At 40.4% G+C, this 114596-nt stretch overlaps 3 protein-coding genes across 11 annotated transcripts; 2 read left to right on the top strand and 1 right to left on the bottom strand.

The window, feature by feature from the left end:
• Positions 1 to 1661: 1661 nt before the first annotated feature.
• larp1 (La ribonucleoprotein 1, translational regulator) lies at positions 1662 to 77843 on the top strand. Of its 5 annotated transcripts, none has more exons than XM_057819997.1 (19): positions 1662 to 2311; positions 33596 to 33660; positions 34177 to 34242; positions 38089 to 38160; positions 42838 to 42991; positions 43650 to 43772; positions 43844 to 44153; positions 44347 to 44491; positions 46361 to 46529; positions 46644 to 46813; positions 48703 to 48777; positions 48852 to 49178; positions 54504 to 54627; positions 54903 to 55108; positions 55177 to 55441; positions 55523 to 55667; positions 55740 to 55849; positions 55929 to 56056; positions 60940 to 77842. In XM_057819997.1, the coding sequence occupies exons 1-19, from the start codon at positions 1966 to 1968 to the stop codon at positions 61111 to 61113; spliced, it is 3174 nt and encodes a 1057-aa protein (XP_057675980.1). In that variant the 5' UTR covers positions 1662 to 1965; the 3' UTR covers positions 61114 to 77842. The 5 variants fall into 5 exon arrangements, with proteins under 5 accessions (XP_057675980.1, XP_057675978.1, XP_057675979.1 ...); XM_057819995.1 differs by having other exon boundaries at positions 48685 to 48777; XM_057819996.1 differs by having other exon boundaries at positions 46644 to 46828.
• Positions 63102 to 97540, bottom strand: faxdc2 (fatty acid hydroxylase domain containing 2). 4 transcript variants are annotated; one of them, XM_057820002.1, is made up of 10 exons: positions 97374 to 97521; positions 84607 to 84784; positions 79754 to 79785; positions 79463 to 79560; positions 79231 to 79334; positions 76734 to 76855; positions 68798 to 69003; positions 68601 to 68706; positions 68345 to 68511; positions 63102 to 63461 (listed from the first exon to the last, which is right to left on the bottom strand). In XM_057820002.1, the coding sequence occupies exons 3-10, from the start codon at positions 79781 to 79783 to the stop codon at positions 63305 to 63307; spliced, it is 990 nt and encodes a 329-aa protein (XP_057675985.1). In that variant the 5' UTR covers positions 79784 to 79785; positions 84607 to 84784; positions 97374 to 97521; the 3' UTR covers positions 63102 to 63304. The 4 variants fall into 4 exon arrangements, with proteins under 4 accessions (XP_057675985.1, XP_057675988.1, XP_057675984.1 ...); XM_057820005.1 differs by having other exon boundaries at positions 84607 to 84678; positions 97374 to 97505; XM_057820001.1 differs by lacking the exon at positions 84607 to 84784 and having other exon boundaries at positions 97374 to 97540.
• Positions 84699 to 107957, top strand: LOC130906080 (core histone macro-H2A.1). 2 transcript variants are annotated; one of them, XM_057820000.1, is made up of 10 exons: positions 84699 to 84809; positions 91524 to 91765; positions 93795 to 93991; positions 94122 to 94228; positions 95944 to 96138; positions 96203 to 96310; positions 97927 to 98017; positions 101351 to 101440; positions 101524 to 101698; positions 105992 to 107957. In XM_057820000.1, the coding sequence occupies exons 3-10, from the start codon at positions 93820 to 93822 to the stop codon at positions 106155 to 106157; spliced, it is 1104 nt and encodes a 367-aa protein (XP_057675983.1). In that variant the 5' UTR covers positions 84699 to 84809; positions 91524 to 91765; positions 93795 to 93819; the 3' UTR covers positions 106158 to 107957. The 2 variants fall into 2 exon arrangements, with proteins under 2 accessions (XP_057675983.1, XP_057675982.1); XM_057819999.1 differs by lacking the exon at positions 97927 to 98017 and adding an exon at positions 97425 to 97524 and having other exon boundaries at positions 84700 to 84809; positions 105992 to 107946.
• Positions 107958 to 114596: the final 6639 nt, after the last annotated feature.

Below are 114596 nucleotides of genomic sequence, written 5' to 3'. Positions count from 1 at the left end.
TCTTGCACCATAAGTGTGGGTGTTGAAAGCGTTTAATATCAAAGTTTGGGTTGTTCAGTCACATCCCCTGCACTTAAATGGGTATGATGAAAAGTGTGAGTGTTGAAAAGGGTACTGGAACATTTAACCAGGAATAGTGTGGGTGTCGAAACTTCTACATACCCTGAAAGCATTGCAAAATGTGAGTGTTGAAACTTTTTGCTGGGAAAAGTGCGGGTGTTGAAAGGAATGTTTTGTAATCAAAACGCTACAGTTACCTCGCTCATGCACCGAACAGAAGTCGTCACTCAGGCGTGCACGGCCCTCTGCGCCCCACCGGCCTTCCCTCCCGGTGCCCCCGAGTCGTGCTTACAGCGCAAATGTTGCATTTATAACCTTTCAACTTGCTGACCAGCTGCTGACTTGTTGTGTTTTCACTGACGATTACGGCCCCAAAAGGACAATGGCCGCCAGCTTTACGCGTCCCGGCGCGCTCGCACACCATTGAGTCCCCCGGAGACCCGTTCACAGTCTAGGCGCCTCGGTGTGACTGCAGCCTAGAGTGATTAGTGATTATATACCATTAGTAGTGTAATGCAACAACCATCATTTGCTTTGCATTGGCAAATGTGTCAGGCTGATGAAGGATTTAGGTGCGCCATGCAGTTATTGTGCGACAACCTCCCTATCGAAAACAAAGACTTGGCACAAGCACCGTCAGGAAGCCTTTAAAAACTTTCCCATATTTACTTTCATTTTCTTGAGCAGTATGAAAGTTACTCCCACATTTGGCTTCCATGCATGTATCCACTCCCAGGGCAGATCGAGTCAGACTAGTACTCTGTGTGCCAATTCCATATTATATAATCTCTTGACAACTCATTAAATCACACTTTTTAACGCTGTGACACTCCTTTGACTGCATGAGTACGAAAGACTGCTTTGTTGTCATTATGTTATGATGTGTTCATTATGTGTGTATGTGAATTTACACTGTGGGAAGTCCAACATGAAAGGAAGTCCAACATGAAAACATCCGAACAACAAGAATACTATTACTTTTCGAGACATGCGCACACGGCATAGACACGTGCAGGGAGAGGGGAAGCTCAAGAGGCGTTCAACGTCACCCTAACGTCCACATTTGTCATTTATGTGTTTGTTTACCGAGTTAACTCAAGTGGTTGAAAAAGCACTGTGCAGCGTTCAAGTTTAGGGAAAAATATCATTTTTAACAACTTTGGGTTATGCTTAACGCGGTTTCGTGTCAGCCGCTTATAAGTGAAATCACAGATACGGCATGTATAAAGTTGTTTTCGAAATGGGTCGATATTCGAGTTGAAAAAGATGAGCTGTTTCGTTTCCCTGAAGACCCTGAACGCAGCTATTACGGTGACGTACACATCGACGTACACGAAAGCTTTGGTGTTGCGTTCATGTAATCAATAGAATTAACCACTTTTAAGTGAATTAAAGTGTAATTTAACATTAAAAACAAGGGAACATACGGAAATTTGTAATTGCAGACGCGCAATCACAAACAGTGTTTGAAATTGTAATCGAAACTCTGTAACAATACAAACTTGGGAAATTTCTTCTTTTTACCGGAAGACTTCGAACGCGGCATTACTATGACGTAGCACGAATGCGCGTTCCCGACTGTACGTGCTTACTCCCCCATTACGGTGTACGTGCGCGCCCCCTCCTATCGCGTGGTGGATAGCGACCATATTGCTGCTAGTGGCGGAGGTCGGGTTGCTCTCCCCCGTAAAGGCTCAATCGAAAGCGGTTCTGTTGGCGTTGAATTCATGTTTTAACTGTGGACGTATCCGGGTTTCGGACGGAAGCTCGTTTTGAATTCGAGCGAGAGAGGAGCCCCGCACTCCCGCCGAACAACTTCACTTTTCCCCTTCGAGCACATTCGGACCGGGGGGAGGAGAAGGATTGGTAATCCCGAAGGGGGTGGGAGAACGACGGCTGTTGGAAATGGCCACTCAGGTGGAGGCACTCCTGCCGGCCAACCCGCTTATCAACGCGGAGGAGCACGGCAAAGTGATCCGCGGCGAACCGCAGCCAGAGGTCGACGGGGCCGAGCGGGGCCAGGCGGCGGCCGTCGCTGGAGAGGAAGAGCCCGGCTGCGGGGAGAGCTCCGGGAGTCCCAGGCGGCACACGGAAGCGGACGAAAGGGCTTGTGACAGCGAGACCAAACCCGACGAGGAAGGCGGTAGAAGCCGGAAGGAGTTTACCGAGGCTCCCCCACCCAAGGTGAACCCGTGGACCAGGAAAATGAACGCGGTGACCGTGGTCAGCGTGAACGGACAAGCACATCACGGTGGGTAACCTCCCCCTTTCCCTTTCTTCCCCCTCGTGTTGTTCTCCGCCTGTCACTCGCGGTCCAGCAGCTGTCTGTGACCTCGGCCAGGTAGCATTCATTTTGTCCAAATGTCAATCCGTGTTGGATATATTTGGAATCCGTATATGCGTCCCCCCCTCCCTGACCCGGGGAGGCTATTCCTGGAATCCGGGGTGGCTGAAGTGCAGCCGGGGGTGTCTTGTTGCACAAGGGAAGCTTTCACACTAAACATTTGAAAAGTGTCTTTATTAAATTGAGTCGGTAAAGTTGTTCTGCAAGAAAGTGCAACGTCACACCTGTGCATGGAAAAAGCGAGAAAAGGCCGATTGGAGTGGTCATTTGGGTGTTTACGGCACACGTCACTGGCCTTTTAAAACGATCTTACGTTGAGTTTCACTAACGGACACGCCGAGCGATATGAAAGTGGTTGTTGGTTCTGTTCACCCCTCGTAAAAGTAGCGTTTACACCCCCTAAAAGAAGTGGAGACGCCCGCCCAGAGTCTCACGTAACAATAGCATGGGCCTAGCTTACCCTCCCTGGCCCTTCACGTTCATTTGAACCGTCTACTTTTAAAAACACGTCAATCTTCTAACAACCCCGCAGGTGTACATCGAAGCGTCAACGAGCCCCAAACATTTGCTGGTTTAATCGTCAAATAAAACGAGCAGCTTTGTTATTAGACGTCACGTGTTCACTCCACGTGTAGAAGGCATGGCAAACTCGGCTAGCCGAGGCGAGCTAGCCGGCTAATCGTAACTCTGGTGATATTATAGCTTCTCCATGTTGTTTGTGGCCTCGATTGTTTCTCCCTGTGTTTGTTCGGTTGGTTGTCACATCGCCTGTGCGGCCCCAGCCGCCCAGAGGCTACCAATTCCGGAGGCTACCAGTTAGCCGTAGATGCTAGCAAGGCTGCGTGCAAGTCATCGTGATTTTGCCTCCAAACTCGCGACACTCTGACTAGTAACGTGTCTGTTTTGTCATCGGGATTAACATGTATCTGAATTTGTTGTGCTGAATGTGAGTTTTTCGACCTCCCGAGATGGTGGTACTGGTTAGTGGAAAGACAACGTGTCTTAAGCCATTCGTCCAACCCCCATCGCCATGCTGCTTGTGTTTTAACTACACAGCTGTTTGGCGAAGCTTCTGGCAGTCTAGTGGACGTTCATAACGAAAATCTCACTGTATTGGTTCAGGAGCAGCAAGAACGTCTCAATTAATCACGTTGTATATGTCGCTGTGACAAACAAGTCATTGTTAACCTTTATGTTTTGACACCCGCCCCCCTTCAGGCCACTGTTTGTTAAATAGCTGGTCGGGACTCAAAAGGTGGGCCCGTTTTGGGTGGGTCCTGGTATGCTAATAAATAAATGATTAGGTGGTATTCTTGTTAAAAACAGACGAGATCGTGTTAATTTCTTGTGTGACACTACCCTATCTACAAACCTTCAATTTACAAACATTCTGGCACAGACCAGACTGAATTTTCACAGTAGTGACATGCCGACATATTAACTCATTCACTTCCAGCCATTTTCACCAGAGCAAGGCCCTTCGCTCCTGGCCGTCTTACTGGATTTTGACTGATTTTGCAAGGCCCACAGAAAATTCTGATCTATTGCTATATAAACATGGAACCCACCAAAAGAAAGATTAGACTATTTGCTGTCAGCAGAAAAAAGTAAGCTCATATCTTTTCCCATTCTTTAGAAATCAGCATTAGAAAATAGCTTTGTGCAATTTTCCAATTTCTAATGAAAAAACGGAGAAAATTAGCTTTTTGTAAACACATACTTTTCAAACATAACTTTGACTTTAACACAGCTATTTTTTGCATTAGTTACATCTGAATGTTTTCCTTTTACAAAATATCATAAAGAACAAGACAAATTGAGCTTTTGATAGCAAAGTAACAGTTTATTTACACATGACTACTGAGAGATGACGCTGTTGTCGCCGCGTCAGCCGTGTAAACTTTTCCCTGATCGTTGTCTTTCTCACCAAAATGGATTATTTTTGAGTCTCTGCGGGGTCTGCTCGGTGAGCCCGCTGCACGGTGGTCCCAATCGTTTTACTCTGTCGTCCAGCGCCTAGCATCATAGGCGTCCTTTCGGTTGTTTTGTTCGATCGTCCGCCGCCTGGCATCATGCTGCCAGCACTCCGACCGTGCTGCCCGGTCTTTCATTGAAGTTGAATCGGGTTGCGGGTCTTACAAAATGCGCTACTGCCCTCCGGTGGCCAGTATTATTGCTTTAAAATGGGTTTGGAGCTTTGTTCTTTGTTTCCCAGATAGATCGGAAGCTATAGATGCTTCTTGTATTTAAAAAAAAACAAAAACGCAAAGGATGTATAAATACGTTTTTGGGACAATGAAGCATTTAAAAATAGAACGTTTTATAGATTTTTGGGAGCAAATGAGTTTAAAAACTGCAGACTTCACTAATTTTAAATTTGGTTGGCTAAATTAAGTACCGTAAATTTCCGACTTTACGGAGTAACTGACTATAAGCCACCACCCACCAATATTGACACGAAAACGGCATTTGTTCATCAATAAGCCGCACTGGGCTAAACCTGCAGCTGTTCTCGCTGTATTATGGGATATATACACCAAAAGATATTAACCGGTAACACAATATTTGACAGCGGCATCAAAACACTGTAATTCAGGGGTCCCCAAACTACGGCCCGCGGGCCGGATACAGCCACATTTGGTCCGGCCCCCTGAACAAAACAAAAAAAATTGTTTAAAAAAAAAAAAAAATTTTTTTTTTTTTTTTTTCCCAATAGAGTTATTCATGTCGTGGCTTTTTTCTGTGAAGAACTGAGCAATGGTTATTTGGTTATTATCTATTTAATTAATACAGTATTATTATATTATATTATATTACATGATATTATATTATATTATATTATATTATATTATATTATATTATATTATATTATATTATATTATATTATATTATATTCAGGGGTGCACATAAGTGGTCCGCACATGCGTACTGGACGTAGACAAACGCGCTGGCCCTCAACGGCTTCCATACGCTTTTGCGTACCGATGGCTGACCACTCTATTTGCGGCGGACACGAGAAAATAACTTCTCAAAATGTCGATGAGGCAGGCCACACTGAGTAATTACTTCCGTGTTCCCCCACCCCCGTCAAAAGACAGACAGACGACAGAGACGTCACCGGAGCTACCGAAAAAAAGGACTTTTGCTGAAAAGTGGCTACAGGAGGTACCATGGCTAGAAGCGAATGATGCTCGCACGGAAATGCGGTACAAAATGTGCCGTGAGAATCCCAATGTCGCCGATTAGAGCAACGCATTTTATGTAGGGTCAAAGAATTTCAGCCATCCAAACTTTGAAAAGCACGAAAAAAACAGAGAGCATGTGGCAATTAAGCAAACTATCGATGTCAAACAGGACCCCACTCGCCCTATGGACATGTGGCGGAATAGGGCGGAATAAAGGTAATGAACAGCGACATGCACTGACAAACGTGTTTTTGCTCGCATTTTACAAAGCTAAACATGCACGTTCAATGAGGTCTTATGAGGAGGACATCCCACTTTTAAAAAGGCTTGAAGTTAATGTGGGAGCCGCATAATGCCCTTTATTTTGAATTGGTGCTTTTATGTTTATTTCTTTACATTTCACTTCAAAGTAATGGCAATTTTGTTGTGCCAGTTGATGTTAATCAAGCATTAACTGTTAATATAATTAATCAAAGTTAATTGGCTCTAAGTAAAGCTTGTCATAAATTTATCGCATCAGGTGGGTCGGCTCTCAAGCTCAATGAGGACCAAGTCACATCTCCAGGTCCTCCTCTGAGAACCTGGGCAAAAAAATTATGTGCACCCCTGATTATATTATATTATATTATATTATATTATATTATATTATATTAAGGGCTGTCAAAGTTATCGCGTTAACGGGCGTTAATTATTTTTTTTCATTAATCACGTTAAAATATTTGACGCAATTAACGCATATGCCCCGCTCAAACAGATTAAAATGACAGCAGTGTCATGTCCACTTGTTACTTGTGTTTTTTGTCTCCCTCTGCTGGCGCTTGGGTGCGACTGATTTTATGCACCATGAGCATTGTGTAATTCTTGACATCAACAATGGTGAGCTACTAGTTAATTTTTTTGATTGAAAATTTTACCAATTTTATTAAAACGAAAACATTAAGAGGGGTTTTAACATAAAATTTCTATAATTTGTACTAAGATCTATCTTTTAAGAACTACAAGTCTTTCTATCCAGGGATTGCTTTGACAGAATATTAATGTTAATGCCATCTTGTTGATTTATTGTTGTAATAAACAAATACAGTACTTATGTACAGTATGTTGAATGTATATATCCGTCTTTGTCTTGTCTTTAGGGTGGAATGGAATTCCAACAATAATTTACAGAAAAATAAGGCATATTTTAGAGATGTTTGAATTGCGATTAATTATGATTAATTTTTAAGCTGTGATTAACTCGCTTAAAAATTTTAATCGTTTGACAGCCCTAATTATATTATATTATATTATACTATATTATATTATATCATTTTTATTTTATTTACTTTGGTTCCGTGAAGAATCCAGAAAGGGTTATTTGATTGTGGCTTTCTGAAAAACAATACATTTTTACATTTAGGCACTCCTGCAATCGTCACACTTTTTCTGTTACAAACTGACCCCGGCCCCTCATCAGAGAAGAGAAGGGTTATGTGGCCCTCACAGGAAAAAGTTTGGGGACCCCTGCTGTAATTAGACCAAATGAACCACCATGAAGCTTTCAACCAGTTGGCTGCAAAGCTTCATTGCTTCAAGAAGCTTCATTTGGCCATCACTGCTCCCTTGGGGTAGACAGTCAACCTCAGCTGCCACCTGCTGTCAATACTGTTGTCGTCCAACATGCCTCCTTACATGCATTGCATTACTACAGATTTAAATAACAATGAAAATTCATGTTCTTTGCTAATTATTCAGTTACTGTTCCAGTTGTGTCATTATTTGCAAGTTATGGTATTTGGTAACACTTTAGTTGAAAGTGGCGCCATAAGTCCGTCATAAGACCATTAAAATTATGACATGTCACTGCCATTAATGCTTATGACAGATGGCATTTTGTGTCATCCGGCAAATTGCTTCACTTTTGAATGGATGTAAAGATCCAAGCTGGACATAAATGGAGTTGGTGACATAATTGTTGTTAATGCCCATGATAGTGTCATGTCATAATTATGATGACCTTATGGCAGTCTTATGACGCCACTGTCAAAGGAAGTATTACCCATTAACCCAAATAAATAAAAAAATAAGCCACACTGGACTATAAGCCGCAGGATTCAAAATGAGGGGGGGAAAGTAGCGGCTTATAGTCCAAAAATTGCAGGACTGAAAACTTTCAGACATGCAAGAACACTGCATTGTGAGTAAAAGCAATAGACAACACCTAGTATAAATGACCTTCATGTCAGATAAGGTTCCAAGTTTTCTTCTGAGTGTCCAGCATGCTTCCAAACTAACAAACCTCGTCATATTAGCATACCTATATCTTAATATATCACTTTTGCACATATTAAATGTTGCCCAAAGCGCATTATAACACTTGGTAATTTGTAGATGTGCACCTATACTCATGTGGCGTATGGTGTAAAGCATTTTAAAAAATTGTTTGGTAGCCACCGTTTTAAGATGCCAAATGTGATTAGTTGGAAATTACAAAATTGACAAATAGAAGTATTATGAAGTGCTTTGAGAAACAATGTGTGCAAAAGCACTATATAATCATACGGGTATGCTAAACTGACATTACACCGGTTTTAATCTCATGATCGCCTGTAGCTATTTCTTTCACTTTTTTGCAGTACCTTTCTGTGGGAACTCAAAAAAAAACATTTTTCTGGCCCGCAACCCCCCTCCAAATGTGCAAAACACTTGAACTACATGTATAATACGGTGGTTCTTGCCACGCGACCATGATGCAATGCGAGAAATGTAAACGACGAAGTCACAAAAGATCTTCCTATAAACTTTAAATAAATGGCACATTGCCTTGAAAAAGCTGATTTTTAAATTTAAAATTAACAAGTCAGGTGTTTTACTACAAGTTTTAGCCGAGTGAGTACCAAGTTAAAACCGGTGTATATATAGGAGACCAACAGTGCAAAATTAGTGAGTATATATACAACATATATACACTCACTGGCCACTTTATTAGGTACACCATGCTAGTAACGGGTTGGACTCCCTTTTGCCTTCAGAACTGCCTCAATTCTTCGTGGCATAGATTCAACAAGGTGCTGGAAGCATTCCTCAGAGTTTGGTCATATTGACATGAGGGCATCACACAGTTGGTGCAGATTTGTCGGGTGCACATCCATGATGCGAATCTCCCGTTCCACCACATCCCAAAGATGCTCTATTGCATTGAGATCTGGTGACTGTGGAGGCCATTTGAATACAGTGAACTCATTGTCATGTTCAATAAACCAGTCTGAGATGATTCCAGCTTTATGACACGGTGCATTATCCTGCTGAAAGTAGCCATCAGAAGTTGGGTACATTGTGGTCTAAAAGGGATGGACATGGTCAGCAACAATACTCAGGTAGGCTTTGGCGTTCCAACGATGCTCAATTCGTACCAAGGGGCCCAAAGAGTGGCAAGAAAATATTCCCCACACCATTACACCACCACCACCAGCCTGAACTGTTGATACAAGGCAGGATGGATCCATGCTTTCATGTTGTTGACGCCAAATTCTGACCCTACCATTCGAATGTCGCAGCAGAAATTGAGACTCATCAGACCAGGCAATGTTTTTCTTGTCTTCTATTGTCCAATTTCGATGAGCTTGTGCAAATTGTAGCAACCGTTTCCTGTTCTCAGCTGAAAGGAGTGGTACCCGGCCTGGTCTTCTGCTGCTGTAGCCCATCTGCCTCAAAGTTCGACGTACCGTGCGTTCAGAGATGCTCTTCTGCCTACCCTGGTTGTAATGGGTGGTTATTTGAGTCACTGTTGCCTTTCTATCAGCTCAAACCAGTCTGGCCATTCTCCTCTGACCTCTGGCATCAACAAGGCATTTCCGCCCACAGAACTGCCGCTCACTGGATATTTTTTCTTTTTTGGACCATTCTCTGTAAACCCGAGAGATGGTTGTGCGTGAAAATCCCAGTAGAGCAGCAGTTTCTGAAATACTCAGACCAGCCCTTCTGGCACCAACAACAATGCCACGTTCAAAGTCACTCAAATCACCTTTCTTCCCCATACTGATGCTCTGTTTGAACTGCAGGAGATTGTCTTAAACCATGTCTACATGCTTAAATGCACTGAGTTGCCGCCATGTGATTGGCTGATTTAAAAATTAAGCGTTAACGAGCAGTTGGACAGGTGTACCTAATAAAGTGGCCAGTGAGTGTATATGATCATGTATATATGTATATATTTACAATAAAGTGTGTTACTTTTCCTCTAAATGTGCAAAACTGGCCATAAAATGAAAACAATATACATTTTTTTAGTCATTGATTCCTCAGGCCTTGGTGGAACAGCCGGTTCCTCTCTGGCTATAGAGACACAGGCCCACACTGCATGTCTTACTAATCCAGGCAGTGCTCCTTTGATAGAGTTGGCAGCGCTGGTGCCCTATGCTGGTTCTCTGTGATTTCGGTCTATGACCACACTGAAATCTCCACATCCCTCTCCAGGACATAGGTAACTTGAGGAAGAAGACGAGTACTTATTTTATTATCATTTCGTAGCACATACACAGATGGCTGTTCCTCATCACAACACAAACTTTAGCAGAGTAGTAGTTGTCACAAACGCTGTTTAGTACCAATAATGTATGGATTACTGCACATACATGAAAAAAAGGATTTTATATATACTTTGAAACAAGACTTGGAGAATGTTGCACGGTTCAAATATGGTTGCTAAGCCAACGAGGCACGCATCATACATAGTAGATTACAATGGGCACATTTGCGCATTTACACTCTGTATATTGTACTGTAAGTCAACTTACAATACAAACATGTTTTATACATAAATTTACTGTGCACAAAGTAAAAATGAGCTTGAGAAAAGTAGAGAGAGGTTCAAGAAAGAAACAATCAATACCTATCTTCACCAAAAGTTGCTCCTCCCGTTGCGCCATTGCTCCCAAACTCTTCTCTAAACGTCTGTGGAGATTTATTGTCTTGGATGACTGTCTTGCTGGCATTTCCTTGCAAAATAATAATAAAACCTGTCGTTCTTCGCTGTTTTTACCGCTGTCCTGACTTCTCTTCTTCTGTGTGTGTCTGTTGCAGTAGTTCAATGGGTTGCAATGCGTAAATGCGCCACTGCCAGCACGTCAGAGAATAAAGGAGCTGATTCACTGGTTTCCTGGTTGTAGGAGAGTGAGATTACAGCAATGACACCTGTTTGGCTGTAAAGCGCAACCTCTCAGCTTTCAGGAACCGTTGAATTTTTTTCGATAGCACAAACCAAACAGTTTGGGAGTTACGGTAGTTCAGAGTACACATGCGTAAATTTGTCACCGCCAACTCATCCGTCGTTAAAGGGTTAAAGCAGTGACATGGCTATTTGGTGTCATGGTTCTCGGTCAATGTCCAAGCTGATTGCTTCCAATGTCATAAGAGTACAGCTCATGATATTTTGGGTAAAATCCCCGATTGTTCAGTAAACTTGTAAATGGATGCTTGCGAACAAACTTTAACGATATTCTGCTTTTCCACACTTTGTGACAATTGAGTCTTGTTTTATGGTCATTAGGGGTGTGCCATCTTAGGCACCCCACGATTCGATTACGATTCAGGGTGCTACGATTCGATAATTGAACGATGATCACGGTTATCACGGTTATCGCAGTTATCGATGCATCGTACATTTCTAATTAATAAAGTAGCCATACAAATTTATGTCCATTATTTATTTAAAATATCATAATGATTTAACCGGAATGATGGAAACATGCCCATACAACAAAAAGCTGCACTTAAACTGGAATTTATTTTATTTATTTATTTATTTTTACGAGAAAGTGCAAAAACATTGACCATTTTAAAGGCAGTACTTATTTCTCAACATGCCCATACAACACACAGCTGACCTTGAGATACTCTTTTTCAGAAGATGGTGCAAAAACATGAGCCGTTTCAAAGGTGGTACTTATTTCTCTCAACAATGCAATAAAATTTACACTGGTGTAATGAATTCCACATTTTCTGGAAACAAACAAAGTGCCTTTTAACCAATATACTTTGTTTTCACAGATTTCTGTACTATTTCGCATGTTTGTAGTGTTACCGCTGTACTTAATCCTGGTTTTAAATGTTCTGCATCTGGAGTAATTTATGTACATCACCAAACAACGCACAACTTGACATGGAAATACATGTTAGCGAAGTCGCTAATTAACATAGCCTCGGCGCTAACTAGTAACATCTCAAAAACAACAACAATAAAGGCTAACCAGTACAAGAGGGTTTGTGTACTCACCTCTGATAGACGGACACGGGACTTGGCAAAACACTACGGACTTTTCCCAATTAACACGACTTGAACCTACTGCTGGACAACTGAAAGACAAGGAGCAACGAACCATCTCTCTTCCCCTCTCGCTCTAAAAAATAACTTGCGCACACAAGCGCGACTGTATAAAAATTTATTTTCCAATCTTCTGAAAAGGAGTAAATCTCTCGCTCAGTAACCGGCAGCATTCATAACATTGTGCGTGCGTCCATTAAGGTGTCCGGGCGGCAGACGTGTCTTGAATTTCGTTCCGCTACGACCGGTTAGGTTGTTAGGTAAGTTATTAGGGAAAATCATCGTTTTTGAACATTTATGAATCGTGATCGAATCGTCACGTGTCGAATCGCGATGCATCCAATAATCTTTTTTTTTTTGGCACTCCTTTTATGGTGATGTCAATAAAGATTACTGTAATTTAAAAAAAAAAAAAAAAAAAATTTAAAAATTGTTAAAATCATTGGCTGTCGTTGAATGTGATAGACGTCCGATAAATTTGAACTGCAAGGCTGCCAGCCAATGAGTTAAAAGCATTTGTGGTGAGACAACACTTTGCGTTTAAAAGAATGTGTTAAATTGGTGATACATATTGTGAAAGGGATTTTAGTATTTTCAGTATTTTATGTTGTTTTTCTACTGTGTCTTCATTGTCAAAAATGGACAAATCCCCTTTTAATGCAAAGAACGTACTACTAACCCGCAATATGTTTTCATCTAACAACGACTGCTGTTGCAAATTTAGCATTTTTTTTTTGTACTCTGCAAAAGGTGGATTTTTACCTCTTATCGCTTTTGCGTGTGTACTCTGTGTGTCCTTGGATTAAATCCAGTCATGGATAAGAGCAGTCTAAAGAGTGGAAATGTATTTCAACATCTCAGCTGGCCTGTAAGGATTGCAGCCTTGATAAATTGCCGTCCGTGACTACCACTTCACCTGAGCATTTTTATTTTGATGCGTCACCACCGGTTCGAAGTGACGGCCACAGAAGTCGCCTCGATGAGAAATAAATGAGCGAAGAAGTAGCAGTCGGTTTTTAAGATGTGACAGTTAAAGCGGCAGTAAAAAGCAGTTAACTCGTGTGCTCTCGAGGCCACTAACTGTCAAAAGAATTCCAAATAAATGGGTCGGAATGAATTAAAAACACTTGACTGTGAGAACAAGCAGTCCCCTGCTAATTTTTGAGACAGCCTCAGTCCAGTTGTACTGCAGTTCCACAACTGGCGGATCTGTAGTGTTGTCACAAAGAGGGGATTCATATTTTTTGCGTCATCTGCTGTGCCACCAACACTCAGAATTGGACTGGGAATGTTGATGAGAGTCACATGACGTTGAAATCCATGGCCTAATCAATAAAACTCAGTTAATGTCTTATCTGTGCCCTCACGTAATAGAAAACGTAATGCAAAAATTTGTTATTACCAAAGCAAACGCCATGGTTCTTCCCAAAATTTACGACTTGAAGTAGTCTGGTTCATCTTTGGGTACCAGCGGTTGTCGACACATGACTAGGCAAAAGAGCAGCTGTTGCCAAACGCTTGCAAACGTCAGCCCAGCTGATTGGTCATCTAGTGCGCTGTTTAGAAATCAGTCGTTGGCCCATATTGAGGTCCACTCCACCTATCAACTTTCGAGAGCTCTCTCCGCTGTCAAGGTTCAAGTGACACAATTTGGATTTTCTGGTTGCCGAATGGCACAATTTAGACATGAGGGAGCGTGAAGGGATGTGAATGTGCGTAAAATAAATTTTCCACTGACGGTAATCGGCCTTCTTTCAAATTTAGATTATTATCTTGATGTGGGAATTCACCATAAACAGAGAATTTGAAACAACAGCTTTTGCTGATGTAAGTTCATTTAAACCTTGAAACCAGAAATTTCAGATACAACTGCTGTTTAGTAGCATTGAGCTCAACTCGCAGATCGTGAACGAGTCTTCAAAAGTTGTTTGGGAGCACACGTTACGCACTGCTCCCTGGCATATATTTTTTATCCTCTGCAAAGAACCGCTAATATTACGACAGCTCATCTTTATCAGTGTGTCTTATAAGACTGTCCCAGGATATTGCACAATGTCCGTTTAATTCAATTAGAATATCTTATGTTATTACTGAAATTTTTGTTTTAGAACTAAAAAGGCATTGCTAACATTGTTGTTGGATTTTTGGTGGATATCTGGTACAATGTTTGTGTTGCGTGAACTCTATAAACACTTTCAAACCATTTTCTAAATGGATCTTGACTCCACCTTCCCCCCCCCCATACAATCAGCTGTTTGACAAGAGCTTCTGTCTTTCGCGATCCATCTCGCTTTATCTGTCCATGGCCGCATCTGCGCTTGGTGATAGAGCACGGCAGGGTGTGGACTCTTCGTGCTGCCGTCGTGTCCAGTTCATCGCCTCTCTCTCAAAAGATTGCATGCAAAACTGAGTTTTATTAGCATGGGCATTTCCACTTTTCTGCAAGACTATCACATGTCTGAGTGGGTTCTCGCATGATTGGGTGCAATTAGACGCACTGAGTTTGTTGGAGCCAGAATTAGCGATCAGGTAGCATAGAGTAGGATATCAACATATCCACACTTAGAGGTGATTTACATAATACTGGGCTCCCCACCTCACATTGTTGAATTGTGTACGCTCCACCCCGCCTAATCACGTCTCCTTTAGACTTGCCTTCCTTCCTCTTTTTCCTCGGTTATCAGGCCCCCCACATGGTGTCCACATGTAAATATAATTGAGTAGCACCAATATGTTCATAGACGTGTAATAATACATTTGTTGTTGTTTGTTCTTCTCTTCTACATGCTTCCTTCCTTTCTGTCCTCGATAACCCCTTTCTGTTTGCTGCTTTCTCCTCATAAACATAATGAACAACCACAATGGGAGTACAGGTGGTCCCCGGGTTACGACGGACTCGACTTAGGCGATTTCGACTTTACGACGCCAGAGCCTCGTCCGCCGTTTTGTCTCCAATCGTTTTTTTTTTTGTGTGTGTCGCATAAACAGTACTTTATTGTACCTCACAATATATATATTTTTTTTACTTTATTAAAGAGCATATGACACGAGAAAAAAAGTCTTAAATGGCATTATTATGTGAATTAGAATCATATTTTGAGACGATTCGACTATATACAACAATTTAGAAAAGCACAGATGACGAGAAATTAGTATTTTAATCTGCCGGTTAGCCACGCCTACCATTATAGGGCTTTAGCGTCCCCAACAGGTGGATGACGTCAGCGGTAGACTGGGCTCATCGGTTTTACTATTCAGCCCATTGAGGGGGAATTATTCAGAACGAGGAAAACGTGACGAAGAGAGCCGCAAAATGTCATTGTTTCTGTCTCTTTACTTCAATATTTTTACAGGATATTCTTTTTATCCAAGTATTTTCCCCAATAGCTATATAAATGGCTTGAGAAGGACCAGTCAGCCCATCGAGGGGGAACTATTCACAACGAGGAAAACGCGACGAAGAGAGCGGCAAAATGTCATTGTTTCTGTCTCTTTACTTCAATATTTTTACAGGATATTCTTTTTATCCAAGTATTTTCCCCAATTGCTAAATAAATGGCATGTTCATGACAAATAACAGTCTTGTGCTGAATGGAATATGAAATAATAAAAATGCATTTATTCAGGACGACATGGCAAAATTACTCCATAATGGTCAAAAATGTCGACTTCACCTTTACTGTCGCACCTCCCGAACGATATTTTATGACACCTAAATCGGACATATGTCATTGCCCTTCCCTGGCTTCGGAAAATGTAAACCAACCAGAAGCCGTGACAGCTAGCCGACATGCTAACCCGAACCGAGTGATGTTTCAAAGTCTTCGAAGTGGAAAATCACACATAACTATCCTGGATTATTTGACATGACGACCCGGTTGTCGATTGTCTTAGTGGATCGGCAAACCGCCCGGCGGAGAGCAATTTACAGTTCGTTCCCCGGAGGAGGGTGGCTGGACTTGTTGTGCAGCTAACGTGCTGCTGCTAATTAGCATTAGGAGAGCTTTTTACATGCCTATCAATGATCAAACGTAAGTAGTCCTTCATTTAAAGGAAGTTTGTAGTGTTTACTTTGTAATCGCTGTATTCGTATTTGACATAATACAAAACAAGATGTTTACTCACTTCCTCATAAGTCCAATGGTCCCACAGTAAATATCCACGGTGAATGGGAACCTTTTGAAGCTCCAAAAAGGTGCATACGCCTCTCCCTCATACAGAATGATTTTTCTGCAGCCGTTTGGCTGGCGTGATGCGAAAAATTAACGTATTAAGCCGCAAAATCAGCTGAATCCTTCGTCCTCATACACAACAGTACACTGTAGCGTGAAGAGGGTGTCTTCTACTGTACACGTCACAGCGCCCTCCTCCTCAATGCAAGACCGAAGCCAGAAGTCACTCATTTTCATGGCGCGGGATTAAAAAAACTAAATAAAAATAGCGATCGCTTCCACACACATCCAAGCGGCCCATATCATTCAGGGGCATAAAATACCGGGTGTATTATGAAATAAACATGCTTTTTCGTGTCACAGGCACTTTAAAGTGACGTGGCATGTCCTCCCTAAACGTGAAGTTGTTCTGCTTGACAGCAAACAAGGCATATGTGCTTTTTGAAGCTTTTTACTTCCTTTTGACTTTTATAAATATGTACACTTATGTTCAAAACGACACGCATTTTAACAGTAAAACATGTTACACAAAACAATTGGTGTGGAAACATCCATCTACTCTCATCAATAGGGGTGTGACAAAATATCGAAATGATGATATATATATACATTGTATCCCAAAAGGCTATCGATAGGCTCCTGCGAAGAATCGAGATATCGTTTTAAAAAGGTGTCAATGTTTTTTAAAAAAAAAAAAAAAAAAAAGTTGCTATCAAAGTCTTCCACCATAATAGTTTCTCAGTTAACTCTAAGGCTGCCATTGACGGTGCTCGACTCCAATCCATTTAGACTGGGAACTTTCGTTCATTCGACACCAGAGCATTCGGAGTCATTCTGTCCAATTTTCGGGTCATTTACAGGTCACTTGCTTTTCATTTACAGGTCATTTCCTGTTGAATTTGAGTCACTGCTTATTCATTTGGGCGATTCCTAGTTCACCTCCTGTTCTGTAACTCAAAATAAACAGGAAGTGACCCATAAAATACCCCAAAATTAACAGGAAGTAACTAAAGATCAAGTAGTAAATGACCTCAAATGGCCCAAATTTACCTCAATTCCTGGCATTGACTGCCACTGACGGCCACAGACGTTCAATCCGTTTGAAGTGGGAGGAATGGCAGGAAATGAATGAATGTTCATTCGCTGCCACCCTCTCAGTTCAAATGGATTGGACGTCTACTAGTGATTAACTCATTCCAATTCACAGCAGAAATTTGTTTTTCTGTTTATTAGTTGTTTGTAGAATTTTCTAGAATGATTTCCTGACCAATGTGTCGATAATCGCTGTATCGCCGTATCGTAAGATCATCATTATCGTGAGCTTTGTATCGCAAATCGTATCGTATCGTGCGGTAACAAGAGGTTCCCACTCCTACTGATCAATACGTAAATTCAGATTAAATTGGCCTAATGTGCCAAAAAAAAGGTCCGCTAGCTTGAATGCTATGAATTCTAACGTATTTACTAGAGGTGCACGATAATTATCGGTCCGATAATTATCGGTCCGATAATAGGAATTATGACGTAATCCCAATACATCTGATAACATAATATATTATCGGCCCTATTAATAATATTTTTGGCATGGTGTCAGATTGGGATTTGTGCGTTTTTCACTCCTGTTTTTCCAGTGTGGAAAGTTTTGTTACTGTTTTTGTTTTGTTCATTATAATAATGTTCATGTCATCATGAAAATTCTGGTTCGGTCCAAGGCAAATCTATGCTAAATCAACTACTAGTATTTTTGACCTACAGGTGTTGAAAAAATCAGGTGAATAGACATTGAAAAATTTATATATATATATATATATATATATATATACATATATATATACATACACACATATATATTATCGGTTATCGTATTGGTATCGGCCTTGAGGAGCAGCAAGTTATCTGTATCGGTTTCAAAAAATGGGTATCGTGCACCCCTTGTATTTACAATTCTCATAGCAAATTTCTAGCACATAACTAACTCCACAAACTGTAACTGTAAACTTAATTCCAAATGCATACACAAACATATATTAGCTGAAACAATACAGCCTAATGTGGGCCAAACCAGAGCGCAGCTATCCTGTATTCATGTCAGACGTCTGAGTCTGCGCCTCAGTCATACAAGGCGACAATCCAGCCAGACCCAACGCTGCTACCAGAGGGCAGTGTACCATCCATCATTAAACAAAATGCAATACGTTTGGACTTTTTGGATAGTTATTTTGAGATTTAAAGGTACTTATAGGGTTAATTGCGATTTATGCGGAAATTTGGGTTATGTCGCCAGCGTAGGAACGGAACTCGTTCGTAACCCAGGGACTCCTGACTCCTTGTATATCAAACTCCCATGTGATGTGATACATTAAAACTGTTCAGACCACAAGGGCATGCAGATTCCTATTCTCCACGTCTAAGCAGCTGAACAGGACAGATTAAAAAAAAATAATAATTTTTTATTAATCTTTGAAAGGTAGAAGGCAAACTTTGCAAGAGGAGTGTTCTTTTCGCCTGACCTGCAACCTTATTGGATTAGTGCGTGAGTCACCGTTAAAAGAGTGAACGCTGGCTATACTGTGGTTTATCTTTCACATCCCTGTTATAGCTCATGTTTTTAACTCAATAGCTACCATTGACTGTGATAGACGAAACAGCTATTACAAAATCCCACAATGCCAGCTGGAATTTGTCTTGTGCAACAACCTTTAGCCACTCTCCTCTCCCGCAGCTGACCGTTAAATCTTTCAGCCACACTTGTACACAAAAGGCATGCAAGAAGCGCTGTAACGTGACTATAGCCAAACAGTCGACAGTAGCTCATTGGCTGTTTCCTCCTTATTTGGGTCTGGCAAGTCAGCGAGACCGGCATCCCTCCTGTCTGCATTCTACACAACAGATAAATAAGTGGTTTGTCATTACGCTGTCTGCGTGCCTATATTCACTTTTGAACTTTGACGGTGGCTTTCTTGATGACTGTTTGCCCTAAATCCATCAGACAAATCAGTTTGAGATCAAAGCAAATTTAGCAAAACATGTGAGTGTTTGTACAATTAAAATACGTGGTTTGACCTCGTGAGTGACATGGGAGTCGGCAAATAAGCACGTGGCCTCGTGTAACAGTCATTCAATTTTCAATTTCAAATCTAAAACAAATTCGGCAGAAAGGGAAGTTGTTCGCATTTCTCACTTGGTGTAATAAAATTAAATAACCCCTAAGTTGTTTTCATCAAAATTTTCAAACAGATGTCTTTTAAAAATAAATTGAAAGTACAGGCTCACTGACAGTCATGCATTTTCAAATTCGGGCAACTTTTTGGTCCTTTCTTACTCTTATTTGTGGCCCGTTCATGTTTAGTCTACCTACGCTCGACTGAAAGTCGTGTTGCAGGTAAGGCAAGTGTCACCTGTGTTTGTTCAAAGTTGTCAATGTTTACAGTGTGGTTTGGTTGGATGAACTAACCCAGAGTTCTTTGCTCATTAACAGTCCATAATCATACCTCTTGTTGGAAAAAAACAGGAACCCACAGCGTTGTGAGGAAACTAATTACACTCGTGATATAGCCAGAATTCACAACTAAAAATAAGCATTTAATTCGTGAACCGTTTTTAACCCGGGTAACCCTTTTAATGTGATGTTCTGGCAGAAAGCCAAGAGAGTTGTGCATAGTTTATTTGTCGGGTTTATGAAAAAGATCATTCCAGCGTTTCTAAGCCGAGACCTGCGGGGATTCGGTGAGACAAAGCGCTCGTTTGTTAGCCGTTGCATTGTGGAATGCATGCTTGTTGCCAGCGTGGCCGGCATTTAACGCTCGGCTGTGGATGCGCAGCTCTGACGTCACATTTTCTAGCAAGGTCGCCTCATAGTTTTGTAATGTGTAATGTCGTCAGTTCTGCTGAATGAGATAAAGAGGGTACAGCAACACATGGTATGGTAAAGGTAGGTCTAGGCCCCCAAGACAAAAAATGAACACAATTTTTTAATATATATACAGTATTTATATATTGTCCGAGAAATGAAAACATGAACTAGAAAGTAGTTCAAAATCTGCACCTAAACAAAACTTCGTACGGTTAATATTTGAAGAGCAGACTTGATAGAATACGCAAACGAAGCACAAATAATTGACACCATTTTTAGTCATTTCTAATCAGAATGGAGAGCTGGTTGACCTCAGATTGACCTATAAAAGAATTGTGAATATCTCAAAATTGACAGCAGCACAAACAAAACTTTTTATAGCACAAACGTAGCACAAACGAACGGCACCATTTTTATGTAAATTTGCGTCTCTGATGGGTGGCCAACTTCACAGAGGTCAGTTTTCTTGTTCCAACAATTATGGTATTCTAATGCACAGTAGCTTGTAATTTTTTTTATGCGTTTACAGCTGATCTCATTTTTATTTTTTTCAAGTTTATTGTAGGGATTTCCCAACCCACAGCCACAGCGCAACATTTTTACCATCAGAACAAAAAGAATTGAATTATTTTCCATAAAAAGCATGTGTGTATGACTCGTATCATGTTTACATTACACACACACACTCTTTCTCAACACAGACAGTTGCCAGAGACAGAAAAAACATGTTTTACCACCATAGACACATTAAACAAGCTGGAGTGAACTCTCGTAGCTGGTGGGAAACATTCATGTCAGTGTTTACTAACCTTTAATTTTGTATAAATGCGAAATCATATAGGCGGTATAGCCTCCTCGTCAGCCACCCTCCGCAAACATATTTTACATGTCGGTTGGCCCTCCTCTAAGCCGCGGCGGTCTGTAACTTTTCTGTAGCCAAAGTACTCCTATATTCGGGATTTAGTTTTCTCCAGTGGGGAAAAAGTTCAGGAGTTTCACCCCCTCCAGCTATCATGTAGCACAGCTGACTCGCGGACACTGAGCAACAACCGAAAGGGTTGAGCCTTGCAGCTTCGAGCGAGGGTTTTCTCAATGCATTTTTGGGACATAAAAAAAATGAAACACTATGATGGAAAATTTTTGCGGTTTTGAAAGCTTGATGGATTCATACCACGGTATACCTTGAAACCGATAATTGGAACGTGTCTAGCTACAATACATTTTGTTCAAGCAGTGTGCGATTGCGCACGTGCTCAGCCTTGAGGGAACATGGTCACTTCCTGTTCTGTCACCCAAAATTGACAGTAAATGAGCCAGAAATGTCCCAAAATCAACAGGAAGTGACTGAAAATCAAAAGTAAATGACCTGAAATGCCCCAGAATTACATATTGCTTGCCGTTGACCACCATAGATGTCCAATGACTCCAATCCTTTTGAAGTGGGAGGGATGTTAGCCTCTTCCCACGCTCACAGTTCAAATGAATTGGACATCTACTAGGGATAAACCCAACGGCGTACCGCAAGCCACACGTCACTTCCGCTCATTAATATTCATGACGTTAGCAACTATTGCTAAGGATGGGACACACTTCCGTTTGTCCCCAATAGTAAATGAATGGTAATACTGTACGAAGGAGATGTTTACAGAGCTAAACCTACCAATTCTGTCTGAAAATGATGTCTGGAGGAACATACAAATATTCAGTTAGAGATGGCTTGATTGTCAAGGGCTGAAAAAGACTGGGAAAAAAAAAAGAGCTGACCTAAGCTTAGTCTTAGCTTTTTTTATCAACACCTTTTTCCTTACGCCACGGACAATGACATTCTCATGTTTTAACAATCTATCCTTTACCACCATATGCCCTGTCTTTCTTATATATTATATCCTCTGGTTGTCTTAAGTCTCTGGACGTTCTTTTGGGTAATTTAAATTGTTATTTTTGTGTAGCTGGGGAATTTAAATTGCTATTTTTGTATAGCGACCGCAAATGCTACTCTTTGACAGCCAACGAACACTTAAAAATTTTTCATAAATAAAAAATCTTAATTCTGTAATTTATTTACCCTTCCCCATTACTTTCAACAGAATAGGTAACAGTGGCAGTCAGATACCATTTTAATTTTTTCAGGTCATTTATTGTCAGACAGAAGCAGCACGACAAAACGCCACCCTAAAATATCAAAATGGCTTACCCCAACACCATGGGGCCATGCCCCCCAACACAATGTTTACTGCATATGAAATGTGAATGGCTTCACCTTGCTGGCGTTAAACGTCCGCACAAGTTGATCCATTCGTCACATTTTTTCGTCCGAGTTTTTGGTTTCGGGAAACATATGAAGAAGACATCTTCATATGTCGTAATGTCTAGAGTTGTTTCAACAAGTTCCATATCAGCAGTGCTTGATCGGCATGTTCGTTTTTGAAAGATTACCAGAGAAAACTACCAGAAATAGTTTGTATGCGAGGACATGTCTATAATGTCCCACTTCCGCTTTACGATGCGACGTCACGGTCTGAAAATAGCATTCGTGCTGTACGCTATTCAAAGCACAAGGATGAAAAGAGCTTGTATGTGTGTTATTGATCATTGTTGTATCACCATATCGTGAGATCATCCTTATCGTTAGCCTTGTATCGTGAGCAACCCAGAGGCACCCCTATATTGTTTCCATTCAAAATGTGTGTCATTGAAAATACCTGTTGGATTCAATTATAGGACAATTACTTAGGTAATTAAGAAGAAAATTAGGTTAAGGTCAGGGCTGCCATGAGTAATTGGATGACCAACAACTAATCGGTTATCAAATTAATAGACATCTAATTTGATAGTCGATTAATCAGTTGCAAACGTTAAGCTAAAAATTTTCCATATTTTCTTCTATGACTCTCAAGTGGGGACATTCTCTTATTACCGTAGTTCTCGACGAAAGCTGATCGGTTACAGTGGGGCAAATAAGTATTTAGTCAACCACCAATTGTGCAAGTTCTCCTACTTGAAAAGATTAGGGAGGCCTGTAATTGTTAACATCGGTAAACCTCATCCATGAGAGACAATGTGGAAAAAAACAGAAAATCACATTGTTTGATTTTTAAAGAATTTATTTCCAAATTAGAGTCGAAAATAAGTATTTGGTCACCTACAAACAAGCAAGATTTCTGGCTGTCAAAGAGGTCTAACTTTTAACGAGGTCTAGCAACGTCTAACGAGGCTCCACTCGTTACCTGTATAAATGGCACCTTTTTAAACTCATTATCGGTATAAAAGACACCTGTCCACAAGCTCAGTCAGTCACACTCCAAACTCCGCTATGGCCAAGACCAAAGAGCTGTCGAAGGACACCAGAGACAAAATTGTAGACTTGCACCAGGCAGGGAAGACTGAATCTGCAATAGGTAAAACGCTTGGTGTAAAGAAATCAAGTGTGGGAGCAATTATTAGAAAATGGAAGACATACAAGACCACTGATAATCTCCCTCGATCTGGGGCTCCATGGAAGATCTCACCCCGTGGCCTCAAAATGATAACAAGAACGGTGAGCAAAAATCCCAGAACCACACGGGGGGGACCTAGTGAATGACCTACAGAGAGCTGGAACCACAGTAGCAAAGGCTACTATCAGTAACACAATGCGCTGCCAGGGACTCAAATCCTGCACTGGTAGGTGGATGGTGAGATAGTGTAAAGCGCTTTGAGCGCCTTGAAAGGTGGAAAAGCGCTATATAAGTGTAACACCATTACCATTACCACTGCGAGACGTGTCCCCCTGCTGAAGCCAGTACACGTCCAGGCCCGTCTGCGGTTCGCTAAAGAGCATTTGGATGATCCAGAAGAGGACTGGGAGAATGTGTTATGGTCAGATGAAACCAAAATAGAACTTTTTGGTAGAAACACATGCTCTCGTGTTTGGAGGAGAAAGAATACTGAATTGCATCCGAAGAACACCATACCCACTGTAAAGCATGGAGGTGGAAACATCACGCTTTGGGTCTGTTTTTCTGCAAAGGGACCAGGACGACTGGACGATCTGTGTAAAGGAAAGAATGAATGGGGCCATGTATCGAGAGATTTTTAGTGAAAATCTCCTTCCATCAGCAAGGGCATGGAAGATGTAACGTGGCTGGATCTTTCAGCATGACAATGATCCCAAAAAACACAGGGCAACAGAGTGGCTTCGTAAGAAGCATTTCAAGGTCCTGGAGTGGCCTAGCCAGTCTCCAGATCTCAACCCCATAGAAAATCTATGGAGGGAGTTGAAAGTCCGTGTTGCCCAACGACAGCCCTAAAACATCACTGCTCTAGAGGACATCTGCATGGAGGAATGGGCCAAAATGCCAGCAACAGTGTGTGAAAAGCTTGTGAAGAGTTACAGAGAACGTTTGGCCTCCGTTATTGCCAATAAAGGGTACATAACAAAGTATTGAGATGAACTTTTGGTATTGACCAAATACCTATTTTCCACCATGATTTGCAAATAAATTCTTTAAAAATCAAACAATGTGATTTTTTTTTTTTTCCACATTCTGTCTCTCATGGTTGAGGTTTACCCATGTTGACAATTACAGGCCTCTCTAATATTTTCAAGTGGGAGAACTTGCACATTTAGTGGTTGACTAAATACTTATTTGCCCCACTGTATCTTTGTTATTAATTGTATTAGATATTTAGAAGCTTTGTTTTGTTCTGTAAAACTATGATTGTTACTTATTTATAGAATATTTTTGGACCAACCTTTCTCAGTGTGTAAGAATTGGTTCGAATAGTCTGAAGTGTTAATTCCAGAACAATAAAACGGGAAATAGCATGATCCGACAGAGTAATCACAAAAATAATTGGTGACCATTCAACTTTCAAAAGGAGTGTCATGTCATTATATGAAATTTCGTTTTTATAGCACAGGACAACACAGTGTTCATGTTTTTTCGCGTGCTGTTTAATTGTTCATTTGAGTTGATTGCATCAAACTGATAATCTTTCTTCAGCCAGTGGCTTGTTGTTCCAACAACTAAGCAAGTGGATTCAATCCCTTCGATGAAGTGTGTAGTGTTTTTTGTTTCCTGTCAAGAAGTAATATGCAGACTTCCGAAAGAGGTTTGAAAGGATCTTTCCATTGATGCTTGTTGTCATCAGTGGCTAATTTTGGCATTACTGACCAGGGATTTAAATGTGTGCGCAACATTTCATTGTAGCGGTCACTCCCTTCACTTCACTTCATTCAACATTTTTGCCACTTGGCTTCACAGGCAAGTTGCAGCTTTTTTTGGAAATCCCAAAAAGCCAGGCTTGCATTTTGGAAAACCACAACTGTTGGAAGTTGTCAAAAGTAAACAAGTCATGTAAAGCCCCTTTGCCACTGAGTCATTCCCCGTTAGAGGAAAATGCGTTTCCTGTTATTTCACTCCAGATTATTGAAACGTCAGCCACAGCGTCTTTAACTGGCCTGCCCTTTAATTCGTGTTTTGTCCTGGAATGTGTGGAATCATTGAGCCTAATACGCTGATGAAGTCACAACACTGACCAACTGACCACTTTTCTTTGTAAGTGGACGATTTTGAGAGTGGCTACATAGTGCTTTGTCACTCAATTCTGTTATCAGGCCAAAGATCTGATTTTCAACAAATCTCATGTGAGACCTGCCTGTAGAATTTGAGGGCAAAGAGCATATTTGTATAATTTGTGTGCACCCAGACCAGACTTCCATCCCAAAGTGAGTACATCATTCAACTGAGCTTCTTTTGTATTATGGCTGCAACAACTAATCGATTAAATCGATAAAAATCGCTTGAAGGAAACCTCTGACTTAAAGACCTGTAGGCTCTAATAAGTCACTATTGTTGTCTTTTACTGAAATGTTATTAGAAACACATAAAATGCCCATTTTTAAAAAATCATATTTAGTACGTTTTGACCTACCGAGGGCGCCATGTTTTATGCGTGCAATGGAGGCTCGGGGTGATGACGTAGATTGTAACTGTCACGAGACGTACACCACCTGGTTACTCCAATTCCTTCTATGTGGCGAGGCGTCCAACACATGCACACATCGTTTAAAACCGGCGAGCACTTACTATTTATTTTTATGTACGGTAGTCTTCTATGACCTTTTCATTGCCTCAAAATACTTTTTGCAAGTGTTTCCATCTCATACTTTTAAGCATTGTGTTTTCTTGTGATAGCTTAAAAGCACATTGTTGCGGTTCCGCGAATGCGGAAAATAAGATAGGACCCAAGAGCAGACAACAACCGAGGGGAAAACGTTCAAGGATTTATGTAATACAAACACGCAATCGCGGAAAAGAGGGAACAACAAAATGGGTCCGTGACATTAGGGCGACGGGGATCAATAATGCGGAACTAAGCGAGTAAGCGGTGGGCAGAGAACCAAGAAGACAACAAAAATAAATACACTCGATACCTGCACAAGGTAGAGGATCACAAAACAAAGGCGGCTGACGAACAAGCTAGTAAATACAGAGACTAGAAAGTTCTAGGTGTCGAATGGCGACCAGCAAGCTAATATCTCGGCACCGTTCTATTTGATCGCCTGCGTTTATATATTACTGTTGATTAGCAGGAATTAGCTGTAGGTGCGACGCCGGAAATACCCACACAGCCGGCTCTATTACAAAGCAAAATCTGATTAGCAGCAGAACGTGACACATTAGTCACGTAGCATATTTAAACCACCCTTATTTAAAGGGGATGTAGCGCCCTGGGAAAATTTTGATATTCCATCATTTATCCATAAACGCATGCCTTTTGTATTCATATCATGCCACTTCGTGTAATTACACACAAGAAAATGAGAGAAATTTGGCTCGATTGTCAAGCTAAAACGACCGGCGCCCGAGATCTGGCAGATTGTGTGCGTGACGTCACGTCAAGTGAAGAGAGTGCCACCGGCCACTAGGGGGGCAGCGCCTGTCTGCATCAATATAATTCCTTCTAGTGTGGGGAGAATTAGGGGTGTTTTGAGCTGTTTATGCTGATGCATTGTGTTCGTCCTGCACATATTCCAGGTTCCCTCATGAAGAAACACCGCTCGTTGTCAATAAAAGAGAATTCAGAGTTGGCAGTGAGGGCTGTTTCTTCAACAAGAAAAAGGCTCAGTGCTTTAATACTGAATGGCGGCGATGATGGCAGACAATTTCGTTTCTAGTTTCAGCGACGAATCCGACGTAGAAGGACGTAACGAATGTTCTTCTAATGGTGACGAGGAGAGTTGCAAAGCTTTAATCGGTGTTATAGGTGACCAATTTGAGCCCAAACGAACGCCAATGCAGCGTAATGAAACGGTCATTGAGGGGAGCAATGACACTGATGAAACATCGGCAGCAGATCGTGTGGGAAACACCAATGATTTGTTTAGCATTTCTTTTTGTGAAGCTGATACACCGTGACTGCAAAATAAAGGAATGCATAGAATAATTATAATTTATTGCGCTATCATAGCTTTTCGCTCTGCCAACAGACACAAATATGAACGGGATGAGAGGATTTGTTCTATATATTTTACGAACGATCATTTATACATGTGTCGAGTCCTGTATCCAAAGGCGTGACATTTTTTTTTTATTAATTATAAAAGAGTACTCACTCTGGCCATTTCAAGCTTGGCTGCTCCCTTCTTTGCGTAGCTTTAGCCTCCTTTAGCAGTCATCGTCTCTCTCTTGATATCTCGGGACATTTAGGTGGCTGTGCATCTATGGTCGGCACCGCATCTCCTTTGAGCAGCAATCTTTTAGCAAAACCCGATTTCTCTTGTCCATAGTTCGAGAAGCTTTCAGTTGGAAAATGCGCACCACAGAAAAGCGTGCCGGAGGCTGTGTCTAGAAAATTAGCCCTCTTTGCACGGACGAACTTTACCCATTTTCTGTGTAGTCCAGCTTTTTTTTTCGCGTTCAGGAACTCATGGATACTATATTCCGATAAACAACTATTTGTACACCACATAGCACAGCAGTTTTGAACCATTGTTGTGATGTTTTGGTCAAACAAACCCCAACGCTACTCTCTCGTCGTTAAAAAACAATGGCACCTAGCTCCGCCTCGACTTTCAATCACTTGTCGTGACGTCGCCGCCCCATTCGGCTGTTTCCGGAACACTTTCGGTAGTGTTCGTCATTTTCGATCTATTTTCGATAATTGCTCATTAATGTGATTGATTTTTTTGTTAACTTTATCAATATTTGTTATCTTGGCGCATAACGGTTCTATTGATGTCTCACACCCCCTTTGCCGAAACATCCCCTTTAATATTACTACTTTTAAGTATTTTCTTTTGGCATCTTTAGTGTGGTCTGTCTGAATGCATCTGAACAAAACAAGCTTAAAGCGCACAGTAGCACTTTGGGTGTCAAATTCGCCTCTTGTAGACGTTTTGCCGGTGTAGCACATTTTGGCAGAACAGGTTTTTTTTATTTTATTATTTTTTTTTTTTTTATTGATACTTGTTTTCTCATCCCGTCTTTGCTGTTCATTTTGCTTTTGCTGCTCGTTTTGTGAAATCTTGACAGTGCTATTATGCTCGTTAATGTTCCTCTCAGCTTCAAATTGAAAGGGTTGACCAGATGCCATGTTTATGTACGCTAGAGTCATACTCTGGAAGCCCGGCAGCGTAACCATGTGACGTCACCGCCCTGCGACTACAACAACAATGGCGACCTGCTAGTTAAAACGAATTTTACAAATTGTATAAAAACGAAAAGAGTGTTTTTAATATCAAATTATTTTAACTCATTATAACGTTTAGTTACAAGCCTTTCTATCAGTAGATCCCTTGAATAAATTTGTGGCCAACGAGTTGGATTTTCGCTTTTTGCCGGCAGCTATGAGCAGTCCTGTTTGGGTACTTGTTGTGAGTGCCAGTGATTAGAGCAAGAGAGTTTACTGCTACACTCAGGTTGAGTTGCTGAATCAATAATATTTAATTATATTTAATATTTAGCATATTAGCACTTGTGTTCGTGTTCGATAGTAAAGTTTTCTCAGTTCTTTATATAAAGAAACCACACCCATTCATATAACGGCTCACGTTACCAGAAATCGGGTGATCATGGTGTATTCAATCGTCATAGCGTGGTTAATTTGAGTGAACTCGCTCAATAAAGCATTTCAACATTATTCTTGTTTAAAAAAATAAGCTTGGGTTTTCCCCAGGTTCCTGCCACATTCCCCAAAAATGTGCTTGGTGTGTTGATTGAATACTCCAAATTGTTCGAAGGCGTCAGTCAGTGTGTGCGTGAATGGGTTGTGTGTCTATATGTGCCCTGCGACTGGCTGGCAACCTGTTCAGGGTGTACCCCGCCTTCTGCCTGGAGTTAGCTGTGATAGGCTCCAGTACCCCCGTGACCCTTGTGAGGATAAGAGTTTCAAAAGATTAATGAACTATAAGAATGTTATGGAGAGTTATTAAAAGTATGGCATTATGCAATGAAAAATTTGTGTCCGCCTACATGTGCTGGTGCACCTCAAGAAAAAGTTAGGCGCACGAGTACAACCAATGCAAAAAGTAAGTGTGGGGCCTTGGCAATATATCGCAATGTTAATTTTTTCCAATATCGTTCAGGCCTAATTTATATATTTTTTTCTTTTTTAAGGGCTAAAAAGTCACAAAATAATCCAGAAATACAATGGCATTGCCAAAAGATACAAAAATATATATGTTTTTATGCCACAACACTCCTGGGAAAAGCGGAAGTGGAAGTACTGTAAAAAGTATAGTATTTTGCGATCAGTATATACTTAGCTTCGACTCCTTTGAACACAAAACGCCCATTCAAACTGTAAATTGTCCCACAACAGAGTGGGCTTTGAAGTTGGCTTTTGATATTTATGAAGAACTGTTGGATAAAGAAAACAAATTCATTAGTATTCCTCCTCCTTATGATTTTAATGTTTAGTTTGTTTAAAGAAAATAAATGTGTCATTGACACAATTTATATCAGCACTTAGCCTACAGGGAAGAAATGTTCATCAGCAGCACTTTTTTTATTTGAATGAACAGGTCTTGTCCGATTTGTGTACTGAGAAATTATTGTTTTATTCTCAGAACCTTTATTTAAAACTGGTTTCAACAGTACAGTTGTAGACTACAGTTAAGTCAGGAAGTTGTAATAAAATATTTTTTTAAAGGAAATGTTCATCGTTGTCTTTTGTTGCTTACAACATGCCTAAAACAACTTCAAGTGAAGCTAATTGATAAAAAAGTGACATTTATCCGATTATTTAATTACCATAATTTCTGGACTATTAGGCGTACCTGACTATAAGCCGACACCCACTAAATTTGACAGGAAAACTGCATTTGTTCATAGATAAGCCGCACTGGACTAACGTAATTTTTGCACTGCAAGGCGCACCAGACTTTAAGCCGCCACTCTCCAAGTGTGACATGAAAACAGCATTTGTTCATAGATAAGCCGCACTGGACTATAAGCCGCAGCTGTCTTCAATGTATTATGGGATATTCACACCAAAACATACTAATTGGTAACGCTTTATGTGACAGCAGCATCATACGAATGTCATAAGACCAAAATGAACCGCTATGAAGCTTTGAACCAATTGACTCCAAAGCGTTATTGCTTCAAGAAGCTTCATTTTGCCATCACTGCTCACTTGGGGAAGACAGTCAACCTCTGCTACCAAATGCTGTCATCACTGTTGTCATACAACATGCCTCCTAGCATGCATTGCAGCACTATGTATGTAAATAAGAATCAGAATTCATGTTTTGTGCTAATTATTTCTCCAGTTACTGTTCCAGTTGTTTCATTAATTGCCAGTTATGGTATTTGCTAACACTTTATTTGACAGTGGCGCCATAATACTGTCATTAGACAATCATAACTAAGACATGACACTGTCATGAGCATTAATAAATGCTTATAACGGATGTCATTTGGTGAAATCCGGCAAATTATCTCACTTTTCAATGGATGTAAAAGATCCAAACTGGACATAAATGGAGTTGGTAATATTATTTGCCAGATGACACTTAACACTAGAACTACCAAAGGTGTATAAGTTGATACAAATCACTTTTGCAACCAGACAAGGATCATCTGACCCTAATCAGCATATCTTTTGTGAGCACTATGGTCCTCATTAGTCATTCCCATTCACACTCGCAAAACCACAGGGTTGGATTGCTCCAATTCGCATCTTGTGTTTGTTTGAGTGTTTGTAGGAGAGGGCTGCCTTGGCTTTGTTGGACAGTGGACCGCTCAGACAGGCAATCGGGCGGACAACCTTTTTACATGTTCAAAAAGCTGCAGTTTGCCTATACATGGGACGGTGTAATAAACATAACAAAACATTTTTTATGTAGTGACATATGACACTACTTAAAAAACGTCCTTCTGCGCCCACATGAAAGTGAGCCAATTCCTTTGCAAGACCCACCAAGAAGTCCACCCGTCTGTCTTACATACATTCATTCATTCCTCTTCCATGCCGCTTTTCCTCACGAGGGTCGCGGAGGCCCTGGAGCCCAACCAAGCTGACTACGGGGATTCAAGATGCTAATTGCAGCTATCCAGAGTGACACCCCCACACACACACACACACACCTAGGCAGCGACTCCACAGGAGTGTGTAGGGGGGTGGCCTGCTTGATTGCTTGTTTGAGTGGTATATTGTTTGACAAAGCCCAGTAGTCAGTTTGGTATCGGGGTCATCTGACGCCTTTCTGGTATTTCTTCATAGCCAAAAAAAATCCCGGGATTTCCAGTGTTAATGACATCTGTCATAAGCATTCAGTAATGCCCATGATGGTGTCATGTCATAAATATGACCGTCTTATGAAAGTCTTGTGATGCCACTGTCAAGTAAAGTGTTACCAAATACCATAACAAGCAAATAATGAAACAACCGTAACTGAATAAATAATTAGTACAGAAAAACGGAAAAAAGTAGCAGTTTATAGTCCGAAAATTATGGCATAAGCTACAGCTGTCCTCACTGTTTTATGGGATATTTAGATGTTAACCAGAAACACTTTGACAGCGGCATTATAAGACTGTCATAAGACCAACTGAACCACCATGAAGCTTTGAATCAATTGGCTGCAAAGCTTCATTGCTTCCATAAACTTCTTTTGGCCATCACTGTTCCCTTATCGAGACATTCAACCTCTGCTGCCTCCTGCTGTCATCACTGTTGTCGTCCAACATGCCTCCTCGTCTTAGCATGCATTGCGGTGCTACAGATGTAAATAAGAATAAAAGTTCATGTTCTGTGTTAATTATTTCTTCGGTTACTGTTCCAGTTGTTTCATTAATTGCTAGTTATGGTGTTTTCGGAAAACATTTGACAGTGGCCCCATAAGACTAGCCTGGTACACCAGACTCACCGCTGTTCCAGCTATTGAGTCTGGCCACCATTCCCGCGGATACAATTTCCAGGGCGGAGCAAGCCACAGCAAACAGACAGCGGAGTGGACCAATCAGCGACGGGCAGGGCAGACGTCAAGTTATCAAAGCGACGAGGGCAGGACCAGGGACTTGCGCGCGGAAGTAAATGTACGAGGAGAGCGGAGTTTATTCAACATGGCTAGCGCGGGACAGACTTGTCAATGACTCGTGTCGATGTGTTTTTGGTAATTTAAAACTGATTTTACCTTGGATTGGGACATATTCTCGGCTCTCCTGTTCAGCTTTGTTGTGGAGACGACTTCCGACGCGCAAGAGTGACGTTGCTCGTTAAAAACACGTCACGCAAATAAACGAATCTGATTTGTCGATTGATTTTGTACCTGCTCGAAAAGGCTGTTAATGGGATGGTTCCCAGACCATTTCTCTCAGTGTTTGAAAAATACAGGGAGAAAAGTCTGGCAGAGCCAGGCAACCATAAGACTGCCATAAGACCAATTTACGACATGACACTGCCATGAGCATTAAAATGAATGCTTATGACAGATGTCTTTTTGCGCATCCTGCAAATGATCTCACTTTTGAATGGATGTAAAAGATTCGAGCTGGACATAAATGGAGTTTGTGATCTAATTTGCCGGATGACACTTAGTGACATCTGGCATACGCGTTCATTGATGCCCATGATAGTGGTAGAAAGAAATAAGTGAATAAGTAAATAAGTAGTAGTCTTATGGCAGTCTTATGATGCCGCGGTCAAATATAATGTTATATATTAACACAAAAAAATCACTAGACTGCTCTTGAGTAAAAGCCGCAGGATTCAAAATGAGGGGAAAAAAGTAGCGGCTTATAGTCCAAAAATTTGGGTAATTGTCCCATTAATCGATTGTAAAAATAATTGTTAGTTGCCGCCCTATTTTGTTTATAAAAAAAAAAACAAGACAAAAACACAACCATACACAAGTATTGTCAATGAATGCGGGTGTGAAAACATTTTAGGAATTCTAGGCTCTTTTGCGTTTGTATCGTGAAATTTGTCCAACAGAAGACAATACATAGGGCCTTAAATACCTCAAACCAAATTTCCTTATGAAATTAATAAACAGCCACAGTCTTTTCAAGCTTGCGATGTTATTTTCTGATTCCAAGTTAAATTGTTGTTTTTTTCCTGAGCTTTTGTGTCATGAAAAAGCAAGCGCATTTTTTTGGGTCAAATGTATCGAGCTGCTTTTTTGTTCCGTCTGTGTTGTGATATAATCAGCAGGTTTCTTATCAAGACGTATGTATCTTGTTTCAACAGAGACAACTGTTCCTGCCAAAGTGGTGAGAGCGGGCAATCCTCCCAAGGCCAGGCGCGGAGGAAAGGTAAATCTTCAGGTGTTTTTTATTTTCCAGTTTTAAGCTGTTATCAGTCTTTGCGCCAAATGGAGTCCGAGATATGGTGTTACAGGGGAGCTATGTAAACACACAAAAATCTAATAAATCTGTGCGCCATTTTTCAAAACAGCATTTGGATTAATGTTGCATTTGTGTAATAACAATTTAAGTGATAAACTAAAACACAGCAGTTAGCCGTTTTGTTCAATTCACTCCCTGCTATCGACTGAAATGAATAACCATATGTCACCTGACCCGATCCGGTGAAGAGTTTGTGTGACGAAAACAGAAGTGATGACTGTAATACATTGGGGTAATGTAACTTGAATAACTCTGTTTTGAAGTTGTTAGATTCCACCAAAAGCTTTGTAGGCCTTAATGAGTAAACACAGTAATTCTATACTGAAACAAACCCTTGGACACTCTGTTGGAATTCCAATAACTGCAATCTTATCCTTTCTGCTTGCTTCGTTATTCAGACCTTGATTTGCTATGTTTGCTTAGGTCGGAGACTTTTGCGACGCCAATAGCTGGCCAACCCCGGGGGAGATCGCCACTAAAGACATGCAGGTAAGTGTTGTTTTTTGTTTAGATGTGGTATTGAGTAGGGATGGGTACCTCTCTGAAGCTCACAATACGATTTGCAATACAAGGCTGACAAAAACAATGATCCCATTAAACAGAAAGACAAGTTCTTTTTATCCTTTTGCTGTAAATTGGAATGAGTTCATAGTAGTAGACCTCCAATCCATTTGGACAGGGAGGGTGGCAGCGAATGAACATTCTTTGATTGCTGCCATCCCTTTCACTTCAAACAGATTGGTCGTCTATGGCAGTCAGTGGCAGCAAATGGTGGGAAATTAGTTCATTTTGGGGCATTTCACGTCGTTTCCTGTTTATTTTCAGTCACTTCCTTTTGCCTGTAGGGCATTTACGGGTCACTTCTTGTTGATTTTGGGGCTTTTATAGGTCACTTCCTGATCATTTTGGGTTAATGAATAGGAGCTGTCTCAAGAATGTCTCTAAATGAATAGCAAGGGACTCAAATTCAACAGGAAGTAATCTGTAAATGCCCTAAAATGAACGGGAAGTGACCTTCAAATGCCCACAAAAAACTGGCCGTGAATGCTCTGGTTTCACTGCCAGTGATGGAGCTAGACGTCCAATCCAGTCAAAATGAATTGGACGTCCAGCGCCGTCAATGGCAGCCAGAGAGCTAACTCGGACAGTTTTCTAATGTGAGATGCTGGTAGCAACCTGTTCCTCTTTTTTCTAAATGGTGACACATTTTTAAAATGATATATCAATTCTTGGCGGGGGCATATCAATAACCTTTTTGGGCCACAAAGTATCACGATATATCACCTTTTCGATATATTGTCACACCCCCTAGTGTTGAGTACAGGTGTAACAGTACACTAAAATGTAATTTCCGTTCAATTTTTTAAGTGCTCAGCTTGGTTCATTCTCAGTACAAAAAAGGCTGTAAAAAAACTTGCTACGCTTTTGTTTTCAAAATGTAAACCTGGGCATCCGTTGAAACACCGCCAGCCGCTTGAGGCCGGCCTGCTATCGGTAGTGAAGTAAAAGGGAGCTCTGAGCGTCTGACACTTAAGGCATCTGTACGGAAACTCCCGCAGTTGGTTCCACACGTAGCACATAGCTTGTGCTAATAATACATTTTATGAGGAAAAAAGTGCATGAAACAAGACTGAAATGGTACGCAAGTGAAACGAACTGAAAACGCAAAGCCGATACAGTTCAATACATCCACGTGAACCGTGACACCCTTAGTGTTGATCGAACTTTGCTTACTCGCTGATGTCAGGGCCTGGCTTGTGTCTGCCGTGATCTTGTTAGAAGGTGAGCTAAACACCTTCTTATTCAACTCTACTGAAGGAGTCAAAAATGAAAACAGAAGCAAGTCAAACCTCAAATATGGTAAAAGGTAAAAGGGCAAGACAACTAAAAAGACAAATGTGTCATGTTTTTGAGCTGGCCGGATTATTTGAAAAGAAACAAAATATGAATGATTTCATCGATTTATTGGTTTCGGCTCAACTTCATGTTATTATAGTCGACTGCAAAAAATGTTTTGCTGTATTTGATTCCTGGCTGTGTGTCAGAATGTTGAGACTTAAATTTTTGGGTTGGGCTTCAGTTGCGTAGTATTCATAGTATTCATAGTCCATAGTTCAGCGAAGGTTTTGATTTGGTTGCATACTTACAGCTAAAATATGGAATACAGGTAGTCCCCGGGTTATGACATTCCTGACTTACGTGATTTTGACTTTACGACGCCGGAGTCTCGTCCGCTGTTTTATCTTCAGTCATTTTTTCCCCCTTGTAATTGCTATGCTTATCTGGTATTACATTACACTATATATGTGGTCCGCTTTTCTTTGTTGCACTCGGACTTGTTTGACGTAATGCCAGCGTTAATATCTATTAGTTTCGAGCGTTGCTTTCACATCGGAAAGCAGGATTAAACGCCAGTTAACATTTCAAGAAGGCAGAGAAACTTTAAATGGCACGGGCCTGGCAATGCTCCCCCCCGTTAGCACGCTGTTACCTTGCTAGCTTATTGAGCAGCGTTCGTTTTCACTTCTGGACCGGTGCCCCTAATAGCGAGAAGGGTCCAGCTGCGGCCCGCAGTACTTGTCAACCACGCCCCCTGCTTTATCGAGCAATCAGATCAAGGTTCGTCATCCGCCAACCGCGGCCCTTTCCTTCATCATGTGTTCGTCATTCATCAACCGTGCCTCCAGCTTTCAATGACCCTAAACCTTACCCTAACCCAAACCTTAAGCTCTAACCCCTTTTCCGCATCATTGGACACAGAAGGCACCAAAAAGGGGCGTGGTAGGAAGGGCAGGTACTGTGGGCCGCAGCTGCGCCCACTTGAGTATTTGCTTCCGTTTTTCTTGTTGAATCGTCCAAGATTTGGACCTTATTTCCCTACGCATTATGTGTAGCCATTGAGGTATGTCTTCGTAAGCAAATATGTCTCTATTGATTAACTTCATAGGATTATTGTACGCTGTTTGTCATTATTGTATTTTATTTTTTGATTGTGTGTTCGTAGTTTGGCGGTGACAAATGAATACATTTCAGTTGTAAGAACAACCATAGACTATGGTGGTCTGATCAATGTTACCGGAGGGAAGTAATAGCTCATATTTTTTTCATTTTATTAATATGATGTACAGTATAATACATGCTTTTGAATAGTTATTTAGAGATTTAAGGCGTATTTAGGGTTACCTAAAGTGTTAATGCTGACCTACGCGGAAATTCGGGTTCCGTCACCAGTGTAGGAACGGAACTCGTTCGTAACCTGGGGACTAACTGTACAATCGTTTATAATGTTATTTACAGTAAACAGGAGCTGCTTGATGACAAATCACAATATAATGTGTGATTATTCAACTATTAAAATAATAGTTTGTCTCAGCTAAGGCTGGGCGATCTGGCAAAAAGATCACGATTTTTTTAATATCGTCTGATCTTAACAAAAAAAAAAAGTATTTTTTGTTGTTGTTGTATTTTTAACTGTTATTTCTTATACAATGGTGTCTATCATTGTGTTAGCATTACACTGGCGTTCAAAAGTGCTTGTATTGCATAACAACCTCGATGTCAAATGCCTCCTCAGCACCAAACACCTGTCGCTTCCAAACCCTTCAGCTTGTTCAAGACACGTCTCAACCCAAACAGTAGCAACCCTCAGAGGCGTCAGCTATTTCTGATCCTCGGATTGGCGAGTGTGTCACCAGCAGCGTGGCCCGCTAACCTCCCCTAATTTAGACAGCCGACGAACACGACAGAGCGCACGTGTGTCGCTCAGCGGGAAAATGTGGGTCAACGTAATCCGAGCCCGGAATAAACGGCGCTGGCAGAAGGGCTGGTCTTTTGGACATGACGGCCAATGCCGGGGAAGGGATGTCCTTTTAGGGATCCCCTTTTCGTAATCCACTCTTGAATCTGTGATGCTGCTGCTATTCTTGGGGTACTGTACAGTCAAGCATCATGTAACTGGGAGCTTGTGCTTGCTGGCACTTTGTTTGATTAATAGGTTGATTTCAGTAGACTTTTGGACTGGTTTGATTGTCGTTGTTTGGATAGTCTAAAAAATGTGTTGATGCAAGTCTTTTCTACTGATAGTTTAGTCTCTACCAAAGAATTCCGGATCCCTCTTTTTTTTTTTTTCTTTGGCGTTGTCTGTCATCCCACTGCGTACATCCACCAATACCATAGTTGCAATGCATAACATCAGTTATCCCCTAACAAGCAGATTTATCCTCATCTCATTTGTGTCCGTAAAAAGTGTTTTTGTTTTTTTGCGTTTTCTTTCATCTCTATCCACGCCATTGTCTCGTCTAAACTGCTCTTCCCTCCCTTCCTCCCTCTGTTCAGATAGAGGCAGTGACACGGACCGTGTCCTGCCCGCCGACTGTCAGACAGGTCAAAGACCCGTGGAGAACCACTGTAAGTTTCAACCGGCGGCCTCGTAATATGCCCCTAATGCCTGCAACCAGCCTGCCTGTTGCTATCAACTCGCCCTATATAAAGTTAACAAGTCTGTAGTCCATACAAGGATACAGAATAAAACAAGACAAACTGCTACTTGAAATGTTAATATCAATATCAATCAATAATAATTGATTTCAAAGCTCCTTTCTAAGCACCAAAAGACAATGTACAAAGAATAATTACAGTATTAAAACAAAAGCACGAACTGTTCTATCAAACGTGGCTGAAATCGTGCTCTTCTTTCATACCTAAATAATACTGCCCAAGTTTCACAAAATTTTAGAAAAAAAACCCCTCATATATACGCTGCACCTGACTGTAAACCATCCTTGTCTGAATGTGAGATATTTACATAGAGATATCTATGTATCAGAAAGAATTGACCAAAAATATTTTTATAAACCAAATTAACATCAACACGCGGAGTTGTTTCCTCCAGCGGCCTGTCAGGGGAGCCAGTCCTACTTTAGTTCTCTGAGGCAGCCCGACACCCAAAAAATGCATAACTTCAAAACAAAACTGGTTACTCCATTTATGCGGAAGAAATACAATCTTTGACATCTAGGTTTGCAGATAACCAAGTCCTCTTAGGGGGCGTTTACACATCAACGGGGGTGACTAGACTTGCCGTCTAAACGGTTGACAGCGCAAAAGTGAATTTTTCTGTGACAACGGACTTCCGTACTCCGGAACAGTAGGTGGCGAGAATGCCCCAATTTTTTTGTCAGTAAAGGGGGTTTAGATACTGATGACGTCAGTGCATGTGAACAGTGTGACGGTGTATGAAAACATGTCTTGAAGCAGCAACCTTGACCATGGCCTAACTGCGTTCAACATTATTCAAGTATCCACAACTCTAACTACAGAAACCCGTTTATTACTCTGACTGATGCGCTTCGCCATGTTATTTGGCCTGGACGAAAGGGGAAACCGCAGAAGGGAAGGGTTACACGCAGGAATAAAGTTTTGGTGGTGCTGCCACTTACTCATTAGAAATGCACAGTACATCGGCAAATTGGAGGTTCCTTTTGAGCTTTTGTGTACACACAATGGTCGTGTAAAAGGGTAATTAAAATAACAGCAAAACGCCACTTTTGCATTACTGCGTAAGATCGTCGTCGTGTATACGTGGCCTTAAAGGGATCCACTGCTAGAAAGACTTGTAGTTCTTAAGATATTATGAGTTTATTTGTATTATTAGTATTATGAGTTATTATGAGTTAAAATAATTTGATATTAAAACCCCTCTTGATGTTTTCGTTTTTATACAATTTGTAAAATTAGTTTAGTTCGTAGGTTGCCATTGTTGGTAAATGTCGCAGGGTGGTGAGGTGACTTAGTTATGCTGCCAGGCTTCCAGAGTATGACTCTAGCGACTTAAACATGTCATCTGTTCAACCCTTTCAATTTGAACCCAAGAGGAGTATTAATCAGCATGACAGCACTGGCGATATTTCACAAAACGAACAGCAAAAGCAAAATGAACAGGAAAGATGGGACGAGACGAGACTATGACAAAACCGGTGTTTTGCCAAAACGTGCTACAGGAGGCGAATTTGACACCCAAAGTACTACTGTGCACTTTCAGCTTGTTTTGTTTCGATGCATACAGACAGAACATACTTACGGTGCCTTAAGAAAATACTTAAATGTAGTAATATCAAATAAGGGTGGTTTAAATACGCTACGTGACTAGTATGGTCAACAGATCAACAATCTTCTTTAAAGCTACCATAAGAAAACACGATGCTTAAAAGTATGAGAACGAAACACGTGCAAAAAGTATTTCGAGGCAGTGAAAAGTTAATAAAAGAATAAATAAAAACAAAAATACTAAGTATTCGCCGCTTTTAACCGATTTGCATATGTGTTGGACGTCTCACCTCGTAGAAGGAATTGCAGAAGACCGGTCATGTTCGTCTAGTGGCAGTGACAAACTAGGTCATCACCCCGAGCATCCATTGCACGCATAAAACATGGCTCCCTCCGTAGGTCAAAACATGTACTAAATATTATAGATTTTTAAATCAATGGCAATAATTTATATGTTCCTAATAACATATTTTAGTAAAAGAGAACAATTGTGGCATATTAGAGCTTCTTTAAGTCTAAGGTTCCCTTTAAAAATCCCCATAGTATTTGATGAACTTGGGGATAACGCTGACAGGGCTAACAGCTCTCAGCTAGTGCTGTCAGTGCTAACAGTTTTCAGCGCTACCCATTGCATAGCAGCTTTGTTGTTGCCTACTATGACTATTCGTCCCCTTTAACCGACCTTTTTTTTTTTTTTTTAACATGAAAATGTTCTCTTGTTACTCAGGAATATGCGGCAAATAGTGAAAATCTGACTTGACTTGGCACATTTCCTTGGCCTCAAAATGGCTTCAAAGCAATGTTTAAAATAAACGAACAATTATGAAGCCCACGGAGGCAACATTGCCACTCTTTCGTTTTAATTTATAGAATTCATATCACTCTCCTACTCCAACCTTCCAGCAACATTTTTAAGCCATGAAATCCCATCCGCTGCTTCTCCTCACCTTCATTAGTTCTATGTACCATACGCCATTTCAAAGTCTGGGTACTTACATCTGGGTTAAGTGGATTACACATAAAGGACACGTGCTGCAGTTAATCTGTGTTTTGTTGGGAAATTATAGTGGTAGAGTGCTAATCCTGTTGCTCTGTTTTCACTTGAGGCCACTTTTTAATGGCTGTGGATGAAAAAGGGAATTGGCTTCAAATACATTTGCCTCGTAGTCACGTGCTGGACATTATTTCTGGAAGTGGTATTTGAGTTCTTTAATACAATGAGGTTTGTGTAATTTCATTGTACCTTAAAGTGCTTGTGACACGAAAAAGCATGTTTATTTCATAATACACGCGGTATTTTATGCTCCTGAATGATATGGACCGCTTGGATGTGTGTGGAAGCGATCGCTATATTTATTTAGTTTTTTGAATCCCGCGCCAGGAAAATGAGTGACTTCCGGCTTCGGTCTCGCATTGAGGAGGAGGGCGCTGTGACGTGTACGGTAGAAGACGTCCTCTTCACGCTACAGTGTACTGTTGTGTATGAGGACGAAGGATTCAGCTGATTTTGCGGATTAATACTTTTATTTTTTGCATCACGCCAGCCAAACGGCTGCAGAAAAATCATTCTGTATGCGGGAGAGGCGTATGCGCCTTTTTGGAGTTTCAAAAGGTTCCCATTCACCGTGGATATTTACTGTGGGACCATTGGACTTACAAGGAAGTGAGTAAACATCTTGTTTTGTATTATGTCAAATACGAATACAGTGATTACAAAGTAAACACTATAAAATTCCTTTAAATAAAGGACTACTTACGATTGATCATTGATAGGCATGTAAAAAGCTATCCTCACGCTCATTAGCAGTTAGCTGTTAGCACGTTAGCTACACAACAATTCCAGCCACCCTCCTCCAGGGAACGAACTGTAAATTGTTCTCCGCCGGGCGGTTTGCCGATCCGCAAAGAAACTCGACAACCGGGTCGTCATGTCAAATAATCCAGGCTAGTTATGTGTGATTTTCCACTTCGAAGACTTTGAAACATCCCTCGGTTCGGGTTAGCATGTTGGCTAGCTGTCACTCCTTCTGGTCTGTTTACATTCTCCGAAGCCGGGGAAGGGAAATGACATATGTCCGATTTAGGTGTCATAAAATATCGTTCGGCAGGTGTGACAGTAAAGGTAAAGTCGACTGTTTTGACCATTATGGAGTAATTTTGCCATGTCGTCTTGAATAAATGGATTTTTATTATTTTATATTCCATTTAGCACAAGTTATTTGTCATGACCATGCCATTTATTTAGCAATTGGGGAAAGTACTTGGGTATAAAGAATATCCTGTAAAAATATTGAAGAGACAGAAACAATGACATTTTGCCGCTCTCTTCGTCGCGTTTTCCTCATTGTGAATAGTTCCCCCTCGACGGGCTGACTGGTCCTTCTCAAGCCATTTATATAGCTATTGGGGAAAAATACTTGGATAAAAAGAATATCCTGTAAAAATATTGAAGTAAAGAGACAGAAACAATGACATTTTGCCGCTCTCTTCGTCGCGTTTTCCTCATTGTGAATAGTTCCCCCTCGACGGGCTGACTGGTCCTTCTCAAGCCATTTATATAGCTATTGGGGAAAATACTTGGATAAAAAGAATATCCTGTAAAAATATTGGGAGTAAAGAGACTGAAACAATGACATTTTGCAGCTCTCTTCGTCTCGTTTTTCCTCGTTCTGAACAATTCCCCCTCAATGGGCTGAATAGTAAAACCGATGAGCCTAGTCTACCGCTGACGTCATCCACCTGTTGGGGACGCTAAAGCCCTATAATTGTAGGCGTGGCTAACCGGCAGATTAAAAGACTAATTTCTCGTCATCTGCGCTTTGCTAAATTGTTGTATATGGTCGAATCGTCTCAAAATATGATTCTAATTCACATAATAATGCCATTTAAGACTTTTTTTCTGGTGTCGTATGCTCTTTAAGCCACTTGCATGATTTCCTGTGCGAATAACTGTTTGCAGGGCTCCCGACTATCACTTTATTCGTATTCTGAACGGATTCATCCTGTCTCGGTCCTAATGTCGACGCATTGTTTCATCAGGCCCACAAGAGGACGACCACTAAAAAGGAGACGAAGGAGAAGCGCGAAAGCAACGAAGAGAGCAAGGAGAACCTGAAGACCAGTAAGTCGGATGATTCCGGAGAGGAGAAGAATGGAGACGATGACTCCCAGAAAAATGGCCAGAAGAAAAAAGGTGATATTTTCTACCCCAGGGTGAAATGTTGATGATTATTCTCGAGCAACATTTCAAAATTTTGCTTATAATACCAACTGTCAATATAGTATTGCCTTTCACTTTTTTTGTCACATTGTGGTGAACCACAGAGTTCAGGCCAACTTCCTGTTCCCTTTTGTCGTCATTCTTCCACCTCATTCCTGTGCCTGCTGGTTTAGACAAAGCGAGTGCCACGTCACTGTAAATAGTGCAATCATTCATTTGTTTGTCCTTCTATTTATCTCACAAAACAGAAAGTCACTGACACAACCTACTGGCTAACAAAATTACTGCAACTGACTGAAATCGTTTATCATTTATCAGGTCCACTCAGTGCAAATGGATTGGTCTTATCACCATGAATGGCGCTGAAGATCATTGGCAGTCAATGATGGATTAATCCATTGCTGATTATTTGATTTGTCACCTAATTTTGTGGTTAATCTATGAATTCTAATGTCGTTAATGGCACTGAAACATGGTCATTGACAGTGAAAAAGTTATTGTTGAGTGAATTATCGTTGCAAACACTCCCAATTCAACCTGATTGGACATCTGTGACCATCATTGAGTTAATTTTTCAAATCATTAAACCTGTATTGTAAATCAAAGGGGCCCCCTTTGTGACCGCAAACAGGAAACAAACAAAAGTGGGTCCCCCTGATGATCGAGGGTCCTCGGGAGCGCTCGGCCTCCCGGAATAACAGCAGGCAGAACGAAACGCTCCGCCTGCCGCCAAACACCAGGAACGACCTCCGAGGTAAAGCACTACGCCTTGCATTTTACAGACTAAAATAGAACAGAAAGTCAAATGCTTCACGATCATTTCAGACTGGCACAGTCAGAAGTACGAACGGGAATGGCGCGACGACCACGACGAAGTGTCCAGCGTAAAAAGCGAGGGTGCACCGTTTCGCGGCGGCTTCCGGGGACGCGGGCGCGGAAGAGGCCGCGGACGGGGCCGGGGACGAGGCAGAGGTCACTACGAATACCACCAAGGCTACAAGTCGTACGAAATGAAAGACGGACCTTACGGACAGAAGTTCAGCAACTCTGTTACCTACTACTATGACAACATGAGCAGCAGCGAGCTGTACTCAGTGGACCAGGACCTACTCAAGGACTACATCAAGAGGCAGATGTGAGTTTGAACCAACTCATGCTCGAGAGCTGCAGAAATGATGAGCTTTTCATGTCTCTTCTCTGATTAAAACTCAATGAAGAGAGCTTGTTTAAACTCTGATCTCGGCAGGATTCGTTTAAGAGAACAAGAATCGGAATTCAAATCGTTTTTTGTGTTGTTTTTTTTCCAAATTCTCATGTTTTTCCTTCAGTGAGTACTACTTCAGCCTGGACAATCTGGAGCGTGACTTTTTCCTACGCAGGAAGATGGATCAGGAAGGCTTCCTGCCTATCGGACTCATCGCTAGCTTCCATAGAGTTCAGGCACTCACGACTGATGTCAACATTATTCTGGAGGTAAGGATGATTGTCCTTCTTCTCTGGTGTATCTTATGATGCAGTCAGTTTAAAAATGCATAACGTTAGGTTTTTGATGCTGAAAAACTGATGAGATGTTCATGTCTCTTCTCTGACGTTGCTGGAGAGTACTTTAACAACTCTGATTTCGGCACAGAAACTGAAAAGCAAACTGATTTTGTAATGCTTTCCGATTTATCTTCCTTGAATCTTTGAATTGTTGAAAAAAATTACATATAGTCCCCGGGTTTCAGACGAGTTCCGTTCCTACGCTGGCGACGTAACCCGAATTTCTACGTAAGTTGGAATTAACCCTTTAAGTACTCCTAAATGCCCCCCTAAATCTCAAAATAACCTAAAACATGAATTATACAGCATATTAAAAAACTAACGTAAAAAATAAGATTGATAGATGGATATGTCTTCCCTTTGGTAACATCGATCACACCATAGATCTTCTTACAACTGACATTTATTAATTTGTCAACGTCAAACTATGAACACAGTTAGAAAATGCAATCATGACAGAGCATACAATAATGCTATAAAGTAAATCAATAGACATATTTGCTTATAAAAACATACCTGAATGGCTGCACAATAACACTGAGGGAAATATGGTCTAAATATTGGCAATTCGACAAGGCAAATAGTAGCAATTAGTGGCACTGGTCTAGCGATGAAAACGATCGCTGCACAATAAGATAGCGGGCTTATAGCGAGTTAACAGGGAGGCATTGCCAAGCCCACGCGGTTTACCGTTTCTCTGCCTTCTTGACATGTTAACATGTTAACTTGCAGTCACCCCCGCTTCCCAATGTGAAAGCAACGCTCGAAACTAACAGAAAGTAGTGCGGGCGTGACGCCGAGTGTTACAAAAGACAGTGGACCGCACATATAGTATAAGGAAATACTAGATATGCATAGCAATTAGAGATCAGCGATCTAAATTAACTAGACCTAATGAATAACAGAATAAAATGACAAATAATATACTGTACTTACCATCAATGCTGAGAGGTGGTGGATGAGACACGGTTACTCGATCAAAAAAAAACAAAAACGACTGGACACAAAACGGCGGACGAGACTCCGGCGCCGTAAAGTCGAAATCACGTAAGTCGAGTACGTTGTAACCCGGGGACTATGTGTATATGACGATAATTATCGTTTTATCGCCCAGAGTTAATGTAAATGTATACAGGTGGTATGTAGTGGTATGTATGCGTGATTTGACTTCCGAAATTTTAAAAATACTGTACAGGCCGGTTTTCCATTGTTTTTAATTGTATTAACCCTTTAAGTGCGAAAGTTGCTAAATTGAGACAAGAAATATTGCTGACTTTTAACAAGCCACAGCTGCAAATGTGGTGCCTCAAGTAGTTACTACTTTGCACCATAACATGGTAGATGTCTCGTACACTTAATATTTTTAACTGAACTTGATTCATATTGATCAAGTTTTAAATGCTGAAGAAAATAATGGCTATTTTCAGGAATACTCCTGGAATTAAAGTGTAGCACTTGCTCCTTGCCATAAAGCAGTAAAACAATATAAGAATCAGGTCCATGTGCGATGTTGGAAGAAGAAGGAAAAAAAGTACAGTAGCTATGTTTATTGACTGTTTCTCATTGGGTCAAATACCAAAATTAAAAATTGCGACCTAAAAATTTGACTAAATGGTAAATGGTAAATGGTGTTATACTTGTATAGCGCTTTTCCACCTAATTTGTTTGAATAATCCCCAATACAATTAACCAATTTATCGCCTATGCCTTGTTTCACCCGAGAATTACGTTGCATCCCAAGTGACCTTAAATGCAACATTGGTATTTATTTGCAACGCCTCTGTCCCTCATTTCTGGCAGTCTCTGAAGGACAGCAAGGAAGTGGAAGTGATAGACATGAAGATCCGTCGGAAGGCTGAGCCCGAGAAGTGGCCCTTGCCGGGCCTGACCGTACCCAACCACACGGACTTTTCCCAACTCATCAACTGCCCTGAATTCGTTCCTAGGCAGCCTGCCGAGGACCCTGCAGGTGAGCGTGGCTGCTGCCACGATTTGAGCCAAGCACCCAAAGATTTATGGACGTCATTTCATAACATCAGGTGATCCGATGCCAAAATTACAGAATGATGCCGCTGTCTCTCAGGGTCTTTCAGGGCCTCGACTTCGACGCAGCGTCCGCCAAAGCCTGAATCCGAAACGACCTCTAATCTTAAGACGATGCCCAAGGGCCTCTCCGCCAGCCTGCCAGACCTGGACTCTGAGTCCTGGATCGAGGTCAAGAAGAGGCCCAGACCTTCGCCAGCTCGACCCAAGGTCAGCCCAGAGAAGGTGACGTCATCATCATCATTATTCATGTATTCATCGTGCATTTGTTTCATGAGTCATTCCAGAATTGTACATCCCACCCTTCAAATTTCAATTAATCCACATACAGTGGATAACATCCAGATTAATCCACATCAGTGTTGTTTTTGGCAACTGTTTTAATTTTCATCTTAGTCTTAGGTGCAGTTTACATGGCGACTCTGCGACACCAAGACGCAATGACTGTGTTGCGGAGTGGCCTCGCGTTCGTATGGTGTCGGCGAAGATGGAAGGCAAAGACGCAAACCTTGGAATCCTGCCTCTAAAGTGGAAGAATTTGATTGCGGGGGCTTGAGGGGGGGCTTGGTACGCATGCATATCAAAAGCTCCCGCAGCGCGAACTCCGCGCCGATAACGTCAGCACTCGTACACGGCACATTGGACGTGCGCAGCGGTGCTACTACACATTAAAAACGGCCAATATGGCGGAACGTCGGTTTTAAATGACTGTTTTTATAATATTTTTAATTTAAATATGTTAAATATTTTCTTTTTTGTGCCTTTTGGAACAAAGGAAAAATGCCATAGCTTGGAGTGGGCGGGCGTGTTGTCTTCCGGGCTGAGGAGGTTCTTTGGGTCAAAGTGCATCATTCGCTGTCGCCTTGTAATTCTGCACTGCCCCCTAGGGCCTGGCATGAATACTAAATCGTTTTGATGCGGAATTGCGACATTGGTCGAATGGAGACGGAACCATTTAGATGCAAACATGAAATTGTTCGTCTTCTCAGAGAGTCACCATGTAAACGGCCCCTTAGTCTTTTGGATGAAAATGCTTATTCGTCTTACTCATTTTTGAGTTATTTCAAAATGTGTTCATCTTGGTCTAGTTTTAGTTAACGAAAACTCAAATTTCGTCTAATTTTAGTCGGCAATTCTCATAATGTTTTCGTCTATAAACGTCAAAAGTTTTAGTCCATAAATAAATAGATAAAAGGTTCCCAAAAATTTCGATTGACCATTGACAGACAAGCACATAATTGTAATGTGGGCAAGGACATCAACATCTTCATGTTAATAATACACACTCAGCAGGAAAACAGCACATTATTTGCAATTAATTAAACTCACCTGGGGGCCACGAACTGTATTTAAAACGTTTTCCAAGAGTTTAAGACAACTCACAGAGTCACAGTGCTAAATGCTAACGCAAAAGCTATGTTATTGTTACATGTTAGTTTAGTGTGTAATGATCACTCGGCCCAGACCTTGAAAGGCTAAAGCAACATGGCATAGCAAAGAAAACAAAACTTACCAAGCAGCACCTGACACAAGTTTCACAAAAGGAGCCTGGAATGGGCACATGTTTAAGCCTGTGGGGGGAGGCCCAGCACATCACATGAGTGACACGACCAAACTCTGGTAAAATGCCTGCTAACTACACGTACGATAAGAAAGTATCACACATTGTGAACTTACGACGGAAACTTTGGTGAATTTTTCGTCTCGTTTTCATCTTATCAGCCGACAACTGGCATCCATCTCAATGTTTTAGTCTCCAAAGACAAATTTTTAGCTCGTCATCGTGGCTTCATCGTCATGGAAAAAATTGTTTGTTGACAAAATATTTTCGTTATCGTTGACGAAAATGACACTGATAGACAATATTTCAAGTATTGATTCATATAGTGTCCACACATGCATGCAACCCTGTTACTATAACTTTTTTTTATCATAGTTAAAGAAGAAAAAAGTGAATCCAATTCTGGAATGACTTTAACGACCATGATGCATGTCCGCTTGTTTCATTTTGATGTTCATCATTTGGCTTCGTCTTGTCACCTCACCACCATCTGCATGGCGGTGATCGTGCGATAACACAGGCGCCATCTTCACAGCAGCAGAGGGAAAAAGACGAGGCCAACCGCTCGCCATTGCCACAGTCCTCACCTTCTCCGGCCAACCCCGGAAACAAGGTAAAGACTCAAAACTGCCAGAAAACAGTCACCCTGTCGTCTCGCCGGACTTCATAGCGAATCCCCGTTTTCAGGAGGGCGGCGAACAGGACGAGCCCGAAGAGCTAGATTTCATGTTCGACGAAGAGATGGAGCAGATGGACGGGCGGCGCAACACCTTCACCGATTGGTCGGACGAGGACACAGACGGCGAGATCGACGACCGCGACGTCAACAAGATCCTGATCGTAACGCAGACACCGCCATATCTGCGCAAGCACCCTGGCGGCGACCGCACAGGCCACCACACATCGCGTGCCAAACTCTCCAGCGAGCTGGTCAAGGTCATCAATGATGGCCTCTTCTACTACGAGCAGGACCTGTGGGATGACACGTACGAGCCCGAATACGCAACTATCAAAGTAAGCCAACACACACACATACACCACATCACGCATATTTAAGTTTCAAGATTTTAATTTCATTTCTCCATTTAAATAACTTGTCATTCAGAGTGTTCCAAACTCATTTTATCAAGTTAATTTTGTCAACTTGATTAAATGAGTTGACTTGATTGATCAATTTTATAAGTAGTGAAAAGGTGTCAGCCCTACGCCCTAAGTCCTAAAAAGAGCGCACTACCGACTGAGTCGCCAGCTTGGGTGTGTAGCTCGGTTGCCTGCACGCTCTGCTGCCACGGTGGTGTTTTACCGTATTAAAGAAAAATATTAAAGAGATATAAGTATTGAAATAACACAAGTTCAATGACTTGTGAGCTTGCAAAAAATTTTTGTGTAACCCGTATGCAGGGAAAATAAAAACACATCATTGGGGCGGGGTTGATCTTGCGCCTTAAATTTGAGCTAACGCCGGTATATTTCTCATCCGCTCGCATAGGGCTGCAACTAATTATTTGTATAATCGATTAATCGTTTAATTAATCGTCCGATTAATCGTTTGATATTTCATATGAATGGAATAAATGTCACTTTTTTCAGTTTTCAGACAAAATGGATGACTACTTCCTTCAAAAATATTTCATTACAGTTGCCTGACTTAACTAGTCTAAAACTGTAGTGTTTTAAGTGCATACCGTTTTAAGTTAGTTTTTAATAATTCTGAGTATTTAACATAAAAAGAATACAAATTAAAAATTGATTGCTGATTGACTTTTTTTTTTTTTTTTTTTGCGGGCGAAGCACTGATATAAATTGTGTCAATCAATTATTTATTTAAACAACAAAATCTATTAAGGAGGAGGCAGACTAATGAATCGGTTTTCTTTATCAAACAGTTTTTCATAAATACAATCCAAATCCAATTTCAAAGCATACTCTCGTGTATGACAATTTACATTTTGAATGGGAGTTAGTGTTGAAAGGTAACTAATCTGTTGTTAGGCATTTGCCGTTATGAGATTCTAATGGTATGATAACTTTAAGCAAAAATATCACGGTTTCAAGTTATCACAGTATTGCAATTACAGCTGTAAAATATGTAACTTTGAGATGTCTGGGTTAAAAAAAAATCCATTTACCAGGATTTTTATTTTTCAAAACATATTAGCAACTTACAACATAAGTATAAACAACATAAGTATAATGTTAAGTCCATTTACCAGGATTTTTATTTTTCAAAACATATTAGCAACTTACAACATAAGTATAATGTTAAGTTAAAATAAATGAAAATAAATAACTAAAATATCTTAAATAGAATTAAAATAATTGCAGTCCTTTAGGTTAGCCTAAACCCATAGCCACAGCTCAGCATCATTACCATCAGAACAAAAATAATCGAATCATTTTCCATAAAAAAGCACTTGTGTATGACTCGTATCATCTTAACATTTTACACACACACTCTCTTTCTCGACACAGACAATTGTCAGAGAGAAAAAAAAACATGTTTTACCACCGCTATGCACACTAAACACGCTGGAGTTAACTCTCGTAGCTGGTGGGAACCGTTCATGATAGTGTTTACTAACCTTCAATTTTGTATGAATGCAAATGTCAGTGGCCCTCCTCCTCCAAGCAGCAGCCGTTTGGAACTTTTCTGTAGCCAAAGTACTCCCATACCAGCGATTTTGTTTTCTTCGATGGGGGAAAAAGTTCAGGAGTTTCATCTCCTCCAGCCATCGTGTAGCACAGCTGACTCACTGACTCTCAGCAATAACCGGTGGGGTAGGGTTGACCCTTGTGAGGGATTTTTCCCTGCATTTTTGGGACATAAAAGCATCTAATACCGTAAGGACGGTATGACGGAAAATTTTTGCAGTTTTGAAACCTTGACGTGAAACCGGTAATTGACACATGTCTAGCTGTGGTATGAATGTGTGTTTTTTTTTTTTTTTTTTTTTTAAAGAAACGAGACAACTGTACTATCTAACAATAACTCAAGTGCTAATATGCTTCTCCAAAACGCAGTACAAACACTTAAGACACTGATTAGCATAGTCGCTAACCAGCTTAGCGCTCTGTGCTAAGTAGTAGCGTCTCATCAATAAAGACGACAAACAATAGAATTGGCTTTATTTACTCACCTCCGGTGGAGGCACACTGGATCTAACAATACACAAGACAATACAAATCTCGACACTTCGTAATAATATTGATTCAGCAACTAGGGCTGTCCCAAACGACTAATTTTGTCCCGATTAGTCAGCCGACTATTTTTATGATTAGTCGACTTTTTTTTTTTTTTAAATACTAATTTAGCAATTAAATTTTTGTTGACTCCTATTAATTAACAAAAAACATTTTGGAACTCTCACATTCTTTATTAACTTATAAATAATAAACATAAATGACAATAATAAATAAGAAACAATGAGGTCAAATGCTGCTTGCATCAAGTAGTGCAAAAAAAATGTAAACGGAAACCCTGACTTCACCTTTCCAACGGGAGTCAAACAATTCTTACTCTTTATGTGCTTTGTCTATATTGTTCTAACGTTAAAAAAGGAAGGTAGGTGAGCATGTCTACGTGCTCAGGTGTCAGGCTTGCCCCTGTTTTTTTGTAACAATGTTCCCACCAGTTGTGAAAAGACGCTCAGATGGTGTTCAAGTTGCAGGCACTGCCAGGTATGATCTGGCTTGGAGAGCCAGGTTTGGGAACTTTTCTTCACTGTCCCTCCACTACTGCAGTGCGCTGAAAGACTTCTTTTTATGCGACTGTTCAAAGTACATCTGTAGCTCCTTTCTCAACATTACCTCCTCATGTTCATGGCCATCATCATTGTCATTGTCAATAACTCAATGATGCACGTTGATACGAAGCACATAAAGGCAACTTCGATTAAAAAAAGAAAAAAAAAAAAGTAGTTACGTTTGTTAGTTGCATAGACTTACGACCCACCAGCTTGTTGTTTCTTGTCGTTTTCCAAAATAACACCTGGGTGACGTCTCTTCAAGTGTTTGGCATGGCCGACATGCTACTGTGGTATGCGAGCGCAGCATTGCAAAGACCACAAACAGTGGCACCCTCCTTATTTTCGTTAAAATAATTCCAGGCTTTGACCACTGTGGTCCGCTTTTTTGGCTTTATGCCGCTTTCACCGCTTGCATTGCGAGCGTCCGCCACTCTCAACTTTATCGGCATGTTTTTTTTTTAAAACCCGTCATTACCCGTTGACTGTATGTTGTGCCCATTGACGCATTTACGTCATCGATGACGTCGACAACGTCGTCTAGTCGGGACAGCACTATTAGCAATCCAACCTGAGAATAGCAGTGAACTCTCTCTTGCTTTAAACACTGGCATGCGCGCGCAGCCTCGCATTGCGCAAAGAAAAGGGCTCAAACAGAACTGCTCATGGGTGCCGGTAAAATTAAATTAGTTGGCAACCAGGCATGTGCTGGTTACCGGTTTCAAGGTTTACAGTGTTATGAAAACGTTACAGTTTCAAAACTACAAAAATTTTCTATCATACCGTCGTACGGTATTAGCTATTTTTATGTCCCAAAAATGCAGCGAGAAATGACGTGGAGCGATAGCACTCACCCCTCCACTCCGGTTGTTGCTCACTATGTCGGTGACACTGCTGTCGCTGTCAAAACTACACCTTTTTCAAACCCCCTTAAAAAAGTCTAGTCTAGTATGGGAGTATATCAGCTACCGAAAAGAAACGGACTGTCGCGGCTTAGAGGAGGAAGGACAGCCGACGTGCAGGCAACACCTCCAACATGATTTCACATTTACGTGACCATAATCCATCACTTTACACAAAATTTAAGTAAACGCCGTCATGAATGTTTCCCACCAGCTACGAGAGTTCACTCCAACGTGTTTCATGTGTCTAACAATGGTAAAACAAATACTGTCATGTAAGCTTGTTAACGTGACTAGTTACCATGCCAAGACGGCGAACTAATTTTCTTTCTATTAGCGTGCTTGTGTAAAATCTTCTGCAATTGTAAACATCTCTTCAAAATAAGATTTTCATAATACAGCCTGTGGCGTTTTTTTCTATCTAGCGACTTGTTGTGTTGAGAGGGGGTATGTGTGTCTGTATCATGTGTAAATAATTACACACGCGCTGTCTCCTACGCTCAGTCTCAAAATAACACATTTTAGAGCTATAATTGTAATACCATGATACAGTGAAACCGCTGTATTTTTGCCTAAGGTTATCATACCGTCAAAGTCTCATACCGGCACATGCCTATTGGCAACTAATTTATCAATCGATTTAATTAAGTAATTGTTGCAGCCTTACACTCACATATCTGCGGCCAGTAAATTTCCCTATTCTAAAAAGTAATAAATGGCCACGCTGACTTTGAGTCAATTTGCTGGGATTGTTATGGGTGCGAGTCGAGGAGAACATTTTTTGGTCATTTGGAATTGTCTCTGAGTTGCAAGTTAGCTCGTGAGCCACAAGCCACTTTACTAGAAATGTTGATTTCACAGCGGTTTTTCTATTTTTCTGTTATTATATTTTTTACATTGCGTAGTCATTTGGCGAAAAGGCCTTGGATAATGAGGCAAAAAATCAGCTTTTGTGTTACGTTCATGGCAAAGTAGTTTGAGTTCAATTCCAAGCGCTTCTATATTGTCGCTATCACATTGGATAGATGCTTCTCCCCCAAAGTCAACTTCTAGAGCAAAAAAGATCCTCCTTGGTTTTGAACCGTTTCTGGATCCGCAAACAGAGACTTTTCTTTCTGGCCGTTTGCTTTTTGTTGCCCAGCTCTTTTGTAAGGCCCTCACGCGCTTGTCCAGTGGCGTGTGGAACAGTTTGTTTGAGTAAATAAAGCCAGAGCGTAATCAGGGGTGTAGGGTGGGGGGCAAAGATGGACACTCGACAACCCGGAGCCGCTTGCGGAGAGTCACACGTGAGTTTCTCTTGATTAGTGTGAAGCCGTCAAAGGTGGCCGGGCTTGTTTTTTTTTTTTAAGAACTGCCAGCTCTTGCGGTCATTCACGTTTGCTTGGTGATGTATGTTGCGGTCACTCCGTTACTCGTTCAGAGCTTGGAGGCAGCAACATGAAGGTGAAGCGTGCAATTCTGGCAGCTGTGATGTTTTGCTGCGTTTCCATCTCCAGACTGCGAAAAATCAGGTCGGTTTAGTGATTCCGGTTGTCTTTCAGTGACGTGGAATGAGATGGGAATACGGCGTTGGATGTATCGTTATTAATCCACTTAGAATTTGAGCATTGAGATTACTGGATGTAGAACCAAATAAAATAAGATTTTGAAGTTTATAATTTTAGTTGTTACAATATAATTTCTTTCTCCTGCAGCAAGAAGTGGAGAACTTCAAGAAGGTTCACCTAATCAGCCGCGAACAATTTGACTGCCTGACCCCTGAGCCCCCAGTTGACCCCAACCAGGAAGTTCCCCCAGGTCCTCCACAACCCCAGCAGAGTAAGGACACATAATACTGGATTGAAAAATGCCATTTTTGTCTTGATTTTCTTCCAAGTTGAAGGAGGGTGTTTCAAGTACGGTTGTTCTCGGACTGTAAGTCGCAGGCTGAGCCAATCTTTAAAAAAAAGAAGAAGAAAAAAAAGTGTGACTTATAGTCTGAAAAACGCTGTACTGTTGTTAGAAAATACCACTTTTTACAATATGATATCAGAGTTAAAGGTGGGAGACCTGACATTAATTAAATTACCCCGAAATAACTATTTTGTCCTTAGTCCCTACAGATGCCTTGGCGAACAAACTATTTGGCGCCCCCGAGCCTTCGTCAATAGCCCGGTCGCTCCCGACGACTGTGCCCGAGTCGCCCAACTACCGCAGTGCCCGCACGCCACGCACACCGCGCACCCCTCACCGGAAAGACGCCACCACGACGCCGCGCTTTTACCCGGTGGTTAAGGAAAGTCGGCCCGTCGACGCCAAGGTGAGATGGCGGCTCGCGCTCAGCAGCCTTCGTTTTTGTACGTGGCGGTCACGTCGCACTCGTTCTAGACTCCGAGGAAGCGGAAGACCCGGCACAGCTCCAACCCGCCCATGGAGTGTCATGTCGGTTGGGTGATGGATTCTAGAGAGCACCGTTCCAGAACCGCCTCTGTCAGCTCCAACGCCAGCCCGTCCGAGGGCACGCCCGCTTTGGGTAATGTGGGCTGCACACCCCAGTCCCTCCCTAAGTTCCAGCATCCTTCCCATGAGCTGCTCAAGGAGAACGGCTTCACGCAACACGTCTACCACAAGTACCGCCGGCGCTGCCTAAATGGTAAACCTGACATCAGTCACATTCGCTCTCAAGTGACTGTAATCGACGCTGTTGACTAAATCTCACCGTGAACAATCGTAGAGCGTAAGCGGCTAGGAATCGGGCAGTCCCAGGAGATGAACACGCTGTTCCGCTTCTGGTCCTTTTTCCTGCGAGATCACTTCAACAGGAAGATGTACGAGGAGTTTCGGCAGCTGGTGGTAGAAGACGGCAAAGAAGGATACAGGTCAGAAAGTGACTTTTTTTTTTTTTTTGTATCTAATGGATAAAACAAGGTTAATGAATGTTGATTTTCCAGGTACGGTTTGGAGTGCCTGTTTAGGTACTATAGCTACGGTTTGGAGAAGAAGTTTCGGCCGGATATCTTCAAAGACTTCCAGGAGGAGACCATGAAAGACTATGAGGCTGGTGAGGAAATAAGACCGCCGAGGTTTTGCGGAGGTGTCGCTCGGTGAACACGAGCTGACGCGGACCTTCGGGTTTACAGGTCAGCTGTACGGACTGGAGAAGTTTTGGGCCTTCCTCAAATATTCTAAAGCCAAAGCCTTGGAGATAGACCCCAAGCTGCAGGAGTGTCTCAGCAAGTTCAAGCGTCTCGAAGACTTCAGAATCGACGTAAGTCATTGTGGCTCCTCTAATTGATTATTCAACTAATTGAGAAATTTGAATTTGGAATTTGTTGGTAGTAGTAGTAGTGTGCGATGTTATTTTAGTTTTTGTTAAAAAAAATTTATCAGACAAGTTGGTAGCAGATATTTTGCTTTGTCCATTTTCCGAAACATTTCAGCCTAAATGTATACTTAGGTCTAGTATACTTAGGTCTAGTACTGCAAGGATTATTCGATTAACTTGACTAATTCGATTAGGAAAAAAAAGCCTCAAACCAAATTTTGCTGCTTCGAGTATTCGTTTAATTACAGTAGCATTGTAGTGGTTTGTTTTGAAAGTGTTTGCATTTAGTTTTATTGATTTGGGTGGATACACTGCCCTCTAGTGACAAAAGTGGATATGATGCAACTTATTTAACATGGCTGAATCCAGCTGCTTCCTGTTGAGACCAACATGGTAAGGTTTTGTTTGAGCTAATGTTTTTTTTAATGCATTCGTAATCAAAGTTACCTCTCAGCTGCGGGTGTGTGCAGTCGCGCACTGCTAGCACACACTCAGTGCACAAGACAATCTATGACGCGCGGAGAAATAAAATTCAACAGAAACGTATTGTAGCGCCAATAGGACTACTGTCTCTTAGCGCCGCAGTGATATGTCAGCGCGACGCTCCCATTGGTCCTTTTGAGACGACAACGCGACGCTCCCATTGGTGCTTTTGATACGGCAACGCGACGCTCCCATTGGTGGAGAAACGTGAGTTTGATTCCTCTGCTGATTTACTGAAGCAACATTCCGCTGTCAATCTTTGCAATAGCTACAGTATTAATATCTAATTTTAGAACTAATCTAGTTAATTTATCAGAACAACAAAATTGTTGTCTGTACCATTTTGCAACGTAACTCAATGAGTGACAGTTGTCTAGGAACATTCCAGATAGCAGACAGACGTTGAAATGATGTTGAATCAACATACCGCTGTCAATCTTATATGGTTGAATCAACGTTGACACCCGATGTTGATTTTTCATCACTTTTGCACCCTCGATTAATAATGTTCCAACGTTGAAAACCTTACAAAGCCTAAACGTGATTTTGATTATTGATAATATTGGAACAAAGCTGAATCAATGGTATGTTTTCCATCATTTTCAACCATGATGCTATTAATGCTTTCAAATATGCCCATATTTAGAGATCCTGCTTTATTTACAGACAGAAGAAACAGCTAGGCTGACTAATAAAATATGGAACGATTAAAAAAATAATAATAATAATTTAACAATGAATAAATAATAAAATTTAAAAATGGCTAGATTTCCAAATTAGTTTTAATTGAATCACAACAAAAGAAAACTTCATTAACTCTCAATAGTTATTTCAAACTGAAGCCTCCTCCTCAGTCTGACAAGCTTTGCTGCGAACTTTGCCACCAATGCGCTATGAGACATAATGTATCCACGTCTGCACAACAACAGCAAATCCATATTATAACACGGTCATCCCTATCTACCTCTTCAGTGAATCTGAAAATTACAAACAGAAATGCATTCACAGTTAATTCATATTAAGGAATTCAAGCAGGTGTGATGGGTTAGTTTAACATAGTTTTTTTGTGGTGAAGTGAGTTTCTCAGCCAATCCCAAACCAAATTAGGACTACATATGGGAACGGAGCTAGCAATTTAGCTAGCTACGATGGAAAAATGACCAAACTGTCTCTGTGTTCATTAAATTAATTTAGACAAGGCTCAATTTTGTCATATCCAGTGATTTTAGCGCTTTATTTGGAAAAACAATTACATTTGCCTTAACTAAGTTCTACATATCTAACATCTTAGGCTGGATGTAGGTCTTCGCTTGTATGCCTATCATATCAAATGCACCGTTTCTTACAATGTCGGCAACTTTGTCACGTTGTGTCAGGCAAACCATTTTATATACAACTTTGATGACAAAAGCGGTTCATTGTACCGTAGGACATCATTGCTGTTAAAGGCAGTGAAGAATAGCAAACGGCTTACCTTTAAATATGGCTATCCTTAAATGAGGCGTTTCCATTGAAGTTCGTTTGAGGTGATACGCTGTCTTCCCGCTCAACCACGAACACAACTATTTATTGACCATAACTCCCGCTCATCGATAAGTCGATGACTTTTCAATCATATTTCCCGGTCAATCAAAAATCAACTACTTGTCAATATTATTTTATGAACTATAAAACAATGTTAACCCAACCATTACCTGACACACCGTAGAGCAATATCGTTTCAACGTTAGTGTCAGGTGTCATCGGTATTTGCAATGTTGATTCAAGATTGTTTATTGTCGAAAATTTCAATGTCCACCATACTGATGATTTTGATGGAAAATCAATGTTTATTCAACGTCGGTCTGCTATCTGGGATGCTTTCAAATAATGTTTTGAACAATATCTATTCTTGAATTAAGAACGTTTCCGACCTTTCAAAGCTTTTGAAGATTAAATATACCGGTAATAGTTTATTGCTTAAAATATGTAATTTAAGCTAATTTTCCGCTAGCTATATTTCAAGAAATTGGAGTAAAAATTTACTTGAAGTACTGGCAGATAATTTCACTTTTTTTTTTGTAGATTCACACTGAAAACAAGGGAATTTAACTCGGTTTAAGGAGGTGTGTTTTTGCAGTGTAGCTGCTCAAAGAGAATATTAATCTTGAGTGTCATTATTGTCTGAACAGTTTTAATGTGGGGGTGATATAGGGTGATACATTGTGGTTGTTCATTATGTTTTATTTATTAACTCACCCATGCCACAATTGGACCTTAACCAGGCCAAAGCAGGAGGCTCCTACAGTTAAAGCAGGACTCCTACTTATAAGATACAAATGAGTACAACTCTCATGAACGAGATGTTGGTCTTTTTCATTTTAAGTGGGCCTAATCAGTTATACTGTATTAAAAGTAAACTAATGAAAATTGCTGCTGTAGTTTCATTCTTTTAATAAGCCATGTAACCTGTTATGATCCAGGTTTATATAGCCATTTTTGTGGGAATATGTGTTTGAACGATGTGTTAAGAACATTGTTTAAAAAAAAAAAAAAAAAAAAAAAAAAGTTAACATTTTATAGCATTTAAGCTAGCGGACTTTTGCTATTCAAGTTAGCTAATTGTTCTTTTGTTGTACTTAGAACCTCATTAAAAAAAGAAATATACCTTTTGAGGCTAAGGTATTGTAATTTGTTTAATTCAAATGCAATTCTGCACAGTTTAAAGAAACAGACATTTTATTTTGAATTCACATTTAATGCTTTTGTGAAAGTGCAATCTCGGCAAGCTTTTGTTTTGCGTCTACTAAAATTTATTCTGCAACGCATTAAATGTCCCCAATCCAAGTGCTCAATTATTCAAACTAATTAGTTCATGTCATGCTGGAACACTACCCAGTTTCTGGAGGGAGGGGATCATACTCTGCTGTAGTATTTCACAGTACATGGAGTTCATGTTTCCCTCAATGGAATGTAACTCTCCAACACCTGCAGCACTCATGCAGCCCCAGACCATGACATTCTCACCACCATGCTTGACTGGAGGCATGACACACTTACTACCGGGTTACTGCAATTCCTTCTTCGTGGCTAGACGTCCGACATATGCGCTCATTGGTTTAGAGCGGCGAGTACTCACTATTTGTTTTTTTATTGAGTCTTTTGTTACCTTTTCATTGCCTCAAAATACTTTTTGCATATGTTCCCCTCTCATACTTTTAAGCATAATGTTGTCTTGTGGTAGCTTTAAAGCAGATTGTTGATCTGTGGACCACATTAGTCACAGAGCATATTTAAACCACCCTTATTTGATATTACTACGTTTAAGTATTTTTTAAGTCATTTGTAGTATGTTCCGTCTGTTTGCAACTAAACAAAACAAGCTGGAAGCGCACGGTAGTACTTTGGGTGGTAAATTCGTCGGTGTAGCGCATTTTGGGAGAAATCCGGTTTTTCACCCCCTACTCTTGTATTTCTCATCCCGTCTGTCCTGTTCATTTTGCTTTAGTTGCTCATTTTTTGAAATATCGACAGTGTTGTCATGGTCATTAATGTTCCTCTCAGGTTCAAATTGAAATAGTTGAACAGATGACATGTTTATGTCGGTAGAGTCATTCTCTGGAAGCCTGGCAACGTAACCCAGTGATGTCACCATAGGCGGAGTTTTGACTTTTGTGGCATGGGGGGCAATGTTGATGACCCCGAGACGCAGTGTTAGAAATAAAATTAACTTACAAGATGTATTCTTAGATAGTAGCTTAGCCCATGCTCGTACACACAGGCATCACAGGTTTGTGTGTGCGTGTTTGTGTGAGCTCGCACGTTTTTCTGTCTTCCCTAGTGGAGACTGGAGAAGTAGACGCCGCATCCTTTTTGACTGAATATTCCAGCTGGGAACAATTATAATAATGCCAAGATCGTCGTCCATTGAATATGATACGCCCGGTGGTGGCTCTGTTGTACAATTAACGTCTCAAACTTAAACTCCGCTCACCATTTTGGCGGTGCTTTCCGGCATTTCTTGGTTAACATCTTCAATCCTTGGTTCTCGCTCAGTAGTTTTTGTTGCTTTTGAAAGCTTAGGTTTAAAAAAACGTATATCCATCTAGCCTCATCTGTCCTCAGGTGCAAATGACCGTCTCTCAGGTGCCTGTCAGATGATCTGTTTGAAAAATAATTTATACCCATTTTGGTGACCTACTAGTTAAACTAATTTTGAAAATTGTATAAAAATGAAAACATCAAGAGGGGTCGTAATATCAAATTATTTTAACTCATAACGTTTTTCTATTTAGAGCTACAAGTCCTTTTATCCGTGGATCCCTTTAATGTCCAGTCTTTGTAAAATGTGGGTGTTTCTGCAGCCGCCGATGGAGGAAGGTGGCCGCCGGAGACACTCGTCCAGCGGGGATGGCCGCCGTCGACACCCCTCCCATCCTTCCAGTCGACCCCAAAGCCAGAACAGCTCTGCCTCCAGCCCCGTGTGCGGCGCCACGGCCAAGGATGACGCCAAACCCGACGCCAAGACGCTCAAGTAAAAACACCAGCGGGACCCACACACGGATTTCGAGTCGCACGCCGCCGGTTCTGGCTCTGCCCCATCAGCTCTCCTTTGACGCATCACTATCTTTTTTCTTTTTTTTCTTGTTGAGGAATAAGGAAAAAATGATCATGTGCTTGATGTTTTAAGTTTGGGATTTTTTTTCTTAACGTGGCAAGCAAGCAATGAGGTGTCAAACACATTTTTTTCTTTGCAGATTATTGCCAGTCCACCTGGTGGATTTTTTTTTAAGCGATTTTAACATCTACTTCTCTCTTAGTCTTTTTTTTTTTTTTTTTTTTTTTTTTTTTTTTTTAATTTTGGTGCTGTTGATGGCATCCAGAGGCAATTTTCTGACAAGCACGCGTGGTGACGACGGCCCCACTGACAACCGAGCGGACCAAAGCGCCTTCCAATATAAAAAAATATAATAATTTGACTTTCTGAATTTTGGGGGGATGAGGAAGAGAAGAAAAACACCCCAAATGCTTAAAAAAAAGGAGACGGAGGAGAAACAGACTTGGTTGCGAGTTGCCTTATTTTGAATGGTTTTTCCGAGCACGTCTTGCCAAACCGCTTGAAGCGTCTTCCAAGTTCCATTGAGGTCCTGTTACGAATCCCGTGATCCCCACCTTGGCTGTTGTCGTGTGGCTTTGTTCGTGTTTTGGCGCCCCCGACGTTGTTTTCCTGTGTCCCATCCGTCATCTTCATCCATCCGTCAAGGACTGGAAGAATCAATAATCCGGATTACTTGAAGAGGCAGGAAGTGTCAGGTGCTCTGGGTGGAGATAATTTTTTGGGGGGGGGTTCCTTCCCTCCATACACACACATGCAGCTCCATGTCTCAGGCGCTCCTCGTGGACGTCCTCCAGTCGATATGTAAATGTGAACTCAACCGATGAAGAGACCTTTTCGCCGGATGTTTTGGGCCTTACGTGTTCGTACTTAACGCTAAACGCTATTGGAATTATTTTTTGCAGTATCGTTAGTGTGACGCAGGCAGGATCATTTTTTTTCTCCTGTTCCTTTTCCTTTTTGACATCAGGAACGTGTATTTAAAGTGACAAAAGGGAACCAACAAAAGCTCAAGCGTATGTTGTTTCATGTTGAAATTTGATCAATTCCCACCCCAGTTCTAATCGGAGCCACAATTAGATTTGTATTTGGAAACGCACTAAGAGTCTTAAAACAAATCAGTCCTTCTTTTTTTTGCCCTTATCACACGTTTTCCAGGACGAATGCATTGAATTTCCTTTTGTGTTCTTTGTGGACGTCGCTGATTTCATCTTCCAGTGCGAGCGGAGCTGGACTTTTTTTGTTCTTCAGGGAGACGGATCAGTTTAGAGGGCTCACATTGCTGCATCAGTGTTTTCCGCAGGCTTGATGGCAAATGAGAGGTAAAAAAAGATGAAAGAAGATTGAGGTCTGCCGCAAATGTGTTACTCCTCCACCCGGCAGGACATTTGGAGGATTTTTGAGGCCTTGCGTGAGTTGTCCAGCCCCTCACACTCCAGGGGGCGCTACAAACTCGACGTGAGCTGGCCACAAAATGGCGGACTGGTGCCCAGGATGCAAATAGAAAAAAAAAAAAACACAGACGCCTGTGCGGACTATGGCTGGTTATGATGTCTTCAGACTGAAAAAGTACAAATATGTCATAAAGCCATAAGAAATATAACAAAAAAAACACACAAACTGTATATGAAGCATTGAAATTGTTCACTGCATCGCTCGAAAATATCTTTAGGCTTGTCATGAGGAAAACAAAAAAAGCAAGAAAAAAAAATATAAAACGGAAAAATGTAAACTACTTGAATGAGATCTTGTATTATAACATTTAATATTCACTATCTGCTTTGTAGGCTGATGTGATTCGCTATTATTAGTGTTATTTGTAATTTGTAGTAATTATGCTTTTTCCTTTAATAAAGAAAAAAAAAACACACAAAACGGACAAAAAAACCCTAAAACTTTGCCTTCCGAGTCATCTTTTCCCAATATTTAGTGACAAAATATTTTATTTGGAGATTTGGTATTACAAACACAAACATTGCATATTACATTTACACATTGAGATATCAGTCAGTAAAAACAATCATAGTGCAAAATAATCAGGTTCCAAAAATGTCTGATGAAGAGGTTTTTTTTTTTAAAATAGTTAAAACGGCTTGAAGTGGCCCGATGGTCGGTCAGCGGTCCTTTTTTGGAGTGTCGGGGATGCTCTCGGTGAGCGGGGTGAATCCGGTTAGCAAGGTGTGCCGCTCGTATTGCTTGGTCTCTCGGAATTTTGCATCGGTGCCGTGGAGGCGGTCTAGCACGCCGAACACGCCAAAACATTGGTTGAACCTAGAACAAACCAAAATTAAATTCTACTTTCTTTACTACTTCTGTGAAGTTGGCCCACGATCAGATGCAAATTTATTGAAAAATTGTCATTCGTCAATGCTAGGTTTGTGCTAGTATTTTTTTTTTACATTAACAATTCTGTTATAGGTCAATCTGAGGTCAACCTGCCCCCTGTTTTGATTAAAACGGTGTCAAACGTTTGTGCTACTATCGTTTTTGAGATATTAATTTCAAATGATGAGGTCACTTAGCCCTCAATTTTTTGCAAAATGGACCAGACTATTGTTTTATAGATATCGAGAAATTTCGAGTGATGACGTGGCTCGCAACCCCCTCATTTACTGCGAAATGGACCCGAAAGGGTGCCATTCCTTTATGCTACATTTGCGTTAGGTGTTGGGACTGTGATTGAGAGAGTTCGAGAGAGGTACGATTCATCAGCCACGACAGAGGTGCTGCGATTGAAGTCACTCGCATTTAACTCTTACTCCGCTACTTTGGGCTACACCAGAGTCGTTAAATTTTTTCCTCTATTCTACATATTATTTTTCTGCCCGAGATGCAAAGAGTAGCTCTACCAATTTCACCAATGAGACGTCGCAACAATAATCACATGAATCCATTTCACCAATCTGACACAAGCTTGCCGTTCTATGATCACGGCAGCCTGTTCAACCACGCGGCGTCTTTAAAGCACCGTAAAAAATGAAGTATTTGACATGGAGCGCTGCCCTTAACATTACTCGAAAGTGTGTATTTAAACCTCCCAGTTTTTATTTGGAACTAATCACTACTCAAACTAGGAACTATTGTCTCCACTAGAGGGCACTCATGTTCTGTAGACGAATAATGCTTCATTTCTGTCATTTTTTTTTATCTCGAGGGAATTCAATGGGTTTTTTTTTTTCCCCTTTGGCCTAATGTGGTTATGTAAAGTTATTGTACAGTATCAATAGAAAAACATGTTCATATACAGAAGTTTATGCTGAGAGAAAAAAATACAATTTTTAAAAGAAAAATAATCAAAATTAAGCTGTTACTCAGTACTTGGGCATTCGTTTCACCGGATACTTTTTTACTTCTACTTGTGTACATTTTTTGAATGGCTACTTTTGCCAAAATAATATTATTTTGAAGTAATGCTACTCGAGAAAAATTTTTGGCTACTCTACCCAGCTCTGAGTATTACTGAAGTAAAAGTAGTCATCCGAAAAATGTACTCAAGTTGTAACAAAGTATTTGGAAGAAAGGGCCGGGGCCCTAAAGTGTCACCCACGCAGCATCTCTATTCGCCTGCGGGACGAACACATGTTAGTTGGGACTCACGCATGACTAGGTGAAATTAGACACACTCAAGTAGGAAACCTCGGTGTCAAGATTAACGAAGAGATAGCATAGAATAGGATGCCAACATACTCAAACTCGCAAGCGCTTCACACACATACTGTGTTCTAGACCACATGGATGATTTAGGTACACTTCACCCCTTCCAATCACTTATCTCCCAGCCCCCCCCCGTCTCCTTGATAATCAGGCCCCCGACATGGTGAAAATACAATTAGCTAACGATAGCTCTAACACAGGGTTCTTAACTGGGGTCCGATCGAACCCTAGGGGTTCGGTGAGGAAGCCTCAGGGGTTAAGTGAAGTTTAAGAAAGGCAGTGACCTATTTTTCGCGGTTAATGGGGACCAGAACCCACCGCGATAAGTAAAACACGAAGTAGCGTTTCCCCGGCCCAACTTTTTTGTGTGTGTGTGTGTGTTCAATATATTTATTCTAATTTAGCATTGGAAAGAGACACATATGACATGTTTTTTAAAAAAATTTTCCCAAAGTAAAATTAATTTATACATATATATGTATATATTTTTTAAATATATATTTATATATTAATAAATGGTTTTCAAGCACTTCAAATGTAATAATTATACGTTTTAAACATGTTACTGTCCCACCAAATAATTTCTAAACAAGAACAAAGTAATAGAAAAATGCTTGGCTTTATTAAATGCGTCATTGAGTGAGTCCACGCAAATCTGCTCAAGCTTCTCACTTACAATAAGTTGCCACAGCAACTGTTTAACAAGTTAAGCGATGATTGACGCATGCAGCGCTTTGAAGTTCGTGTCTCTGGCAATAGTGTAAAGCGCTTTGAGCGCCTTGAAAGGTGGAAAAGCGCTATATAAGTATAACACCATTTACCATCAAACCCAAACATCTGTCAATCATTGTTAAATTTGATAACTCCAGTGCACATGCACTGCCTGACAAAGAAAGCAGGGAGGGAGAATGAGACGACGCGATCGGTTCGGACAGTTTATCTGATTTTTTTTTTTTCCTTGAAAAAAAATCCCTGATGGATTGAGGGCGCGAAGTACCGAGGGATCACTGTATTCAATTTCTCTCAAATGCTAGCACTCTACCTAATGGGAGGAGAAATTGGTTTGCACAGTGGAAAGTTGACTAGCACTTGGTATGAGGAAGTATAATAAAAAATATAATTTATTTAAAGTATAATTTTTTTAAAAAGACGTAATTTTTCACCATGAAAATAGTATGTGATGCAAGGATGCGACAATAAAATGAGAATGTAGACGTGAAAACAAAAAAGGGAACTGTGTGAAATGAAATCAGTTTAATTTCATTTACCAATGTGAAAATCAAAAGCAACAGGCAAAATTATTGGTAGTAAATTAGAAATCTGGAAGATATTTGAACAGGAATTATTTTAGATGTTAGCTTGCTAGGTTTTGAATTCATGAAAAAATGACTCTATAATGAAATTCCGAAGGGTTCGGTGAATCACCTGTGTAACCTGTAGGGTTCGGTACCTTTAGCAAGTTTAAGAACCACTGCTCTAACATATGAGAGTAGGCGATTTATGTATTTCTTGTTGTTGTTTGTGCTTTTTCTATATATCCCTCTTTTTTTGTTCCCCCATAACCCTTCCTATTCGCGGCTTTCTCCTAATAAAAAGGTACGTTAAGAAAAAAAGTATTTGCCGAAAAGAATTCTCAAATAATGAGCAACTGCTTAAGATGTTTGATATGATTTTTTAAACAATGGTATTTTTTCCTCAGCACAAAGTTTTCTATATGAACTGTTATTATTATACTGCACTATAACATATTACACAACCACATTAAGCCAAAGAAATACAACAAAAAACATTGATTTCCGGTGTGGTAAAAAAAAATCTACAGAAATTAACATTATTCGTCTAAAGAGCATGAGTGCCCTTTAGTGGAGAAAACATATTTCTTATAATGAAACAAAAACGATTATATCTCCGGTTATCTGTGGGCAATTTTTGCCAAATAAAAACAGGGAGAGGGATTAAAATATGCGCTTCCGAGTTGTGTAGACGGCGGCGCTCTATGCCAAATACACGCTGGGGTCTCATTTGTGAAATTGGTTGAGCCACTGTTGGCATTTCTGGCAAAATAAATCTAATATAGAGGGTAAAAAGGAAAAATATAAGGACTAGTGTAGTCCAAAGCAGTGGAGTGAGTAGCGCTTCTTCACTAATCTACTCAAGTAAAAAGTATGGCTTAGTAAAACTACTCTTTGAAGTACATTTTTCTGTTACATTTACTCCATTACATTTACTTGAGTAATGCGTTACTGAGTACAGGTACTCCCTTTTGAAGCTCATCAAGAGAATGGCAAGAGTGTGCAAAAGAGTAATCTGAGCACAGGCTGGCTACTTTGAAGATACTAGAATATTATACATATTTTTAGGTACTTCGCCGTTTTTTGTTAAGTACATAATTCCACAAGTGTTCATTCATAGTTTTATTACCTTTAGTGAGAATTTACAATGTAAATAGTCATGAAAAGAAAACTCACGAATGAGAAGGTGTGTCCAAACCTTTGGCCTGTACTGTACTAATGGCACTATTTCGAGTCTAGCAATATATGGAGGGCTGCGTGACATCATCACTCGAAATTAATATCTCAAAAACAATAACAGCACAAACCATTGACACCATTTTTAGCCATTTTTTATCAAAATGGGACGCGGGTTGACCTCAAATTGACCTATAAAAATGTATATCTCAAAAACATTAGCAGCACAAACTAATGACATTTTTCTATAAATTAGCGTCTGATGGGGGGGCCAACTTTTCGAACATTTCCGCTCGTCTGCTTGGCTGTCGCGTGTTTGTTTGGGCTCGCGTGCGGCTGGTTGTGATTGGGCGCGCTCAGGTGGGGGGGCGGCATAGAATCGGTGGCCAACGGGCTTACACTCACAAGGGATTCACACGATTACTAGGATCCAGATCACAGTGCTGATTTGTGTACACACTACCCCTCCCAATCACTTAGCTTATAGTCCCCCCCCTCCCTCTTCTTTCCCTGGTCAACCGGCCCCCCCACAGGGTGTCAACCGGAAATACATCTAGCTGACGATAGCACCAACATATTAATAGTTAGTGTAGGCGTTCAATGTATTTCTTGTTGTTGCTTTTTTGTTTTTTTCTGTTCCCCCATAACCTCTTCTTGTTCGCTGCAGGTTTTAAGTTATGTACATAATTCCACCCGTGTTCATTCATAGTTTTATTACCTTTAGTGAGAATTTACAATGAAATAGTCATGAAAAGAAAACGCACGAATGAAGTGTGTCCAAACTTTTGGCCTGTACTCTACCAATGGCACTATTTCGGGTTTAGCAATAAATGGAGGGCTGCGTGACGTCATCACTTGAAATTAATCTAAAAAACGATAACAGCACAAACCATTCACACCATTTTTAGCCATTTTTCATCAAAATGGGATGCGGGTTGACCTCAGATTGACCTATAAAAACATTGTTAATATCTCAAAAACGATAGCAGCACAAATGAATGACATTTCACGGAGGTGTCATTACAGACTAACCTTAAATGATGAAAATCATGGAACTCTGGTGAAGGCAGAAAAGGCAGGTGGTATCCGCAGTGGGAGATGGTAGTGCTGACCAATGCCAGGCAGTACCACATGCATGTGCTGGACACGTGCGAGCACAGCAGCACGGGACCGATCACCACTGGCAGCAGATTGGAGAACTAAAGGCGTAAAATGTCTTATGTTAATCATCTGATTCTAGTCTTTTTGTAGTTTCATTTCTCTTCTGGCTAGTAAAGTGCGCATTTACCACATGTTCCAGCGGGTGAGCATAAGTGGCGACTAGGCCGATGGGGGCGGTCCACTCGTGGTGTTGCTTGTGGAAGTGCTTGTAGAGGCTGGGATGGTGGAAAAGTCTTGAGCGCAAGAAAAGAGGAAACAAATCACATGTTTAAGCACCAGCAGTCACATTTGTGTTTTTATGTCTTAACAGTTGGGGTTTCCTACCTATGTGAGTAGTAAAACAAAACTTCTTCCAGGATTGAGAAGATGGCCAGCTCGATGAGGGCCCAGTGGAAGGTGGGGAGCTCAGGGCCACATGGGTTGGACCTCCAGCGGGTCAGGTGGTAGGCGACCACCACCATGGGCGCAGAGATGAACAGCTGGTTGAATGTCACAGTTTTAAGAGCTTGACGCAGTTTGTCTGGGTCCACCTGTGCAAAGATGCAACTTTTTAGGGAAAAGCATTTGTTTGAATGTAATACAGGACTCGTATGGAAAACTGAGGCTAGGTTCATACAGCAGGTCTTAATGCATGAATCTGACTTTTTCGTGTTTTTGCGACTTGAGTAAGGCATTAACTTGACAGTCCGAACGGAAAAAGTCGCATAAAAGTAGACCATTTCAAATCTGATCTGGGTCACTTTCATATGTGGTTAAAATTCGATCTGGGCCACATTTTTCCAGAATTTGGCTGCGGTCTGAACTGTCAAGTCTACCAAATAGGAATTCATGCAGCAATTACGTCAGCAAAGAGCGAGAGAGACTGGGCACTACGGTAGCGATGGAGCTGTGTACTAGCATTAGCACTTAGCTTCAACACGGCTTTTAAGGAAGAGGCGGGCTTGACAATAGGCATGTGCCGGTATGAGATTCTGAGGGTATGATAACTTTAAGCCAAAATATCACGGTTTTGCTATTACAGCTCTAAAATGTGTTACTTTGAGATATCTGGGTTAAAAAAAAACAACTTTTTATTGAACAGGATATTTTTCAAAAACTTTAGCAAATTGGAACATTTTAAAATAAATAAAATAATTGACAGTGTTTACTAACCTTTACCACTGAAACTTCTAAAATGCAGACTTTGGTCTGCACTCTGTACCCCCCAATCCCCCCAGACCTTATCCCCCGCATCATCTTCATCTCCAACTGCCTTCCTTTGTATTCTTAAGGACCCTTTCAACGTGTTGAGCACCTACTAGCCCTTCCCCTCCCCCTTACACACAGAAGTTCATTTTGAGTGAGAGCAAACCACACAATCATAGACTTCATTCAGACGTCAGAATGGCACACACAAGAAGGATGACAGCTGAACAAGCTTTAGCAATGCTGCAGAGTATGTCGGACTGCGAATCTGATGGTGGAAATGATGGAACCATCGTGTTCCAGAATGAAAATGGCGCCAGCGGATTCAGCGGAGAATGTGAGTGTTTTTGCACCAGTAAATCTTCTCCTCCAAAGGCGCACCAGGAGACGAGTAGTCAATTATGTGATTGAGCAGGACAGTTCAAACACTGAGGCCTCACTACGTGATGAGGAATACACAGTGCATGTCAACCCACCTCGGAGCAAAAAACTAAAAGTTGGTGATGTTGGTACAACGCCTGGATCCACAGAGAAGAGAAAAGATGGCACTGTTAAGTTGCACCGGAAAATAGGAGACTTTAATGCTCCTGAAATCCCACAAACTGCCTTCAATGGTTCTGGAGGGCCAACAGAATCAGCAAGACATAAAATCACAAGACACCTTCAAAGTTTCCTTTGTTTAGTTGGGTCTGAGCATTAGAGGAGTTCCAGAAAATCGATTATTACATGCATCGCAATTCGACACGTGACTATTCGATTACGATTCTTAAAGGTTCAAAAACGATGTTTTTCCCCTCATAACTTTTTGGCAGCCGCTCGTAGCGGAACGAAATTCAAGACCCGTCTGCTAGGGTTGTTCCGATCATGTTTTTTTGCTCCCGATCCGATCCCGATCATTTTAGTTTGAGTATCTGCCGATCCCGATATTTCGCGATCCGATTGCTTTTTTTTGCTCCCGATTCAATTCCAATCATTCCCGATAATTTTTCCCGGTGATATACATTTTGGCAATGCATTAAGAAAAAAATGAATAAAACTCGGACAAATATATACATTCAACATACAGTACATAAGTACTGTATTTGTTTATTATGACAATAAATCCTCAAGAAGGCATTTACATTATTAACATTCTTTCTGTGAGAGGGATCCACGGATAGAAAGACTTGTGACTTTGTATATTGTGACTAAATATTGTCATCTAGTGTATTTGTTGAGCTTTCAGTAAACGATACTGCAGCCATACCCAAATGCATGATGGGAAGTGGAACCATGACTGCGTAGTGCTACAAATTGATATATCTTCTCTGCGTTGGGAAATTACATAAGCTGTTAAGAAAAAGATCAGTTGCTACCTTACTTCCCTACATTGATTCCCATGATATTTCTAATCGTAGGGAGAGGGATTGTAAGGCTTTAGCTAATTAAAAAAAGGCTCCAAAAGCTACCAAAATTCACTCTACTCACTTTACGCTGCCTTTTATCTCTCTATATAGGTAAAACTGCGCCATTACAGATTGAGCGCGACAATGCGTGAGTGGGTCATGCAGCGCATGCGATAATTGCGTTAAATATTTTAACGTGATAAATTTAATAAAGTAACGGGATAAATTTGATAACCATACCTTTAGCCTAAACTAAAGACTCTGGATGAGTGTAACATTATGTCTGTAACGTTAAATACAATTAGAAAACGATTTATTTAAAAGGCATGGCCGATATTTTTTTGCTGATTCCGATACTTTGAAAATGACGTGATCGGACCCGATCGTCGGGATGCCGATCGATCGGGACATCTCTACCGTCTGCCGCCGGGTACCGTGAACAGGCGTACGCACGTTATGATGGATGCTGCTGGTTACGAGATTTACTCCTTTTTAAAAGTCTTTTTAAAAGACTGGAAAATGAATTTGTGTATGAGAGAGGCAGGGGCAGAAGCGCAACCCGGTGGTCGCGCTTTTGTGCGCAAGTTATTTTTTTAGAGCAAGAGGGGTAGAGAGATAGTTTGTTGCTCCTTGTCATTTAAAGATGTCCAGCAGTAGTTTTAAGGCATTTCAATTGAAAAATGTCCTGAGTGTTTTGCTAAGACCCGTGTGCATCTAAAAGAGGTGAGTACACGAACCCTCTTGTACTGTTCAGCCTTTATTGTTGTTGTTTTTGAGATGTTAATAGTTAGCCCCGAGCGCTAAGCTAATTCGCAAGCGTTTATTTCATATGCAGAACGTGTAAAACCACGATTAAGTACAGCGGTAACACTACAAACATGTGAAATCGTACAGAATTCTGTGAAAACAAAGTATATTGGTTTAAAGAAGTCTCATTTCTAAAGACACATTTTTTTTTCCAGAAAATGTGGCATTCCACCTGTGTAAATTTTATTGTATTGTTGAGAGAAATAAGTACTCCCTTTAAAATGGTTAATGTTTTTGCACTTTCTTGTAAAAAAATAGATAAATAAAAAAGCAGCTTAAGGGCAGCTTTTTGTTGTATGGGCATGTTTCCTTCGTTCCTGTTGAATCATTAGGATATATTAAATAAATAATGGACATAAATTTGTTTGGCTACTGTATTAAGTAGTAATGTACGATGCATCGATAATTGTGATAACCGCGATCATTGTCAATACTAGAGGTGCGCAAAATTTCCGATTCTTAGATTATTTGCGATTCGGCCGTGGAAGATTCGAGAACGATTCACAAACATCCAAATTCCGATTATTGAAATATGCCAAGTAAAGCGGAAGTACAACACACTCAGTGCGCCGCGCGGGCTTCGGGACGGAACGGAGCGGGAGTAGCTAAACATTATGCTTCTCATTAACCGGCCCCTCGGGTAATGCCAACGCTCAACTCACGGCTCTAGCTCAACTCATGCCACGAGATAAAAAAACACAACAACATACCTGACTGCTGCCGAAAAGCTGCTACAAGTACAGCTAAGCTACATAATGTTACAGTAAATATCATTTATATAGGACTAGATAGATTGTAGACTCGGTAGCAGCACATCTGCAAAAAGCTAGATGCGGGCGTTAGTAAACGGCCGCCATCTTAAAGCAGTAAACTTCCCTGCAATGCTGTTGTAGCAAACCTTCCAAGCAAACCTAATTAACTTTTTATCTAAAATACTCCTAAATCGGTAAAATATTGACTTGAATCTATCTTTAAAATAGTTTTAAAACTTTCACATGTCAAAAGTAGACAAAAGGGAAATTATGGAATAACGGGAGCAATTTTAACAACTTTAACGGTTGATTCACAACATTAAATGAATTGAATGTAGTTTAAAGCTGCTGATACAGAATGGGGACTGGAGTTTTTTTATTTAATGTTATTTTTGTATATTTGTTTACTGCTATATGTTAACTTGATACTGAAATAGTAGTTTGGTTTAGCCTGAGAGTATTTTTGAACAATTTTGGAACTAATGTACAAAACTTTATTTAAAAAAAAAAAAAAAGGGAGGGGGGTGCATCAATAATCGTTTTATAATCGAATTGGAGCCTCTGAATCGTAATCGAATCGTTAGGTGCCCAAAGATTCCCAGCTCTAGTCAATACCGCGATCATCGTTTAATAATCGCACCCTGAATCGTAATCGAATCGAATCGTGGGGTGCCTAAGATGGCACACCCCTAGTGAGCATGTTGCTGACCATCAGAGAATGCACAGTCCACGAGGGCCGCAGAACAATCCCCGGCTGGCAGATGAGCGTCTCCGAGCTGATGGCGTTCCTTGCAATCATTTTTCGAAGAGCTGCCATGGGTTACATTGGTTCCATACAACACATGCGGGCGAATAACTTTGGCAACCCAGACATCAAACCAATAATGTCTCGTAACCGCTTTTTTGAAAAAAAGCGGTACCTTCGCTTTGACAACAAGGATACCCGCAAGCGACGAATACAGAATGACAAGGTTGCATCAATTTCAGACATCTGGCAGAAGTTTGTTCAGAACTGTATATCATCCTACAGGCCAGTGCAGCATGTTACTGTAGATGAGCAGTTGTTTCAATCACAGGTCCGTTGCCCCTTTCTGCGATACATTGCATCTAAGCCTGACAAGTTTGGAATCAAGTTTTGGATTGCAGCAGATCTGATCTGGACACTAAATACATGTGTAATACCTTCCCTTACTTGGGAAAAGACCCCACTCGTCCAACGGGAGAGAGGCTGTCAGAGAATATTGTTCTGAAATTGATGAAACCATTTATGGACCAGGGAAGGACTGTTACTATGGACAAATTTGTCACCTCCTTGTCATTGGCTAACAGGCTCCTTCAACAAAATACAACTCTGCTTGGTACAATCAACAAAAACCGTCAGGAACTACCAGCAACTGCAACGGAAACCTCGGGGCGCCAGTTGCACTCCACACAGGTGTTTACATCTGGAAGAGCCTTGCTGACTGTGTATGCGACGAAAAAAAAAATCTGTCTTTTGAGCACTATGAATCAGAAATTGGAAGTTGTGGACACCCGAAAACAAAAACCAAACACTGTCGTTGATTACAACCATCTCAAATGTGGTGTTGACATCATGGAACAGAAATTGCGCAACTACTCTGTGCGTGCAGGAACAAGAAGATGGCCCGTGGCTGTGTTTTATAACCTGCTTGACATGGCTGCCACAAATGCGTATGTTTTGTACACAGCATGCAAAGGATGAAAAGAAAGTCGCTGATTATTCATGCTGGAGTTTTCAGCGGAGCTCAAAAACAGGCACATGCAGGAAAAGACACAGGAGAAAGAGCGCAAACAGCTACTTCGTGAGATGACAGGCTCTCAGCACAAAAAGACTCAGTGCCAGGTGGGCATACTCTGCAATGAAAACAGAAGTACTCAACGTTGTATACACTGCCGCAAATTTACCTGTGGCAGCTGTAGGAAAGCTTCACCTTGGGAATGTGGAAACTGCTAGATGGGACAATTGTATCCTACATTTCTCCATTTTATATGTAACGCTTTGTTCTTATGTAGTCAGGCTGCACATCTTTATGTGAAACAAAATTCTTTTTGAACTTATACCTTCTGTTTCTGTGTTGTTTTTCAAAACTGAAATTGAACTGTTTGGGGTGGTAATTTCATTCATCTGTCCTCTGAATATGTGATATTTGCAGAGGAAATTTTCATTATTGGTGTGTAGACTACAATCAAATTCTCATTCACGAAGGATTTTCTTTAGAAATACAGTATGTCTGATGCAACTATGCCCTATGTAAATTGCAACTATGCCCTATGTAAAATGACAGGCTATGATAATTTTTTTATGGCAAATTCTAAATGTTCCTTGGCTCAAAAGACAAAACAGGATGTGTGTGGTGTTGACTAAATAAAATAAATAAAACACACAATGCGTATTACAATTTGCAAACTCTGGCTGCATTGTGAGTTTGCACAATTTGCAGGACAATGGTGAGCACCTACCGGCCACTCCCCTCGCCCCTAAAACACAAAACAATTTGCAATGCATTGGAGACAACGAGGACCTTGAGAGGAAATGATCAGTCCTGCAGAGGGGGGAAGCATGCAGCAAAAATGGACAATTTCGGCTCTCCAAAAATGCGAAATCATATTGGAGGTATTGCCTCCTCTGCAGCCGCCCTCCGCAAACATGTTTTACATGTGGGTTGGCCCCTAATAGGCCGCGGCCGATTATTTATGTCTGTTATTTGTGTCCTCTTTTTGGAAATCAAAATGATCACCCTTGAATGACGTTGAGCCAGCATGTGTAGTCATTTGTTCTGATGCTCCTGCGCATGCGGGTTCGTTTGCTCAGCGCATCTTGGACTGCGAATTACTGCACATGCGTGATACTTGTACGGGCTCAATGGACAAAGGCAGTCTGAACAGGCACGCCAAAAAAAAAAAAAAAAAAAAAAACTGAATCGAGCATTAAGACCCGCACATGAACCTAGCTTAAAAGTATAAACAACATTTTACCAGATGGAAAGACTTTAAACAACAAAATTTAAAAACAAAACAAAAAACAAAAAAAACAATACAAACGATACATTCTAAAGATATTTAGGAACAATATTTTTCCAATTATGAATTTAACAGTTTACATTTGAAGACACTGTTGTATATCGACGATCGATTGTTTAGGCCTGGAATTTAACAGCTAAGCTAATTGAATGACTCGCTAGCGACATACTTTCTTCCCGCTTTAATGCTCGACTATCGAGTGATTTATTTGCCCTTGTTTTAACATTCATAACCAAGTAATATCCTTAATCTGGACAACTTCGAAAAATTTCAGCTGTGGGCCAGAATACCAGTAAATCGAAGGTGAATGATTGCTAACGAGGTTACAATTTCCGGATTTCTTTTCCTCGTGGGGCAAATAGACTACTGTATGTCAATACTAAAGTTGAACATCACCCCCTCCAGGAAGGGGGATGTCACTACGGTTCTGCACCTACTGTCTTTTGACACGCTCCCGTGATTGGTCTGCTTCAGAGATGACAACTTGTTTTTATTCCCACGAGATCAACATGCACTGTATGAACAGCAAAAATAAATAAAACGCAATCAATACTCTGATAACGCTTGTAGCTTAATCTCCTGCACTGTTATCAGCTATCTATCGTGGAAGTCTGCTGTTATCTCGCCGGCATGGCCGACAGCAGCAGCACTGACTGCATTTAGTCAAACACCAGCCTGTAAAAGGACTTTGCACGCACACACTGATAACGAAATATATCTGAGCATGTGTAACAATATGACAATAGTTTAAAAACATACAATTTCATCAATTGTATGCATTTTGCCATGTGTTTTATATTGTCCTTCAATTTTAAATTTGACTCGTATTTTTGCGCTACTAAAACTTTTTTTGTTTTTTAATGTTTCACCCAGCATTTTCTGACTTTGTGAACAACAGTACTACTAACTTTGTTTTCTATCTGCAGTCCATCCGTCAAATTTGTGCCGACGCAATAACTAATATCAAATGACCAGGAGGTTACAAGCGGGCATCAAGCAAACGACTACAACTGATCCAAAACTTGATACGAGCTGATAACGGCTGGACTGTTGCGTAACATTTCAAGAAAAAAAATGTTGGAAACCTACTGGATTGTTCTTGTCAGCTTGGATGCGGTAACGGGTGATGAAGGACGGCCTCCCTGTGGTGTCCACCAATAGCAACAGAGCGTTGAAGCCCCAGAACACGATCGTGGGCACCACCATTGTGCCTGTGGTCAAAATATTGTATATTTAATACAAAGCAATGCGTTACCTGTGTAGTATGGGGTGTAATTACTCATGCATTTAGACTTGAATCCTCTGAATTCTGCCTGGCAACAAACCATCAATTTTATTTGTCGACATTGCCAATTACTTGTGGAATTGTCCCATTGTGATCTGATGGACCGAGTGGTGCTGGATTTAGGCTTCTCAGTTCTGCCTAGCAACACGCTTGCTGAGCCGCTTTATTAGTCAATGTTGCTGCTTCTTGCTTGAGATTTTAAATTGCATAAATTTTGTGATGTATCCAATACAATGGTGCAACCAGAGGGTGGCCACGTCCACGGTCACTTCTGCATTTCTATGCACATTAAATCATTAGTAACATGAAATATAACACAATAAACCAAAGTATACAAGTGGGCGTGCCTAAACCTTTGTGGTAGTTTTCTACTAGCCTGTTTTTACTACAACAACATTATAAAAACCTGAAATTATGTATTTTAGTTTTGGTATGCCACCCCAAGATTATAAGTTGCCCCATCTGGCCACCCATATGAAAAATTTCTGGAGTCACCACTGACCCTGTGTTACATACAAGAATGAATTAAAATATCTCGTATATAAAACTGCAGATTTATTTTCAATCTATTACAGTTGGGCAAATAAGTATTTAGTCAACCACTAATTGTGCAAGTTCTCCCACTTGAAAATATTAGAGAGGCCTGTAATTGTCAACATGGGTAAACCTCAACCATGAAAGACAGAATGTGGGAGAAAAAAAACAGAAAATCACATTGTTTGATTTTTAAAGAATTTATTTGCAAATCATGGTGGAAAATACTGTAAGTATTTGGTCAATACCAAAAGTTCATCTCAATACTTTTTTATGTACCCTTTGTTGGCAATAACTGAGGCCAAACGTTTTCTGTATGCTTCACAAGCTTTTTACACACTGTTGCTGGTATTTTGGCCCATTCCTCCATGCAGATCTCCTCTAGAGCAGTGATGTTTTAGAGCTGTCGTTGGGCAACACGGACTTTCTATTCCCTCCACAGATTTTCTATGGGTTTGAGATCTGGAGACTGGCTAGGCCACTCCAGGACCTTGAAATGCTTCTTTTGAAGCCAGTCCTTTGTTGCCCTGGCTGTGTGTTTGGTGTCATTGTCATGCTGAAAGACCCAGCCACGTCTCATCTTCAATGCCCTTGCTGATGGAAGGAGATTTCCACTCAAAAACTCTTGATACATGGCCCCATTCATTCTTTCCTTTACACAGATCAGTCGTCCTGGTCCCTTTGCAGAAAAACAGCCCCAAAGCATGATGTTTCCACCCCTATGCTTCACAGTGGGTATGGTGTTCTTCGGATGCAATTCAATATTCTTTCTCCTCCAAACACGAGAACCTGTGTTTCTACCAAAAAGTTCTATTTTGGTTTCATCTGACCATAACACATTCTCCCAGTCCTCTTCTGGATCATCCAAATGCTCTCTAGCGAACCGCAGACGGACCTGGACGATTACTGGCTTCAGCAGGGGGGACACGTCTGGCAGTGCAGGATTTGAGTCCCTGGCGGCGCATTCTGTTACTCATAGTAGCCTTTGTTACTGTGGTCCCAGCTCTCTGTAGGTCATTCACTAGGTCCCTCCATGTGGTTCTGGGATTTTACTCACCGTTCTTATCATTTTGACGCCACAGAGTGAGATCTTGCATGGAGCCCCAGATCGAGGGAGATTATCAGTGGTCTTGTATGTCTTCCTTTTTTTAATAATTGCTCCAACAGTTGATTTCTTTACACCAAGCATTTTACCTATTGCAAATTCAGTCTTCTCAGCCTGGTGCAGGTCTACAATTTTGTCTCTGGTGTCCTTCGACAGCTCTTTGGTCGTGGCCATAGTGGAGTATGGAGTGTGACTGACTGAGATTGTGGACGGGTCTTTTATACCGATGAGTTAAAACAGGTGCCATTAATACAGGTAACGAGTGGAGCCTCGTTAGACCTCATTAGAAGAAGTTGGACCTCTTTGACAGCCAAAAATCTTATATATATATATATATATAATAAATTCCTTAAAAATCAAACAATGTGATTTTCTGTTTTTTTTTCCACATTCTGTCTCTCATGGTTGAGGTTTACCCATGTTGACAATTACAGGCCTCTCTAATCTTTTTAAGTAGGAGAACTTGCACAATTGGTGGTTGACTAAATACTTATTTGCCCCACTGTATGTCACTCATCCAAGGGAAAATCACTTTATGAATGTTATAAACACATTACCTACCCAGCGTGTTATAATTCTTGCACACAACAGCTCATCCATAGATAACTAATCAAAGGATGCCACATTTCCATGCACGTGATAATCCAAGTGCTGGCGCTTACCCATATAGAATAAAGCTTGGTCCTGGCCCTCGAACATCACGTAGAGTTTGGTCCACAAGTTCTGCCAAAAGTCTCCTGAAGCTCCCCAAAACTTCTGAAGATGCCTTGTAGAGGTTTAAAATATTAAATCCCAATACTTTTGTCAAGACAATATACTTTAATGCTAAAAGTTTGAGTTTCCTTGAAATAGTTAAAAAGAGACAGAGCAGCGTGTGTTGGGTAAAGGTCTTACCATGTCAAGGAATTCCCAAACGCAGCCAGGAACAAGATTCCAGATCCGATGACAACTGCTGCTTTCTTCACACAATCCCACAACCCTCCTGAGATCTCCTGCAGGGAGATGAGAAAACAAGTGTTGATGACTCTTTCAAACCTGAATTTGACATGCTTGGAAAAGTTGATGACTACGTTTTTCTATTGTGAACTGTATGTTCTTGACTCACAATGAAACCCAACAAACCTGACTGTCCACAGGAGAAGCAAAAAACGAACAAAAGCCTAGGTGTGTGAAAAATGTTCTTACCTGCCTGCTGTTTGTCTGCGCTCCCCTCATGTCTGTAAACATTAATGACTAATTAGTGATAGTCCAATTCGGACATTCCTACAGAATTAAAAGTACAACAAATTCCTTGAGACTTTATAGTATGTGTTCTATGCGACCATCACGCTAGGAACTTTATCTCATACATTTTGATGGGTGGAACTTAAAATGTCCTGTTTTTGAATACACACCCTTAGAGCAAAAATTAAACTCGATGTTCACAACACACAGAGATACCAGTAGGCAGCCACTGCACATCATCAGGATTCAAATAGACCTTCTCCTACATTGTGCAGAGATACATCCACAGATCTACCAAAGACATGTAATATAACTGGGTAAAACGGGTAACCGCACATGCAGTATTTCTTAGTTGATGATATTCTTTTATTCCCATTTTATTCTTTTATTACAGTACAGTTTATATTGTTTGAATCAAAACATGACAAGTGTTTTATGGAGGAAATACAGATTGACATATTAATTCGCTTTCATAAAGATTGACATCAATTCAATTCCATAAGGAACATCAAACACAAGGGTGGCCCTCTCACAGGCATGTTTGGGCGAGGCGAGGGTCAAACAGAATGGTAAGATGATGCGCAAATCTGTAATATAGTAGTGTTTGTTTTAAGTGTTAACATATCTCTGCCACTCCCCCACACCTTGCTTGGCCGGTTGTCTGTAAGGGCCCATATACCACACATATACTGTCTATAACTATGCACATATATACACGGTGTCCCCAAAAATATGTATACACCCTTTTACAGTTAATAATCTGACACATCCACACTTGAACTGCATTTTCATACTTCCAGTAGCATTTGAGAATGAATTTTCTTTCCTCGAAGTTTAGTCTGGTCGCTGCCAATATTGATTCAATTGGTTTAATCTACAAAAAAATCTATAGACAAATTGGTTACCAACTAGTGATGTTCCGATCGCATATTTTTGCATCCCAGCGTGAGTCACCTGATTTTGAGAATCTTCTCATACCGAGTCCCGATCCGATACCGAAAAAAAGCTGTGCCGCCTTCATAATGTGAATTATTTTTAAACAAGAATAATGTAGAACAATGTCTTTATTAAATGCTTCATTGAGTGAGTCCACTCAAATCCACTCACGCTGCTGAGAACAGCCTCTCACTCAAACAATGACTTGCCACACCACGCTTATGCAAGTTTAACGATGGTGGTGACACATCTTTGCCTTTGCTCGTAGAGCTACCAGGCTTCTCTTTCAAGATCAAAGCTACAAACCTGTCAATCATTAAGTTCCAAACGCAAGCTGGACTGTTTGGCTGCACTGCTTAGCAGGAGGGAGGCTGAAAGGTTGTGGCGCTGTACGAGCATGAAGCAGCAACACATGAAAATATTTTTTTAATTAAAAACCCGATCCTTCTCACCCAATTCCGGTCCCCTGAAAAATGGTGCAATCGGCCCGAGGTCCAATCATGTGATTGGATCAGGTCATCTTATTGCCACTGCTAAAGAGTGTATAAATTATTTTGGCACACCTGGTATATACTAAATGTGTTTGGATTGCTTTAATTGTTTCTACGATATATATACAGTGGGGCAAATAAGTATTTAGTCAACCACCAATTGTGCAAGTTCTCCTATTTGAAAAGATTAGAGAGGCCTGTAATTGTCAACATGGGTAAACCTCAACCATTAGAGACAGAATGTGGGGGGAAAAAAACAGAAAATCACATTGTTTGATTTTTAAAGAATTTATTTCCAAATTAGAGTGGAAAATAAGTATTTGGTCACCTACAAACAAGCAAGATTTCTGGCTGTCAAAGAGGTCTAACTTCTAACGAGGTCTAACGACGCTCCACTCGTTACCTGTATTAATGGCACCTGTTTTAACTCCTTATAGGTATAAAAGACACCTGTCCACAACCTCAGTCAGTCACACTCCAAACTCCACTATGGCCAAGACCAAAGAGCTGTCAAAGGACACCAGAGACAAAATTGTAGACCTGCACCAGGCTGGGAAGACTGAATCTGCAATAGGTAAAATGCTTGGTGTAAAGAAATCAACTGTGGGAGCAATTATTAAAAAATGGAAGACATACAAGACCACTGATAATCTCCCTCGATCTGGGGCTCCATGCAAGATCTCACCCCGCGGCGTCAAAATGATAACAAGAACGGTGAGCAAAAATCCCAGAACCACATGGGGGGGCATAGTGAATGACCTACAGAGAGCTGGCACCACATTAACAAAGGCTACTATCAGTAACACAATGCGCCGCCAGGGACTCAAATCCTGCACTGCCAGACGTGTCCCCCTGCTGAAGCCAGTACGCATCCAGGCCCGTCTGTGGTTCGCTAGAGAGCATTTGGATGATCCAGAAGAGGACTGGGAGAATGTGTTATGGTGAGATGAAACCAAAATAGAACTTTTTGGTAGAAACACAGGATCTCGTGTTTGGAGGAGAAAGAAAACTGAATTGTATCCGAAGAACACCATACCCACTGTGAAGCATGGAGGTGGAAACATCATGCTTTGGGTCTGTTTTTCTGCAAAGGGACCAGGACGACTGATTTGTGTAAAGGAAAATAAAGAATGGGGCCATGTATCGAGAGATTTTGAGTGACAATCTCCTTCCATCAGCAAGGGCATTGAAGATGAGACGTGGCTGGGTCTTTCAGCATGAAAATGATCCCAAACACACAGCCAGGCCAAAAAAGGAGTGGCTTCGTAAGAAGCATTTCAAGGTCCTGGAGTGGCCTAGCCAGTCTCCAGATCTCAACCCCATAGAAAATCTGTGGAGGGAGTCCGCGTTGCCCAATGAAAGCCCCAAAACATCACTGCGCAAGGGAGATCTGCATGGAGGATTGGGCCAAAATACCAGCAACAGTGTGTGAAAAGCTTGTGAAGACTTAGAGAAAACGTTTGGCCCCGTTCTTGCCAAACAAAGGCTACATAACAAAGTATTGAGATGAACTTTTGGTATTGACCAAATACTTATTTTCCACCATGATTTGCAAATAAATTCTTTAAAAATCAAACAATGTGATTTTCAGGTTTTTTTTTCCCCACAGTCTCTCACAGCTAAGGTTTACCCATGATGACAATTACAGGCCTCTCTAATATTTTCAAGTGGGAGAACTTGCACAATTAGTGGTTGACTAAATACTTATTTGCCCCACTGTATATATGTATGTACACGACTTCATTAAATCACAAGTCGGTGTCCACCATTTATGTATGTACACCGTATGCACAACTAGACAATTAAAATTGATATCGGTATGAAATTAAACTGTCTCATTTTTATTATCTAATATTCTGAGTAACACTTTCAACAACGTCAAATTCATGTTTTGGCAATTAAATGTAAATAGCAAGGCATTTGCAAACATTGCCCTTCAACTAAATAAAAAATCTGAATAGTCTTAATTGTGACCAAGGGCATAGGTTTCCATGGGGACAGTAGGGACATAACACTACCAACTTTTCAGGATGCTCAAATTGTCCCCATCAACTTTTAAGCAACCTTATTTGCATTATAGAACTAGTTCAGTTAAATAGATCATTTAGATTTTAGATTGTCTTCACATAAGTTGTAAGGATAGAATTGACCCTAACATTATTAAGTGAATTATTTTCATTATGTTCGGACTTACATTTAACCCTTTTCCCTTGCTGAATGTGCCGGTCCATTTATTTCCTCAAATGCACGCTTGATTGGCTGATGACTTCGACCCCAACCCACCCCACACACATACACAGCCCCAACAGAATTATGTCATGCCGCCTCCTCAGCCCCATTCGAAGAAGAGGGATATTAGAGGGTTTTTTTTTTTTTCCGACCAGCAAGCAGCAACAGCAGCAGCCACTGTAAGTAATGTAAAAAGACGTCATTGTTGTGGAGGCGGGGAACACACCACTAATTTTGTTACTGAAAGTCTGACCTGCATCAGAGTTAGCATCACATTAAACTGTGTAAACCTGCTAACCTGCAAAACTTGAGTAGGAAGCTGCTTAGAAGTTTCCTCCTGTTAAGTGTTTTCTACTGTTAATGTTAATTCAACTGTAAGAAATGTAGTGAACTCTGCTGGAAACAATAGAACCAGAAAAACGTGAGCAAGAAGTTGCTTTGAGAAAGGTCTCAAGTCTGTGTGTGTCAGTCAATTTTCAGTTGTATTTTATTTATGTGGTCTGAAAGCAGCCCAAACGAGTGTTCATTTTTGTTGAGTTTGGCTGTTCTTATGGCCAAAAGCAGTTGTGTTGTATCAGAAGGAAGGCTCCATTTTTATTTATTTTTGTTATTCCCTGACAAACAACTTTTTTTTTGCTATATTTATTTATTTAGACAGACATGAGTCGTCTGAAGATTTTTTTTTTTTTTTTTTTTTTTGCATTGCCAGATAGCTTAGAGATTATTAACAAGTTTGTATTTATTGTGTATGTTAAAATTATGTTCAAATAATGCAATTTAAATTTCCTACTAATATCCAGACATTTATTCTGGAAGTTTTCAAAATGTTTGTTTAGTAGTTTTTGAAACGAAGGTTTGAATCGAACGGTGTATCATCTGAACCAATACACATGAACGTAGAAGTCAAAATTTAAGATTTATTTTGCATTGATCATTTAGTCTATCAATTTATTAGGATCATATTCTTGAGAAATGCAACCCTGACCCCCGTTGTCCCCATCTGATTGGTCTTATTAATGTCTCATCCCCTGCAAAACGTGTACATGCAGGTCATGCTGTTATTTCGTCACTTCCAATGTTGAGACCAAACATACGCCCTTGATTGTGCCAGACTAAATCCAAGACGTTAAAATAAAAAAAAACTTTTTGGTTACTCACCTTCGAGAACTGCGTGCGCGTCAGTGGTGTTGTGTGTCTACTGCCTCACTGACAGCGCTGTTGCCTTTAAAGCTGCCAAGGTAACACAAGAGCGGCACTCTGATTGGCTCGTTATGTGTCAGCTGACCAGAACTGTACTCAGAAGTTAAGCGCAGCTGTTATTGTTTCGTCGACATACCTGTGGTAAAAACGGAAAAAAACGGGTACAATAACTTTTTCTTACAGTTGCTTTCTGTGTTGGTATATATAGCTGATGGCTATATTTACAGTATATAATAAGAAATGTGTTCCGTGGTTATATTCTTAGTTACTATGAGAATTGACTGTAACGATGTCCACTGTGCAAATCTATCGAAACCGGTGTTGTATGCAATTGACTGTGGGAAAAAAATTGACATGACGTTTGTACTACGGTTGGGAATCTCTGGCATGAAGCCGATTCGATATGTATCTAGATACACAGGTTACGATTCGATTAAAAAACTATATATTCTTAAGGCCGAGCGATTCGATACAGTTTAAGAACGATACGGTTCGATACAGAGTGAAAACGATACGATAGTAAACATTTGTTGTGTGTGTTCGTACAGTATTTTAAACATATAAAAAAAGATTAGAAATGAAACAACAAAATTTCATACCAATGTTATGTTTTATTTTTTTATGAAAAGAAAAAATAAATAAAGCTTACTATATGACCGTCATTTTGTTGGATGGGATTGATAATAAAATAAAACTCCAGTGACAGACAACAATAAAGTGCAGTAATTTAATTAATGTATTTCCTGGTGTTTTGAACACAATAAGTAAGTATTTTAAGTGCAAACTTTAAACGTAAACATCTTACAAGCAAAAAATATTAGTTATATGCAGCAGCTCTAGAAAAAAAAAAAAAAAAAGAAACCTGCTAGTGTTATCATAAATAAATTATGCTTTACCACTGGTTTAACTGGGGGATTAAAAACATGGCATTTTAGACGGACAGGTCTATAATCATTACTTTAACCTTATACACAACAAAGTCATTCACTTATGCCTGTGCTTCCACATTTTTTTTTATTCCTCATGACTGTCTATATTTTTTGAAGGGCAGATTTTTCTTAAGGAAGATCAACTGATCCACATGATCGTGTTTAAGTAGACTGCATTTCAGGGAAACAATATGCCGCCCTTTCCACTATTGTAGTGGGTTATTTTTCAGGGTTAATAACTCACGATGTCTGTACCACTTTACACTAGCTCTCTCCCATTCGAACAGATCTGGCTGCCTTCGTCACTTCAGATTCCCGACTTTTGTTTTCCTGGGTGCGTTGAAAATCAATCGCTGCACGTCGCTGGCGTGGTCCGCAAACTGTCCATTGTTTTAGCATGTTGCTTCGTTGCCACTACTAGTTTCGTTTTGGGCTGTGAAGAAAACGCTATGGAGCGGGCGTTGCAGTGATTTTGTTAGCTCTCGCGTTGTTATGACACGCTCGTGACGATCGAGTAATGACGGCGACTACCAGCGGTTCTGCCGAAATGAATGGGAAGTTAAGGCAACCACGACGGTGGTCGCCGGTCACCATCTAAGTGCGCTGTGTGGTGAATGACTCAAACGCAGCATGTGAGGTAAAAGCTAAATTATTATCATATTAAACAATGCATTGAACTAGGCATTAGAAGCCAATTTTTGTGCTCGCGATAGCCGAATTCTATCTCTACTATCGGTTCATTGAATATTTAATGGCTAAATACTGTCGAATGGTAACTTAACTATCAATACAGCTGTATCTCTCACCTGTAAAACCGGATATCCGGTCATATCGGTTTATCGTTCTCAAGCTTAGTTTGTACTTAACCTTTTAAAGGGCAAGTGACTATTTTTGGTAATTAAAAAAAACAAAAACTTAACCCCAGTAAGACCTGGCGACATCACATTTTAAGTCTTTTAACATTTGGTATATAAATTTGGCCTACATTGCTCAAAATCTGATGCCCATATAAGTTTTATATATAATTTATATCGTTTTTTAAATTGTTAATCATTATTTTTATACAGGATGTATGACTAAATTGATTATAAACTTATTAAAAAATATTAATAAAAAGAGTGTATGGCCCCCACTTCTACTGTAAAGTAGGCATGTGCCGGTATGATATTTTGACAGTCTGATAACTTTAAGCCAAGATATCACGGTATTGCAATTGCAGCGCTAAAATGTGTTTACTTTGAGATATCTGGGTTTTAAAAAAAAGAAAATTAAAAATCCATTGAATAGGATTTTTATTTTTCAAAACATATTAGCAAATTGGAACATAAGTGTATTGTGAGTTTAGTTTAAAAAAAAAAAACAATAAAATATTCTAAATAAAAATAAAGTAAATGCAGTTTAGGCTCATTTAGGTGAGCCTAAACCCAAAGCTCAACATTATTACTATCAGAACAAAAATAATTGAATTATTTGCCATAAAACGCACGTGTGTATGACTCGTATCTTGTTTACATTATACACACACTCTGTTTCTCAACAGAGGCAGTTGCCAGACAGAAAATAAACACGTGTTTTACCACCGCTAGACGCACTAAACACATTCTGGAGTTAACTGTAGTAGCTGGTGGGAAACGTTCATGACAGTGTTACTAATCTTTAATTTTGTATAAATGCGAATTAACATTGGAGGTATTTCCTCCTCGGCAGCCCCCCTTCGCAAAGATGTTTAACATGTCTGTTGGCCCTCCTCCTGTAAGCCGCGGTTGTCTGTAACTTTCCTGTGGCTGAAGTATTCCCATATCGGCGATTTCGTTTTCTTCGATGGGGGAAAAAGTTCATGAGTTTCACCTCCTCCAGCCATTGTGTAGCACACACTGAGCAACTCACACTGAGCAAGAACTGGTGGGGGAGGGTAGAGCCTTGCAGCTGCAAGCGAGGGATTTCTCCATGCATTTTTATTTTTTTTATCTCATAGTTTTGAACTCATTATCTGCCATTGACAACCATAGCCATTCAATTCATTTGAACTGGTAAAACTGGTGGAATGCTAATGTCATGTTTTAGTGTTGTTGACGTCGCGAGACGCCCAATCCATTTTGACTGGAAGGGTTTGACTGCGTCAATAGCAACCATTGAGTTAAAAGAACGTCCTACAAATGATTAAGTACAGTTCAGAGCCTGGAATTTGGGAGGACTGGCAGTTGCTGCTTACAGTCAAAATGGATTGGATGTCTTTTGCCGTCAATGGCAACCAAACATTTAAAGGTCACAATCACTGTGTGATTTTTTCTTTTCTTTTTTTTTTTACATCGCATAAACTTGGCATTTTAACAGAGGGTTGTGTAGATTTTTCATAAACTGGCACATTAAGTGCGAGTAATTTTCCCACCTCTGGAAACTATTCAAAAAAAAGGTGGAGTCGAACAAGTAATAACTGAGATTAGATCGTCATTTATCATTACGTAAAAAAAAAAAAAAAGTGTCGTCATGGCACATTTGATGACAAAGTGCAAGGGATCACATTGGATGTTATGTGTCAAACACCTTTTGTGAGTTTTTTTTGTTTTATGGCGTGGGAAAAGAGTAATGAGTCACAGCTAGGCACGAATTCAAGAAAGACGAGTTAAGCTCCAAATGTGATTAAATATTCATCAAATGAGGCCATGGTACATTCTGCTTGTCTGGTATTATGCATGGAATGTGCTGTATTTAGATTTATCAAGATGTTGCACACTTGGTGGTGCGGACATCAATATTTGTCCCTCAAAATTAACATTTGTTTAAAAATGTGTCATTTTTTAAATTAATTATTAAAATTCAGAATGTAACAGATTTAATTTATATGTTCTGATGTAGTTTGATGTTTATTTTCTGATTTTATTTTTATTGTTTTCTGTAAATGACAAGTCCATGTTTCAAATCTTGAATATTTTCCAAATTAGAAATGAAATTAAAGGTAAATTTACAAACAAAAACTGATGTCATTTCAATTTAGGGCTGAATGATATTGGGAAAAAAACTACATTTTGACTTTTTGGGGGTTTGTAATACACACTGCTGGCCAAAAGTATTGGTACCCCTGCAATTCTGTAAGAGAATGCTCAATTTCTCCCAGAAAATGATTGCAATTACAAATGATTTGGTAGGAATATGTTCATTTATTTTTCTTGCAATGAAAAAAACACAAAAGAGAATGGGGAAAAAAATCATTATCATTTTACACAAAACTCCAAAAAATTGCCCGGACAAAAGCATTGGCACCCTTAGCTTAATACTTAGTAACACAACATTTAGACAAAATAACTGCGAAAAACCGCTTCCGGTATCCATCAATGAGTTTCTGACAATGTTCTGCTAGAATTTTAGACCATTCTTCTTTGGCCAACCGCTCCAAGCATCTGAGCTTTGAAGGGAGCCTTCTCCGAACTGCCATTTTCAGATCTCTCCACAGGTGTTCTATGGGAGTCAGGTCTTGACTCATTGCTGGCCACTTTAGAAGTCTCCAGTGCTTTCTCTAAAACCATTTTCTAGTGCTTTTTGAAGTGTCTTTTGGGTCATTGTCCTGCTGGAAGACCCATGACCTCTAAGGGAGACCCAGCTTTCACACAGGGCCCTACATTATGCTGCAAAATTTGTTGGTACTCTTCAGACTTCATAATGCCATGCACACGGTCAAGCAGTTCAGTGCCAGAGGCAGCAAAGCAACCCCAAAACATCTGGGAACCTCCGCCATGTTTGACTGTGGGGACCGTGTTCTTTTCTTTGAAGGCCTCGTTTTTTTCCTGTAAACTCTATGTTCATGCCTTTTCTCAAAAAGCTGTACTCAGCTCTGACCAGAGACCATTCTTCCAAAACGTTTATGGCTTTCTCAGGTAGGTTTTGGCAAACTCCAGCCTAGGTTTTTTATGTCTCTGGGTCAGAAGTGGAGTCTACCTGGGTATCCTACCATAGAGTCCCTTTTCATTGAGACGCCGACTGATAGTACGGGTTGACACTGTTCTACCCTCGAACTGCGGGACAGCCGGAACTTGTTTGGATGTCAGTCGAGGTTCTTTATTCACCATCCGCACAATCTTTTGTTGAAATCTCTCGTCAAATTTTCTTTTCCGTCCACATCTAGAGAGTTTAGCCACAGTGCCATGGGCTTTACACTTATTGATAACACTGCGCAGGTAGACATAGGAACATTCAGGTCTTTGGAGATGGACTTGTACCCCAGAGATTGCCCATGCTTCCTCACAATTTTGCTTCTCCAGTCCTCAGACAGTTCTTTGTTCTTCTTTCTTTTCTCCATGCTCAATGAGGTAGACACAAGGACACGGGTCAGAGGTTGAGTCGACTTTAATCCATTTTAACTAGCTGCAAGTTTGATTTAGTTATTGCCACCACCTATGCCACAGGTAAGTAACTGGTGCTGTTGATTACACAAATTAGAGAAGCATAACGTGACTTTTCAAATGGTGCCAATAATTTTGTCTGGCCCATTTTTGGAGTTTTGTGTTAAATGATAATGATTTAATGTTTTTTCCCCATTCTCTTTTGTGTTTTTTTCATTGCAAGCAAAATCAATGAAGATATTACTACCAAAGCATTTGTACTTGCAATCATTTTCTGGGAGAAATTGAGCATTACCTTGCAGAATTTCAGGGGTGCCAATACTTTTGGCCAGCATTGTATATATAGCAATGTTAAAACTAGAAGAATTTTCACCAAATGACTTGAATAGCTGTCTGGAAAAACTTTGGTTGACTTTCCATGTTTTTGTATTACTATAGTGTTTTGCATTCATTAATTTGATTGTTTTTCCTTGTTTCCCCCTTTGTTTTCCCTCATTTGTCCTTATATTCTTATTATTTTTAAAAGATGTTATATTCTTTAAACGATTTATCATATTCTTCATGCTAAAAATGTTATCTTAGTTGTTTTTTTTTTAATTGTTGCATCATAGATTTAAGGTGCTTCATTTTACTTTAATTGTATGCATTAATCATTTATTTAAGAACTGAAAGCGCAAAAAACTGCAAAACCGCGATATATAGTTGCATTCATATAACACCGTTTCATCCATGGCAGGAAGCCATGTCCTGGCACATTTGCTGCTTTTATGAAGCTAACTACAAGTTTACGTGTCCAAAAAAAATAACAATATTAATCGCACATCCTGCGATAGGATTATTGTGCATTCGCACATTGCGATGGCGATATTCAAAAAATAAACTGTGCAGGCCTAAATTCAGTTTGTGATTATCAGCTAATTTTCACTCACAAAACAAGCCTGAAGGTCAGTTTGCAAACTGAAGGACTGCGGTCCTGACTGCGTTCTGTCACTGGATTGGAACAGCTCATGTCTGACCCCCAGTGGTGATGTGCTGCCAATGCAGATTTAGGGATCAAATTTTAGAAACGCCTGTTAACTCATTAGCTGCCATTGACGGCGATGGACGTCCAGTTAGCCCTACCGGACAAAATGGATCGGACGTTTGGCGTCGTTCATGGCACTGAAAGATGAGCATTCACAGCTATATCCTCCCAGTTAAAATTAATTGGACGTTTATCGTTGTCAAAAAAGAACTTCATTTCAATCTCATTTACTGTCTTTGATGGCGAGTTGACATCTTTTCAGTTTTAACAGTGATTGCTCACCCTCACAGTTCGAATGGATTGGACGTTTGTTGCCGTCAATGGTATTTAAACGTGATCGCTGGCGGTCAGCCCTCCCATTAAAATAAATTGCGCATGTATCACTGCCGAACACATGAAATTAGTGGAAAGAAAATGGACCATTTGTTGCAGTATTTCACAAATTCCTCAATTTATTTTGGTAACGGAATTTTACCGGGAAAAACCTGGAAATGTTCTCTCTGTAAATTTATTTTAAAATAATAATAATTTTTAAAAATCACATAAATGTAACCAAAGTGTAATTTGACATATTTTACACTGCAGTGTAGCTGTTTTTGGGTGGTGTTTGATGTCCACACAAGCCATCCGTGCCACCGGGCAGGTCGAGCCGGCTGCTCCCCCGCTGAGTGGCGTCGTTGGGCGGCTGGCAGCTCTTGGCTGGTCTCGCTGTGGATTGTGGGAGTCGACGGAGCGAGCCACAGCAACAGCGAGCGTGAACCAACCGAGCTTTCCCCTCTCACTCCCCGGGAGACATTTAACGACATTGTCGCGGTATTGTAGTCCACGTAAGTACGCCGCCGTTCGCGCTGTTTCTTTTTGTTGTGTATGATTATTCATATTTTTTTCCACCGAGCGAGAGGCGAACGAAGGCCGAGGTGGCGAGCTCTCGAACGGGAAGGCGGGCCGGCTAGACACGGCCGACGCCGACTGACATGTCGCGGAAATGTTTCGCGTGTGACTGTCAGATCTCGGTTCGGAAGTGACCCCGCCGTCCTTTCGTTCCACCGTCGCGAAGCTCCGAAGACACCTCCACCTGACGCCGAATCGCGGCTTCCAAACCTTTTTTCCCGTTCGACTTCGGTTTCCCGGTGCAAAATGGAGCCACCAAACACAACGCGGATCATTGGTTTTAATAGCTGGCTCGCATGTGTCATAACATCCACATTAGGAGCCCAAATGACACGTTGTCCTGTCGTTATGGCATATTGTCTCAATTCAAGAGCAAAAATAGGAAGTTTATTCATAATTCTGGTTAACCGACATTCGGGCTTCATTTGAATATTGGCTAATTACTGCGTCAACATGGCTAATGAATATGAATGGTGGCATGATAATGACATATTGCAATTCCATAGGGAGTGACTAAAGCTGACATCTAGTATGTCTATACGGTATAACTCATTGAATGACTTCCAGTCTGGAGTTGTCCAGTCTATTTGAACAGGGAGGATCTGGCAGTTAATTAATATGTTTCAGTGCCTTTGACGGTGATGGACGTCCAATCTATTTTGACTGGTCTAAATGAATTTCATGTCTACCGCCATCAGTGGCAGCCAATGATGCAAATTATACACTAGGGATGTCCCCGATCCAATCACGTGATCGGAAATCGGGCCGATCGGGCCATTTTATAGAGGATCGGAATCGAGTAAAAAGGATCGGGTTTTTAATTAAAGAAGAAGGGAAAAAAAGAGGCAAAAAAGCACTAAATAATCCAAAAATACAATGACATTGCCAAAAGACATAAAAATATATGAGTTTTATACTCCGCAACACTCCGTAAAAAGCGAAAGACGGAAGAAGAAGGATGTCAGTGGTGCACTACAGTAACATGTTTGGAACTTTTGTTCAAAAACATTTTTTTTTCTCAAAGTCAGGTGACTCGGACTGGGGTGAACAAATATGCGATCGGAACATAACTATTTTACACTGCTGAAAAATGTGTTATGTTGCACCATGGAATGTATGACATTAAAATGAGGGTGCACCAATTACAATTTTCTTGCCAATCACTGATTTTTGAAAACCTTAACCTGCTGATCCTGATTTTTCTCATAAACAAAAGGATGCACGTTTAATATTTCAATCAAATCAGTACAGTACAATACAGTACATTTCCTATGAATCAATACTTTTTAAACTGCACATGCAGTTGTCCTTTAAATAATGAAAAGTTAAAGATTTTTGTTTTCAAACTAATAAATTAAAACTTAATTTACCAAAAATTTAAATGCAGCAGCATTTACAGTAGCTTTACAGAAGGAAAATAACAAGGTTTTAGGATAAATTAATTCAGTGGAGGAGAACTACCAAACAATATCAGGTCTCTAAGTCATTATTTTTTTATGCATTTTTATCCAGTTTTTATGCCGGAGCGGTTTAAACTTGAGCCAAATGTGCGCATTCATTAAACAGGTATTATCTGACTGAATTCAGTCTCAAAGGAAAGACAAAAGTAATGAGGCCATCTAGCAGGCGAAAAATCGTTACAAATTCCACTCTTTCACCCAATATAGCAATGAGCGGCAGATGTTAGTATTGTAAACGTTAAGTTTTCTGAAAGTATGAAAATACCCAACAAATACACTTTATGCTTATATTAATGACTACAAGTCTTTGCGTCTAAATGCTAGCGGGCTAATGTGGCTAAGGGACCCTATACGCGATGGGTGGGCAAGATCTGTTGTACTTATTGTCATCTGCCGATCACAGATCCCTCCCAAAATTTATGAAAGCGGCTGATCGATTGGTGCATTCTACGTATCAAAATTTGAACAAAACACAATTTTATCACCCTATTTATATTTGTTTCAGGTGTAGCAGCGGCCCATTGTGCACCATGTCGAGTCGAGGAGGTAAGAAGAAGCTGACTAAGACGTCACGCTCTACCAAGGCGGGCGTCATCTTCCCAGTGGGCCGCATGCTGCGTTACATCAAGCGCGGCCTGCCTAAGTACCGCATTGGAGTGGGTGCACCCGTTTACCTGGCGGCTGTTTTGGAGTACCTTACGGGTGAGTCCAGACTCCGCAAAGCAGGAACGGCGATCGTAAACGATGCATTAGGAGGTTTTTATTGATTGAGACGTGCTAGCATCAGCTTACTGTCTGATGATGATAAAGCACTTTTTCTCCTCCAACGCAGCTGAGATTCTGGAGTTGGCGGGCAACGCGGCCCGAGACAACAAGAAGGGTCGCGTCACGCCACGACACATCCTGCTCGCCATTGCCAACGACGAGGAACTCAACCAGGTACGCTATAGCCATGACGCCAGTTTTTTAAATCAAAAAGTGAATCATGGTTGCAACTCCTATATTTTGCATGTGTCCTAATACTTTTGACCATAAGTCCGATAGTGTATGTTTATCATGAACATGATTTTGCAGTTTATCCAAGTCCAACTGAATTAACAGAGACAGGAAATTGAAAGAAGATAATGTGTCATTAGATATGTTATTATTTCACTATTTATTAAATTATTTCAACATTAACTAAATTATTCATTGTCAATAAATAGGATTTATATATTGATATTCCAAGCTTTATTTAAATATTTTAAAATATTTCATATTTACATGTATAAATATTTGTATGTTTAAATATTTGTCTTCATTTTGATTTTGATGAATTGTCTTTTTAATTTCACATTTTTTTCTTTAAATTTATTATTTTAATGTTACTTATTTCAACATGCAGTTATTTGTGTATGTATTTCACATTTTTGAAATTCCACATAAAATTATTTGCTGCTGTGCATAGGAAAAAAATTACCAAAAATAAATAAATATATTTTAAAATAAAAAAATGAAAAAAATGGCAATTGCTATTGAAATGTTGTAAATACACGAATAAACATTGAAATGAATGAATTACAACTGAAATACATACAAAGAACTGAATAAAAAGGAAAGAAATTAATATACAAATATCAAAAACAAAAGTAAATGAAAATTGAAACACTAATGAATATTGAAATAAATCTTGAAATAAATAAATACTGAAATAAAATAGTATATCATTTATTTATTCATTTGTTTAATTAATTTCAGCGTTCCTGGGGCTCCATAGGTGAGCCACAGGGCACAGTTTAAAGTCACTTAATTTTTCGATCTTGAAAATTTTGTCACAATATTTGCGACCACATTAGGGTTGTAGCTATCGATTATTTAAGTAATCGATTAATTTATCAGATCGAATAATCGAGTAATCAGATTAGGAACATTCAATACATTTCAGAATCAATTTTAGGAGATGTAAGACAAAGGCTTGCTAAGATTGCCCTTTTAAAAGAGCCAATAAATACGAATACAAAATACAATTCCTGAGTGTTTTTTCAAACTATGCAGAATTGCACTTTCATTTCACAAGGGCGTTAAATGGGTTTAACAATAAATTAATAACTGAGCTTAAAAACATTAATAATTGACGATTGAAGTACAACAAAAGAACAATTTCATCGCAAAAGTCTGCTAGCTTAAATGCTATAAAATGCTAAGTTTTTTTGTTTGTTTGTTTTTTAACAATGCTCTCAACAAATCGTCCAAACACATATTCTTACAAAAAAACTTCAAAATATACCACTAAACTTAAATAGAAAGGGATAAATAATCATAGTAGCTCAAACAAAAACTTTCAACCTTATTTTGGTCTAAACAGGGAGCAGCTGGATCCAGCAATGTTGGATGTATTACGTCATATTCACTATTGCCACTAGAGGGCAGTGAGTCAACCCAATCAAGAAAACTAAATGCAAACACTTTCAAAACAAACCATTACAACGCCAGTCTGATTAAACGAATCCTCGAAGCAGCAAAAATTTGAAGCTTTTTTCTAATCAAATTACTTGAGTTAATTGATTAATTGTTGCAGCACTGGAACACATAGCTATAATCTCATGCATAAACGCTCAGACTTATGAAGCAGATATAAACTTGCAGTCATAAACTCTGCCTCTCTCTGGCATCAGCTTCTAAAAGGCGTGACCATCGCAGCGGGTGGCGTCCTGCCCAACATTCATCCCGAGCTCCTGGCTAAGAAGCGGGGCGCCAAAGGCAAGCTGGAGACGCCCCTCTCGCCCGCCCCGGAGAAGAAAGCCAAACCGGCCAAGAAGCCGGCGAGCAAGAAGATGAGCGGCAAGAAAGGAGCGGCTGGCAAGGCCAAGGTATTAGCAGGCGTCTATTGCCGCTACCGCTGTGCTGTCTGTGATGTCTGGCCCTCTTTTCCAGAAAGCGGGCGAGGCCAGCAAGACGGCGTCTGCCGATAGCACCACCGAGGGCTCGCCGGCGGGCAGCTTCACCGTGCTCTCCACTAAAAGCCTCTTCCTAGGTCAAAAAGTCAGTCGCACTCCAACTTTCTAGCCCCCCTGACATAGGAAAAGCACTATTAGGGCCTTTGTAATTTGCTCTGCATGATGGTTCATTTGCCATTTTGTTTTGTTTTGATTTCTTTCCTTTTAATTTAAACAGCTGGTGTGCACACACATGCTTTACTGGTAATTTTAAATCCTCTGCAAACAGGCTTTTTCATGGCTGGGGATGCGCTGCGTTACCTCGATCATGAAGACTTTTCATGTTTTTTTATTAGCAATTAATAGTGCAGAATCTGGTGCACAAAATCACCCAGTGCAAAATGAAAGAAAAAAAAAACTTTAAAAATGGATGTTAGTAAGGTTTTAAGCTGGTCATAATCATGCGGGTCTATTATTTTGATTCGAGAGGAAGTGCAAATACGATTGACATTTAGAAAAGAGTTCTGTTTGTAGCTTTCTCTCTTTGAAGTAGATTGAATTGTACAGTTAGATTATTTTTGTAAAATCATTGTGTCAATTCGTACATCAGAAAATATGGCGTGTTCCATAACTACATCCACTGTATTTAAACTGTATTTAAACTATGTGAATTCTGCTCAGAGTTCTTTCCCTTTTAGGGAAAAATCCCAAACTGTTGGTTTTCAGACGTAACAAATATTAATTTGGACGTCACCGTCAGCGCATCCCAGTTTAATACTAACCTTATGTCCTAACAGGATGTTGCCTGAGCCTAAAAAAAATAGTTCAACAAACACCTTGACTTTTTCTATCTGAAAAACGTAGATTAGACCAAAATCCATAAAATGTGCGTATGTCCCAAAAACTTCCCTAATTCAATAATACTTCCGGAACACCAATTTCAATTTTACAGTCAGGCAGGGCTTGGGCACCATATTTGGCAGCAAGAGTGCAAAAATGCAAAAACTGAGATTTTCAGAGAATCACCGAAGAATATTCACAACCTTTGGCGTTTCATTTGTTCGATTTAAGTAACGTGCGGCCATTTTGTGGTAATTGTCGATTACAAAAAGTCAAGGTGTCCTTTGAGGCTCAGGCAGTGTCAATCTGCTTTTAACGGCTATGCTTACTTCCTCCTTCCTTGTCGCTCTTCCTCGGCATGCCCCTTATTTCCTACCCAGCTCAACCTTATCCACAGCGAGGTCAGCAACTTGGCTGGCTTTGACGTGGAGGGGGTCATCAACCCCACCAACGGCGAACTTGACCTAAAAGACGACCTAGGTGAGACGCCCCAGCCCCACCCGCCCCGAACTGATCGACTCCCTCCTACCTTCTTTTGGCCGAACAGGGCTTTGAAAGTTGAAACATCAGAGCCCGCCGGCCATGTTTGCACCCACTTCCTGTAAGGCAGTTCCTTATCCTGCCTGACAGGAAGTCCACTGCCTGTTGTTATCAAGAAAGTAGTGCACCTCGCTTAGTCAGAAACCCCAAAATCAAATGCATGAAAAAACTATAAACACTCCCAATCCAATTTTTGAATTGGTAAAATGAAACCAGTTCAGCTTTCTGACTAAACGAGACCCACGCCTCTTTCATTTCCTGTGATATCATCATCCAGTATCCGCGGCGTGGTCGCCGCTGTCGTGTTGTTTGACCGTCGTGTTGTTTGTGGTTCATCCGTAGTTGCAAGTTATCCAAGCCGACATTTCCGTCGTGGAGAGCGACGCGGTCGTTCACCCGACCAACTCGGCCCTCTATACGGGCGGTGAAGTAGGTAAAGGAACCGGCTAGCCTTCATCGCTTTGGGCTGCCGAGTGGAGAGCTGCTTCTACTGCTTGTCGCTCTTTGTTTTGGCACTAATTTAATGATTCAAATTCTTGCGATTTGGTAACATTGCCAATACAAGAGTTGATTCAAAATTTAAAAACCTTGGCTTTATGTAACTTGAAACCAGGTCTTGACTGAAAATGATTCGTTATTGCTGATATTTGGCTGAAAAAAATTGAAAAAATTGATTCATTAGATTAATACTTGCTGTTTTTCCTCAATTTTAGCATGCAAAATATGCATCCACCAATTAATATTAGGTTCTATATAACATGCAGTTTATAAGAAATGTAATGACTAAGGCTGTACGATTTTAAGATCGATGTCGGCAATCTGCCGTGTAATGTTGAGCATAGACTTCATAATGATATTGACAGGACACGTTGCCCATGCACTGCGCCACGCCTTCAAGTAGGGGGCCGTCCCACACTCCGCTTCAGTTGGTCGCTGTTGTTCTCAAACACATGCAGTGATCCAACGCCGGATTTAGGTTGAAAAAGTACTAAAGCTGTACCACATACAAAAAGGAAGGATTGTCACAGGAGTTATTTGTTCGAGGATTCAAGGTAATTATTATATTTTTCTTACCATGCATGCATTTTGAAATGTGACAAAAAAATCAATGGGAGAAATTAACCGCCACGGCATTGGCGTCAGATTTCGCAATATGTACGTGAAATAAATGCTAACTACCCTTTTCTTATGCTTTTAACCAAGCATCAAGACTGTTTTGTGTTCATATCTATAAATAATTCAGGCATTTAAGCTTTTATTCACAAGAATTATCAATGTAAAAAGCTCTTTGTGATAAAAAGGTGGCGCCACAGTGACTTAAAGACTAGCAGCACATTCGACATATTTACGTAAAATAAATGCTAACTGCCCTTTTTTTTTAATTTATTTTTTTTTTTTTTGGTCAATTCAAATTTCTGTCAATATATTATGAAGTCTATGTGTTGAATCAACCATATTCACGTATGTAGATGCAAGCTGACTAGTTTGGCGTTAATACACTCCAGGTAAATTGTAAAGCTAAAAACGTATAAGTAATAAAATTACACCAAGTGCACTAAAATTAAAACATATTTCATTTTTCGAAACCCAAGTTTTTAACAAAAATCATGAAAAGGGAGTTCATAGGAAAAAAATTGTCCAGATAGCCTACCATATTTTTTGCACTATAAGGTGCACCTTCAATGAATGGCCTATTTTAATACTGTTTTCATATACAGGGCACACCATATTATACGGCGCAGTAGTAGTAGTGGTTGGAGTTGCGTTATGCACCCACTAGATAGAGCTGGTCTAAAGGGAATGTCATGCCATAATTAACCAATATTGATCCATATAGAAGGCCCATCAGATTATAAGGCGCACTGTCGACTTTTGTGAAAAAAATGAAGTCTTTTAGGTGCGCCTTATTGTGCGGAAAATACGGTGATTATGCATGCTACCGTTTAACGTCGAAAATCAAATTTCTTCTATTTGTCTCGCAGTACGCCCATGCATTTTAAAAAATTTACGGTTTGACAACGGCTCAAACCCCAACTAGAAATCGCAAGTGCCTTAATAACATTTTATACTCTTGTATTGGGTTTTAGGCTGGATTTACACTGATGTCCAAATTCTGTAGAATCTGCACAATTTATCATATTTAATCATAATACCAGACAAAAAGACTGATCGTCGGCATTATTTACATTCAAAATTATCCTCTTCTATAGACTAATCCGAGTAGAGATTTGTTGACGTCGCTCTCTAGTGGTGGCTGCCATTACTGGGGTGTTAACACACCTCAGTAGCAGCCCAGCGTTAATCATTGTACACAGTAACGTTAGCTGCTGCTAGGGCGGCCAACTCCCTGAACATTAAAATAAGGGACACCTCTTTGATAAAGCCGCCCGGCCTGATAACCGATGATAAACTTTTGAATTTTTTGTTTGTTTGTTTGTTTGTCAAAAGTGATTATATATGTATACTGTATATTTTGTTAATACAGTGATTGTATTATAATAATTTTGCTCAAACTTGAATTAGGTGCATATTTGAGTGATATAAGTACATCGAAAAACAACAAATATTGGCAATTTATTGTCAATACTTTTTAAAAAGTACAACCATAAACTGAGGTGCGGTCAAAGTCGCCTCAGCAATAAAAATTTCACTACTGATCACTCTAACTATAATGTGAAACTGCAAACAAAATTGACAGTACACAAAAATATAATAAAAATAATGAAAATAACATATACAAAGAAGAACAAGAAAACATCATTTTGAACATGCCTTTTCCTCAAACTTCACCCAAACTTCTTATCTCTCACATTCCATGTTGTCTTCTGGTATCATAATGAAAACCCACAATACCTTGACCAATGAGGTGTCAGCTCATTGGTCAGAAAACAGGAGTGAGCAGAGGAATGCGTTCCCTACGTATTCTTGAGAAGCACTATACCAGTATGCGTTAGTTGTACAAATAAAACACTGTTTTCCATTTTCATGACAATACACGACAGAGCGCGTCTCTTGTAAGCTTAATATGGGATGTGCACTTTTGCTTCTGAATACGGGACTATCCCGTAGTTCGGTGGATGGTTGGCAACTCTAGCATCAGCTGGCTGTGTGTGCTGCGGGCGGCACACCCCAGCAATGGCGGACGGGGTACTTCCAGTCATTTTGCTCGGATTAGTCTATACTGTATCCAATCGGCCATTTCTCAAGCACTATTCAGCCAACCACCAGAGAAGAACGTACCTGTAAAGGTACATTCCTAACTTTAATAAACCACTTATATCTGTACTGTAGTTTCGATTTACACTTCATATTTTTTAACCTCCTTATCAAACTAACATTGCCAGCCCATTTCTAATTTTAGCATTTACTCAACACTGGCATTGGCAGACATTCCATTCGTATCAGATTTTTGAACAATGTCAATCCAGCCTTAATCTTCAGTTTAACACTAATTATGATGCAAATTCTGCTTGCTTCTCCTAGCTGTCACTGCTCCACTTGCCTGATTTTGTATGTTTATTGATAGTGTAGCCACATCATGACGATTTCCTTTATCATGCCTCTCTCTAACTCTTGACTTCAGAATTTATCTCTAAATATGACGTCACACTCGAACTTCTCTAGAGTCTTACAACGTCAGAGGCAAACACAGACCCCAGATTTAGAGAGAGGCATCGTCCCGCCAACACCTTGCTCGTACTATTCCTTTCTTTAGCGCAGATGCGCTACTCTCTCGTGTTTGTGTTCATCACCGGTTTCCTCGCAGGTTCTGCCCTGGAAAAGAAAGGCGGCAAGGAGTTAGCTGAAGCGGTGCTGGAGATGAAGAAAAAGAATGGACCGCTGGATGTGGCAGGAGGTAAGTTGCTTTACCCAGCAGCGAAACAATTAGTCCTTAGATTGTCTGGCATCTACTGTCTTATTTTGTTCCCCTCCACTCAGCGGTGTTAACTGCCGGCTTCGGCCTTCCCGCCAAGTATGTCATCCACTGTAACAGTCCGGCGTGGGGCTCGGACAAGTGCGAGGAGATGCTGGAAAAGACTGTGAAGAATTGCCTGGCTCTGGCCGATGAGAAGAAACTTAAGTCGGTTGCATTCCCGTCGATCGGGAGCGGAAGGTGAGATATTTGAGATCAACGTCGGATTTGAGTAAATGCCTTAAAGAGATATAGCGCGTTTAACTTAGCAACATGAAACTTAATAGGCACCTCTGTCATAAGTAGACCCACAAAAATGTATCAAGAAGGCATTTCTGAAAATGCTCAGAATGCCAGCAGTTTTGCTTTGAAGCAGCTAATTGAGGGTCAACAACTATCAGATTTGAGTAAACACCTTTTAAAATGTTACACCCAAAGTTCTTTTCACTTAGCAACACGAAATTGGCATGGATGTCCGTCATGAGTAGTCATGTGCCGGTGTGAGATTTTGACGGTATGCTAACCTTAAGCAAAAATACTGCGGTATCACAGTATTACAATTATACCTCAAATGTGTTATTTTGAGATGTATGGGTTGATATTTTTTGTTTACGTTGAAGAAGATGTCATTTTTTTCACAAAATATTTACAAATTGGAATATCAACTAGAGGCGTGCAAAATTTCCGATTCTTAGATTATTCGCGATTCGGCCGTGGAAGATTCGAGAACGATTCACAAATATCCAAATTCCGATTATTGAATTATACCAGGTAAAGTGGAAGTAAAACACAGTCAGCGCGGTCTTCGGGATGCAATGAGGAATGGACCGAGAGCAAATATCATGTTCAACTCATGCCGCTAGATAAAAAAACACAATCATACCTGACTGCGGCTGACAGCCGCTACAAACAACGCCCAGTTGCTGTTTGCTACAAACATACGGCTACAGTAGATATCATATATATGTAGGACTAGATGCAAAATGACAGACGACGTCGGTGTTAGAGCTTGTATTATTGAACAGAGATGCGAAATGACAGACTTTCCGGTGTAAGTAAACAGCCGCCATCTTAAAGCAGTAGACCTCTCTAGAAGGCTCTGTTGTAGCAAACCTAATTAACTTTTATCTAAAATACTCATAAATCAGCAGAATCTTGTCTTGAATCTATCTTTAAATGATGAAATAGTTTTAAAACTTTGACAAAAGTAGACAGAAGGGAAATTATGGAATAACAGGAGCAATTTTAACAACTGTAACAGTTGATTCACAACATTAAATTAATGGAATGTAGTTTAAAGCTGCTGATACAGAATGGGGACTGGAGTTTTTTATTTACTGTTATTTTCGTGTATTTGTTTACTCTTATATGTTAACTTGATACTGAAATAGTATTTTGGTTTAGCCTGAGAGGATTTTTGAACAATTTTGGAACTAATGTACAAAACATTAAAAAAAAAAAAAAAAAAAAAAAAAAAGGAGGGGGGTGCATCAATAATCGTTTTGTAATCGAATCGGAGCCTCTGAATCATAATCGAATCGTTAGGTGCCCAAAGATTCCCAGCTCTAATATCAACATTAATTTCTTAATTTATTCCTCAACAGAAATTGCATTTATTTAAAATTACATGTTGCAGAAATTTATAAGAAAAACTTTTTTTCAGTTTTAATTGTTTTGTTCTTTTACTTGAATCGCTCAAGATTGTTAAAAGTAATGTTAAATATCCATATGACCAAACATGTTCGAAAACACACAGGCTTCCATAGGGTGTCCTAATTTTTTCACATGACTGTATGCCTGTCATGAGCAGATCCACAAAAAAGTCTAAGGAAGTCCTGCCCGAAAAATCCCAGGAAGTCTACCATTTTGCTCCAATGTGGCAGCTTTCCTCACCCGGCGATGGCCACTTTTGGCTCACAGTTGTTCACCGATGATCAGTGTTGTTAATAACGGCGTTAGAATATAACGGCGTTATTTTTTTCAGTAGTGAGTAATCTAATTAATTACTTTTCTCATCTTGGCAATGCCGCTACCTATGCGTTACTATGTTGGTTGAATGACGTGAGAAATGTCTTAGAGAGACGGACTCACGGAGATGAGAGAGCAGAGCAGGAGTGGTGAGGAGGCAAGGGAGTTGTGACGCCGTTGCAAACGTGATGCTAGGTGGCTCCAATAATGCCTGACTGTAGCCGATAGCCTACAAACTAATCCCACGTGATGCTACGGTAGATATCACATATTATAGAACTAAATGCAAATGGCAGACACTGCGGCATTAGCAACATGTATAAAGACCTACATGCGTTGGTAAACAGCCGCCATCTTAAAGCAGTAGACCTCTCAGGTAGGCTCTGTTGTAAAAAACCTTCCTAGCGAAGCTAAGTAATTTTTTTTTTTAATCTAAAATGCTCCTGAATCGGCAAAATCTTGACATAAATCTATCTTTAAATGATGAAACAGTTTTAAAACTTACACATGTCGAAAGTAGACAGAAGGGAACTAATGCAATAACGGGAGCTATTTTAACAACTTTAACGGTTGATTCACAACTTTAAATGACTTCCACACGTAGCAAAGGTTACTATCTGGTTGCAGTGGGGCAAATAAGTATTTAGTCAACCACTAATTGTGCAAGTTCTTCCACTTGAAAATATTAGAGAGGCCTGTAATTGTCAACATGGATAAACCTCAACCATGAGAGACAGAATGTGGAAAAAAAAAAAAAAACAGAAAATCACATTGTTTGATTTTTAAAAAAATTATTTTAAATCATGGTGGAAAATAAGTATTTGGTCAATACCAAAAGTTCATCTCAATACTTTGTTATGTACCTTTTGTTGGCAATAACGGAGGCCAAACGTTTTCTGTAACTCTTCACAGGCTTTTCACACACTGTTGCTGGTATTTTGGCCCATTCCTCCATGCAGATCTTCTCTAGAGCAGTGATGTTTTGGGGCTGTCGTTGGGCAACATTGACTTTCAACTCCCTCCACAGATTTTCTTTGGGGTTGAGATCTGGAGACTGGCTAGACCACTCCAGGACCTTGAAATGCTTCTTACGAAGCCACTCTTTTGTTGCCCTGGCTGTGTGTTTGGGATCATTGTCATGCTGAAAGACCCAGCCACGTCTCATCTTCAAAGCCCTTGCTGATGGAAGGAGAGTTTCACTCAAAATCTCTCGATACATGGCCCCATTCATTCTTTCCTGTACACAGATCAGTCGTCCTGGTCCCTTTGCAGAAAAACAGCATGATGTTTCCACCCCCTTGCTTCACAGTGGGTATGGTGTTCTTCGGATGCAATTCAGTATTCTTTCTCCTCCAAACACGAGAACCTGTGTTTCTACCAAAAAGTTCTATTTTGGTTTCATCTGACTATAACACTTTCTCCAAGTCCTCTTCTGGATCATCCAAATCCTCTCTAGCGAGCCGCAGACGGGCCTGGACGTGTACTGGCTTCAGCAGGGGGACACGTCTGGCAGTGCAGGATTTGAGTCCCTGGCGGCGCATTGTGTTACTGATAGTAGCCTTTGTTACTGTGGTCCCAGCTCTCTTTAGGTCATTCACTAGGTCCCCCCGTGTGGTTCTGGGATTTTTGCTCACTGTTCTTATCATTTTGACGCCACGGGGTGAGATCTTGCATGGAGCCCCAGATCAAGGGAGATTATCAGTGGTTTTATATGTCTTCAATTTTCTAATAATTGCTCCCACAGTTGATTTCTTTACACCAAACGTTTTACCTATTGCAGATTCAGTCTTCCCAGCCTGGTGCAGGTCTACAATTTTGTCTCTGGTGTCCTTCGACAGCTCTTTGGTCTTGGCCATAGTGGAGTTTGGAGTGTGACTGACTGAGGTTGTGGACAGGTGTCTTTTATATCGATAATGAATTAAAACAGATGCCATTTATACAGGTAACGAGTGGAGCCTTGTTAGACCTCGTTAGAAGAAGTTAGACCTCTTTGACAGCCAGAAATCTTGCTTGTTTTGTAGGTGACCAAATACTTATTTTCCATTCTAATTTGGAAAGAAATTCTTTAAAAATCAAACAATGTGATTTTCTGTTTTTTTTTTTCCACATTCTGTCTCTCATGGTTGACTTTTACCCATGTTGACAATTACAGGCCTCTCTAATCTTTTCAAGTAGGAGAACTTGCACAATTGGTGGTTGACTAAATACTTATTTGCCCCACTGTATATCCGCAATATCTGCAATACCCCTGTGTCTAGTTAAGTTTAGGGTAAAGAATTGGGCTAGGGCTAATTGTCCCAAAAACCCTTTAAACTTCACATTGTGTGACCTGTTTTTTTCGGTTTTTGAGAAGGAAAAAAAAAAAAAAAACAATGAAAATTATCACTAGTTACTTTGCCAAGAAACTAATTACTCTTACATTCAGGTAACTGAGTTACTAACACAATTACTTTTTGGGAGAAGTCATTTGCAACTGTAATTAATTACTTTTTTAAAGTAAGATTAACAACACTGCCCGTGATGCAGGAACGGCTTTCCGAAGCAGACGGCGGCCCAGGTGATCCTGAAGGCCATCTCCAGCTACTTCGTGGCCACCATGTCATCCAGCATCAAGACGGTTTACTTCGTGCTGTTCGACAGCGAGAGCATCGGCATCTACGTGCAGGAAATGGCCAAACTGGAGGGCAGTTAGAAGCCGCGCCCATCACTTGGTTTCATCGCTAGACGAATCTTTCTAAACGGCCGGGAACCTGTTTTTGCATTACGTTTGTATTCTTTCCTATCTGGTTTTTCGGTTTCCTAAAAATTGGTTTTCCAAACCTAGTCGTACACTGAGCTGACCTTTTAATGCTAACAGTGGCGAATAAATGAGATGGTTTAATTTTCTGTAAAGAAAAAAAGAAACGGGTATATGCATGTTAACAGCAGTATTGGTAGTTCAAAAAACAAAACAAAAGCTCTTTTCACTGAGTTTTCATCTCGATAGCGCTCTCGTGTTTTTACGCGTTGCTTTTTTCCGTCGAGAAAACTCATTGGCTGCAACTGACAGTGCTAGAGGTCTCAAAATGGATTGGATGTCTATCACAGTCAATGGCAGCCAGTGAAAAGTTTTCTTATTTTTATGTGTTGTGTATTGTGTTTGTTTGTGCTTTACAGTTCAAAAAAAGGGTGCAATTACAGTAAAATTAATCTCACTCTCCCCCTAATAATTATGTTTATCGCCATTTAAAGACGAACGTGAATTTAGTTTTTATTTAATTTTTTGCAAGGCACTGCTGGTTTCTCAAGGTGTGCTTCTATCGATGTTACTAGATGGGGTATTTGTGGAAAAGTTCTAGTTGAAAGTAACATAGCGAATTATGTTGTATTTTTAATTTGCACATCTTCGAAATGCACTGTTTAATTTGGATGCCAACGTTGGCGCACATTGTTATTTGTGTGTGTTTCGTCCTCATTTAGACGTACAAAAAAATAGTAAAAAAAAAAAAAAAAACAAGAAAATGAATTCAGGATGACGGAGGTAAAACTGTTGGTGCCGCTAGGTGGCGCACTTTTATCAGGAATGATCCAGCCCTCCTCACCTCACTTATGATTTGGTTTGGAAGAGTTCAAAGAATTTTCGACTTTCTTATGATTATTCAGAGGAAAAATGCTTTCTAAAGAATTACTATTTGCTGACTACATACACACACAAAAAAATCTGTACACACTCAGATAATAAAAATGCAAATATTGAAGAGTTTTGGTGTTAATTCTTTTATTGTAAGAACGGTTTAGGTAATGCAAGCCACCTCCGTGAAGTTGGCCCCCCATCAGACGCAAATTCTTGTAAAAATGATGTTACTACGTTTCTGCTTTAAAAAGTTTCGTTTGTTCTGCTATTGTTTTTAAAGGGAACCTCAGACTTAAAGACTTGTCGGCTCTACACTGCTGGCCAAAAGTATTGGCACCCCTGCAATTCTGTCAGATAATGCTCAATTTCGCAGGTACAAATGCTGTGGTAGTAATATCTTTATTTAGCTTGCAACGAAAAACAGAATGAATTGCGTGTTGTTGTTGTTGTTTTTTTTTATCATTATTATTTTACTCAATACTCCAAAAATTGGCCAGACAAAAGTATTGGCACCCTCAGCCCAATACTTGGTAGCACAACCTTTAGACAAAATAACTGAACAACCGCTTCCGGTATCCATCAATGCGTTTCTTACAATGATCTGCTGGAATTTTAGACCATTCTTCTTTGGCCAACTGCTCCAGGTCTCTGAGATTTGAAGGGGTGCCTTCTCCAAACTGCCATTTTCAAATCTCTTCAGAGGTGTTCTTTGGGATTCAGGTCTGGACTCATTTCTGGCCAATTTAGAAGTCTCCAGTGCTTTCTCTTAAACCATTTTCTAGTGCTTTTTGAAGTTTGTTTTGGGTCATTGTCCTGCTGGAAGACCCATGACCTCTGAGGGAGACCCAGCTTTCTCACACTGGGCCCTACATTATGCTGCAAAATTTGTTGGTAGTGTTCAGACTTCATAATGCCATGCACATGGTCAAGCAGTCCAGTGCCAGAGGCAGCAAAGCAACCCCAAAACATGAGGGAACCTCCGCCATGTTTGACTGTGGGCACCGTGTTCTTTTATTTGAAGGCCTCGATCCCCCCCCCCCCCCCCCCCCCCCCCCCCCGTAAACTATGTTGATGCCTTTTCTCAAAAAGCTCTATTTTTGTCTCATCTGACCAGAAAACATTCTTCCAAGGTTTTCTGGTTCAAGGTTTTTGACTTTCTCAGGTAAGTTTTGGCAAACTCCAGCCTGGCTTTTTTATATGTCTGGGTCAGAAGTGGGCTCTTCCTGGGTATCCTACTATAGTGTCCCTTTTCATTCGGACGCCGACGGATAGTACAGGTTGACACTGTTGTACCCTCAGACTGCAGGACAGCTTGAACTTGTTTGGATGTTAGTCGAGGTTCTTTATCCACCATCCGTACAATCTTTTGTTGAAATCTCGTCAATTTTTCTTTTCCTTCCGCATCTAGGGAGGTTAGCCACAGTGCCATGGGGTTTACACTTATTGATGACACTTCGCACGGTAGACACAGGAACATTCAGGTCTTTGGAGATGGACTTGTAGCACTGAGACGCCCATGCTTCCACACAATTTTGCTTCTCAAGTCCTCAGAGAGTTCTTTGGTTTTCTTTCTTTTCTTAATGCTCAATGTGGTACACACAAGGACACAGGACAGAGGTTGAGTCAACTTTAATCCATTTTAACTGGCTGCACGTGTGATTTGGTTATTGCCTGTTATGTGCCACAGGTAAGTAACAGGTGCTGTTAATAACACAAATTACAGAAGCATCACATGATTTTTCAAAGGGTGCCAATACTTTTGTCCGGCCCATTTTTGGAGTTTTGTGTAAAATGATGATGATTTAATTTTTTCCCTGTTCTCTTTTGTGTTTTTTCATTGCAAGCAAAATAAATGATATTACTACCAAAGCATTGTTAGTTGCAATCATTTTCTGGGAGAAATTGAGCATTTTCTGACAGAATTCCAGTGGTGCCAATACTTTTGGCCAGCACTGTATTTAGACAGATATGTAATATAATATATCATAATAAAATATAATAATTTGTGTTCAAATGTTGCAATTTAAATTGCTAATAAAATCCAGACATTATGGAAGTTTTCAAAATGTTTCCTCATTCGTTTTTGAAAACAAAGGTTTGAATCAAACGATGTATCACCTTAACTAGGGGTCGACAACCGAAGTTGTTGAAAGAGCCACATTGGACCAAAAAATCAAATATGTCTGGAGCCACAAAAAAATTCTAAGCCTTATAACGAAGGCAACACATGCTGTATGTATTTATATTAGCTAAATTAGCCTACTATCAAAATGACAAAGTTGGCTACAAATATTAGCCTTCATGACTTTGTGTATATTGCGCATCCTCTAGAGTATGATGCACCACGTGACTACTCTGTTGTATGATTCTGCCTCAAGTTGAACTTTATTACAATATTGATGAATTAAAAGAATTTTTGTGTCATGATTGTCCTACAGAATCATATGACAACAAAAAATATATTTCCCTCACCTATCTTTTTCCATTTTCAAACATTTTTGGAAAAGATCCAGGGAGCCACGAGGGCTGCGCTAAAGAGTCGCATATGGCTCTAGAGCCGCGGTTTGCTGATCACCGACTTGAACCAATACACATGAAAGTTTGTATAAGGTAGAAAACACTCAGGTGGCTTGAAGTTCCGCTCTGAGACCCCCAATTTAGACAAATTTGATACATCATTGGAAAGCTTAAAATCTCAATTTTCTGGGGGAAGAAAGATTTTGAACAGGAAGACATTTTAGAAAAATAAATACATAAATAAACAGCAAAACCCTAAATGGAGGTGAGAGCACGCGAGAGCATAGTTAAAGACGCCATGATTTTAATGAGATATTATCGCGTACTTACCTCTTTTCGATCCAAAAACTCCATGTAGCATGTATCACCGAGTGTCAAGACACAGCTGTGAATGGCCACAGCCGAATTTTGGGGGGATTTTATGGTTGAAACACGGGGCTGTGGGGCTGTTTCGCTTCCAAAGGCCCTGGTAACCTTGTTAGGGTGCATGGCATCACGAATGCTTTAAAATACCAGGACATTTTAAATCAAAATATGCAACCCTCTGCCCGAAAGCTGAACATGGGTCGTCACTGGGTCTTTCAGCAAGACAATGACCATAAACATACTGTATGGCCAAATCTACACAGAAATGGTTCACCAGACAAAAAATCAAGCTCCTCCCATGGCCATCTCAGTCCCCAGACCTTGTTTTGTTGGCAAAAAGGGGTTGTACAAAATATTAAACACCAGGGGTGCTAATAAATGTGACACACATTATTTGATGACAAATAATTATTTCTTTATGTGGGATTTTCCCCCCACTGAATAAATGCACTTGTATTGAAGGTTGGATTTTTCTCTTTTTTTTTCATTAAGGTCCCATATTATTTGAATAAAAAAAATATATATATATTAGAAGCTAAAAAACACATCTTAACCAGGGGTGCCAATAATTATGGAGGGCACTGGATTTACCCTTTTAAACATTTTCTTTTTCAATTTTCTTTGTTTTGATCAATTTATCATCTAAAATATTGGGGAAAATGTAACAGTAACGAAAAAATACAATTAAGTGATAGTTATGAGGTAGACATCCGTGACTTATTTACAGATGTTAATTTGTTCATTGTGACGTAATTTGTTTAAAAGTTTGAAATATGCGAGTGAAATATTTTTTTAAAGTCTTTTTTCTTTAAACTAAATATTAGACATCAATGAACTCATTTGCTCCCAAAAACGTATAAATACAATCTATTTTTAATTGTTTCAGTGTCCCAAAGATGTATTTATACGTCTTTTACGGGTTTTTTTTTTTCACAAGAGATATCTCTAGGTTCTGATGCAACTTGGCTCCAAAGCACAATGCTGAAAATCTATTTTAAACCAATAAAACTGGCCACTGGAGGGCAGTAGCGCATTTGGTAAGACCCGCAAGCTGACTCAACGGAACGAACGGCCAGGCTGCATGGCCGGGGCGCCGGCGAAAGACGACTGAATGGACGTCCAGGATGCCAGGCGGCGGATGACCGAGCAGAACAACTGCAAGGACGCCCTGGATGCCAGGTGCTGGACGACTGAGCAGAACGATTGGGACCACCAGTGCAGTGGACGATGCCATTGAGTCCGTGTTGCTCGCCGAGCAGAGCCCGCGCCGCCGTGCTCGGCCGCTCGCGTTCCCTGCAGCTTCCAGTGTCCCACGACTCAGCCAAAAACACGCACAACCAAACCAGTCCCCCCCCCCAGGAACACAAGTTCCCCAGGCGAACTCCGCCACGAAGCAGTGGTCACCACAAAAGAAAGACTCAAAAAAATCCATCCTGAAAAGACAGGCGGCAATGAGGGAAAGGTTTACCCCGGATGTCGCAGCCACAACAGTGTCATCTCTCAGTTCAATAGTTATGTGTAAATAAATTGTTACTTTGCTATCAAAAACTGTATTTGTCTTGTTGTTTATGTTATTTTGTAGAACGAAAACATTATTCAGATGTTTGGGATGTCACAAAGCAAAAAATAGGTGTGTTACAGTCAAAGTTACGTTTGAAATGTATCCTTTTACAAAAAGCTCAATTTCTCTGTTTTTTCATCAGAAATTGGAAAATTGCTCAAACTAAGCTATTTTCTAATGCTGATTTCTAAAGAATGGAAAAAGACATGAACTAACTTTTTTCCTGCTGAAAGAAGACAGTCTTTCTTTTGGTGGGTTCCATGCTTATTTGGCAATAGAACAGAATTATCCGTGGGTCTTGCAAAATCAGTCAAAATCCAGTAAAACGGTCGGGAGCGAAGGGGGTTACACTGGTGAAAATAGCTGGGAGTGAATGAGTTAACGATTCTAAGCTAAAAATGACATTTCGAATAATAAATATGATTACTTACCTTCTTTTTATGGCTAGGTTGAAACAAAAGAGGTGGCGCGACGTCCGTAAACGGGGGTTTCCAGGGTGAAATGGACAAATTAAAAATAGTTTGGGGGCTTAATGCGCCATGAATCTGCTATGGCAACATATAGACATATTGTTCTATCAAACACAACAGTTCTTTTGGCTTAAAATACAGTTTATTTTAAAGAGGAGTGCAAGAACAGAAACAGCTTTTTCAGCCTTGTAAGTGATTTCCGCAATAAGTCAAGACAGTACTGTTATTTAAATAAAAAAAAATAAAATAAAAAATAAAAAAAACAAACTTTAATGATTGTAGTGGCATTAAAACGACCGCAGAGGACGCCAATGTACAGTTGGTCATTGTTCATCATTGGGTGTTGATGTCGTAATGTAGCCTGATTTGAGAGCAGACAAGGCAACCTGACTTCACTTCCCAATGTATAATAAATGTATTATCATTATACAATAATAAATTAGAGGTTGTTGACCATGTTGAGTCTTCTCTCACGGGATTCAACAAATCTCACGAGTGCACGCGTTCGTACACTCGTTTGGCTGGCACAGCTGCTGAAGCTCTCGTGTCACCTCCGCGGCCCTCCGGGACCGTCGCGTGTGCCGCGCGAGCACGCACACACGCACGCACGCACTGATGATGATGATCAGCCACTGCAGGTCGGAGGTCAGCTGATGCGCAGCTGCGTGGCTGCGGGCGACTGCAAAGAGGAAGATTAAAAAGATGTAGAAGATGATGATGTTGATGATGAAGATCTCCAAGATCAAAAAAATTCCACAAACAGGAAGTCAGAGACATAACAAGAGTGGCCCCGGGGAGGGAAAACGGGAAAGCCGGGGTAATGAGGATGATGGGTGCAGGATGAAAACGCGCAGAACTTCCACAAACAGGAAGTCAGACGGTGATAACGCGAGGCGCCCCAGGGAGGGGAGCCGGGAGGAGGAAGATGAGGATGGTGATGATGGAGAGGATGAAGATGAAGAGGATGGAGGTTATGGGGAAGGGGAAGATGTGGATGATGATAAAAAGGAGGATGAAGATGATGATTAGAGGAGGCGGATGATGATGAAGAGTAGGAAGTTAATGATAGTGATGATGATGATGATGGGGAGGAAGAGGATGTTCGTGATGATGAAGAGTAGGAGGATGATGATCCTGATGATGGTGAAAATGCAAATGGTGATGATGAAGAGGAACATGTAAATGATGAAGATGATATTGAAGATGATGATGATGGAGGGGTGGAAGAGGAGGATGAAGATGATGGTGAAAATGTAAATAATGATGATGATAATGAGGAAGATGTAAATGATGAAGAGGATGAGGAAGAGTAGATGGTTGACAGTGGTGATGATGATAATGATGGAGAGAAAGGGGATGATGATGGTGAAAAAGCAAATGACAATGGTGATGATGAGGAATAATGAAGAGGAAGATGTTGAAGATAAAGGATGTTGAAGAGGAGATGATGAAGAATAGGTGGAGGAGGAGGATGAAGAGCAGGAGGTTGATGATAGTAATGATGGAGAGGAAGATGATGAAGAATAGTGGGATGATGTTGAAAATGTAAATGGTGATGATGAATAGAAAGATGAAGAGGAAATTAAGGAGGAAGATGATGATGGGGAGAGGAGGAAGAAGATGATGGTGAAAAAGTAAATGATGATTATGAGGAAGATGTAAATGATGATGATGAGGAAGATGATGATGATTATGATGCTGATGGAGAGAATGAGAATGTGACAGTGAAAAAGCAAATGATGATTGTGATGATGAGAATGAGGAATATGTTGAAGATTAAGGATGTTGAAGAAGATGAGGATAATGATGATGTTACAGAGGAGATGATGATGAAGAATAGGAAGATGATGATGAAGAGTAGGAGGTTGATGATAGTGATGATGAAGATGATGGAGCGGAAGGGGATGTTCTTGATGATGAAGAGTAGGAGGATGATGGTGAAAATGCAAATGGTGATGATGAAGAGGAAGATGTAAATGATGAAGAGGATATTAAAGAGGATGAAGAGCACGATGATGATGATGGAGGAGGATGAAGATGATGGTGAAAATGTAAATTATGATGATTATGGTAATAATGAGGTAGATGTAAATGATGATGAGGAGGAAGATGATGATTATGATGACGATGGTGATGAGAGAAGGAGGTTATGATGGTGAAAAAGCAAATGAAGATGGTGATGATGAGAATGAAGAGGAGGATGTTGAGAATGAAGGATGTTAAAGAAGAGGAGGATAATGATGATGTTACACAGGAGATGGTGATGAAGAATAGGAAGATGATGAAGAGTAGGAGGTTAATGATGGTGATGATGCAGATGATGGAGAGGAAAGGGATGTTCGTGATGATGAAGGGTAGAAGGGATGATGGTGAAAATGCAAATGGTGATGATGAAGAGGAAGACATCAATGATGAAGAGGAAATTAAGGAGGATGAAGAGGAAGATGATGGTGGAGGAGAGGAGGAAGAAGAACATGATGGTGAAAATGTAAATGATGATTATGATTTTGATGAAGATGTAAATGATGATGAAGAGTAGGAGGTTGATAGTGATGTTAATGATGATGATAGTGATGGAGAGAATGAGGATGATTATGGTGGAAA

The sequence above is a fragment of the Corythoichthys intestinalis genome, chromosome 18 (genome assembly GCF_030265065.1).
Source record: "Corythoichthys intestinalis isolate RoL2023-P3 chromosome 18, ASM3026506v1, whole genome shotgun sequence".
Lineage (NCBI taxonomy): Eukaryota > Metazoa > Chordata > Actinopteri > Syngnathiformes > Syngnathidae > Corythoichthys > Corythoichthys intestinalis.
This window is presented reverse-complemented; position numbering and strand designations above follow the sequence as displayed.

Coding starts and splice junctions, on each gene's coding strand:
- faxdc2 (XM_057820001.1), bottom strand. CDS start 97,404: ATGCCGAGGAAGAGCGACAAGGAAGGAGGAA. Junction 68,512..68,600: donor CTCACCCGCTGGAACATGTG/GTAAATGCGCAC, acceptor TTACGCCTTTAG/TTCTCCAATCTGCTGCCAGT. Junction 63,462..68,344: donor CATGATTTTCATCATTTAAG/GTTAGTCTGTAA, acceptor GGTTTGTTCTAG/GTTCAACCAATGTTTTGGCG.
- larp1 (XM_057819993.1), top strand. CDS start 1,966: ATGGCCACTCAGGTGGAGGCACTCCTGCCGGCCAACCCGCTTATCAAC. Junction 42,992..43,649: donor AAATGGCCAGAAGAAAAAAG/GTGATATTTTCT, acceptor GACCGCAAACAG/GAAACAAACAAAAGTGGGTC. Junction 48,778..48,851: donor CGGCCAACCCCGGAAACAAG/GTAAAGACTCAA, acceptor CCCCGTTTTCAG/GAGGGCGGCGAACAGGACGA.
- LOC130906080 (XM_057819999.1), top strand. CDS start 93,820: ATGTCGAGTCGAGGAGGTAAGAAGAAGCTGACTAAGACGTCACGCTCT. Junction 97,525..101,350: donor TGACCTAAAAGACGACCTAG/GTGAGACGCCCC, acceptor GTTTCCTCGCAG/GTTCTGCCCTGGAAAAGAAA. Junction 101,699..105,991: donor CCGTCGATCGGGAGCGGAAG/GTGAGATATTTG, acceptor CCCGTGATGCAG/GAACGGCTTTCCGAAGCAGA.